A 144,179-nucleotide genomic window follows, 5' to 3' on the forward strand; every position below is an offset into this window, starting at 1 on the left:
GGCCTCCAATACCACGTCTATGCTGATGACACTTAAATCTATATCTCTTCCCCTGATCTCTCTCATTTTATACTATCTCATGTAACCAAATGTCTTTCTGCTATCTCCATATGGATGTCCCAATACTACCTAAAGCTCAATATGTCCAAAACAGAAATTATTATCTTCCCACCTGCCAGAATTACCACCTGCCCTCAAATCTCCCTCACTGTTAATAACACCACAATTTCCTCAGTTCCCCAAGCTCGCTGCCTTGATGCTTTATTCCTCATATCCAGGCTCTCTCTGAGTCCTGTCGACTGCACATTAAAAACAGTGCCAGAATGCGCCCTTTTCTTACTCAACTCGCTACCAAAACTCTTATCCATGCCCTCATCATCTACTGTCTTGAGTATTGCAACCTCCTGCTATCTGTCATTCCTGACACCCATATATCCACACTTCAATCCATCCTAAATGCTGCTGTAAGACTAATCTTTCACTCTCACCGCTCTACATCTGCTGCACCACTTTGCAAATCCCTACACTGGCTCCCTGTGTCCTTCCAAATCAATTCAAATTACTCATCCTTACCTACAAAGCCCTCAGCAACATTTCAAATCTCATATCAAAATACTCTCCCTTCCGCCCTCTTAGATCTACCTCTAACCTGCGCCTTGTCTCATCTCTGATAACCACCTCTCACTCCCGCCTACAAGACTTCTCCCGTGCTGCTCCCTACCATGCTCAATCAGACTTTCCCACAGCCTTCAAATCTTTAGATGGTCTCTGAAAACCCATTCTTTTTTAGTCGTGACCTTATCCTCAATAACACTATTCACACTAATGCACCCTCACAACTATCTCAATCTCCACTCTGAGCCACACTAGCTCCTCTTGTTTCAGCTGAGCACTCTTCCCTTTAGAATGTAAGCTCTCTAATGAGCAGTGTCCTCCATACCTTTTGTATTCATGTCTCCATTGATTTTGTCTGCCATGTCTGCTCTTGTTTACCGTTTGTCCTGTTTTATGTATGTCACTGTCTTTCCTACTGTACGGTGCTGTGGAGCACTGTGGCTCCTTAGAAATCTATGATAATACTAATAATAATAATAACCAGAGAGGGGAGTTGGGGAACATAAGAGATAGTGTTGTAGTGTTGTTGTCAACAGTGATGGAAAGGTCATGAGGGAGGAGACTCTTGATCAAGGGAAGACAATAAGCTCAGTTTTGGCCATGTTAAGTTTGAGAAAGCTTAAGGACATCCAGGAGGAGATGAAGGAGAGGCAACTGGACACTTGAGAGAAGAGGAAAGGGGAGAGATCAGGAGAAGAGTTGAGTGTCGTTATCATAGAGGTGGTACTGGAGCCTGAAGTAACTGATGAGTTCATCCAGGCAAGAGGTGTACAGAGATAAATAGCAGAGGGCCAAGGACATAACAATGTGGGACTCCTATGTTCAGAATGGGTGGCGGAAGGAGGAACCAGAGGTAGAAACAGAGAAGGAATGGTTGGAAGGTAGTATGTAAACCATGAAAGGATGGTATCAGAAAGGCCAATGATGTGAGGGGTGTGGTGTACGAGAGGGTGAGCCACGGTGTCAAAGGCCAGAGAGAGGTCCAGGAGGATAAACAGGCAGAAGTGGACAAGAGAAGTTCATTGGTGTCTGTGGTCAAGGCAGTTTCTTTAGGGTGGAGGGGAAGATTGTAAAGGATCAAGGAGGGAGTTTTCAGAGAGGTAGCTGCTGATACGGTTGTAGACACATAGCTCAATTCAGCCCCAATGTAACAAAGGGGCTCCATGCCGCGTGTCTATCTGTTATTTTGTAACCTGCCCAGCCTGTCATAGCCTGGTGCTGATTGCGGCATTCATTTTTTATCTACATTTTGACAAAATGATATTGAGATATGGATGTATTCCTAGACTTGTGTGAACAACTAAAAAAACACATCCTTTATTTTTAGGGATATGAATGATAATTTTATAATTTGGGAAAGTGATCTTTTAAACATCTCAGAGGCTTCGATGGGAAATAACTTGAATGATTTTGTATTGATACTTAGAACTACTTTGAATCAAAACTTTATAAAAGAGGATATGGGAATTCCTGCTGACTTAAAAAATATATCTATCTTCACAGATACTTGAATTCTGATTACTAGAAAAGGGCACACTTGCTCGCACCTTCATCCCGACTACTCAGTTTAAACTGACATGTATTCAGGAAAGGAGTACAGGGATCCAATCGTCACAGTGGGGCTCTGTTTTATTGTACTGTGTTTGACATCTCAGGATCACTCATTGCTATTTGTTTGTCAGTGGATTTAATATAGTGGATAAGATAAAGAAAAAAAAAACGTGTACTGTGATGTATTTTCACCCACCCACTTAGAAAGCACACACATGTTAGGCAGAAGTCTCAGGAGAAGTTCAGAGAACTGCTGGGATCACTGTTACTGGCTGACCTGCCCACAATTAAAGCAGCTAATGAAAGGTCTGTGCCATATGAAGACCTGTGAAATGTTGCTGTGAGGATCAGTGCGGTGGTTGGGAGTCTATGGAAGAGCATGCATGCAAGAATAGGTAATGTGGAGATTTTTTAATATTCATGTATATGTACAGTATGGAGGTTTCTGTACAGTATGGAGATTTATAAAATATGAGGCTGTGTGTAGTATTTAGGGGTCTTTGTAATAAGGGATGGTCTGTACAGTGTGATCTGTACACAGTGGCTGGCAATGTAGAAATATAAAATAGCATCTTAGCAATATGGCCCTAAATTATGTGCAGGGCAGTAGGACACAGATGTTGCATAAAGTAAGATTATAATACTCCTCTAAATTTTTGATAACCATCATCAAACTCCACTTTGGAAATAAAATTGACTACAATAGCTTTTAATAGGCATACTTAGTCTTTTTGCAGAGCTGAAGCATTGGCTGCTATGTCTGCATATACAGACTAAATAGATTTCTAGCAGACATTTGCTTGTTCTTTCATTTGATAGAATTTCTTGTCTCCACTTCCAGTTTTTACTGGCTTGTCTTAATGTGCTAAATTGATTCCTAACATGTGTCAAGACACATTACTGTGTCAAGGTACCAGGCTGGATGTGCCATAAAATATATGGATAACAGGAGCAAATTTAAACAAAAATAAGTTGAAGCTATGCAATGGAGATTATGGGCCTGATTCATTAAGGAATGTAAATGCCGATATGTGACGTATTTAGCATAAAACCGATATGAACTGGACCATACACCAGAGAATGCAGCAATGTCCAATTCATCTTCGAGTGCAAAGATTTCTTAATATAGCCTTTTGTTTCATGGGCGGAATGGGGAGGGGAATGGACATATAGACGTAGTCAATGCACAGTAAGGGCATGCCAAGTTCGAGCACACTCGGCAATGTCCGATTCAAGCTTTGGGCATATCAAAGTTACATGTTTTTCTGTCATATCACTTGCACCAGATACAGGTTGGGTGTTAGTGACGATTACTAGTGATGACGGTTGCATATGCTTGCTAGAACATGTGTTTGCATTCAAAAGTAAATGTAAAAATGCATTTTATGTACACTAACATTCATAAATGTATTTTTAGGGAAAAAATTGAAAACAAAAACTTTTTATTTTTAAATGTTTTGCTATTAATGACTATGGGCCTGATTCATTAGGGATTTTAACTTAAGAAACTTCTTATTTAAGTCTCCTGGACAAAACCATGTTACAATGCAAGGGGTGCAAATTAGTTTTCTGTTTTGCACATAAGTTAAATACTGACTGTTTTTTCATGTAGCACACAAATATCAACTTTAAATTTCAGTGTACAAATAAGCTATCAAGTATTTCTGTGCTACATAAAAAACAGTCAGTATTTAACTTATGTGCAAAACAGAATACTAATTTGCACCCCTTGCATTGTAACATGGTTTTGTCCAGGAGAATTAAATAAGACATTTCTTAAGTTAAGATCCTTAATGAATCAGGCCCTACATTATTAACTGGTGACAATCATTGAATACTTTTATTTTTTTATATTAAACATATGCATTGGACGTACCCTGCTGTGTATTGTCTCTTAAACCCATATTCAATAACATGCATATCTTTTACATCTTCTTCTTTTTTTCATCTACTTCTTGATAAATACGGACATGCATATGCCTGATTTACATGCATTTAAAAAAAACACACAATACTTTTGTTTTGCATGGCTTAATGAATCAGGCCCTGTGTCGAGCTGTATGTATGTCCAAAATGGAAGCACAAAATATTCTTTTCTATACTGCGCATGTGCAGAAAATGGCATACATCTCATTATCTATACCGACTATGATGCATTTGCCCTTTGTGCTCTCTAGAGAGTGGTAGAACAGGGGATGGTAGGGATGACCCAGAGTACAGTAAGTACAGGAAAATGCACCTTGCTTAGTATGTAGAACTGCTTTGCACCTTATATAAAATATGTACTGATGATAATGAAGCCACCACCACCAAACAAAAGTGAATTAACTTTAGGGCTGCCAGCATAGACGTATCAACAAAATGGTATGGATGAAAAGCACTAGGCTATGTTAGTCAGGGTTTGTGGCAGTATAGTAGGAAAAACTGCAGCTTGTCGTCCCCACTGGGACCTGCAGTGCACCATGAGCAAATTAAAAAAAAAAAACACACACATGCTTTGACTGAAATAAATGTAACTTCCACTACACTATTGTACACCCCTTTATTTCCTCACTGATGTGCTGGCATCAAGGATGGCACTTTTGGAATCTCCCTAAGGTTCAGTTGTAGTAAAACAACAAATCTTCATTGACAACACTGAACTTGCTCACACAGAAGCCCTGAGCTCTTAGTGGCAGTGCAATAATATTTATAACTGTGGATTTTCACATACTTTAAAGTAGCACTTGGGGAATTACCCAGGTATACATATTACTGCACTGCCTCCCATTGTTTCAGCATGGGGCTGGTTTGTCCTAAGGGAAGTCCTGCAATATTTTTTATGGGACTGATTTGGTTTGGGAATTTAACCCTGTGCTGACCAGCCTACATGTAATAGATGTCTTGGCTGGGGATCTGTTTTTTAATGTATAATACAACTTAAGCCTATAATACAGAAATTTACACAATTTTCAAGATACATGTGCCTCTGCATACTAAGTAAATTACGTAATTTTAATGGACGCAATTAACATTTACATTGTTGGTGCAAATTATATCTGACTCAGCATTAGGCCCTATATGTGAATTTTATTTCAATTGTAAATAAATGTAATTAGATGGAATTTGTGTTGTATCACAAAAAAATATATATATATTATTATCTGCTTCGGCTGATGTCACAGTACCAAAAAGGTTTAGAACCCCTGTGCAATATTTAATTTGTATGCTATATTATTTCATGTTATAAAACTAATACACTATGACTATACAATGAAAGAAAACATCAGATAGCTTCTTGTGTGATAGAAAAACAACGTGTCCCATTGTCTTTAATGTATTATTACACTGGCTTTAGAACACATGCTTTTCTGACTAAAACAACACTGCTACACCAGCTGGATTCAATAAATAGTAAAGAGATTTAGAAGGAATGTGGCAAATTGTGATGTTAAATAACAAATTATTCTTCCTGCAATACATTAGTTTGTGGCAAATTCAAAGCTACCATTTTTTTATTTGAATTTTCCAGGTGCCTGGAGTAACATAGATTTACTAATAACAAATGTAAATAACTAAAACAAAAAGCGCTTTAAAGGACAAATGCAGCCAAATCCACCCCTGAGTTACTCCCACAACTCACAAAAAAATTGGAAAGAGTGAGGGCACCAATGTCCTTAAAATATATAGCAACATGAAAAATAAAAATAAAAATAAAAATACAAAGTGACAAAAATCAAAGTCCCAAAATGTCTTCAAAAGTTTCCTTCTTACCTAAAAGTGTTTAAATTCCCTACTGTCCTTTTATAATTAACTTTTGTAGTAGTGATTTAGTGATGTAATCATTTCTAAATAAAAAAGAGAATAATAATTAAAATGAAATGCTAAATATTAAAATAGATTGCATCTTATTCATATAACTCATATGATTTCAGTGTGTATTTCTTAGTGAAAAAGTGATCACACTCCTGTGAATAAAAACAGTGCAGTGAAACAGATTTGACATATATGGCTTATGTTCCTACTTACACTGATGTAGCAATAGCTGGATAAAACCTTTAAAACCTACGCAAAACGATATAACAACATATAATAATGTAATATTGTTAAGCAACAGAGCCACAAACGAAATGCCAACTTTGCACTCACATAAACATATGGAAAATCAGTCTTTTCTTCAAGCTTCTTTATGTTCTTAGCGGCACATGACACTCCCCAACAACATATAAAGAAAGGTAGAACGAGAAAACCTCTTGTGCTATAAGTTCAAAATACAATTAATTTTAATATCTTGTATATAGAATAAATTACAAAATAAACACCAACTGTCTCCTTTGCTAAAGTGTGTTAGGCAGGGCTGTAACTAGAGCTGTGCGATAGGGGTGACTGCCCAGTGTTCAACACTGAAAGGTGGGTAGTTTATGAATATTTTAGGTTTGTTTGGTCAAAATTGAGGGTGCTACTGGCACTAAAATTTAAAGTTACGGCTCTGGTTAGGACTCCCACCAGATAGCTGATAGGGATCTGCATGTAAATCTCCTGTGTTGTGGATGTAAAGGCCCAGGTTGTAAACACATCTGAATGTTCCGAATGGAAAGGAAAAGTCCAGCTGGAAGGAGTTTACAATTAACAACATGTTTCAATACCTAAGAATATTTATGGGCATTTTCGGCATTCAGTGACCACATGTAGAACATTGCTGCTGCTGCAAAAACATTCATCTGCCATGCCACCAACTGAAGCAAGCCCATCAGATAAATTAAACAACCAAAAAAAAATTAGTGTAAGGTGCAAGAGATAAAAATGTTACAGAGCACGCACACACAAAATTTGGAATGTTAGACAGCATACATCATGGAGAGTGAAGAAGCAATAACAATCAGATGTCATTAGATGGACAGAGGCATCAGTAGATATGTAGACAAGCAGATACCCAATTGAAAAGCGATACGTAATTTGCTTTCATTATATAAATACATGATGATGATAGACAAAGGCGGCCTGCACTTATACCAAAAACTTCAAAGACAAGTATTATGCACTTCTCAATGAGAAGAGCGCTTATCCTTAATCAAGAGCGTAACTTTCAAATACCTTGTTTTACTTAAGTGTTTATTTATGCTACAATTACTGTAGATGTGGGCCATAATGCTGTCTTTGTGAATTAAACAATGGGACTGGGTGGGGTGCTGGGTATGGGGTGTATAAGGATGAGAAAATCATTAAATTATCTAAGTTAAACAGAAAATAAAATTTTGTGTATGGAGCATGGAGTTTAAGTTGCAAGAGATAAATATGTTGATTAGCTACACACACATTAAATTTGGAACGTTAGTGTCACGAGTCACCCTATGAATCATGTTACCATGACCTGTTGTTGATGAGAGCTTCACCTTTAGCAAACCCCTTTCACATACCAGAACCAGATATGTTCGCCGGTGCTTGGTTGTCCTCAGGACTTAATCTCGATTAGTGGTAACTAAATTCAGGTAGGTGGGCACCACAGAGGACTAGGCAGTGGGATGTTGAGCTGAGATCTCTATGGCAACCGGGATGCAGGATGCACCTGGACCACATTTAACAGGTATACTGAGTTTGCAATAGGATGCAGTACCAACCTCCACCAGTATAACAGATTGGCAGTGTAGAGTAGAGGATGGTGTAACACCAGCTGTGTAGAGCTGGAGCTAGAGAGCAGGACAGTGCAAGGAAAGTGGCGGAGCAAGATTGAGCTGTAAATCTGTACTTTGAAACCCTGCTGAAACAGATGAGTCAGATGGAGCGGACAGCAGGCGCCATAATCCTGCAGCTAGGGAGTGATCTCGGAGATGAGAAGGCAGAGTCATATAACACGCAAATGGTCGGTCCAGTCAGCGATATTCGAAGTCAGGGTCACAAGCAAAAGGTCTATCCAAGCAGCAATCAGGGATGGTCAGGTAACAGCTGAGTTCAAAACCTAGTATCAGTCAGGATAAGAATAATTTTTAGAAACAGGAGCACGGAGAAGCAAGCATGTGAACACTTTAACCAGCAAAGCTTCAGTGAAACTAACAGGTATAAAAAGCAGTAATTGCCGATCAGGGCAGTTAACAAATTAAGCTGCAGGTGAGAGGAGTTCAAGTAATCACACCCAGGCTGAGAGCAACACTACAAAGCTGACAGAATGAAAAAAGCAGTTACTTGCTGTTCCTAAAAGTTAGACAGCATACATCATGGCGATTGAAGAGACAGTAAGAATCAGATGTCATTAGATGAACAGAGGCATAAGTAGATATTTAGATGCCCAATTTTAAAGCGTTACATATTTTGATGTTGCTATATAAATAAATGTTGATGATGATAGACAAAGGTGGCCTGCATACCAAAATCTAGTACTATACCCTTCTCGATGGGCAGAACATTCATAAATATTGCTGATGATAGTCAAAGGTGGCCTGCACCCATAACAAAAACTTCAAAACTACTACAATGCACTTTGCGATAGGCAGAGCATTCATCGTTAGCCAAGAGCGGAGCTTTAAAACACCATATTTTACTTAAGTGGTTGTTTAATAATTATGCTACCAGTAAGTTAGATCTGGCTAAATACAGTAATGTGTTCCATAATGCTGCCCTTCTAAATCAAACAAGGGACTCAAATATATTTATGGGGAGGGCTGAAGAATCATTGCCCTGGGGGAAGCGTTGTCCAACGCCAGGGTAAAGGGGTTGGACAACGCTGCCGAGACTTGTAGCAAAGGTGGTTCCCAAGACCTATTTATATAAATATGCAATATACTGTATATAAATAATATTTATATGTTTTATTAGTGAAGTATAAGAAATTTGTAAAACAGACATTTCAGTTCAGCCCAATAGTTGTTCTTCCCACATAAGTAAGTAGGTATAATATTCACATTGATGAAGATTTGGTTGCCCAAAACATGTCTTGAGAATGCAATTGAAAGTCCACATTTTGAGAAATTAAGAGGACAGAATTTGGCTCTAGGAAATACATTTAGAAATGGAAATATGATGGCTGATGATATTCTCTATGTGATGGAGTTAGAGATTCATATAGACTGATTATGACAAGAGAAGTCATAAGCCAAACACACTTAAACTGATATGTTTGCGCGAGTGTCGTTCACTTACCCATTAAGGGTTAAGTCTCCTGCATTGCCAGCCAATAAGGTCCACAGAGAGGGTTTTAGGCTTCTCTATATATTTTCCTCACCAGTGGATGCTGGGTATCTTTGTTTGCTGCACCTAACACCACCCTGCCACCCTGCAAATGTACATGTTTTATTGCACCACTGTCTGTGTTAACCAATTTTGCTTTTTCCTATCACAGAGGAGGCACAGTAAGCAGGAGCGCATTGAGTCAGTGATTAATTCACACGGTGCTACAGCTGATTGGTCACACGTCACTACACCTTTGGAAGTAATCTCACTCTTGTGGGTAAATGTATTTAAAGCAGTAATGGCTTGTAAAGGCAAACTTAAATGTAAGAATATCCAAAGAGGCAGTGTTTTATAATTCATGTGCATTTTAAGCAGAATATCTTTTTTAAAAGTCTAAAGAAAAGAAGGGAGATCAACCTCTCCTCCAAGGTTTTGCAGTATATAAAAGTGAACCTGACATGAGGAGAAGATAAAATTGCCCCCTCAAATATTTATGAAGACTGATCTAGGAATTCTGTAATTTCTTATGATATCTTGGGGAAAATAAAGTTTGGCAAATAAGTGACTAAGAAATAGGTAATCAATTCTTGAATACACTGAATGAAGGTGAGAGAAGAAAATACAGTCACGGTCCTCTGGATGAAGCAGTCTACAAGACTATGACAGCTGGAAGTTATGGAAAATGGGCGTTACCTTATGAAATAATTTTATTATACCTGTGCTATCTGCTGACCAGCTTGAGTGTGCAGGCCTCTGGGCCTGAAGACCATATTTTCCTGGCCTCTAGGCCTGAGGACCATATTTTCCTCACCTCCAGGTCTGAGGACTGTCTTTCAAGGGTCTCCGGGCCTGAGGTGCCATCAATGTCTGCTCTTTATAAGGTGCCACCTGTTATTGATGCATGGATTTCAAGGACCAGTCAATTGCTAGGACCAGTCAAATGCAAGGAACAGTCAATTGATGGAGACATTACTCAGTTTAAGAATCAATGTGTGAGTCAATTATCATATTCATCTGACACCACTCACAGGACTTAATTTCCTCTGTAATAATGTCTTTGAAAGGACAGTCTCTAAGGTGGGCATACTCAAATATAGACTCTAAAGATCCCATACTACAATATCTTGGTGATTTCAATGATGCGGTTATAAAAAAATGTACAGTCCAGCACTGGTCCTGGCATTTTTTGAGGAGACTGTTTTCCTGTGCCCATCTCAAGTCATTCAGGGGTTAACAGGGCTAAAAAGAAAAAGAAAAAATGCCTGAATTCAAAGTCTGGGGAGTATCTGCAGTCTGCACCTTAAAGTGTGCGGGGGAAGAGCTATATCCTTATTTTGAATCAGGCCTGCAGTATCACCAAGCTACAAGCGGTGCTGCTGTTAAACTCATACATGTTGTCCTCAACTTCAGGAATTAATATCACTTCCCTGTTTAATCACATGAATCTGCCTCACTGACTATTTATTCCTGCCCCAGACAATGCACCTTGCTGGCCATTGATTATTTTCCTTGAATTGTATTCTACTATGTTCCAGCCATTCTGATCTTATGTTCCTGTGCCTTGGATGGTCTGCTAACTTGTGTTCTGTTTCCATGTGTCATTGGACCTGGTTCATTACCACAGTTTGTCTGTATTTCCCAGAGTTAAGTTTACGTGTGTTTATGTTTTCCTGCTTTGCCTGAGACAGTCTACATTCCAGTATTTGTTTACTCAGTTTACCTGCTATCCACCAACACCGGAATTTTTGTTTGCTTATACCCTGCATTATCTGGACTGTGTTTTTGCTATAATAAAACAGCTTATATTTCATAATTCTCCTGACTCCATAGCTATCTTTACAAGTATCCAGTTATCTGAACAAATGGACTGTGCTTCTGCATTGAGCATCAAGTAATAATCAATTTGTTTCAGTTAATACTTAGCCCACTATAGCCCACAAAACTCCTCAATAAGAAGGACAGCTCTTAAAAAAATAGATCCTGAATCATTCAAATAGAATACATAATAAAAATAACTCCTTATCTTGTTTGCAAGCATCTCTGTAGACAGGGCAAATGAGGCAGGGGGAAATTTGTATCCCTGCCTTATACCCCTGCAGAATTGAAAAAAGGGAGGTTGAGCCATTCATCTTGACACATGCTCTAGTTTCTTTTACACAGAATCAACATGCATATTGTTAAATTGGTCCCTATGCCAAACTAGATTTGCATTCACTTTAAAGAGGGACGTATTATCAGAAATATTTGAGGAGATGTGCACCTGGATGAATTAAGTTACAATCCAAGGTACACAAATGGCAATGGTAGCATCGAAGCCCCCTTCCCCACCCTACAGTACAGCATGGTTTAACCAAAATACAAACTCTCACTTTCTATCTGGACTTACTATTAAATCTAAATTAATCTGTACATGTATTGAATTGTTAAATTAAATTAAAAGTAGTGCTTTTCTGAATTTACATTGTTTGTTTGATGGAGTGAAACTATTTATTTGTGAGCACAAGTGCATATATGTTACTGATGTAATAACTTTCTAAGAAATTATAAAAAAATATCAGTAAAAGGACTATACACATCTCTAAATAGCAGTAGCAACAGTCCTATAAATGTAAGAACTGGTATGTCCGTAACTATCATCACCAATCAGGATTGTCCGCTGCGATCAATGTGGTTCCAAAGCACAAAGAGATTTAATAGCAAAATATAACAAAGTATAACCGATACATAAGCTTGCGCACTTCAATCCTGAAGTCTATGTGTGAGAGAGAGTTACTGTGCCCAGTAGCCTGTTTTAATACAGAATGGGTTGAAAGAAAACAGTGATATCACAATGTATACAAAGATAGCACTAAGGTCATTCTTCATTGGTTCAGGGCTCAGGATAGTTCAGCACAATGCAGGTCATAGGTCGGTTCAAACGATGCTTCTCCGAAGGTGGGGCCAACTCTCTCCAACAGCTGTGTACATGTCTTGCTTCAGAGAACCAACAAAATCCAGTTTAAACCAACCTATTAACATATTCAGTACAGAGCATTTTGAATATTAATCTTAAACTAAACATAACTAGAGATGCTCAGGCTTGGTTCCTCGAGAACTGAAAACACCCGAACTTAGGGGATCCGAGTACCGAGCCGAGCCTGCCTGGTAATTTTGGCACCCTCAGAAACGAAAACGAGGCAAAACATCAACGTTACGTCATCGGATCTCGGATCTCACAAGTTTTGAATTCCTTTTTAAGATCCAACATAAGAGGGGGTGGGAGGGAGGGCGGACCCCCATTTTCCTTTTCTGCAACTGCTGTGTGCCAATGTGTCCTAGATGTGCTAGGAACTGCTATGTGTTTGTGTCATTGCTCTGTCGCTTACCAACCAGTCAGCTCGCTGCAGTATTTGTCCGAAAGTGTATGTAAAAAATATTGTGATCTGTGAGGTGGTCAAAATTGACTGCAAATGACTTGAAATTAGTGTTATTGAGGTTAATAATAATGTAGGAACAAAAAAAGAGCAAAAATATGTGATTTTGGAATATGTTTGGATTTTTCCTAAAAAATCCAAAACCAAAAACACACGAGGACGGTTTTGCCAAAACCAAAACACGAAGCTAATTCAGATCAAAAACCAAAACCAGTTCACGGGGGTCAGTGAGCATCTCTAATCATAACTAGCGATCACTTAGCCAATGATTCCGGATTCCTGCAGTTGAAATGTGAATTAATATCAGACCTAACGCTATACATTTCTTATGACCTGAACCCTAAATATCTTTAATGTAGGTTTACCTTTTTGCAATATATCTCTAAGTCCTTTATATTAATAATAAAAGAATGTGAGTTGGAAACATTATTAAAAGTTATCTATTTACAAATGTAGGTATGAATGTAAATGTATTTACTTTGTTTCCCTATGTGATTGCTTAATTAACCCTTTTACGCTGTTGCATGGTAATTGCAATCGGACAGGGAACTATTACAATCGATATTTATTAATGTAGAATGACTTCACCAATTATTTGATTTCAACAGAACCATAAAAATTTACATGGCTAATTGATTTGGAATGGTTCATCACATACTAATTGTGGCTCTACATTAATTAAATACAGTGAAAAGAATATTTAGTATTTAGTTATAAAACTTTTACTATAAAAAGTCTAGTTTATGTAATAAACTGAATTGAGCATGATATAAACAGGATTTCTCAATTAAATACTTATTTCACATGATCTGTTTTATTATATTAATTCCTTTATTTATGTTCTATCATACATATTTTGCCTTGGGGCAATAATGTTGTGGATATGAATGAGTACAGTGCTTGTTAAATGTAAATCAAAGTGGCATGAGTTAAAACTTAGAATCATGTTAGCCTATACTTAGGTGAGCAGTACATTCTATTAAAGGCAATTAACAAGCAATGGTAATTACCTTGCTTGGTATATGGTAAGAATTCATTGATTCTGCTGTATAATTTGACCATCTGCACTGTTTTGCTAAAAGCCTTTTGAATGTAGGATGTCTGCTTATCCACAGATTCTAATTTACTATTGAAGAGAGACCTGTGTTACTACTGGGAATTAATTATCTAGAGTATTACAATCTAACTTCATTATATGACAATTGTAACAAAATGATAATAACTCTGTATTATGTTGATTTTAATGTATCTAATACAGTTTTTGTACTGTTGATCAATTGATCAAAGCTCAGACTATTTTTTTTTCTAAATTCACATGCGCACCTTTCACATGCAATTTGCACCCAAACACCAGGGGCCTGATTTAGAGTCGGACACAATCTGCGTCTAAAACTTAAATGAAATAGTAGGAGTGGGAGTGTGCCGCAGCTTGGTAGGGTATTATGAGTGGTATGCAACCCCAGTTGCCTCCCACTCGTAATACCCTACCAAGCTGTGACCAGTTCCTACAACTAGCTAACTACTTGCGCTACCTAATTCCTGCCGCAGTTTTTAGTCTTGTTTTGCATGTATTTCGCCTGCGTCTTGACCCAACTAGGGTAGTTTTTGCGGGTAGAAGCCCACAATTATTCACGGTCATGCCTACATAACTCCATGTTCCACCACTTCCGTGGTACTGAGACGCAAGCTGTCGCAGTGTACACTTGTGTCTGAAAAGCAGACGAAACTGCAGGGAACTGTTGCTTACTGCACATGCGCCATCAGTGGAAATGTGCAGGATGCCCCTGAAATGGACTTTGCGTACGACTCTAAATGAGGCCCCAGATTGTGAACAACTCAACATACGAATATGCACTTATAAAAGTCAAAAGTGTTATCAAAATTATTATACACAATGACCTATATAAACTTGATATTACTGTAAATAAAGTCAATTCCAACCAATTGTTGCTTTGAAGTAGTTCTATGCTTGAAAAATGTGTTAGTTTTATTCTTCCTTATTTACCACGTGAAAAGAAAAGATACAAACAAAAATCATCATAGTGTAATCTGCTTAAACACATAGGAGAAGAACTTTGTGTTTTTATAATTTCTTTTAAAATAAAAAGATATATGTAAATATAAACATATTCTTCATTACCGAACATTCACTGAATAAAAACATCTTAGTATAACAAAAATATTTGTGATTCTCCTTGTGATATCCAGTTCCTATGCAGGTGTGCACTTACCCCCATTTTGATGTAATACAGGCATGTAGAATCTATCAACACTCTGCAGCATGTGATATCCTGGATGCCGGTGGGGTGTTTTAAATGCCAGTGGATAGTTTCCACAGCCCACGGGTTGTAAAGTGTACAATAGGTCCTGGATCCCCACAGCTGCCAACATGTTTCTATCAGGATCTTTTTCAATGTCTTGGCAAACCAATGATGGGTTGTGGGGGAAGGGGTTATCACCTCAGTGGATGTGATTCAATCATTTGACTTGCATCCACTCATGTGACACTCTATTGTGCTGTTAAATAATACCACTCGGTTGTGGGGATTCTATCCAATTTAGAAAATACATTTTTTTTTAATTTGAAGCACAATGTGTAAAATATACACTATTACATTTGCCTTTGATCACTGTGCCTCAAATTGACAAACTCCTTATATTTTTTGCATTGCTATGACTCTAGTAGGAGGTGATCAGTGATCATATCCATGTTTATAACATTATCACAGAGTAATAGCAGTTAATAATTATTATTTTGTTCTTTTTGGTTGTTGGATTTTACTGAATACAAGGCCTCACATACCTATTAATGCCCAAAAATCCATAAAGATGAGATACCTTTGAGTTTCAGTTTAGAAAGTCAACCCTGTGAAGCAATCATATTTAATTTTGTTGTCTTTGATATTAAGCATTGCTATATAGCCTTAGGACTGTTAGACCAACCACCTACCACATCAAACATCATACTACTTTACCTTTTCTGCAACCTGAATCCCTATGCAGACAATATTCAAATACTAGCTGGTAAAAGCAGGCTACAGGAAGCTTGGCACTTGGATTGAGATATGCCTGTGAAGGTCAGGAGTAGACAGTACAATCAATACACTCTGCTAAAGTGTGTATGTTGCAAATGCAGATAGAATAGGAGGACTTTTGGTCTCTCTTGCGATTTGATCCCTAAAACAATCCTCAAAAGTGTTTTTTTCTTTAAAAACTAACCACTATCTAGGAAATAACAATCTGATAAATTTACAGAGCTGCAAAATTGACTGGGAATGCAATGTTAGAACTTAGGATTGTATCCAACAGGTATAATAAATAAAGCAACATGTTGAGAAACTGTCTAGCTCTGTCTGCAAATTAAGTTGAATCCAAAAGCCTACCTCCCATGTAATCTTAGCAACATTGTTACTATGGAGAACACTTGGTCTCTGTACATTTTAAAGTAGCAACATATTAAAGCACTAAACGGTTCATTAATGCTTATCAGCAGTTTTTGAATTGCCAGAATATATATAAGGTTACCTCACAAACCATATAATTGATAGTTATCTTTCTTTACATATGGGATATGTAAATAATAAAATGAGTTATGAAAGTCTAATTTTAGAATATTTGTATGTTAAATCAGTCAGTGTTTGTTTCTTTTTGTTTGAATTGAAATAAAAAGACTAATGTGAAAAGATAAGCTCCAGTAAGCATTAAGCAGTACAACTTTTATAAAATGCTCAATATTTTCTTCCATGTAATTATGCAGTACTTTTCTACAGATATGACATTTAAAGTCATTTTTGTGATTGCTTTTAAAGCAGATTCACCCTTTGTTCTTGATATGCAAGTATTTAAATTTATTTCCTATTCATTTTTATTGTTTTTACCTTTTGTCAAGACATATGAAGATATAAATACTGTTGAAGTCTATCTGCATTCAATTAAAACTTGAATTTCTCCCTGCATGAAAAGAAATGGTAATATAAAAAATTACATTGCAAACAGCAGTGAGGAAATGTTAAGTGTGAAGAATCAAATTTCCAACAACAACTAAAGGAGCTCTAAACACAAAAACAGTTACTTTTCTTCTTTTTAAAGGTGTTGTTAACAATTTTTGACCAGAAGCTTACATTTACTGCAATAGTACAGTGCTGTGATGATACCCAGGGCAAGAGGTATATCCCGGGATCTCTCCAGATGAATGTCGAAATTTAGTTGATTTGCACTAAACCCTGGGAAACCAGCTCTGATTAGCCCCATTAGCCATTTACAATCATTGGAGGTAATTTTCTAAGAATATGTGAGGAGCATGGTTTTACGCTTGGATGACGTGCTCGACGGACATCAAGGTGCACGCCTCCTTAAGGCTTAAGATATACACTATGGGCCTGAGTAATAAAGGAAAGTAAAGCAAAAAAGGGAGTAACTTTGCACCTTGGCAAAACTATGTTGCAATGGAGGGGGATGTATATTTAAAATGTGGGGACAGATTTATAGCTGGGTAGGGCATGTTCTAGATCAACTTGAAATTAAGTTCTACCCCATTGGCCATATGACTGAGCCATTGAACATATGCCAGGAGCTAAACTGCCCTAAGGTCTTCTGTCTAATCTGGCTGCCCCAGAACTCAAGGCTGTTGAAAACTATATGTTTGAAAACTTAACCAAAGGCTTTATCAGACCCTCCAAGCCTCCGTAGGCACAGGTTTATTCTTAATGGCAAAAAAATATGGTGACTTGACAGCCTGTGCTGACAAGATGGGTAGGCATCCTATACTTTTAACATGCTCTGTACAGTGAAGAAATACATTTCCATGTGTACTCTGGGCAATTTTATGTACAAAATAATTAAGACTTGTAATAAATACAGTGCCCATGCACAATGCAGTGTTTAAATATAAATAAATAATTTAAAAGGAGGCAGCATGCCCAATTCCTTAAATCAAAAATCAGTCCCACTAGACAGCCTTGGTTAGTTTTTAATGTAACTGGAAGACCATGATTATGAAACGCAAGTGAAATCCAGCACCAGACTGGTCAGCAAAGAGTTAATGAATTCATTTGAGGACACAAAATCAGTGTTATTTTCTACGTTTTGGGGTGCATGTAAAATATGGTTCTCATGTCAAAAATAAAGAAATATGGAAATAAATGATAAATGAATCATTTATTAAACTATGAAGCGACGGTTTGTGAAAGTATTTTATTTGATTAAAGTTTATTTTATTTTAAAACTGTTTAAACTGATGCTCCTGCACAAATATGATCATCTGGCTCCCTGGTGCACTCATATTTACTCTGTGATACAATGATTTTTCATTTAAATTTATCTCAGGAGGCAAAGTATAATTAGTAAATGACTTCTAAAATGTAAAAATGGAGGTGTTGCCCATATAACTAATCAGATTCCAGCTATCATTTATTAGAAAATGATAGCTAGAATCTTTTCCTCTTTAGAAGGTTTGACATGTCTACCCCCAAGTATAGACTTTTTGTTTTGTTTTTTTAAATTAGGGTGTAAGGTGGGTACAGCTTTGTTTAAAAAAAATAATACCAACTAGGAATTTGTTATCTTGTTAAACATGAAAAGCATTGATTTCAACACTATATTGTTGTCCCCATATGGCTAACTAAGAAATATGTAAATGTACCCTGTGGGCACAGAGTACAGAGGCGGAACTAGCAAACTGTGGGCCCCGGTGTAGGTAGGCGAGGAGGAGGGAACTGGGTCCCTCAACCCTCTGCATTTACCATGCAGCGAGCCCCATTATCTCCATGGGTCCCTGGGCACTGCACCTGCTGCACCAATGGTAGTTCCGCCACTGAGAGAGCAGAATAGACAAAGTCCAGGCCACTTATATATTACAGCTCATATCACAAGCTAAAATCAATATCACTAATAACAGTTTATATAATGGTTTTCCTCTAAAGCAATTCAGGAAAAAATAATGCCAAAAGGGCTTCATGTTCCTTTAACAAGGCTATGGGCATATGACATTTAGTGATCCTTACTGATTGGTTTCACTACGTTATATGTGCAGGGCCGGATTAACTGCAGGGCTTTATGGGCTATAGCCCAGGGTCCTCAGGCAGCTGGGGGGCCCCTAAGATCTGCTGGCAGCGTTATATATATATATATATATATATATATATATATCTTTCATACTGCCGGCGACCGCTGTCAGTGAAGGCACCCCTCCTCCACGGACAAAAAACTTTAGCATACTGCAGCCTGCTGTACAGGCAGACAGGGCAGTATCAATATTGAGACTCCATCTCCTCTATCTCTTCTTTGGGGGGAGGGTGTATGGGTCAGCGTGGGCACCAGCTCCGTTGGTGCTTGGGCACTCCAGAAGATTTACAGCTTATTGCAGAGACTTTTTTTTCCTCTGTCTTCCTGATACCCGGAAAAGCAACCAATTAGGGAGTCACTGATGTCACTGTGCAACTGCCTAATTGGTTTCTGCTGCTGCCAATCACCGCCCCCTGGTAGGAACAGTGTGTACTCCTTCCCCCTCTCCCCTCTCCCGGCACTTGAAGCAGCGTCTCTCTGTGAAGCTGCTTGAGGCAGACAGAATGTGACACAGGAAGTAACCAGACCTGTTCCTGTTGAAATGTCTGAAAAGTAAGTTGTATATGTTAAGGAGAATGACATTGGTACAAAGAAGGGTCCCAGAGCACTCTGATATAGAAAAAACACATCATAAAGTACAGTCATGTGTGTGCCCTGCATATATGTTATTCCTAACCAAAATCCCTGAAAATACAATTAATGTAATGAAAATGGTGTTCTTATTCCTTAAAAAGTGCTAATTAATGTTTTATAATATAAAAAATAATAATATAATAAAGATTGTAAGTGCTAACAATATCATGTTTATATTATAAAGACTAAGGGCTAGATTTACTAAGCTGCGGGTTTGAAAAAGTGGAGATGTTGCCTATAGCAACCAATCAGATTCTAGTTGTCATTTTGTAGAAAGTACTAAATAAATGACAGCTAGAATCTGATTGGTTGCTATAGGCAACATCCCCACTTTTTCAAACCCGCAGCTTAGTAAATCTAGCCCCAAATGTTGTCTTTGATTACATTAATATATTAAGTGATATTCCTTAATATGCAATATTAATTTAATCAAAATTGTATTTTATAAAAACACAAAGATACAGGCCAGGTTCCTACTGGCGTTGTGTTAGTGCTTTTTAATGAGTGTGAAAACGAATGACAAATTCTACTAGGAGACTAACAGTGTCTGGATGTAGTGGAAACTAGTTCCAAAAAGGCCACTCTCTAAGGAGTGAGCTGTGCATGGTCCTGGCTGGTCACGTTGTACTTATTGCCCACACGCTGTGCAATAGTGCAATAGTTTAAAAACAAACAGTGGTTTATTAAGGTTAAAACAATGCTAACTGGTTATAATTGTAACAACCATTTATTATTTACCTATGCTAAAACCAGTTGGCATTGTTTTAACCTTAATAAAATCATTTGCTTTCAAACTATTGCACTACTACAAATTGTTGAACATACATAAGGTACATTAATCCATAGATATCCTTTTTGGTTTTTGAAAATACAGAGTAGGTTTATTAAAATAAATATTTGTCAAGCGACGTATGCCCAATCAGGTATTAATGGGGGGCCCCCAGTAATATCGTATTGGGCATATGTCGCTTGACAAATGGGGGCCTCACAGTACCCTTAGCCCAGGGGCCTACAGTGTCTTAATCCGGCCCTGTATATGTGTCATCTTGGGGCATAAAATATTGGGGGCATTTTGGGTGAATTTCAAATCAATATAATGTTTACAATTGTGATATGGAGGAATGGAATTAACATTGTAATTGTAGCTATCATCCTATTTGGAAAAGTTTCACAATAAAAATGGAATGATGAAAAAAATTAAAAAGTATTATTATAACATATTAAAAGTTTTAACTCTATGAAAACCTTGTTCATGCATTTTATCTATGAAGCAATTATCACAAGAAAAAATATATTTGATTTCCAGAAAAATTGGCTATAGTAACCGTGTATATGATCCCTAAGTATGAAAAGATTTGGTTGTCATGGTTACATAATATTGCAAGCATTCATTGTCATTTTAAATAATATTGTAAATAAAAAAATATATTCTGTGCTTATTATTCCACTGATTCCCGTACATCTGATTAAGTGTACTTGTCAAGAAAATAAATATTTCTAATAGCATTTTTTCATTTCTGAGATACAAAATATTATATTATTCAAAACTTTTCTGAGGATCTGACCTGATCCTGTAATTGCAAATGAATATATAAATTACAGTCACTAAATGACACCATTTGTCATTATATGTAGACTGAAGCATAAGCTGTTTCCACTGGGTCCAGGATTCTGGACGATCTAATGAAAAAACACTTGAAAGAAACCATTCAAATTTGTGGTTGAGACTTATGTGTCATGAAAATGTATCAGAACCCCATTAGGTTTTGACCTTCTAATGTTTTTTGACCTGTTGGCATGACCAATTCTCCCCCCCCAATTCTCCTCCCCCCTCCCCTGTCGCTCTTCCCCCTATAACTGTTTCCTCTATTACTGCTGTGTCAAAAAACACATAAGTATTATAGGAGTGATACCTTTATTGGCTAACCAAAATAAATTTTTATATTTGCTAGCTTTCAGAGCACAGAGGCCCTTTCATCAAGCAAGTTTACAAATGAATGACTGAGAAAAGTGCACAACATTTAAGACACGTTACATCAAGCAATTTGTATAGGGGGGGTACATCATAAAGATAAGCTAAAGTAATGAAACTGAGTTTTTTGTTACAGATGGAAGAGTGAAAGTCCTAATCTAGAGTCACACTGCTGTGGGGTGTGAAGTGTGTCCATGTAGTGGGCCATAAATCCAGGTGTTAGGTTGAGTCCTTGAGTCAATGACTCGAGTGTTCTTACCAACTTGAATTCCCAGATTTTTCTCTCCCTGTCATTTTTATAAAAACCTTTCAGTATTAAGACTTTTAAATCTGCCATACTGTGTCCTGGTCCATAGAAGTGTTTACCAATGGGGGTGTCCAGAGTCTTCTTTATTGTGTGTCTGTGTCAATTCATCCTGGATTGCAGTTTCTGCTAGGTCTCCCTAATGTAGATTCCACATTCTTGATTTCAGATCACCATCGTGCGCAATAGTGTGGAAAATTAAATACAGATGGCCACCTTAGCCACAGTCTCAGAATGTATGCTACTGGATGATTTAAACTTTGATTTGTAATGTTTTTAATATTATCCATAGTTGAAGTATCATTTCAACTGTCATATCTGACTGCATGTGTTTAGGATTATGGTGTGTCATGTACACTGTTAGTGCAATGTAATGGCATGTTTGATGGCAAACAATGTCTTATTACCGTTACACCTTCTATTTTACGTACTTTTCATTTCTCCATCTATATTTCAGAAGTTACATGCTTCTGTTGCTGCTGCTGTTCTTTTGTTGGGCTGTGACAGTATCTCTATAGCAATTTAAATACTAATTATCCAGTAAATAAAACAACCTAGCTTTGTATGAACTGATATCTTCCGCTAGATTATTTAGTGCAGGTGGGTACATGGGCATTGATGCTCTCCCAGCAGAGCTCTATATGGGATCTCATTGGCCCACACCTGCTATAGCTGTAAGTGCAGAATTCTCTGTTGCCATGGGAGGGAATGATTATTATCCTGTATAAGTGCAAGGGGGGAGAGATGTGATCTCAGTTCAGCAGCTGGACCCAGTGTGTTTAACTGTCATTGCTGTTGCCATCTCTATTACTCCTTTGAAGGTCTTCATTATCTCCTTGGCATCAGCAGCACCCACCGAATATGAAAAATAACAGAACTAGCTCTATTTCCAGTAGCAAGTATGAACTAAAAAAATCACCGGGCTATGCACAGTAACTCCAGCGTAACATAGCCACAAATGAGCATATGCAGCACAAAAGCAAAAGTCTCCTCTAGAATAAGAGAAAGGATGCTAGGTTATGATAAATAATGAAGGACAATTATGGTTGCCAGCAGCTTACGGTTTTAATATTTCTACAGTAACTGAACTATGTTTTGTGTCACTGCCATCTGCTGTCTCCTCATTCCAAACCATACTACATAACTGGTAGCTCAACACAAATGCCAGTTGCCAATGACTATAATTTCCCAACCAGCAATTTTAATTGTTATTCCCCTTCCTTGTGTAGTATGTGTTCTCTACAACTCTTTTAAGCTCATTTGGGCAGGGTCAACTTTACATTCTGTTTCAGGTAAATGTGTCCATCATGTCCTGATTCACTCAATATACAGTGCTATGTAATAAGACAATACTTTAAAAATAAATAATAATAATAATAAGCCTAAAGACACATGATATATGAAGTATATGTTAGTATGCTACTGGGTTCCATTCATGCCACATGGCTCAAGACATCATTCAGGCATATCCATCTAAAAGTGGCATAACAAAATTGTACTTTATATTGCTTTAATAATGTAATTTTAAATTTTCCTTATAGAAATCAGCAACCATGTAGCTTGAAAACTGTATCAAAAACATTCATATTTTAATATCCCAAATAACAAAGGGATAGAATGGTGACTTGCAATTAACATAGTTAAAGATATTCGACTTAACATTTCATCATGCTACTGCAATTTTAATCTAATTTCTTTACCTATCTACTTTTTTTCTTAGCAATTCATCAATTAAAAAAAAAACCAATATCTATTTTTTTAAGGTTTTGTCTCTTTATGTACTTCCCTACATACTGTCGTTCACTATATATAATTTAATAAAAGTGACAAGTAAACAGGCAGTGTGAAATATATAATTTTTTCCAGTGAAATGTATAGAAATATCTGTTTGGGATATGAGAAAGAGTATACCAGTGCTATATTTATGTCTTTGTATGAAGGTCCACTAAAACCTCAGCATGTGTCACATATTCTTTGTGCTATTTATTGAAGATGAAAATCTACCCTTTGTAAGCTATTTGGAAACTGTTTCTGTCTTGGTCAAAGAAATGTTTTATTGAGTTGAAAGAGACAACATGCCAACCCTATTTTTAATCTTTTTCTCAGTTTATATATATATATATATATATATATATATATTCACAGAAAACAGTGGTGTATTCTTTACACATGTATGCTAATAATAATTATACATTTAAATTACTTCTACATTATCATAACGTTTTATTTGAAATTTAGTGCTATTTATCACGCTTAATTATATATAGTATTGATTATTGTTATTCAATGACAAAAATAAGAAGAATCAAGTGAATTTTCTCTGCTTTGGTTCATGGGACTACTTGCATTATTGGTTACATTTTTTTATATTTTCATTGCATTATTTCACAAATCTTTTATTGATGATTCATAAAATATGTTAATAAAAAAGATGCTTTAAGAGTTTTTAGAATATATATTTTTTCTCCATTTTTTATTTTGCTGTTTTACACTGTAACCCCGCCAATGCTAAGGACAAGTGGAACTCGTCCTGCATATGTAGCTCTAAAGTGCTTAGGACAAATTTTCTCATCCTTAGTATTAAAGGGTTTCAAAGTAGTAAAAATTATACTTAAGTCATCCCACTTTCTTGTAAGTAGGACTCGGAGATGAGCTGAGAATGAGCTCAGGAACGGCACCCCAGAAAAAAATCTGCAGTGCTGAGGATGGGGTGATTTCAATAAAAGTATCCAATTGCCACCATCATAACACCTACAGACTTATGGACATTCTTGGTTTAAACAGGGCAGTCCCTTCTTTCAAAGTATGTGGTCCCTTGTGCTCATGATCAGACAATAACACCCTACATTACAGAAATCATTATGGAATTCAGAGATAGGGAATTTTCTCACCCATTCTGGTTTTAATAAATTCAGGTATCCTCTTTTGATGCGGTAGGTTGTCTTATTTTCAAAATGGTATGCCTTACTGGGCTAACTATATGTTCCTGCAGAATTTATGCATTTCATTGAAGACACTGCAAACGAGCAAAAGAAAAGATGAACTATAATTTTAAAGTGCAGAATTTGGGCCTAGATTTTGTTTACCATGGCATGAATTATAATCAAACTAAAGGAAGCTTGTGAAAGATCAATGTCTTCTGAAAAAATATATAATTTGTGTGGGTACTGCTTAGGCAAATTACTGATATTCATGTTATAAACACACCCTCTTAACTCATATAACACTGCACATTGCATTAAGAGGCAGAGCAAGAGGAAGAAATTAAAAAGACAGAAAGAGGCAGTCATTAGTCTGATGATGCCACTGACTGCTGAGCTAATTGACTGCCTATATATGGCAGATTTTGGCAATTACCTACTGCCAGAGTATTAACACATGCGTAGTGTGGTTCCTGCTCCAGTGTGCTATTTGCTGCTCTTCCTCTATAGGTTCACTCCTGATATTCCAAATCTGACTCCGGCTATTTTTGACTACTCTTCAATATCACAATTCTGGGTTTGATCGCTCCTTCAGGTTCTGACCTCGGCTTCCTGGACTACCATTTGCATCACTGATTCTGGTTCTGTTTGGATCTCCTGGCTCTGATATCGGCTACCTTGACAACTCTTTGATTAGTCTTCAGCTGCCTTACTAATTAGTGACATAGAAGTCTTCCAGGGATTTGTGAATGAGTTTTTACGACACCTCTTGTATCACTCAGTAGTTATCTATCTAGATAACATTTTGGTGTTCTCCATGGTCCTGCATTCCCACAGCCACCAGGAGAGGGATGTAGTCAGTTGCCTCTGAACCCATCATCTGTATTGTAAGATGAAGAAATGTCTCTTTGAGAAAGAGAAAGTTTCTTTCATTGGATATATAGTATATGCTAAGGGCCTGCAGATGGATCTAGTGAAAGTGGTTTATGTCCTTATGTGGCCTCAACCTTCAGGTCTTCAGGCTATTTAACAGTTTGTGGGACTTACTAATTACTACTGTCAGTCCATCAAAGATTTCTCTTTGATTATTGCACCCATTATCTGTAAGGGAGCCCTTCACAATATCTGGCCACCTGAAGCAATCTCAGCATTTTAGCCCCACAAAAAAGGCTTTATTCTTCAGCACCAATCCTCATCCAACTAAACCTATGCCAGCCATTCTTTATTTAAGTTGACGCATCTGCTGTAGGGATTGGGGCAGTTCTCAAAAGAATACCTCTTGGAAATTCCATCCCTGAGGGTTTTTCTCCAAGAGGTTTTCCACTACTGAGAAGAATTATATGATAGGGAATACATTACTGCTAGCTATCAAAGCAGTATTAGAGGAATTGCATTATTTTCTTGAGGGGTCATACATCCTATTACAGCTTTTACTGACCATAAGAATCTAATTTACCTCCAAACTACTCACTGCTCTTCAACCCTTGACAGGCTAGATGGTCTATTTCTTAATCAAATTCTGACTTATAGAGCGGGTTCTAAGAATTTGACAGCTAATGTCCTCATTCATTTCTTGTTGTTTCTGTTACTCACCGGACCGTGAGTGCCTCTGCGCTGGTGCGTGGCTCCCTCGCCTTCCTGCCGGCACCTATCCTGAACCGCGGCCGTCCGCCATCCTAATGGACTGCGCATGCGCAGCTCCCAAGAACTCTTGTGACTGTTGCTTTTAATCCAAATTGGTTGATCAGGCAACTCCCTATTTAAGGCACCTCTGTGCATTACCTCATTGCCTGATCTTAGAGTCTCATTCCCTGTGAGTCTCTGAAGGTGTTCCCTGTGTTCTCCTAGTGTCTTCAGTTTCCTGCTGATTCCTGATCTACTCATCGCTGGTTTCCATACCCACTACTATCTCCTGTGTGCTACTAGTGTCTTCAGTTTCTGTGGATTCCCTGTGCTACTCATCACTGGTTTCCATACCTGCTACAGTCTCCTGTTTCCTGCCTGTGTCCTCAGCTGGACTCTGATTACCGGATCTACTCACCTGTGGTTCCTACTCTCGTCTCTGCCGTCCAGCGTCTCTGCAGTTCCTGCATCTCCCTGTGGACAGACTGTTCTACTGAATAGCGGTATGCCTATCTGTTATTGACTTTCTACGTTTACTCTGCATATCCGCTAGGACAAGTTTCCACGCTCAGCAGCGGTATCCATACCCGCTATAGACTGTTATTGTTACGCTGCATACCTGTTTGGAATTAACCGTACTACTCAGTCATTATATGCATAACTGTGATTGACTATCCATTATTGGCCTGCATATCTGTGCTGAGCAAGTCTCTTCCAAGCAGCGCCACACATACCGTTATATAGACTTTGTTGGATACACTGCATACCTATTGGTATCAAGTTCCTCTGTGCTCTCAGTGTCTGCATCCTATTATCTTTGTATGCTTCCACTCATCAACACTTGTACACATCCTCACCTATTAAGCAGTGGTACAACTTGCTATACGCAGACCACTGACTTCCCCGCTACCTACCTGCACCTGGACAAGTCTTCTCACCATAAGCAGTGGTACAACTTGCTATACGCAGACCACTGACTTCCCTGCTACCTACCTGCACCTGGACAAGTCTTCTCACCATAAGCAGTGGTACAACTTGCTATACGCAGACCACTGACTTCCCTGCTACCTACCTGCACCTGGACAAGTCTCTTCACCATAAGCAGTGGTACAACTTGCTGTATGCAGACCACTGACTTCCCTGCTACCTCCCTGCATCTACTCACGTCCATCCTGATCTCCGTGTTCAAATCTGCCTTTCCACTATATCAGCTAGTCGCTGATTCATTGACCAAAGATTGCTGCAAGTCACTGACTTTCCTATTATTTATTGGCATTCTCTCTCCATCTGCTGTGATATCTGTTCCGCTAATCACCCCGTTACCAGAGGACCGTTGTGTGAACTTCACAACTCTGGTAAGCCCAGTCATCTGGTGAATTCCTGGGCAAAACTCCTAGTGCCCGTGACAGTTTCTGATCTTCAGTCTTCCCCAGATCCTAACCAATTTTGGATTCTACCAGTATGTTAGCACTGACCAGTAATTTTTCCAAAAGTCCTCCATTTGGTAACTCTCTCTTGGATCCTAGATTTTGTCTCAAGGTACTTAGCTGGGCTCATGGCTCCAAACTAACCAACCATGCAGGAGTCAAAAATTGTCCTCTCTAATTTTGATTTATTATTAGTAACCCACCATTTTCAAGCTGTTCAACATTGTATTCAGGCTTGTAACATCTGTGCTTGGCATAAGGTTCTAAGGCAAGGTCCTTTGGGTCCCCGTCAACTGTTATCCACTTCCAACAGATCATGGTCCAGCAATTCCATCAACTATATTACTGACCTACCCAAAAGTAATGATTTTAACACTATTTGTGTAATGGTGGACCTATTTTCCAAAATGGAGCATTTTGTTCCACTCAAAGGACTCCCTTCTGCACCAATCCTAACATTTCTTTTTATTTAGGAGATCATTCACCTTCAGGCCTGTCCCCAGGAGATCATTTCTGACCTGTGTGTTCTGGAATTTTCTTCTGGATACTATCCTCAGACTAATGGCAAAACAGAGAGGGGGATCTGGAACTTTCTTTGAGAGACTATAAATCTAATAATCTGGATAATTGGAGCAATCTACTTTTATGGGATAAATTCTCCCAAAATAATCATTAACATGAATCCACTGGTTCTTCTCCATTTTTTATTGTCTTTGGTACCCAGCCCTTTTTGAATGAGTTTTCCTCTTTCAAGAATTCTACAGTTGTCACTGATGATGATTTTCTCTAATTTGACCTCAAACCAAGTCAAAATTGTTGGAAACAATTCTCCGTTTGCTAAAAAACAAAACCATTTATTGAAGACGATGACGAGCTCCAGTTCTGGTTTGGTTGTCCACGTAAAATATAAAACTTTGGGTTCCTTCCATAAATTTGGCACCTTGTTACATCCTTCCGCATCATGTTGATCAATACAGTGACCTTTAAACTACAGTTACCCTCCTCAATCAAGATCCAAAATGTTTTCCACTTTTCTCTGTTCACACCTTTCATTCTAAATAAACTCTTTAGAGAACCTTCCCATCTTATCCTTTTAAGAGCCATTTTGGAGAGGACATTAAGGTCAAAAAACTGCTGGACTCCTGAACTTTCAGAGAAAACTGCAGTATTTAGTTGAATGGAAGGGTTACATACCTGAAGTAAGATTGTGAGTCAATGCAGAGAAAGTTCATGCACCAACTCTTTTGGCCAAATTCAAGAGAAACTTTCCTTTGAGAGAAAGCGAGGTTGAGCATAGACATATCTAAAGAGAGGGGTACTGTCAGTCACTGTTCCTACTTATCTTCCACACTGGAGGGATCCATGCCTCCCTCTACTGTCAACTCTGCATGTCAGTTGACTAGCAACAAGACACGACTTTCGTCTTCTGCTGCCTGTCTGTGTTTGCATGCCCATTGCTTAGCAAAGGAATGTGATTATTAAGTTTTTTATCAGTGGTCAGTCATCTGTTGAAGCCACTGACTGTCTGAGGTATTAGACTGCCTATATAAGGCAGATTTTTGCAATTACTTACTGCCAGGGTATTTGGTCATAACTAGTTTGCCTCCTGTTCAATTGTGCTTTTTCCTGTCGTTCCTGTATAGAATCATTCCTGATATTCCAGGACTGACTCCTGCTATTTTTGACTACTCTTTGGTATCACGATCCTAGTGTTGTTTGGTTTCCGGTTCTGACCTCCGCTTTCTGGGCAACCCTATGCTGATACTGGTTCTGTTTGGATCTCCCAGATTCTTCACTCAGGCTCCAGCTGCCCCACTAGTGACTGGCACAGTGACTGTATGTATATATGTATGTATCTATATATATATATATATATATATATATATATATATACATACAACTCGGTTTTCTGAAAACCGAGCAGACCGGAACTTAGGGGATCCAAGTAGGCTCGCGAGCCGGCTCGTTACTGTTGCGCATCCTCGGATCTGAATCGAGACAAAACGTCATTGTTGCGTTGTCAGATCTCGTGGGTTTTGGATTCCATAAGTATCTCTCTCTCTCCAGGAGATCCAATTCCATTGCTCCATTGTTCACACAGAAACAGGGATAGCAGTGTTCTTGTCACTCTCCAGTCTGCAGTGCCATTGCTCAGTGCCTTTGCTCATACAGAAACAGGAGGGGTAACAGTGTTCTTGTCACTTGACAAAAATTGACAGTAAATTATTGGAAATGAATGTTATTGAGGTTAATAATAATGTAGGTGGAAAAAAGAGCCAAATTATGTGATTTTAGAAAAAAAAATAGGGATTTTAGAAAAAAATTGGGATCCAAAACCAAAAAACACGAGGGCGGTTTTTCCAAAACCAGAACCAAAACAGTTAATCCAGATCAGTGAACATCTCTAATATATATATGCTTCACCTCCCTAACATGGTGTAGGTCCCTTTTTTCGAGGCTTGGACTCCACAAGACCTCTGATGGTGTCATGTGGTATATGGCACCAAGTTGTTAACAGTAAATTATATTAAGTCCTTTAAATTGCGAGATGCGACCTCCATGACTTGGACTTGTTTTACTAGCAGATCCCACAGATGCTTGATCGGATTGAGATCTGGGGAATTTGGAGGCCAAGTCAACATATTGAACTCTTTGTGATGTTAATCAAACCATTCCTGAACAAGTTATGCAGTGTGGCAGGGCACATTATCCTGCTGAAAGAGGCCATTTCCATCAGGGAATACCGTTGCCATGAAGGCTTGTACTTGGTCTGCAACAGTAATTAGGTAGTTGGTATTTGTCAAAGTAACATCCACTTGAATGCCAAGTGGATGTTTTCTCAGCAGAACATTGCCTAGAACATCACACTTCCTCTATTAACTTGCCTTCTTTCTATAGTGCATCCTGGTGCCATCTCTTCCCCAGGCAAATCATGCACATGTACACGGCCTCCACATGATGTAAAAGAAAACATGATTTATCAGACCAGGCCACATTCTTCCATTGCTCCATGGCCAAGTTCTGGTGCTCCCATGCACAATGTAGGCACTTTCGGCAGCATTGGCACGCTGACTGGTCTTCGGCTAAGCAACCCCATACACAGCAAGCTGCAATGCGCTATGTGTTCTGAAACTTTTCTATTATAGCCAACATTAATGTTTTTAGAAATGTGTGCTACAGTACCTCTTCTGTGGGATTGGACAAGACTGGAAAGTATGCTCTCCCCACAGGCATCAATGAGCCTTTGACGCCCATGATCCTGTCGCCGGTTCTCTGGTTGATCTTCTAGCCATCACAATTTGGTCCTTGTCAAAGTCACTCAGATCCTTACGCTCTCTTTTCGGGAGTTTGCTCATCCTTTGACTCATCACTCTCTAGCTGGACTGGTGACCAATTTAAGAGATAAAAATCAAAACCATATATCAGATATGAGATTTCAAACCTATCGCCTGGATCAAATTTCATTTCTTCCCAATTCTTGTTTTTGGATGCAGCAAGTCTTCCCCTCTCAAGCAAGTTGGAGCATACCTTCTGAGAGGCTGCAATACTGCGGTGTGTAAGGTCAAGAAATTTTGAAAGAGTAACAACATGCATTTCGAAGCTTGTGGAAAACATTTGTTGAGGATTCAGCTCCACATTCTTTAGCAAAAAGATATATTTTCTTTACCATGAAAAAGCATTAGGTACTTTCAGTCAATACCTTATGCTCATGGAATAATTCTAGATCACCACATTATATTTAACAAGAATGTACCCATGACTTAAATTTCAGTTAAGTATAAGTACAAGTAAAACCCTGAAAAGGTCACTACATCTGTCTCCTATTTTCCGTGCCGCTTACATCTATATTGCGCAATTTAGAACAACATGTTATATGCACTATCACCTTGACCTATTTTCAGGGCTGGAACAGCTACATTCATATATGACAGCATTAGGTTTTACATATAAAAATAATAAAAGGAAAAGGGCAGACAGTACACACAAGATAGTATAAGCACAGAATTAAAGCAACAAAATGATAGCACATACTTTTAGTGAGAAACTTATAAAATAGCTTTATAATTAAAGTACAAAATGTATACACAGAGATTATCCCCCCCACAACCCCATCCTCACCACCGGTGCAGGGGTTCCCCCTGTGTTTTCCCTTTTTATGACATTTCCTTTTTTTTCTGTACCCCCATATACTTTTGAAGAGATCAATAAAAATTATTGATGGAAAAAAAAGTCAAAAAGGAGCATTTGAGTAATTGACATTCAGGTGCTGTAATCTAAGGTGGTGTTAGTCATTAAAACAGCACTCTAAATGCCGACACATTTTAGAACTACAAAACTATACTGATTACCATAACAGGGACAAGCTCAAAATATGCACTTATCATATAACAGGCAGGCACTCTTTCCAGCAGCTTGAATCAACTCCACACCCAATCTAAGGCAGGTGGTATGATTTACTGTATTATGCATAGAACATACTACAAATATCTTTAATATTCTAAAAAAAAAAAATAAGACTGCGCAAAATTAAAAAAGGCGACACTAGTTATGTAACTTTTGTATTTAAAACCAAATATAACAAAGCCTAAAAAAAAGTAAACACAGAGATGAAAGAGAAACATTGTGGCATTGGTACTGTGTGAATACTCAAAACCTCAAATTAAAACAGCACAAAAAAGAAAATACATATTAATAATGATACTGCTACCAATAAACATCTTTTTCAAGCAAACAAGTGTATCTGCCCTTTGGCCACTGTTTTTAAAGTTCAATGATCTGCCACCTGGCACTGATACTGGACTTTGGTTTCTAATTTTGAATTCTGTTTGAAAGTCACTTTTGATGCTGTACCCAAACTTAAATGTTGAAACTTCTGAACCTCGGTGTCTGGCTGACTTTGATGCCTCCAGCCTGTACATCTTATTGCCCACCATAGGCAAGTAAATACTTTAAAACAACTTTTGAGATCTACCATTTACTGTGTAATTTTGATTCAGATAGAACTTTTTTTGTATTGCTTCTAGAGATCCTTTTAACCAATAATTAATATACTTTTCTTCATTTGTAGTTATGCTAGAGCTATTTCTGAAATGAGATTCAATGACTGAACTAATGGGAATGAATTGTATTGACTACAGACAGAAATTTGTATTGTAGCATAAAAGAATAGATTCTTTTTAATGTACTGCAATGTTCAAGAAGATTTTATTGTCACTTAATGTACTAATTTTCATTTAATTGCTTAAATGAAAATTGGCACCAAACATGTTGACACATTTTAATGTAAAATATAATTTAACTGTCACTGTTATGCTTTAAAGTCCTCTTTCATAAATATAATACTTTTTAAAACTATTGTTAGAAATAGCAGATATTTTTTATAGCCTAACTTGTTTTATTCTCCAGCGGCCTTCTATAAGGACCCCACTTATTCACATTTATTACCTCTTTTCAGTTCAGGATTCTCTTCCTCCAATATATGCATGAGCTGCCCTTTCTAATGGTTCTTCAGTTCCTGCATAAGATTGTTGGAATATCCCATTGTTGTATGAATTTTTCCAACCATATCATAGGGTTGTCTATGCCAGTGCTTGAACTACAAAACTATACTGATTACCATAACAGCGACAAGCTCAAAATATGCACTTATCATATAACAGACAGGCACTCTTTCTGGCAGCTTGAATCCACTCCACACCCAATCTAAGGCAGGTGGTATGATTTACTGTATTAAGCAAAGAACATACTACAAATATCTTTAATATTCTAAAAAGACTGCACAAAATTAAAAAGGCGACACTTGTTATGTAACTTTTGTAAATAAAACCAAATATGACAAAACCTAAAAAAAAGTAAACACAGAGATGAAAGAGAAAAACATTGTGACATTGGTATTGTGTGAATACTCAAAACCTCAAATTAAAACAGCACAAAAGAGAAAATACATATTAATAATGATACTGCTACCAATAAACATCTTTTTCAAGCGAGCAAGTATATCTGCCCTTTGGCCACTGTTAAAACTCCAGCGCCTCTTCGTCATGTTCGACTCTCTCCTCTCCCCTCCCCTTTCTATTTCATTCTCCCTCTCTACAACCGACTTTGCCTCCTTCTTCTCCACCAAAATTCAGGCTATCAGACTTGATATCTCCTCCTTGGCTGTCTCTCCTGCTACCCCTATTGCTCCACCTTCCTCTAACAACTTACTCTGGTGCTCCTTCCGCCTTACCTCAGGTGAAGAAATGAACTCCCTCATTCTTTCCTCTCCCCCTTCTACCTGTCACCTGAAACCCATTCCCTCTCACCTTTTTGCTCCCTTTAGCCTACTGCCTGCTCCTATCTTGCTCACCTCTTCAATTTCTCAATCTCCACTGGCATCATCCCCTCTTCCTTTAAACACGCCCCTATCGATTCCATTCTCGAAAAACCCAATCTTGAGCCCATCTCACACACTAACCACTCCATTTCACTTCTCGTCTTTTTCGGTTTCCACCCCCTCCACTCTACTGAAACTGGCCAAATTAACTAATGACCTTCTCTCATCTAAATGTAAAGGTAACTTCTCCCTGCTCTGCCTCTTGGACTTTTCCGTGACCTTCAACTCCATTGACCACACCCTTCTGTTGCATACCCGTCTTTCTCCCGGCCCCCCTGTCTCTGTCCTCACTTGGTTCTTCTCATTCCTTGCCAACCACTCCTTCTCTGTTACCATTTCTGGTTCACCCCCCCCTCTGCCCTCCCTGTAAGAGTTCCTCAGGGCTCGATTTTTGGACCTCTACTCTTTTCACTATACACTAACTCCCTGGGTAATTTCATAACCTCCTTTGGTCTCCAGTATCACTTGTACGCTGATGACATTCAACTATAGATCAGTTCTCCTAATCTTTCTGTTATCCACCTAACTTTCTCACCATGCTTGATCTCCTCATTCTTCTCCCCTGTCCCGCTTCTAGCTCCTCTTACGATTGATCCCCTTGTGCCTACTGTCTCTTTGCCCTTCCTTTAGGATCTATGCTCTTACAAACAGGGCCCTCTTCCCTCCTGTATTTCTACCTATTCTTTTCTTCCAACTCTATTGTGCAAGCTAAGTTTGGAGCTATTGAAGTACTGGTATTTTTTGTTTATTTTTCTGTACTGTTTTACCCTGTATGTTAAATGTCTGTTGTGTGTACGGTGCTGTGGAAATTTTGTGGCACCTTATAAATAGAGATTAATAATAATAATAATAATAATAATAATAATAATGATAATATTAATAATAATAATAATAATAATAATAATAATATTTAATCAATGAAAGAGACACCAATCTGTAATAACATATTTGCAGACATTTTAAACAAGTGATACAAGCTATAAAAATAAATCTAACAATAAAGCAAGAATTTCACAAGAATTTCAAAATTTCACCCGGATGCTACCCCTAACTGTCCGAAATGCAATTCGATCAATGCTAACTTTTGGCACCTTCTATGGGAGTGTTCATGTATACAAATCTTCTGGCGAAGGATCAGGAGATGTATTTAGATTACTGGAATTGAAGTGTCTCTTAGTTCACCGGCCACTTGTCTCTTTGGGCTCCGATTGAAGGGGAAAGTTAATAAACTGACAAAAATGTACATTTCACAGTTATTGATGTTGGCTAAGGTCTGTATAGCGAGGCTGTGGTTGGCCCCGACGAGTCCCATGGTTAAAAATTGAAAGGGAACTGGTCAATACCACTGTAAGGCACGAGAGATTTGTTTATACTAGCAGACAGGCTCTGAAGGAATTTGAGAATATATGGTACAGATGGTTAGAGTCTCCATTCTATCCTATGTCATCTAGTACAGATGCTCTATCTACTTAAATGTATGGCTACCGCAGTTCTTATAATAAGTATCTGAGTCCATGTAATAAACCCTGCATGTGTAACATGCTTATGTATAAGCATTTACGATGTATGATCCTGAATGAATATAGCACATTTATTATTATTATGCTTTAATGTAATCTTGTAAATTCCGTCATTTAATTCCGATATGTATGCGATTGTTTTTCATTTCTTTTTGTTGTTTAGTATGTTTATATCTTAAAAAATTTCAATAAAAATACTGGATTTAAAAAAAAAACAATAAAGCAAGAAGGATCTGGGAACCACAATTGAATGCTCTGAGGACTCCATGCGGCCATAGGGCCATCTGTTTCATATCACTGCTCTATGGTATAGCTACAGTGCATTTTTTCTTCCCATATGGAGATATAAGCATTTTGGGGGGTTTTGGTGGCAGGAACTGATGTATAATGTAAACTTACGAGCAGAGTCCTTTTACATCTTTGTCTATATCCAGTTTTGTTTAATTAATATGTTAGTTTCCAATTGTAAAGTGCTGTGTATTATGCTGATGCTATATCAATAATTATTAAAAAAAAAATAGTATGTCTACAAGGCAAATATTCCTAAAATGCTTATTACCTTATTCTGGAAATAGTTACTATTGGGAAATGGCTTAAGAAGTAATTATATATTTTCAAGGCAAATGTGGAGATGTCTTAAAATCATGTGACAAATGTATGAAACACTGTGACACCGAGATCTGAATACTAGCATGCAAAATGGAAAAGCCCAAGGAGAAAAATATTTCTAGAATAAATGACCATAACTGGTGTACTTTAGAATAATGTGTATTATTTGAATTATAAGAATTAGATTTTATTTCACATAGCAGAAAACTTTAAGTTGTGGATTTAACATATCTGGGCAGACATTCAAAAATTATCAAATTATTATATTTCACAATAATTAAATAAAGGAACACATCTGCAGTATTCTTCAAATTCCACCCCAAGCAGCCTTATTCATGTATTAATTAAAAACAGTTTCACTGTACAGTATTCTTTTCAAAGGAACAATTTTCATTCACAATGGTAAAATCAGACTGCCTTTCTAGACCTTGCTTGTGCAGAACAGAAAGCTACATTTGTTTATCATTGCCTCAAGTGTTAGGACCAATCAACCTTTTGTATAGTGTCATTCTCTCAATTTAGGAGTGTATATCCTGTCCTAAAAATGTGCCCTTCCTTGTTGACATTACTATCATGTATGTCTGTTCCGTTTTCAAATTTACTTTTACTTTTTAAGACTACAATTTCATTAGAAAAGTTGAGTCATATTTTTACTGCAGCATTTCAATCACGTCAACATGAGGATATGCAATCAAATTCAAACTATTGATTAGCATCCTAGTTATCCTGTCAAGGATTCAGCATGCTGACTGATAGAAAATAAGGGGCAATTGCTTGATATTGATTGTAATAGGCTTTATTTCAACTTCCGTGCCAAACACTTGTCAAAATTGAAAATGAAAGCCAGTGCCTATCATCCTCTTATGCTTTCTCTTTGCCTATACATAATTAACTTAACATGGTGTTCTATACAGCTCAATGCACCTAATGTAGTGAATACTGCATGTACTCATTAATTGATGAACTATATAGAGTTTTGCATGGTGTGATGAAACAAATGGTTACTTTCAATTTAACCAGCCTGCACCTCGTTTTTCATAAAATATGAAATAAAGAAATCTTACATTTATAGTCCATTTGCACATTATGATGTTGCTATGTGTGTCATTTATTTATTTATTTATTGTTATTTTGTATTGAGTACAATGAATTGCAAGCTACATTATCTTCCTTAAAGCCTTCCAGTCCCCCACCTAACTGACCTCCTTCCTGTCTCCCACCTACCCCCTCCAACTCCAGCCGACCTTCCTGTCCCTCTCCTACCTCCCTCCTCTTCATTCTCCTCTCCCCCCCACTCTCCCTCTCTGCCTCCTTTCTCCCCCTTTCCTCCTCCTACCCTTGCGTCTCTGTCCGTCCTACCCTCCCCTTAGATTGTACACTCCTTCGAGCAGGGCCTCCTCTCCTCCTGTTCTCAACCACCTTAACTCTGCTCTCCAGCTCCTTGTCTCTTCCGTGAGGTCCTCCTGCCATAATACCCCTCTCTCTACCCCGCTGGGGGCTCTCAACTCTCATCTAGCTGTACTTTGAGCTTCCGAGTTACTGTGCTTTTTTGTTAACTGTACGGTGCTGTCTCACCCTGTATCGTGTTTCTGTCTGTCCCTGTACGGCGCTTCGGATACCTAGTGGTTCCCTATAAATAAAAATTAATAATAATAATAATAATAATAATAATAAAGTAATGAAGAAAGGCACAGAGACACCCCAGTCAGCCCCTTGATGAATTGTCCCCATTCCTGAAGCTTCAAGAAATCTGTTATAAACACAGGATGTATCCCAACATTGTGGGGATTTAGGTCCCTTTAAAATAAGGAACTGTATGGATATCAGTGTGCTATACTGGAGACTGGTGAAGAAGTTTCAGCATCTATTAGCTCTATGAAAGGTTTGTGAGAAATACCTTATTTATGCAAGTCGTGCATAGACCTCTGATCCTGTGGCACTATCTCCATAGGTAAACTTGTGGCTATGATATCCTGTTTAGCATACAGGAGTAGGGTGGCTGGGGTTTTTGCAAGTCTGAAAAATACACAAACATGGTTAGAACTCGTACAAGCAGGTTTGAGGTTTTTGGAATGTCTCTAAACTGTTTAAGCATATTAGAAATTCAATAAATGTTTTCAACTACAGGTTGCAATTTGCAATTTAGGTCAAACTGCAAATGAACTGACACCATGGAGTGATCCTTGAATACTTCAAGCACCTCCATACCCTTCTCTACAGAGAGCTCCATGCCTTCTCTACATCCCACCTGTTTAGAATAATTATATGTATCTACCAATATCATATAGTTTTATGCTAGCAAGTATGTTTCAGAAGACACACATCACTCTACCCCCAGCAGCAACACAAGCAACACACATACACATGCACACACATACATACACACACACATATATATATATATATATATATATATATATATATATATATATATATGTGGCAAGTCTATCATCTCTATAATTCTGCTGTCCTAGAGTTGTTTTAGCGTGGAATTCTCATTAATGCAGCTATCATGGTATGACATAACATATTATTACTGTATTATTACTTTTTATTTATAATTGAACCAGTGGCCATGTTATCATGTAGAGCAATATATGTCTTAACTCAAAGCCTTTTGGAAAAATCTAATTAATGATTAATAGTGTGGACCAGTGAGACCCAGACAAGTGTTAACATGACACCCAGGGAGTTACTTTGCCATTGCTGTAACTTGCCATGGCCTTACATGGAGACACATTGCATTGCATTGATGATTTTTCAATTCATAATTAAAGTTTTATATGAAACAACATTTTATAACACTAGATATAATAGCACTTGATTTCCCATTGTTATGCTATGCAATACATCAAGTGATGTATTCATAAAATCTGATTTCTGTTTGAAACTAAATAAATAAATGAAATTGACAATATGCCTTCAAAAATAAATAGCCAGCACCAGTTCTTATAGCCTGTGGTGGTTACCACTATAGAAGACTGTGCAGAGATGATCAAACTATAACAGGGAAACTCACACCATGGGACTCCACAGTCGTTATGTGAGCCAGAATTCCCTAAAGGAGTCAGCTCTGCAAAAAAAATACATATTCCCTCTTAGGGAATATCCTTACTCCAACTGAATAGTATTTGGAGTCTTCCTCACCTACAATTAGCATTGAACATTGTGCTAATGAGTTAATTTAAGAAAAACACATGCCCTGGCAGACATTAACCTACATATGAAATGCCAGTATACCTATGTTTGCCAGTTGCTGTCAGAGCTTTCTGATGCTTGGAGAATTACAACACCAGCATGCCCTGGCAGCCAACGTTGACAGAAAACCGTAGTTCTATACACTCAATCAATGATACATATACACACACCAACCTTCAAAGCACTTTGGTTTAAATGTAAACTCTCCCAATACCTTGTTAACTATGTCACTAAACATGTAAATGCAAAGTTACTTTATTCCTGAAGTAGTCTATTGGAATTTTCATCAACAATGTAATCCAAAGGGAAAATTAACAAATAAAATTAAAAAAACACAAGAGATGAACAAAAGTTATGGTGCCCCACCATAATGGATTTATCTAACTCTAATGTTATGTTTGTCATTTTTGCACCAGTTGCAGTCGTAAGCCAGCATATACAATCCATTATAGTACAGTATGTATTTTTACTCACGTGTACTGTTATGATCTGCATGTAACACATATAAAATGCTCTATCTGATAGCCTAATAATATCGAAGTACATCTACCATACAATAGGTACCATCAGGGCTGCCAAGAAGAATTCAGGGCCCGGGTACAACAAATCCATGGGGCCCCCCTCATAGTGAAGTAAGCCCCAAAATTTTTTTGCGCCGCCTTACGGCGGCGCAAAAAAATTAGGTGTATGGTCATATATTCAGGGACGTGGCTAGCCAAAAATTTTTTGGGGAGGTGTGGTCATGCATTTGGGGGCGTGGCAAACGTGCCATTGGGGCGTGGCTAACATAAAAACCACTAGGCTCTCAATTCGCCAGAGCGTCACATATGTTCAAGCACTCCTGACTTTCAGGACATCTACCACCACAGGGTAGTATACAAACAATGCAGTGTGTACACAAACAGTTCAGTCTTGGCCTACACCTTACATTGGACACAACATTCACCAAAAATTGGTATTGTCCCTACTAGAATCACAACATTTCACACACTGTGCTGCTCTCTCCTACCTGTTCTTCTCACTTTCTCCACCTGTGGCTGCTGCTTTCTTTAGTTGTGGCTTGTCCGGATCCAGAAATGTTGAAGGACCTATTTTGAAAAAAAAATGGCTACATTTAGAAAATTACAGCCAGCCCCAGCGTTAAATCAATAGCACCCACGATTAATAATTAGGCCTTCCTCCAGCCCCAACATTAAAATAATACTATTCACATTTAATAAATAAACCTATATCCCTTCCTGCAAACAGCCCCAGCAATACCTATTTCCCGCAACCATCACTGCCATTAAATAATTCATAGTCACATTTAATAAATAGACCTCATTCTCCCTAAACTCACCCCAAGATTCAATAGCCCCCAAACCACCCCATCTTAAATTAATAGTCCCTACTATTATATTGCCTCACCATCACCCTACAAACAAAATAGCGCCCATTAATTAGCTGCCACCTACCTCACACACACTACATTGCAACAAGCCCCCTGTGCCATTACACACACAATACTGTGCCCCTTCATCACAACTACACTGTACCCCCTTATGCTCACACTGCGACCTCCATGCTGCTTTTCCCCCTTCTTTTTTACTTTGTGCCTCTCTCCCACTTTTTTTCCTCCTCTGTTCCTCTCTCCCACTTTTTTTTTTATTCCCCTGTGGCTCTCTCCTTTTTTTCCCTCCTCTGTTCCTCTCTCCCACTTTTTTCCCCTCCTCTGTTCCTCTTTCCCCAATTTTTTTTTTATTCCTCTGTGGCTCTCTCCTTTTTTTCCTCCTCTGTTTCTCTGTCCCCTTTCTTTATAGTACTGTCCCTCTCTGTTTTCCTCCCCTTGCCTCTCCGTTTCTTTACTTACCTTTTGTCAACTTCTTTCTTTTCTTTTCTGCTCTTCTGTCTCCTCTTCTGTCTTCTTTCTTCCTGCTGGCTGCGGCGCTCCTCACTGACTGACAGGCGTGACTTGATGACGTCACGCCCGGCAGTCAGTGTGAATGGAGGAGAGGAGGGACACGGCGCCGCGCGATCACGTGAGTATTTATTTTATTTTATTTTTTTTAATTTATTCTTCCTCCCAGCTCCCAAGAAACCCAAGACCCACCCCGCGGGAAAAAAAAAAAAAAAAAGTTTAAAAAAAAAGCGCAAGACAGAAAAATTAAACTGTACCCGCTCCCCCCCCCCTCTCGGCGGCCCTGGGTACCATGCGTTATGCATTTTTGTGCCAGATGTAACCAAATCCCAACATCTACATTACAATAAATATCTGTATCTCAAAGTTTCTAGTGTGATGTTACATGTATGTATCTAAAATTATGTTTACTATAACTTTGCATTAAATGTTCAATAAAGAGCAACTCTAAAGGTTTTCCAAATTAACCACAACTATTAAACATAAAATAATTGATGTTGGGAAAAGTCCATTTGTGACGTGCCTACGAATTTTGGTATACCATTCAACTATCGTATGAAAGTTACAGCTAGCAGATACTATAATTATTGTACTGACATCAGGACACTTTGCCATCTCTCCTACATGCTGTGCAGTTGCTATGCACTCCCAAACATTGGGAGTGCATAGCAATTGCCTTCATGCAACAGGTGAATTAAGTGTTGGAAGTATTGCTGTATTATTAACTAGTAATAGGTGACATCAGTGAGGTATAAAGACAACATGATTGCCTCTACTGTGTGTAGGAGAAGTGTCCACTGTAAATACTGAATAAATTTTTTATTATTTTCATTCTTTCTCTGCTACAGAGCTACTGTAGCTGTAAATTAGATTGGGGTAATGAGGAGGTGAATTAGCTTATTCCCTACCTAAAAATAAATTACCACCTAAGTGGCAAAACCTTCAGATGACCACTTTAAAATGGCTGCAAAAGGGTTTGACACACAGAGCTGTGAGAAAAGCAGCTGAGAAAAGCAGGAGCCTCAGGGGCTCAAGGGAGAGGAAGAAAAATATTAGAAATAGTTGTTAATGCAGATTTAAAGCATTTAATTGAATTCTAATGATGAATAAATATGCATTCATTAATAGAATGCCACAGTATTTGCTGGGCTCATTTTGTAAGCCATAAATCATTTTGTGCACTGAGAGATGGTTAATTACAGGTGTGGTTTAAATGTGATTTTATGACACCATTTCCATGTATTCTGAAATACAATGCATTGTACCCTCTCCCATGTCATACCTATCTACTGTTTTGTTAATTCTTTAAATCATTCAACAGAAGAATACAAATAACCATCCTTTATTAAAGACAGGGGTGCATTTTACTGTTTTGGTATGTGCATTATGTAGCTATGTGTTATACTGTAGGTGCTCAATAGATGTATACTTATTTGGAACTAATTTTTTTGTAACATAAAATTATACAAACACATTTGTAAAACAACAACTTTTAATAACCAAAAAGAAATAAACATTAACTTTAAAAACACAAAATAAATTAATTAATATATTAAATTTACAAAAAGGAATGGATAAAGCCAGGTGGTCATATGTCAGTGTGTATCAGCCAGTGTATACTGGCAGCTGCAATATAAGGAAGATAACACAAATCATATGCTGCCCAACTTCATAGTGGGGTATTGTCTCATTCCTGCTCACAAAATACGCAATGTGTTTCATGTAGCATACAATATTTACATACTAGCCTTAAGCTCAACCATGTCTCACCTGCCCATCTTTATGCTCCTAGGCCTCTTCATGGCCTGCCTCCTCTTCTCTGTGGTCAGGTTTTCCTCAATTCTGGCTTGTGCTCACTGCCAGATATCACTGTGCATGTTACATGCAGAAACAACCACAGTTTGATTAGACTCCTCACCCACTTCCAAATGCAAAGACGCAAAACCTGTTTATAGGGCTTCTTCAAAATAATTGCCACTGTGCAAGATACTGTACATACAAGGGCTTGTGTAAGTTCAATTTTTTGCATATTATATGCTTTTTTACTTATGTGCAAGGGCACAAAGAATTTATTATGAAACTAGTGGTTTGTGCACATGCTTTTTTACTTTACAGATGTAGAAAAAAAGTGGATTATGCTCCAAAGACACAATTTGTGTTCAACTAAATATGAGCCCCACAGTGCATAAAGTACATGCCTGTTAGAAAACAAGTGACCAAAAGAAAGACTCTTTTGGAAGACTATATTTAAAACCTTTAATGAGTGTTTGCAATGGAACATGTTAAATTATTGGCAATAGTGTTTAATAAGCATTATAGATGAGTGGTTCGGAGTATGTAAAATCCAATAAAATCCAATAAAATCCGATGTCGGGTAATTCCAATATTGTATCAACATACTACACTATTATGCGCCTCCTCCTCCATTTCTTTTTTAGGTTATTTCCATGCTACACCGCTTGGTAAAGAGGACTGGCAGCCACCTGCACATAGGGAGTGCTTTTTGAGAAGATTATAGACTTTGTACTGGACTATTGGTGATTTGCTACGAGCGCCATTTCTGTGTATCGTGTATTTTGCAAAATAAATATATATATATATATATATATATATATATATATATATATATATATATATATATACACATAATGTCAAGTCTTGATAAAGGTCTGTGTGAAACTCAAGTTGTTGACTTCTTCTTTTATGGTGTAAAGAATTTCTAATTTGGAAAAGTCCTGTGAGGGCCTCCTATTTATACTATTTGCTATATATATATAAACATTGATATATATATATATATATATATATATATATATATATATATATATGTAGATATATATAGATATATGTAAAGGTAGATATAGATAGATATATGTATAGGTAGATATATATATAGATATATGTATATATATATAAAGGAATAAAGGAAACACGGCGCCACATGGTGTATTACCACAATATATTAATGTAATAAGAGAGAGTAAAGTGGAGGAGTCAGATGTGTACTCAAGGATAATAACTTCTCTCCGGTAGGGCTAATGAAACCAAAAGGGTGAATAGATATATACAAAAGTGACAGCACACTGTGTTCAATGCCACCAATGTAATCACCAATAAACATAAAACTGCGTACCAGATAATAGAACCAGAAGATGTATGAATCAGTTCAATGGAAAACTCCAAATCTGAGCAGCTGTTACCAGTAACGTCACTCATCCAAGTGTACAATTCTGTTAGGACTGTAACTTCAGCATCATAGGAGCAATATAAAAAAAACTCATATAGTGTAATATTGTAAAAACTCAGATTTTACTAATAAAATAGTAAGTATCACACTTACATAAAAACACAAGGTAACAAACATATATTGGTATCTTTAGGTACTCATCTGGGATGTAATCAGAGATGTATGCATAGATATCAATCAGCTCATATATAAATCTCTGCAGCGCTCCCACCACACTAGTACCACGATATCCAAACAGATGATGGAAAGGTCCTTAGACACTCCTCAACGCGTTTCGTCTGGTTAGATGTTCAGACTTCATCAGGAGGAAAAAATAGTATAATAAAGAAGCAAGAATCTCCAGCGCTTTTTAAATGATGCCAGCGCCATCTTGGACATGCGCAGTAGCGTCTATGACGCGCGCATTGCTTCAATCACATGATTGATTCATCAGTCACATGGTTAACTCTGGTGAGAAACACCAGACACTAGAGGAAATTTGCTATAGTAAAACCATGTCCTCGTTTGTGGCATCCGAAGATAGTTAGTAATACAGCTTGGAAAGAGTACACACAACAATGGCTAATCTCCTAGATAACAGGATCTCATAAGTAGATATAGGATAAACATAATACATGACAAATGAATGTGGAAAGAGTACACACAACAATGGCTAATCTCCTAGATAGCAGAATCTCATAAGTAGATATAGGATAAACATAATACAGTACAAATGTAGTACCCATCATAAATTATTATATAGTGAAGTGGGTAGTTGGTAAAAAAAGGTAAAATAGACCTGCACATATATGAAATATACCTATTGGCATAACTCAGCAACAGAACTGGCTATTCAGCAGTATTTTATATACAGTTTAAAAAAATATATATTACATATATGCAAGATTAATAGGAAAAAATACAGGAATGTAAATACATCTAAGATGAATGGAAATAAGTATTCTTCATATACAATGTGACAAAGAATGGAAGTGTAGCACCCACCATGCTAATACATGAAAAAACTATTTAGGGAAGACATTACTACTAAACCCTATTAATATAATACAGGAGAAGATGCTATTAAACACACAGTAACTAACAATGACTATACATGTATTCCACGTGCAGATGTGCAATAGTAAATATTTCTGAGAGACAACCTCAAAACCAAACTATGTATGAACCATGCCATCAATGAGACAATGGCATAAGTAATATAGATGTACATAGGAATAAAACAGGGATGTAGCACCACACATCTAATGACCATAATCTAAACTAGTTAAGTAAGATCCTGACAATAATGAAGTAAAAACACCAGAAAGAAGAGTCATAAAAATGGGGCTATCTCGTAGCTGTCATTAAGCCCAAAAGGGGTGAGTGTATTCAATGTAAAAATCCAATACATTTCTCTCTGAGACAGTTTCCTCTGTAGGTCACCACCTCTTGGTCCTAGTTCAACCTTCTCTATAGCCATAAACTTAATGGATAAGGGATCAGCCTGATGTCTCTCTGCAAAATGTTTAGACACAGAGTGACTAAGAACCCTATTTTTTATGTTTCTGACATGCTCTTGTATGCGGATTTTCAAAAATCTCTTGGTCTTACCAACATACTTAAGACCACAATCACATTCAAGGAGATAGATGACCGAAGATGACAGGCAATTAAAAAGTCCTTTGACCTGAAACTTCACACTGTTACTTGAATCATAAAAGAACTTGCTGATGGAGGGCGTATACTGACAAATACTACAATGGTTACAGCGTACACTTCCTTTGGTGCTTAAAAAAGAAGAAAGGGTGGCGGTAGCAGAACGTTCTCTGAGTCTGCTCGGCACCAGAATGTCTTTCAAATTACAACCTTTTTTAAAAACAATGTTAGGTTTAGCAGGAAGTACCTCATGTAATATTGGGTCCTTCATCAGAACCCCCCCCATGTCTGTTGAGGACAGCTCTAATGTGTCTTTCCTTGCTGTTGTAGGTGGTAACAAAAGGAACGCTGAATTCTTTGTTAGCATGTGTAGTATATTGGAGGAGACTAGAGCGTTCTAAGTTCTTTGTTTTCTCTAGTGCCTCCACTAAAAGAGTATCTGGATAACCCCTATGTCTAAACCTCTCTGCATAGAGGTCAAGTTGAGCATTACAGAAAGTTTCTTCACTACAGTTACGTTTAATTCGATGAAATTGAGAATATGGTATATTTTGTTTGCATTTCTTAACATGAGAACTACCAAAATGCAAATAACTGTTAGTGTCGACTGGTTTCATGTAATTACGGGTTATGATGGCATCTCCTTGTCCCAAAAGAATCAAATCTAGAAATTCAATTTGAGTTTTATCATATTTCATAGTGAATTTCAGATTGAAATCATTGTGGCTTATATGAGAAAAAAAGTCCTGAAGACCTATAATGTCACCCTTCCATATCAAAACAATATCGTCAATATACCTCTTGTATAGTACGATATTGTCAAAAAAGTATTTAGATGAGTATACACATTGCTCCTCCCACATACCCATGAAAATATTGGCAAAATTCGGTGCAAAAACTGTGCCCATGGCGGTGCCGCACATTTGCAAATAAAATTTAGTGGAAAATGAAAAATAATTGTGTGTGAGTATAAAACGAATCAGAGTACATATGAAATCTTGATGTATAGTGGATAAGCTGTTATCCATCTCCAACATTAATTTAACAGCCATAATTCCTTTATCATGTTCAATTGAAGTGTAGAGTGCCTGAACATCTATAGTGACCCAATACAGGTCATCAGCCCATTTATGATCTTGAAGAATTTGCAAAATATGAGTGGTGTCCTTAATATAGGATTTCAGAGATTGTACATGCTCACGAAGGAAGACATCAACATACTTAGAGACATTAGAGGTCAATGAGTCAATGCCTGCTATTATTGGCCTACCAGGTGGATTTACCAAATTTTTATGAATTTTTGGCAAATGATAAAAAATGGGCAACACAGGATAATTTGTCATCATAAATTGAAACTCCTCCTTAGTGATGATGTTTCTATAAAGAGCACCCGTGAGTAGATCTCTCAATTCCATAACAAAACCGGCTGTAGGATCAACATCCAAAGGGGCATAGGAAGACATATCTCCAAGGAGCCTTAAGGCTTCATTAGTATAGTCTACCCTGTTTTGTAACACAATGCCTCCTCCTTTGTCAGCCTGTCTAATAATGATCCCAAAATTATCACGTAGCTCTGAAACTGCCTTATTTTCTTGAATATTAAGATTATGGGGAACACGTACTTTATTGGCTCGATCACATAAATCACTTGTGACTAAGTCTTGAAAGATTTCAATATATTTACTCTTGGACTCAAGAGGAAGGAACTTAGAAGGAAGTTTTAATCCTGATTTCGAATTCATTTCAAAGTTATTGACAAGATTAACATCCTTCTTGGCAAAATGCCTTTTCAGGATGATCTTCCTAATAAATTTATTAATGTCTAAATACAATTGAAACTTGTCAGGACCTTTAGCTGGTGCAAAAGACAGCCCTTTTTTAAGGACTGAAACTTCAGATCTACTGAGAACATGGGAGGATAGATTAAAAATCCCTTCTTTTTTTAAATCACTATTTTCAACTAGACATGTCTCCTTTTTTGGTTTCTTACATCCCCCTCGTTTACCTCTTGTTCTGAGTGTCTGCGTTTTAGGGGAGATGCCTGCGTAGTTTGTTCTTTTAGGGTATGTTTCAACCTTTCCCTTGATGTGTGGTGTGGGGAAAAACATTGCTCATTGTCGCTATCAATACTGTCTAATGGTGCAAATCTGTTCCTTGAGGTGATGGGTTTCCAACGTGAGGGTCCGCTAACATCTGACTGTGAGGCTCCAGACCATTTTTTAGGAACTGTTTTCCAGGATAATCCTGGTGCACCAGATTGATCAAAGTTGTTATGATTTTTAAATGTACCTGAAAATGTCTTTTTCCAAGATTTGATATTATTTTTTTCGTAATCATGTTTGTCTCTAAAAAATTTCCTTTCCTTAATCTTGATAACATCAGACTCAACCCTATCTAGTTTTTTGTTAAGCACTTCCTCATTGTCTGAAAAAAGGGGGTTATCTTTGTATGTATTTAAGATAGACTCTTTATCATTAATATCCTTCTCTAGACTGTGAAACATTTTCTTTCTTTCTTGTATAATCAGTTGTATTAAATTACAAGAACATTCATGTAAGATGTTATCCCAAGCTGTAATAAAATCGGGATTATCTAACCCAAAAGTGGGAGATTTGTTAATTCTTAGGCCTCTTAGTATACGATTAACCTTGACATAGTTTTCCATGCTCCTAATGTCCCACCAAATTTTGGTCTCTTTAATAAGAGATTTCTCTAGGTCCCAAAATAAACTATCCAAATCATTATCAAGTTCTACAGGTACATTCTTTTCCTCAAAATTTTTTTGGCAGAGATCAGATCTTTGATTAATTCTCTTACCAGATTTCCACATAATGATAAAAAACAGACAGGGTATGCAGCCAAATATCTGTGAACCTAATACAAGTTTGTGCAGATAACAGATACCACATAAAAGGGGGCGCGTAACCCTATTCAGTATACAGTCACTAGGCGGGATAATTACACCCAAAGTCCAATGTACAGGAGGCAGCCAGTTCCAATACAGGTGGTGAGTCTGGAAAATCTATAAAGGAATAAAGGAAACACGGCACCACATGGTGTATTACCACAATATATTAATGTAATAAGAGAGAGTAAAGTGGAGGAGTCAGATGTGTACTCAAGGATAATAACTTCTCTCCGGTAGGGCTAATGAAACCAAAAGGGTGAATAGATATATACAAAAGTGACAGCACACTGTGTTCAATGCCACCAATGTAATCACCAATAAACATAAAACTGCGTACCAGATAATAGAACCAGAAGATGTATGAATCAGTTCAATGGAAAACTCCAAATCTGAGCAGCTGTTACCAGTAACGTCACTCATCCAAGTGTACAATTCTGTTAGGACTGTAAGTTCAGCATCATAGTAGCAATATAAAAAAAACTCATATAGTGTAATATTGTAAAAACTCAGATTTTACTAATAAAATAGTAAGTATCACACTTACATAAAAACACAAGGTAACAAACATATATTAGTATCTTTAGGTACTCATCTGGGATGTAATCAGAGATGTATGCATAGATATCAATCAGCTCATATATAAATCTCTGCAGCGCTCCCACCACACTAGTACCACGATATCCAAACAGATGATGGAAAGGTCCTTAGACACTCCTCAATGCGTTTCGTCTGGTTAGATGTTCAGACTTCATCAGGAGGAAAAAATAGTATAATAAAGAAGCAAGAATCTCCAGCGCTTTTTAAATGATGCTAGCGCCATCTTGGACATGCGCAGTAGCGTCTATGATGCGCGCATTGCTTCAATCACATGATTGATTCATCAGTCACATGGTTAACTCTGGTGAGAAACACCAGACACTAGAGGAAATTTGCTATAGTAAAACCATGTCCTCGTTTGTGGCATCCGAAGATAGTTAGTAATACAGCTTGGAAAGAGTACACACAACAATGGCTAATCTCCTAGATAACAGGATCTCATAAGTAGATATAGGATAAACATAATACATGACAAATGAATGTGGAAAGAGTACACACAACAATGGCTAATCTCCTAGATAGCAGAATCTCATAAGTAGATATAGGATAAACATAATACAGTACAAATGTAGTACCCATCATGCGCTGGCATCATTTAAAAAGCGCTGGAGATTCTTGCTTCTTTATTATACTATTTTTTCCTCCTGATGAAGTCTGAACATCTAACTAGACGAAACGCATTGAGGAGTGTCTAAGGACCTTTCCATCATCTGTTTGGATATCGTGGTACTAGTGTGGTGGGAGCGCTGCAGAGATTTATATATGAGCTGATTGATATCTATGCATACATCTCTGATTACATCCCAGATGAGTACCTAAAGATACCAATATATGTTTGTTACCTTGTGTTTTTATGTAAGTGTGATACTTACTATTTTATTAGTAAAATCTGAGTTTTTACAATATTACACTATATGAGTTTTTTTATATTGCTCCTTTGATGCTGAACTTACAGTCCTAACAGAATTGTACACTTGGATGAGTGACGTTACTGGTAACAGCTGCTCAGATTTGGAGTTTTCCATTGAACTGATTCATACATCTTCTGGTTCTATTATCTGGTACGCAGTTTTATGTTTATTGGTGATTACATTGGTGGCATTGAACACAGTGTGCTGTCACTTTTGTATATATCTATTCACCCTTTTGGTTTCATTAGCCCTACCGGAGAGAAGTTATTATCCTTGAGTACACATCTGACTCCTCCACTTTACTCTCTCTTATTACATTAATATATTGTGGTAATACACCATGTGGCGCCGTGTTTCCTTTATTCCTTTATAGATTTTCCAGACTCACCACCTGTATTGGAACTGGCTGCCTCCTGTACATTGGACTTTGGGTGTAATTATCCCGCCTAGTGACTGTATACTGAATAGGGTTACGCGCCCCCTTTTATGTGGTATCTGTTATCTGCACAAACTTGTATTAGGTTCACAGATATTTGGCTGCATACCCTGTCTGTTTTTTATCATTATGTAGAAATCTGGTAAGAGAATTAATCAGAGATCTGATCTCTGCCAAAAAAAATTTGAGGAAAAGAATGTACCTGTAGAACATGATAATGATTTGGATAGTTTATTTTGGGACCTAGAGAAATCTCTTATTAAAGAGACCAAAATTTGGTGGGACATTAGGAGCATGGAAAACTATGTCAAGGTTAATCGTATACCAAGAGGCCTAAGAATTAACAAATCTCCCACTTTTGGGTTAGATAATCCCGATTTTATTACAGCTTGGGATAACATCTTACATGAATGTTCTTGTAATTTAATACAACTGATTATACAAGAAAGAAAGAAAATGTTTCACAGTCTAGAGAAGGATATTAATGATAAAGAGTCTATCTTAAATACATACAAAGATAACCCCCTTTTTTCAGACAATGAGGAAGTGCTTAACAAAAAACTAGATAGGGTTGAGTCTGATGTTATCAAGATTAAGGAAAGGAAATTTTTTAGAGACAAACATGATTACGAAAAAAATAATATCAAATCTTGGAAAAAGACATTTTCAGGTACATTTAAAAATCATAACAACTTTGATCAATCTGGTGCACCAGGATTATCCTGGAAAACAGTTCCTAAAAAATGGTCTGGAGCCTCACAGTCAGATGTTAGCGGACCCTCACGTTGGAAACCCATCACCTCAAGGAACAGATTTGCACCATTAGACAGTATTGATAGCGACAATGAGCAATGTTTTTCCCCACACCACACATCAAGGGAAAGGTTGAAACATACCCTAAAAGAACAAACTACGCAGGCATCTCCCCTAAAACGCAGACACTCAGAACAAGAGGTAAACGAGGGGGATGTAAGAAACCAAAAAAGGAGACATGTCTAGTTGAAAATAGTGATTTAAAAAAAGAAGGGATTTTTAATCTATCCTCCCATGTTCTCAGTAGATCTGAAGTTTCAGTCCTTAAAAAAGGGCTGTCTTTTGCACCAGCTAAAGGTCCTGACAAGTTTCAATTGTATTTAGACATTAATAAATTTATTAGGAAGATCATCCTGAAAAGGCATTTTGCCAAGAAGGATGTTAATCTTGTCAATAACTTTGAAATGAATTCGAAATCAGGATTAAAACTTCCTTCTAAGTTCCTTCCTCTTGAGTCCAAGAGTAAATATATTGAAATCTTTCAAGACTTAGTCACAAGTGATTTATGTGATCGAGCCAATAAAGTACGTGTTCCCCATAATCTTAATATTCAAGAAAATAAGGCAGTTTCAGAGCTACGTGATAATTTTGGGATCATTATTAGACAGGCTGACAAAGGAGGAGGCATTGTGTTACAAAACAGGGTAGACTATACTAATGAAGCCTTAAGGCTCCTTGGAGATATGTCTTCCTATGCCCCTTTGGATGTTGATCCTATAGCCGGTTTTGTTATGGAATTGAGAGATCTACTCACGGGTGCTCTTTATAGAAACATCATCACTAAGGAGGAGTTTCAATTTATGATGACAAATTATCCTGTGTTGCCCATTTTTTATCATTTGCCAAAAATTCATAAAAATTTGGTAAATCCACCTGGTAGGCCAATAATAGCAGGCATTGACTCATTGACCTCTAATGTCTCTAAGTATGTTGATGTCTTCCTTCGTGAGCATGTACAATCTCTGAAATCCTATATTAAGGACACCACTCATATTTTGCAAATTCTTCAAGATCATAAATGGGCTGATGACCTGTATTGGGTCACTATAGATGTTCAGGCACTCTACACTTCAATTGAACATGATAAAGGAATTATGGCTGTTAAATTAATGTTGGAGATGGATAACAGCTTATCCACTATACATCAAGATTTCATATGTACTCTGATTCGTTTTATACTCACACACAATTATTTTTCATTTTCCACTAAATTTTATTTGCAAATGTGCGGCACCGCTATGGGCATAGTTTTTGCACCGAATTTTGCCAATATTTTCATGGGTATGTGGGAGGAGCAATGTGTATACTCATCTAAATACTTTTTTGACAATATCGTACTATACAAGAGGTATATTGACGATATTGTTTTGATATGGAAGGGTGACATTATAGGTCTTCAGGACTTTTTTTCTCATATAAGCCACAATGATTTCAATCTGAAATTCACTATGAAATATGATAAAACTCAAATTGAATTTCTAGATTTGATTCTTTTGGGACAAGGAGATGCCATCATAACCCGTAATTACATGAAACCAGTCGACACTAACAGTTATTTGCATTTTGGTAGTTCTCATGTTAAGAAATGCAAACAAAATATACCATATTCTCAATTTCATCGAATTAAACGTAACTGTAGTGAAGAAACTTTCTGTAATTCTCAACTTGACCTCTATGCAGAGAGGTTTAGACATAGGGGTTATCCAGATACTCTTTTAGTGGAGGCACTAAAGAAAACAAAGAACTTAGAACGCTCTAGTCTCCTCCAATATACTACACATGCTAACAAAGAATTCAGCGTTCCTTTTGTTACCACCTACAACAGCAAGGAAAGACACATTAGAGCTCTCCTCAACAGACATTGGGGTGTTCTGATGAAGGACTCAATATTACATGAGGTACTTCCTGCTAAACCTAACATTGTTTTTAAAAAAGGTTGTAATTTGAAAGACATTCTGGCGCCGAGCAGACTCAGAGAACGTTCTGCTACCGCCACCCTTTCTTCTTTTTTAAGCACCAAAGGAAGTGTACGCTGTAACCATTGTAGTATTTGTCAGTATACGCCCTCCATCAGCAAGTTCTTTTATGATTCAAGTAACAGTGTGAAGTTTCAGGTCAAAGGACTTTTTAATTGCCTGTCATCTTCGGTCATCTATCTCCTTGAATGTGATTGTGGTCTTAAGTATGTTGGTAAGACCAAGAGATTTTTGAAAATCCGCATACAAGAGCATGTCAGAAACATAAAAAATAGGGTTCTTAGTCACTCTGTGTCTAAACATTTTGCAGAGAGACATCAGGCTGATCCCTTATCCATTAAGTTTATGGCTATAGAGAAGGTTGAACTAGGACCAAGAGGTGGTGACCTACAGAGGAAACTGTCTCAGAGAGAAATGTATTGGATTTTTACATTGAATACACTCACCCCTTTTGGGCTTAATGACAGCTACGAGATAGCCCCATTTTTATGACTCTTCTTTCTGGTGTTTTTACTTCATTATTGTCAGGATCTTACTTAACTAGTTTAGATTATGGTCATTAGAAATGTGGTGCTACATCCCTGTTTTATTCCTATGTACATCTATATTACTTATGCCATTGTCTCATTGATGGCATGGTTCATACATAGTTTGGTTTTGAGGTTGTCTCTCAGAAATATTTACTATTGCACATCTGCACGTGGAATACATGTATAGTCATTGTTAGTTACTGTGTGTTTAATAGCATCTTCTCCTGTATTATATTAATAGGGTTTAGTAGTAATGTCTTCCCTAAATAGTTTTTTCATGTATTAGCATGGTGGGTGCTACACTTCCATTCTTTGTCACATTGTATATGAAGAATACTTATTTCCATTCATCTTAGATGTATTTACATTCCTGTATTTTTTCCTATTAATCTTGCATATATGTAATATATATTTTTTTAAACTGTATATAAAATACTGCTGAATAGCCAGTTCTGTTGCTGAGTTATGCCAATAGGTATATTTCATATATGTGCAGTTCTATTTCACCTTTTTTTTACCAACTACCCACTTCACTATATAATAATTTATGATGGGTACTACATTTGTACTGTATTATGTTTATCCTATATCTACTTATGAGATTCTGCTATCTAGGAGATTAGCCATTGTTGTGTGTACTCTTTCCACATTAATTTGTCATGTATTATGTTTATCCTATATCTACTTATGAGATCCTGTTATCTAGGAGATTAGCCATTGTTGTGTGTACTCTTTCCAAGCTGTATTACTAACTATCTTCGGATGCCACAAACGAGGACATGGTTTTACTATAGCAAATTTCCTCTAGTGTCTGGTGTTTCTCACCAGAGTTAACCATGTGACTGATGAATCAATCATGTGATTGAAGCAATGCGCGCATCATAGACGCTACTGCGCATGTCCAAGATGGCGCTGGCATCATTTAAAAAGCGCTGGAGATTCTTGCTTCTTTATTATACTATTTTTTCCTCCTGATGAAGTCTGAACATCTAACCAGACGAAACGCGTTGAGGAGTGTCTAAGGACCTTTCCATCATCTGTTTGGATATCGTGGTACTAGTGTGGTGGGAGCGCTGCAGAGATTTATATATGAGCTGATTGATATCTATGCATACATCTCTGATTACATCCCAGATGAGTACCTAAAGATACCAATATATGTTTGTTACCTTGTGTTTTTATGTAAGTGTGATACTTACTATTTTATTAGTAAAATCTGAGTTTTTACAATATTACACTATATGAGTTTTTTTTATATTGCTCCTATGATGCTGAAGTTACAGTCCTAACAGAATTGTACACTTGGATGAGTGACGTTACTGGTAACAGCTGCTCAGATTTGGAGTTTTCCATTGAACTGATTCATACATCTTCTGGTTCTATTATCTGGTACGCAGTTTTATGTTTATTGGTGATTACATTGGTGGCATTGAACACAGTGTGCTGTCACTTTTGTATATATCTATTCACCCTTTTGGTTTCATTAGCCCTACCGGAGAGAAGTTATTATCCTTGAGTACACATCTGACTCCTCCACTTTACTCTCTCTTATTACATTAATATATTGTGGTAATACACCATGTGGCGCCGTGTTTCCTTTATTCCTTTATAGATTTTCCAGACTCACCACCTGTATTGGAACTGGCTGCCTCCTGTACATTGGACTTTGGGTGTAATTATCCCGCCTAGTGACTGTATACTGAATAGGGTTACGCGCCCCCTTTTATGTGGTATCTGTTATCTGCACAAATATATATATATATATATACAAGTTAACCCGTGCATGATACTCATGCATTCTAGTCAAATCAAGCTACTTAAGGTGTTAAAAAGGTTCTTGTCATGCATTTGGGCCATAGCCCAGGCCTCAACCACTCCCCACTGTCACCCCCGGCAACCACCAACCACTCCCAACTGTCACTTCTCCTTCAAGAAATATATATATATTTTTTAAATCTTTATAAACACTTTTAACAATTAACAAATTAAATTAACAAATTAAAAACATCTTAGTATACCAAATTTCAGCCCTTTCTGAATTTTTTTTTCCACACACACTAAGAATTTAGTAGGTCAGTGTATAACTCCGCCCAGCAGGTGGCGCTGCAGCTTGGTTTTATTTTTTCCACACACACACAGACAGACTAACACACGCCACTAGACATTTATATATTATATATATATATATATATATATATATATGTGTGTGTATGTGTATATATATATAATGTGACCTGTGAGGTGGTCAAAATTGACTGCAAATGACTTGAAATTAGTGCTAGTGAGGTTAAAATTAATGTAGGATCAAAAAAAGAACAACATTATGTGATTTTAACATATTTTAGCAATTTTTCTAAAAAAATACAGATCCACAACCAAAATCAAGACCAAAACACATGAGGGTGGTTTTGCCAAGACCAAAACACGAAGGTAATCCAGATCTGAAACCAAAACCAAAACCACTGCATGGGGGTCAGTGAGCATCTCTAATATATATATATATATATATATATATATATATATATATACACACGTTTTCTTCATTGCCATTTTAGAAGAGGCAGCGTGTAGGGAGGAGGTTAGCTTCCATGCTCTGCTTATAAAATATCATTAACGGTGATTCAGACAGGGACATAGTAAAGCAATAGGAGAGCAATAGAATCCTGACATTATTGTAAAGCAGTTCTGTAGAGAATAGTCAGTTGCAATAGTTGGCTGATCAATTGATTTTAATTCAATCTTAATATATTTTACATAGTCTAGTGGCTGCTGGTTGTTGCTAATGCATTGCATTGTATATATCTAATAGTAATAGACAGTATATACAGACTGAGTTAGATAGATATAATTTTCAACTAACTAGTATAGTCTTTGAGAAAGACAGGGGACATTCAGTGAAATCTATATTTAAAGAAGTCTGTTAGTTAGGGTCAGCACACAGCTAGACCCCCGAAAAAAGGCTATATATTGTAATATTTTCAATTATTCAATACATCTCTACCTTGGAAGGTTTATTCAGTGAAATCTATATTTAAAGAAAGCTGTTAGTTAGGGTCAACATGCAGATAGCCCCCTCCCCCCCAAAAAAATGCTATATATTGTAATATTTTCAATTTTTCAATACATTTATATTTTAAAAGGGTCATTCAATGAAATCTATATATAAAGAAGGCAGTTAGTCAGGGTCAGCAAGCAGCTAGACCCCCAAAAAATCCTATACAGTCTAATCTGTCATATTTTTCATTACTTATTCATTTTGAAAGGGTCATTCAGTGAAATCTATATTGGAAAAAGGCTGCTTGGGCCTGATTCAATAAGGATCTTAATTTGAGAACCTTCTTATTTCAGTCTTCTGTTCAAAACCATGTTACAATGCAAGTTGTGCAAATTAGCATTCTGTTTTGCACATAGGTTAAATACTGACTGTTTTTTCATGTAGCACACAAATATTACTTTAAATTTCAGTGTACAAATAAGCTATCAAGTATTTGTGTGCTACAAAAAAACAGGCAGTATTTAACTTATGTGCAAAACAGAATGCTAATTTGCACCCCTTGAACTGTAACATGGTGTTGTCCAGGAGACTGAAATAAGAAGTTTCTCAAGTTAAGATCCTTAATGAATCAGGCCCCTTGTGTGTGAGGATCAGCAGCAGATACACACACCAAAAAAGTAAACAGGGTCAGAGCAGCACAGCCGCCAGATAAAATATAAAACTTGTTTGTTAGAAGTATATTGTGGAGTAGTGTCCTAAGAATTGTAAGATAACATTTCTTCCTTTCTCTATCTTTCTGCATTAACCTGGTGTGGTGGTAGTCATCTGCAAATAGCTCTTTCTGTTCAAGTAGCATTACTCCTCTTGACAACCATGGATCACTGTACAGATCAGGAGCAGTCCAGTGCCAGTAATGGCAGTAGTACTAATGTTACAACCTCTACTAGTAAAGAAAGGTAATGTGGGAAGAAAGCTGATGAAAGTGTCCTCAAAATCCAAACACTATTTGTCAAATTTGATCACAATGAAAATATCAGCTCTTTGTCACGGACTTACCTGATCCCCGCCGCTCCGTCCAGCCGCACTTCCGCATTCAGGACCATGTGACCGCACCCGGAGGCGGTCACACGACCACAACCCTATAGGCGGGGATTTTAAATCCCCTTCAGTATAAAAACCTCACTCTGACACTCGTTGAGTGTCAGAGCAACACTTACCTGTTCCTGGCTCCTGCTCTTCGTGGATTGCAGTGTCTTCCAGTTTCCAGTGTCTTCCTGTGTGCTGATCTCTGCCTGTTTGACTTCCCTGGCTCTCCTATCCCTGTGTACCGACCCGGCTTGCTGACCATTCTCCTATTCTTGTGACCCCTGTACCGAACCTAGCTTGTTGACTCCGAGTTGCCTTCTGATTCTGCCTGACTCCATTCCTGTGTACCGAACCGGCTTGTTTGACTCCGCTACCACCGCTTCACTCCGCTGTACTACATCTTGAGGCGAACCTGGGGACCGCGACCTGCGACTCCTGGCAGCGAAGCCCACCCCGCCTTGTGGCGGTTCTTGGTGAACACCGGGGAGATCGTTAGACTCCGCACCTCAGGTAAGCCAGTGCTAATCAAGATTAGTAATATAGTATCCAGAATCTGTTACACTCTTGATGTAAGGAGGAAGATTAAAAGGGAATTTTCTGATGAATGTGGTGATTTGTCCAAAAAAAAGAAAATAGCTATGATTCAATACATCACCCTCAGTGGCAAGACAAGGCTCGGACTATGTCCACTTTTGCTAGTAAGGGTCCTGTCCTGCTACTGCAGGTACTGGTATACGCACTAGAATGGCCATTCCAAAAAAGAGTTCCCAACGCAGTCGTGCCTCTTCCTCAACTTCATATGCACCACCTTGTCACTCGAAATGTATGTCTGTTACTACCACCTTCAAAACAGGCAAATCAGTGCCTGAGGATAACACTGAGGTTGAAGAACAACTTGGGCACTCACAGAATCCTGAGGAGAGTCTACATGCTGCTACATGTGAGTCTGAGTTTTCAGATTCAGACTCTAATAATAGAGCAGGCTCCTTCACAAGTAATAGTATTAGTGTTGATGATGATGTACCCATATAAATTGAGCAGGCTACTATGGAAGTTAAAATTGTGCAAGAAGTTGATGGGGATGCTTGTGGATCTGAAAATTAATGTGTTGTACATGGACGAAATAATGAGAAGGATGATGATGATTGTGTTGAAGTAAGGCAGCCATCAGTGTTATGAAAAGCAGATGCCCATGATAAACGCAATATCATGCCAGAGCATAAGACTAAAATAAAACACATCTTGTGTTTGGAAATATATTTATCCCAACCCAGACAACATTTGTCAAGGCATCTCTAGCCTTCGTTAGGCCAAAATAAGTAGAGGTAGGGACTTTGAACATCTATTCACCTCCTCTCTGTTATGTCATTTGGAGTGAGTTCATTCAAGTCATGTTTCCAAATGTGGCAAATTGTGTATAGTAGCAAGCAGCCCAACATCATCTACCAGCTGAATGGATAGGCACTTGCAATCCTAGCCAGTATCAACACCTTCATAATCATCCTCTTCCCTATTAGTACGTACTAGTCCAGCATCCAAATATCCAAATCCAAATAACTCTCCTAGTGCAATCCATGTTTCCCAAGAAACATTTTTTCATGCTACAGCTGCTGCTGCTGAGGGGGAGAAATCTATGCAGAGGAGGAGCAAGGTGAATGAGTATATTACACAATTTGTCTGTGAAGCAAGCATTTGCAGAGGAAACAAGTATGACAGTCAGCATCCTGTTGCACAGCAGATCACTAAAGCCATGACAGCTATGTTAGCATTGGATGTGCGCCCAATTTCCGCCTTCAATGCAATAGGTTTTAGACGATTAGTTGTAGTCATGTGTCCACGCTATAAAATTCCATCTCAATTCTATTTCTTCAGAACATTAATTCCTCAGCTGTACTGTGAGGTCAACCAATCTCATTGACTAACATGCACCTAAGGAGATATTCCACGCTCATCAAATACCCTCATGTGATAAACATAATATTTTAATATCTTGCAGTCATCTTATATGATACAGCGACATATCAATGTATACCGGCATCTGAATCTCCTTTATTGACATGTATCCATATTTTATAATGATTATGTTTATTGACCTATGTATTGCAATATAGTACACTGCCTAAAATGTTGTATGTACTCCGCTCCAAATATACTCTCCTGAATATTTAATCATGAATTGTGCTCTAATATATGTCCTCATATCTATGATCGTTCAAAGGACTACTACTGAGATCAGACACAGCACCCAATATTAATAAGTCCACGCAAGTCTGGACATCAGATACAAACTGTCAATCACCAGCCAACACTTACCTCCATACACGCAATTACAGCCTTGAGAAAGTCACCTAGGTGACGAAACGCATTGGACAATTACAGGACACTTCCCGTCTTTCCATTTCCGGTCAGGTGTGCGTTCCACGCTGGAACGCACGCCGCAGAATTACATTGCTGTCACTGGGATCAGCGCTTTTTCCTTCTCCGTCTTCCTCACAGTGCTCTACTTCTTCACCATACAGTCCTGCACTCGTCAAGACCACTACACCAGCGGTTGATACCGGACACAATCCAACTTCTGGACACTACTTCACAGTATAACCATAAGCGCAAGTATAGACAATGAGACATTTATTTGATGAACTAATCAAAAGCCAACATGTCGGGGGTACTGAGGGCCAAATTTTGTGCAGTTTCTCAGGGGTCACGTACAATCTATTCAGAAGCTTCACCAACATTTCAGTATGATTAAGGCATTTAGACATTGTGAAAGAGTTTCGAAAAATATGTTCCCATTCCTCCTCCGTGAATACTACCTGGAGATCTACCTCCCATTGGAGTTGAATTTTTGATTTGGTGATAACGACTTGCGAAGTTAAAATATTATACCAGGTAGTTATGCTAGCTTTGTTGTTACTCTTTGTCAGGTTTACCTGATATATAGCCGGGGGGGAACCTATGACTATACCTCTGAATGAGGGCTCTGACAGCCAGTGTCTAAGCTGAAGAAATTTATAAAAGTCGATCTTCGGCAAATTATATTGTTCACTCAACTGAGAAAAGGAGGAAAGTGTACCTGAATTAAACAATTGGCCTAAAGTCAGAATCCCCCTAGATACCCATCCCGACAGGTTTAAGTCATGAATCTGTTTTGATGCTGCTTGTATTGAGACATTTTCCGTGGGTCGAGCAAAACCCTCAGGGCCTTCACACAATCGGTCCCAGACTATCAGGGCGTCCCTGGTGAGAGCGGGCAGGTTATGGGCTTGCGGTCTCCATTCCCGAGGAACCCAAACTAGATCAACTAAAGGGAAATCAGGATTACGAGCCTTTTTCCAGGCCCACCCATGTCTTCCCACACCCTGGGAGGAACCAATCACTCATCTGAGAGAGTAAACAAGCATCATGGTATTTTCCCAGGTCGGGGAGGGCAAACTCCCCTGTGCATTCCTCCTAATCATACGCTGCAAGGCCATCCGAGGCGGCCTAGCCTTCCACACATATGTCCTCATAACCTTGACTAGTTTATTTAACAGGCGCTGTGGGAGATAGAATGGGAGCATCCGGAAAAAGTACATCATCTTTGGGAGGAGCATTATTTTGAATGCCGATATTCTCCCCAGCCAAGAGACCTCATAGCACATCCATGAAGTAGTTAAGGACTGGAGTTGGTCAAGTAATAAAGAGAGATTCTTATCTTTCAAACTATCAAGATGTGGGGTAACCTGAATACCTAAGAACGAAATTTCTGTGAATTTCCATATATAGGGATATTTGGCTTTCAACTTCTGTAATCTCTCCTGCGGAATGTTAATGGAAAGAGCCTCCATTTTGAAAGTATTTAATTTATACAGAGAGGCTACGCTAAACTGGGCTAGAAGTGTATGAATGGCAGGTAGCGAGGTCTCCGGGCTGGCAACGAATAATAGGACATCATCTGCAAATAAGCATAACTTGTGGGCTACTTCTTCCACAACCACTCCCACACACTCCTGATCAATTCTCACTTTAGCGGCCAGTGGTTCAATAGCCATGAGGTATATGAGAGGAGACAAAGGGCAACCTTGACGGGTGCCATTAGAGATTGGAAAATTATCGGACAAAAACCCATCGCTAAATACTCGCGCCGATGGTTTGACATACAGCGCCAGGATAGAACTCAGGATCTCCCCGGCCAGCCCCATACGCTCCAAAACCTTTGTCATATATATCCAGTGTAGTCTGTTGAACGCTTTTTCAGCGTCCAATGAAAGCAAGAGCAGTGCATCCCCCTTCAAGTGGGTCTGCTCTATAATGTGAAAAATATGCCTTGAGTTGTCTGGGGCTTGTCTGCCGCTGACAAACCCCACCTGGTCTGGATGGATCAACATGGGGATAACCGGGGAGAGTCTGTTAGCGATGAGTTTCGCAAAGATCTTAATGTCCGAATTCAGTAGGGCTATAGGCCTATAATTTTTACAATATGTAGGGTCCTTACCCGCTTGGGAATTACAATTATATGGGATTCCAGCATTTCAGGAGGAAATTTCCCTACTGCTGTACCTGCATTAAATAGTTGCTCCAAAATGGGCACTAAATCTTCATGGAAGGTGGTAAAAAAGTTATTAGTGTAACCATCTGGTCCGGGCGCCTTATCTTTGGGGAGATACTTGATTGCCTGTCTAATTTCCTCTTGGGACCACGGAACATTGAGCTTTTTCCGTATCGATGGGTCTATAGAAGGGAGGGAGAGACCTTCCAAAAAGGAGGATATATCATATTCACATGGGTGGTGTGTAGCGGGGTCTAATCGAGGGCACACCAGTAAGTAAAGATAGAGGTCTCTTTGGGGTTGTTTGTTTGCATGAATGATAAAAGAGCCTCTTTAATTGCTAACTTGGCTTCTAGAGAAGAAAGTAGGTGGGCTGCCAAATGCCAGGGCCGTAGGGGAGGGGGCTGTCCCGAGGGTTTTCAAGACCATACCACTGGCGCATGGTCTGACCAAGAGATAGGGAGAATCTGCACCTTACGTGTATTCTGCAATGACCATTTATCTGATAGAATGAGATCTATTCGTGAGTACGTGTTGTGTACTGAGGAATAGTATGTGTAGTCACGAACATTAGGATTAGCTACCCTCCAAACATCATGCAGACCATGTTCTGCCAAGAGTCTACCAAACACTAATGACGGGTTCCCCGGGGTTGGGGAATTTATTGGTCCAGAAGGGAGTGATCTATCAAGCCCAGGATCTATGACTAGATTGTAATCTCCCAAAATTATCACACTACCCCGTTAAATCTTATCTATTAGTGCAAAAGTCGACTTCAGGAATGGGACTTGTCTCAAATTCGGGGCATATAGGGATACTAGGGTGACCCATTTACCCTCTAGTTGACCAACAACTATCAAAAATCTGCCACTCTTTTCTTCAACCTTTGAGGATAATGTAAAAGTGAATTTGGAGCTGACTAGAAGAGCTACTCCACATCGTTTATGAGGCCCATTAGCGGTGAAACATGTGGAATAATGGTGATTCCTAAAGACTGGGGGGGCCCTAGCTGCGAAATGAGTTTCCTGCAGACCTACTATATCCGCTTTATATTTATAGAAAGAGGACAAAGCTAATCTACGTTTGTTTGGAGAATTTAATCCCCTGACATTTAAAGATAAAAACTTAACCATTATCAATGGTGATGTGTACTAAGGAATATGGGTGACCTACTAGAGTCGAGATACTTCTAGGGATCTCCAATGCCAACCAAAAGGCGAGGAGAGTGAAACAGGGGATGTTGTGTTCCGCTAGGAAAGGAAGGGAAAGGGGACAAAGGGGAAAAGGGAAAGGGGTAAGAACCCCCCAACAGGATGGGGAAATGAAAATAACCCTATACATAGGGTCAAAGCATTTGCCGGAAGGACAGGGCACCGGCAAAATACTTAACTTGGGGTGCATGGCACGGGCCACAATGCGCCACCACCCGCATACAAAGACAGGCATAGCTGAACATATGAAAAACAATACCAATTACCCGAATGAAGTGAGAGATCTTAGGTTTATACCCTCCAAAAGCTCAACTTCTCAAAGTAGGAGTATTAATTTGATGTAAGCTGCCAACTACAAAAAGGAAATATATAACTTTCCATTACTTAACAGATTAAATATTGTGCTTGCCATACTGGTATAACCCTAACTGCAAAGTACAAAAAAAAAAAAAAAAAAAATGTTTTCCCTCCCTCTTATAGACATCAACCCCTAGAATACTAACAGATTTTTAAGGCACAAACAAGCGCAAAGCTAACCATTGTATCCGTAGGGATGGCTGGAACGACTTGGTGCAGGTACTATACCCTGGAGGGAGAACAAAATAAAGAACAAAGACAAAAACAGCAACAGTCCCCCCCAAGCATCCGCATAGTGAGACTTATAACCCACACATTATTGTTTCAGAGAATAGAACACATGAGTAACCATGAGGTAGCCTATACACTGGGCAGGCCCAGCTAGACAAATATCAACACTGGAAAAGGATATCAGGCTTTTTAGAGACTCTCACTATATAGTGTCCCGGCAAGAATGTCCAAAGCCATAAAGAGAAATTCCAGAAGAACCGGACCGGAAACCTAGGATCACAAACTCCCAGGGATGGCTGTCCTCAGCTCTAACAAGAAAGATTGACGATGTGAATAGAAAATGTCCTCAACCCGACTCCAAATTTCACCTATATGGACATATCGACACTGGGAAGGCCCCGGGAATTAGGGTCAGGCCGAGGTGATTGGATATTCCAGGCCTCCAATGTCTTTGATCCTTCTTCCACCGTAGAGAAGACATGCATCTTGTTGTTTCTATGGACCAGGAGTTTAACTGGGAAATCCCATCTATAGTTAATGTCATTGTCTCTCAGTATTTTAGTAACAGACTGAAACGAGCGGCGCTTGGTTATTGTAGCTTGTGAAAAGTCAGGAAACAGCTGTAAACCTTGCAGAATGTCTGAGTCCTCTGTGTCACTCACCGGACTGTGAGTGCTTCTTCCCGGACATTTAGGAACCGTGGCCGTCCTCCATCCTGAGGGTCTGCGCATGCGCAGCCCTTTCCTACCCTTCAGTGTATGTCCCTTTAACTTAATTGGCAGATCAGGCAACACTCCCTATATTAAGCACCTGTGGTCAACACCACGTTGCCTGATCTTGGAGTCTCATTCCCCATGAGTCTCTGAAGGTGTTCCTGTGTTTCCTCGTGTTTTCAGCGCTGCTGATTCCTGTGGTTTCCAAACCACTTCTACCTCTGTGGTTTCCAAACCACTTCTACTACTGTGGTCCCCATACCACTTCTACCATCAAGTTCATCATCAAGACCGTGAGCTGATTCCTATCCGCTGCCTCCGTGCACTACAGTCTTCTATACCACTTCAACTCTATCTCATATCATTGTGACTGTGAGCTGATTCCTATCCGCTGCCTCCGTGCACTTCAGCCACTCTCCACATCTACTCACCTGTTCATCATCAAGACTGTGAGCTGACTCCTATCCGCTGGCTCCGTGCACTACAGTCTCCAGCTTGCAACCCGTCTGTGTTTCAACATCGTGACTGTGAGCTGACTCCTATCCGCTGGCTCCGTGCACTTCAGACTCCAGCTTGCAACTCGTCTGTGTTTCAACATCGTGACTGTGAGCTGATTCCTATCCGCTACCTCTGTGCGCTGCAGTCTTCATCTCATCTCTCCCGTGTTTCCTCGAGACTGCTGCTATTATTGCCATTCGCTACTCCCGTGATCAACAGCTCCTGGTCTACTCTGCTCACCCGTGTTCCATCGCTATTTGCACCTGCTGGTTGCTATTGGTTACCTCCGTGTGTCCGCAGAGTCCTGCTCCTGCTGCCAGTGCTAATCGTCCATCTGTTGCTGATCCGCTCTCCACACCTTCCTGTGTCCCGCTGGTCTCTACCCGCCTGTCAGCATTGGATTCGTGTCTCATCTGCTATCCTGCTGCTAGATCATCACCATTCTCCTGGGTCCGCCAAGAGTCCAGTTCCGTGTTCTACCGATTCCTGTGGATTCGTGTCCCTGTTGGTTTACTTACCTGTGCGCTGCACCTACTAGACCTCTGCTTCATCCATCCAGGGACTTCTCATCCTGCCGGCCTCCTGCCGCTCAGGTATCGCTGCACTCCTGTCTGACTGCCTGCTTCTGAACCACGGTATGCATACTTCTCATTGACTGTGCTGGTGTATTGCATATCTTGCTGGACTGTGTTGGTTCTCCTCTGGAGTCTGCTATCCGCTGAGTCTGTTGCCATCATTGACTATACTATCTTGTTCCGGATTACTTCAAGAGACTTTCCATATTTGCAGTGCTGTTCAGTCATTCATATATATATCTATATTGTGCATTATTTATTTGGATCGTGTTAAGGTGCCGTGTTTACCCTGTGTTGCAGTCTCTCCCCGTGCACCTCCTCACATATATATTCAGTGGTACAACTTGCTAGTAGCAGACCACTGATCCCTGTTTCCAGTATCACCTGTTCCAGTATCCTCTCACATAGCAGTGGTACAACTTGCTATCGCAGACCACTGACTCCCCGGATACCTCCACTTGGATTCCATTCCTTCACTCAGACAGCGGTACAACTTGCTATCCGCAGACCGCTGACTCTCATCACCTCCTCGTTTCTGTTGGACATTCCTCCTCACTATAGCAGTGGTACAACTTGCTATCGCAGACCACTGACTACCTTCACGTGTCCTTGTCCATACAGTTCCTCATGTACTACCACCTCCATATTACCAGTGTTGCTAGTCATAGACTTTCCTGAGCATCTCATCATCTGCTATTTACTGTTCCGTGATCACCCTGCTACCAGAGTACCCTATTACCACCTACGTTGCTCTGGTAAGCCTACCACCTGGTGATCCCTGGGTAAAGACTCCTAGTGCCCGTGACAGTAAGATCAGGCCATGACAGACCCAGATACGGAACCTACCGCCAAAGAGATGCTGCAGCATCTGGTCAGCTGTGTGGAGCAACAGGATGCCCGCCAACAGCTGTTACTTCAGTGTTATCAATCATTAACCTCCCAAGGAACATCTGGACAGACTGTGACAGCTACTACTGAGGCACCTGTGCTTTCCTCCGTTTCCCCAGTGCCATCCCAGGTGTCTACAGCTTCCACGCTTCACCTGCCTACTCCGTCAAAGTACGATGGAGACCCCAAAACTTGTAGGGGTTTCCTTAACCAATGTTCAGTCCATTTTGAGCTCCAACCTCAAAATTTTTCTACCCATCGTTCCAGAGTGGCCTATCTTATCTCTTTGTTTTCTGGACAAGCCCTGGCTTGGGCCTCCCCTCTGTGGGAGAGAAACGAACCAATATTACAAGATAGTGCCAAATTCATTTCTACATTCCGAAGTGTGTTCGATGAACCAGGTCGTGTGACCTCCGCTGCTTCCAGCATCCTCCGTCTACGACAAGGATCTCATACAGTAGGCCAGTACGTCATTCAATTTAGGATCTTAGCCTCTGAACTTCAGTGGAACACTGAAGCCCTAGTTGCCGCCTTCTGGCAGGGGCTCTCCGATAAAATTAAAGATGCACTGACTACCCAGGAGCTTCCTTCGTCACTTGAAGATCTGATCTCTCTTTGCCATCGTGTTGATATGAGATTTCGTGAAAGAGAGGCTGAGAGAACAACTTCTGCTAAAGCACCTCTTCGTTCTAACCCTCAATTTCGTCCAGTTTCACCCTCTGTGATTCCCATTGAGATAGGACGGTCCAAATTATCTTCAGAGGAGAGGAAACGAAGAGTAAAGAATAGACTCTGTATCTATTGTGCTGATTCCACTCATATGCTCAGCTCTTGCCCTAAGAGATCGGGAAATGCCAGGCCCTAACTAGTTCTGGAGAGGTGAAGTTAGGGTCCCTGGAGTCCTCTCCATCTACTATGAAATCTAAAGTCTGCGCTTTTGATGTTACGATTTCCTTTGCTACCAAAACCTTCGTGTCACAGGCATTGATTGATTCCGGAGCAGCAGGAAATTTTATTTCCAAATCATTAGTGCATCAATGGTCTCTACCAGTAGTTACGTTAAGAACACCCATTACTGTGACGGCTATAGATGGATCACGTCTCATCAACGGTCTCATCACCCAGAGTACGTCTCCAGTAACACTTCAGATAGGTGCCCTGCACCATGAAGAAATATCGTTTTTAATCCTTCCAGTTACGACAAGTCCGATTGTCTTAGGCCTTCCATGGCTTCAGTGTCACTCTCCCCAGATTGACTGGCGCACCCCTCAAGTTACGTCTTGGGGGTCTGAATGTTACCATCGGTGCCTTTCCCAAGTTATTCCTCTCAAAGTACAGCAATCTTCCATCTCATCTTCTTCACCGGGACTCCCTCCTCAGTATGCTTCATTTACTGATGTGTTTGATAAAGCTCAGTCTGAACGTCTTCCTCCTCATCGTTCTTGGGATTGTCCGATCGACCTTCTACCTGGCAAGACTCCTCCCAGGGGCCGGGTCTATCCACTCTCGTTACCTGAAACTCAAGCCACATCTGAGTACATACAGGAGAACCTCCAGCGTGGGTTTATTCGACCTTCCACCTCTCCCGCAGGAGCTGGGTTCTTCTTCGTCAAAAAGAAGGATGGATCATTACGCCCTTGCATAGATTTCCGTGGACTCAATGCCATTACTATCAAGAATCGGTATCCCATTCCACTGATCACTGAGTTATTCGATCGCATCAAGGGAGCCCATATCTTTACTAAGTTGGATCTTCGTGGTGCCTACAATTTAATTAGAATTCGTTCCGGTGACGAATGGAAGACAGCGTTCAACACCAGAGACGGGCATTACGAATATCTGGTAATGCCTTTCGGGCTGTGTAATGCCCCTGCTGTTTTCCAAGGTTTCATCAATGAGATCTTTCGGGACTTATTATATGTATGTGTCGTCGTCTACCTGGACGACATATTGATCTTTTCACAGGACCTGCCTTCTCACCACCAACATGTGGCAGAAGTCCTCTCCAGGCTACGGAAAAACTCATTGTTCTGTAAATTAGAAAAATGTTCATTCGAATTGCCCCAGATTCCATTCTTGGGGTATATAGTTTCCGGAGTTGGCCTGAAAATGGATCCAGACAAGGTGAATGCTGTACTACATTGGCCCCAGCCAACTACTCTTCGTGCTATCCAGCGTTTTTTAGGTTTTGCCAATTACTATAGACGCTTCATTCAAGATTTTTCTTCCATTGCATCCCCTATTGTGGCCCTGACTCGGAAAGGGGCTAATCCTAAGCAATGGCCATCTGAGGCTCTCCAAGCCTTTCAAATTCTCAAAGAGTCCTTCTCCTCAGCTCCAATTCTTCGACAGCCTGATGTGACACTTCCCTTCTTCCTAGAAGTAGATGCCTCTAATGTGGGCTTGGGAGCCATTCTCTCCCAACGCTCGGAACAGAAAAAATTCCATCCTTGTGCCTTCTATTCTCGGGGTCTTCTGCCCGCAGAGAAGAATTATACTATCGGGGACAAGGAGTTACTGGCTATCAAAGCTGCATTAGAGGAATGGAGATACTTATTGGAAGGAGCTCGCCATCCGGTGACGATCTTCACGGATCATAAGAACTTGTCATATCTCCAGTCTGCTCAATGCTTGAACCCTCGTCAAGCAAGATGGTCTCTTTTCTTTTCCCGTTTTGAATTAATTATAACCTTCAAACCAGCTGCCAAGAACAAAAAAGCTGACGCTCTATCTAGAGCTTTTGTGACGTCCTCTGATGTAGAAGAGGCTTCCAACCATACTATTCTAGACCCCAAATGTATCTCACTGGCTGCCTCCTCCACCAAAATGCTACCATTTGGGAAGACCCTTGTGCCTCCTACTCTAAGGAGGAAAATCCTTTCGTGGTTCCATGCCTCCCGTTTTTCTGGACACGCCGGTGAACACAAGACCTTTGAGATTCTCTCTCGAAATTACTGGTGGCCTTCAATGAGGAGAGACGTCAAAGAGTTCATTGCTTCCTGTGAGTTATGCTCCCAGTTCAAATCCTCCCGCAGAACTCCAGCAGGGTTGCTGCGACCACTACCCATTCCGTCCAAACCATGGACCCATATCAGTATGGATTTCGTTACTGATTTACCACCTAGTAAGAATCATAATACTATTTGGGTGGTGGTGGACAGATTTTCGAAGATGGCTCATTTCGTCCCTCTGTCTGGTTTGCCTTCCTCGTCCATTCTGGCTGAACATTTCATTAAAGAGATCTTTCGTATCCATGGATGTCCGTCGGAGATTGTGTCTGATAGAGGAGTACAATTCGTTTCCAGATTCTGGCGAGCCCTTTGTAAAACCTTGGGCATACGATTAGCACTCTCATCTTCTTACCATCCGCAATCTAACGGACAAACTGAACGAGTCAATCAAGATCTTGAGACTTTTATAAGGATGTTCTCTTCAGCCAATCAAGACAACTGGGTAGAATTGCTTCCCTGGGCTGAATTCGCCCATAACAACATGTACCATGAGTCATCATCCAAAACTCCATTTTTTGTGGTCTACGGTCACCATCCGTCTTTTCCGGAATTTCCTGCCCTGCCGCCCACCCAAGTTCCTGCTGTGGTGACTGTTTGTCAGACCTTCAAAAATATCTGGTCTCAGGTCAAAACCTGTTTAAAGAAGACATCTAACAAATATAAGTCTTTCGCAGATAAGAAGAGGCGGGCTATTCCACCACTAAAAATTGGAGATCGTGTCTGGTTATCTACCAAAAATATTCGTTTGAAGGTTCCATCTATGAAATTCGCCCCTCGTTTTATTGGTCCATATAGGATCATTCAAGTTATCAATCCAGTATGTGTTAAACTTCTTCTTCCTAAGAATCTTCGGATTTCCAATGCCTTCCATGTGTCCTTGCTCAAACCTCTCATCAACCGTTTCTCGACTCCTCCCTCAGCACCGCAGCCAGTTCAAGTTCATCAGGAGGAGGATTTCGAGATTACTGAGGTATTGGATGCAAAAATTTCACGAGGAGTCCTCCGTTTCCTCGTTCATTGGAAGGGCTTTGGTCCTGAAGAGCGTTCGTGGATCAAAGCTGAAGATCTTAATGCTCCTGCCCTTTTGAAGAAGTTTTATTCCAAAAATCCGGACAAGCCCGGTTCCAGGCGTTCTGTGCCCACCTTTAAAAGGGGGGGTACTGTCACTCACCTGTCACGGTCGTCTGAATTTCTTGATCCGATTCGGGACCCTTGGGACTAGCTGGAGCAGGAGTGAAACAGAACTTAGCAGCCTGGATGAACTTCTTGCTCATGTTCGTGCTGATTGTAGATTATAGCAGGGGAATAGCAGTCTGGAAATGTAGACAGGAACACTGCACTTGTAATGCAGTCAGGCACACTGCACTTGTAATGCAGTCAGGAACACTGCACTTGTAATGCAGTCAGGAACACTGCACTTGTAATGCAGTCAGGAACACTGCACTTGTAATGCAGTCAGGAACACTGGAGCCAAGAACTATCCTCTGGAGAGAAGTGTGTTGTTCTGGCAATGAACAGATCACAGCAGCAGGTTTAAATAGGATGTCCCAAACAACTATTGGCTGATCAGTTCATGTGATCACAGCTTCTGAATCTGGTTGGTTAGGACTGATCACCTGACTGCATCCAAGATGGCCGCGCCCATGCAGCAGGACAGACAGTATGTGTTTGTTTACAAATGAAGGTGTGGAGAACGGGAATGCTGCAGATGACCAGAAGGGACCCAGGTAGCCGTGATATGACAGCGGCGAATGAGGTAAGTGCGACTAAGATCCCGATTTGTGACAGTACCCCCTCCCTTACGAGTGGCCACTGGACACTTAGATTGGGGCTTAGTTGGAAACTTGCGGTGAAATTTTTTGATGAGAGATGGAGCGTGAACATCAGAAGCTTTGATCCAGGCCCTCTCTTCTGGACCATAGCCTTTCCAGTCGACTAGATATTGTAAGGTTTTACGTCGAAACCGAGAGTCCAAGATCTCTTTAATTTCATATTCGTCTCCATGTTCAGTCTGCACTTCAGGAGAAACCAGTTTGGGTGTATAAAACCGATTTAGCACCAGTGGTTTCAAGAGAGAGATATGGAAGGTGTTGGGTACCCTGAGGTAAGATGGTAGATGTAATTTGTAGGACACTGGATTGATGACTCGGGAGATGTTAAACGGTCCAATAAAGCGAGGAGCGAATTTCATAGATGGAACTCTGAGGCGTAGATTGCGAGTAGACAGCCAAACTCTGTCTCCGGGTTTCAAGCTTGGAATGGCTTGTCGCTTTTTGTCGGCCTGAATCTTGTAGCGTTGGGACGCCTTAAGTAGAGATTCCCGTACCTGGCGCCAGTGGCCTGAAAAATTCTTTAGGAAAACTTCAGAGGCAGGTACTGAGGCTGTAGGAAGTGGAGTAAACAAGGGTACCCTGGGGTGTAGGCCATAGACCGTATGAAATGGAGTGGAAGCAGAGGATTCGTGATAATGATTATTATGAGCAAATTCTGCCCAAGGAAGCAGATCTACCCAGTCGTCTTGAGAAGAGGATATGTACAAACGGAGAAATGTTTCTAGGTCTTGATTAACTCTTTCCGTTTGCCCGTTGGATTGGGGATGATAGGCCGAAGAGAAGTTTAGTTTGATCTGTAGTGCTTGGCACAAGGATCTCCAGAATTTCGCCACAAACTGAACTCCTCTATCTGAGACGATTTCTTCAGGACACCCATGCAAACGGAAGATCTCCTTTATAAATTGCTGAGCCAGGATAGGTGCTGATGGGAGTCCACGGAGAGGAACAAAATGCGCCATTTTAGAGAATCGGTCAACGATGACCCAGATGGTATTGAAATTATTAGAATTGGGCAAATCGGAAACAAAGTCCATAGAAATATGGGTCCAGGGTTTGGTGGGAATAGGCAGAGGCAAAAGTTGACCAGCTGAAGATTGTCTTGAACTTTTATGTTGGGCACAGCTGCCACATGCGGAAACAAATTGCTGAACATCCTGATGAAGCGTAGGCCACCAGTAGCTTCTCAATATGAAAGACTGAGTTTTGCGGATGCCAGCATGACCGGCAAATCTGGAACAATGTGCCCATTGGAGCAATTTTTTACGCAGATTCTCAGGAACAAAAGTTTTCCCCTGGGGAGGTGTATTGTCGGGTCTACTGACTGCGATGCTGAGTGGGCTGATAATAGGCCGTGGATCCACAATGATGGAATCTTCTTCTTTTACCATAGAACGTGACAGAGCATCGGCCTTGCGATTTTTGGAACCGGGACGGAAGGTGACCTGGATATCAAATCGAGAAAAGAATAGTGCCCATCGGGCCTGACGTGGATTCATGCACTGTGCAGTTTTAAGGTAGAGCAGATTCTTGTGATCCGTGTATATTGTGACAGGATAACGAGCTCCCTCAAGTAAATGTCTCCACTCTTCAAGCGCCAATTTGATGGCAAGCAGCTCTTTGTCCCCTATGGCATAATTTCGTTCAGCTGGTAAAATATTTCGGGAGAAGAACCCGCAGGGATGCCATTGCTCATCAGCTGGTTTTTGGGAGAGAACTGCCCCTACTCCGACAGATGAGGCATCAACTTCCAAGTAGAATGGACAGGTTAAATCTGGTTGCCTCAGTATGGGAGCAGAAATAAATGCTTGTTTCAGAAGTTGAAAAGCAGATTGGGCTTCTTCAGACCACTTGGCAGGATTAGCTCCTTTTTTGGTGAGGGCGGTGAGTGGTGCTACTACAGTAGAGTAGCCACGAATAAATTTTCGATAGTAGTTAGCAAATCCCAGAAATCGCTGTACTGCCTTTAGTGTAGATGGTTGAGGCCAGTTAAGAATAGCTTGCACCTTCTCTGGGTCCATACGGAGACCGGTGCCCGAGATGATATACCCCAAGAATGGAATGGATTCAACTTCGAAGGTGCATTTTTCAAGCTTGCAATAAAGTTTATTCCTTCTGAGACGGCTGAGGACCTCTTTAACATGTCTGCGATGGGACTGGATATCAGAGGAGAAAACGAGGATATCGTCCAAATATACCACAATAGTATGGTACAGTAAGTCCCGAAAGATTTCGTTTATGAAATTCTGAAAAACCGCTGGGGCATTGCTCAGACCGAATGGCATGACAAGATATTCGTAGTGCCCATCCCTGGTGTTAAAGGCGGTTTTCCATTCATCGCCACGCCTGATACGGATCAAATTGTAGGCTCCGCGGAGATCCAACTTCGTAAATATTTGCGCACCTTTGACTCTGTCAAATAACTCTGTGATGAGGGGCAGAGGATACCGGTTCTTGATGGTAATGTCGTTGAGACCTCGGTAATCGATGCAGGGACGTAATCCACCATCTTTTTTTTTTACAAAAAAGAACCCGGCTCCTGCCGGTGAAGAGGATGGGCGAATAAAGCCCCTTTCCAAGTTCTCTTTTACATATTCAGACATAGATTTTGTCTCAGGGATAGAAAGAGGGTAGACTCTGCCACGCGGTGGGGTTTTACCCGGAACAAGATCAATGGGACAGTCCCAATCCCGATGAGGTGGTAGAGTTTCAGCGGCCTGCTTACTGAAAACGTCTGTGAACTCTTGGTAGGCAGAAGGAACAGGCAAAACTTCCTTATCAGAGGTGGAGCAATGTGGAAGAACACGTTGTAAACAGGACCCGAAACAAGTTGGAGCCCACGCCAGGATTTGTGGAGTCGACCAGTCAATATGGGGGTTATGCGTTTGAAGCCATGGAAACCCGAGAACCACAGGGCTAGTGGCTTCTGGGATGACCAAAAAGGTAAGAGACTCGGAATGCAGAACTCCTATTTGGAGCGTCACTGGAGAAGTCTGATGCGTAATGGTACCCCCTGGAATACGGCTACCGTCAACCGCAGAGAGAAAGATGGTCACTGGAATTTTCTCTAGTGGAATGGCTAGTTCAGCAGCTAATCTGGCAGACATGAAATTCCCAGCTGCTCCAGAATCCAGCAGGGCTGAAATGTATTGGGAGCCTTGAGCGTGTTTCAGAGTGACTGGGATAATACAGTCCTTGCCTTGTGGGGAGCGAAGAGCCACTCCTAGGCTCACTTCCTCATCGTCAGCTAGGAGGTTGTGTTTACCCGGCTTACGAGGACAATGATGTAACAGATGTCCGGAACTGGCACAGTATAAGCAAAGTTTCTCTCTAACTCGCCGTTCTCGCTCGGTGGGTAAAAGACGTGCTTTGCCTAATTGCATGGGTCCTTCAGGGAAAGGAGACGGTACACGGACCCGTTGAATAGGGTGGAACTTGGGGTGTTTCAGCTTCCTCTTTTCTAGAGCTCTTTCTCTGAACCGAAGATCAACCCGATTGCAGGTGGTAATCAATTGGTCTAGCGTTGTAGGTAAGTCCCGAGACGCTAATACATCCTTAATGTGGTCAGACAGGCCCTGCCAGAAAACCGCAACAAGAGCATCGTTATTCCAAGATAGTTCAGAGGAAAGTGTTTGAAATTGAACGGCATATTGACCCACAGACTGCTGCCCTTGCCGAAGGCGCAGAATATCTAAAGCGGCTGACGTTGTTCTTCCAGGCTCGTCGAATATTCTGCGGAAAGTAGACAGGAAGCTATCAATGTCAAATAAAATTGGGTCAGATTTTTCCCAGAGCGGTGATGCCCATGCCAGAGCTTGCCCTGATAGTAGCGAAACAATATAAGCAGTTTTGGTACGTGCAGTGGGGAAATTTCCGGGTTGTAATTCAAAGTGTATACTACACTGGTTGAAAAACCCGCGGCAATTCTTCGGATCGCCATTGTATTTAGCTGGCGTGGGAAGATGGAGTCTGGATGAAGTAAGTAGTGAAGCAGGTATTACTGGCTCAGGCGGAGTCTGGGATGGTTGACTGCGGAATAACTGCAAGGTATCCATACGTGTAGAAACATCATGCAGCAATCTCAAAATTTGCCCCTGGTTAGTTTCTTGTCTCTCAATGCGTTCAGCTAATATTTGGACAGAGTCCTCCCTCGGGGTATGTTCCCCTAGCGGATCCATTAGGCCAGAACAAACTGTCACGGTCGTCTGAATTTCTTGATCCGATTCGGGACCCTTGGGACTAGCTGGAGCAGGAGTGAAACAGAACTTAGCAGCCTGGATGAACTTCTTGCTCATGTTCGTGCTGATTGTAGAATATAGCAGGGGAATAGCAGTCTGGAAATGTAGACAGGAACACTGCACTTGTAATGCAGTCAGGCACACTGCACTTGTAATGCAGTCAGGAACACTGCACTTGTAATGCAGTCAGGAACACTGCACTTGTAATGCAGTCAGGAACACTGCACTTGTAATGCAGTCAGGAACACTGGAGCCAAGAACTATCCTCTGGAGAGAAGTGTGTTGTTCTGGCAATGAACAGATCACAGCAGCAGGTTTAAATAGGATGTCCCAAACAACTATTGGCTGATCAGTTCATGTGATCACAGCTTCTGAATCTGGTTGGTTAGGACTGATCACCTGACTGCATCCAAGATGGCCGCGCCCATGCAGCAGGACAGACAGTATGTGTTTGTTTACAAATGAAGGTGTGGAGAACGGGAATGCTGCAGATGACCAGAAGGGACCCAGGTAGCCGTGATATGACAGCGGCGGATGAGGTAAGTGCGACTAAGATCCCGATTTGTGACATCACCGGACTGTGAGTGCTTCTTCCCGGACATTTAGGAACCGTGGCCGTCCTCCATCCTGAGGGTCTGCGCATGCGCAGCCCTTTCCTACCCTTCAGTGTATGTCCCTTTAACTTAATTGGCAGATCAGGCAACACTCCCTATATTAAGCACCTGTGGTCAACACCACGTTGCCTGATCTTGGAGTCTCATTCCCCATGAGTCTCTGAAGGTGTTCCTGTGTTTCCTCGTGTTTTCAGCGCTGCTGATTCCTGTGGTTTCCAAACCACTTCTACCTCTGTGGTTTCCAAACCACTTCTACTACTGTGGTCCCCATACCACTTCTACCATCAAGTTCATCATCAAGACTGTGAGCTGATTCCTATCCGCTGCCTCCGTGCACTACAGTCTTCTATACCACTTCAACTCTATCTCATATCATTGTGACTGTGAGCTGATTCCTATCCGCTGCCTCCGTGCACTTCAGCCACTCTCCACATCTACTCACCTGTTCATCATCAAGACTGTGAGCTGACTCCTATCCGCTGGCTCCGTGCACTACAGTCTCCAGCTTGCAACCCGTCTGTGTTTCAACATCGTGACTGTGAGCTGACTCCTATCCGCTGGCTCCGTGCACTTCAGACTCCAGCTTGCAACTCGTCTGTGTTTCAACATCGTGACTGTGAGCTGATTCCTATCCGCTACCTCTGTGCGCTGCAGTCTTCATCTCATCTCTCCCGTGTTTCCTCGAGACTGCTGCTATTATTGCCATTCGCTACTCCCGTGATCAACAGCTCCTGGTCTACTCTGCTCACCCGTGTTCCATCGCTATTTGCACCTGCTGGTTGCTATTGGTTACCTCCGTGTGTCCGCAGAGTCCTGCTCCTGCTGCCAGTGCTAATCGTCCATCTGTTGCTGATCCGCTCTCCACACCTTCCTGTGTCCCGCTGGTCTCTACCCGCCTGTCAGCATTGGATTCGTGTCTCATCTGCTATCCTGCTGCTAGATCATCACCATTCTCCTGGGTCCGCCAAGAGTCCAGTTCCGTGTTCTACCGATTCCTGTGGATTCGTGTCCCTGTTGGTTTACTTACCTGTGCGCTGCACCTACTAGACCTCTGCTTCATCCATCCAGGGACTTCTCATCCTGCCGGCCTCCTGCCGCTCAGGTATCGCTGCACTCCTGTCTAACTGCCTGCTTCTGAACCTCGGTATGCATACTTCTCATTGACTGTGCTGGTGTATTGCATATCTTGCTGGACTGTGTTGGTTCTCCTCTGGAGTCTGCTATCCGCTGAGTCTGTTGCCATCATTGACTATACTATCTTGTTCCAGGATTACTTCAAGAGACTTTCCATATTTGCAGTGCTGTTCAGTCATTCATATATATATCTATATTGTGCATATTTCTGTGGATCGTGTTAAGGTGCCGTGTTTACCCTGTGTTGCAGTCTCTCCCCGTGCACCTCCTCACATATATATTCAGTGGTACAACTTGCTAGTAGCAGACCACTGATCCCTGTTTCCAGTATCACCTGTTCCAGTATCCTCTCACATAGCAGTGGTACAACTTGCTATCGCAGACCACTGACTCCCCGGATACCTCCACTTGGATTCCATTCCTTCACTCAGACAGCGGTACAACTTGCTATCCGCAGACCGCTGACTCTCATCACCTCCTCGTTTCTGTTGGACATTCCTCCTCACTATAGCAGTGGTACAACTTGCTATCGCAGACCACTGACTACCTTCACGTGTCCTTGTCCATACAGTTCCTCGTGTACTACCACCTCCATATTACCAGTGTTGCTAGTCATAGACTTTCCTGAGCATCTCATCATCTGCTATTTACTGTTCCGTGATCACCCTGCTACCAGAGTACCCTATTACCACCTACGTTGCTCTGGTAAGCCTACCACCTGGTGATCCCTGGGTAAAGACTCCTAGTGCCCGTGACACTCTGCTTCTCTCGCTGCTCTCATAATCTGCTCCTTTACATGGAAGAAGTGAATGCGCATAAGGGTATCTCTAGGCAGAGTATCTGATACAATTCTGGCTTTAGGTAACCTATGTATTCGATCAATAAGTAAATCCTGAGTGGAAGCTGTTGGCAGGAGCTTCCGAAACAGCTCTGTGGTGTAAGACAGGAGATCCGCATTGGAAACTTGCTCCGGAATGCCCCGTATTTTAACGTTGTTCCGACGGGATCTATCCTCCGAATCAGCCAGTTTATCTCTCAAACTAGACACCTCAGCTTTGAGTTGCTCATGCGAAGTTATCAGATCATTATGAGAGGCCACCATCCCGTCCATATTGGTCTCCAGATGGCCGGTCCTTTTCCCAATCTCTACTACTTCCTTCCGAAGTGCGTTGATAGAGGAATGCATTTCAGCAAGTATGTCTGTTTTAAAGGTAGAGAATAGGTGTTGCATCATTTGGAAGGTGATCGGAGCGTCTGGGTCAATTGAAGCTGAGGCATCACCAGGTGGTTGTGATACCAGTGACGCCGTTCTGACTGGGGGTAGTGAATTGCCACGCCTGTCAGCTTCTTTAGGGAAAGAGAGGAGGCAGTCGGCTTCTGAGGTTTAAAGAAAGGTAATGGTTTGGCTGGATTAGCTGGTTTGTTCTTTTTAGGAGGCATGTTTACGTCAATGTTCCAGCAAAATGATAACAGCTCTCAGACAGTTATGCTCGGATAGCCCACTCTAGGAGAAGACAATGAGATATAATCAACACATTGGTAGCGTGTAGCATAGAGCGACTTCACCTAGCGGAGGGGAGAGAGATGCATGCGGGTGGCAGCTGTAGTTACATTTTAGGTCAGATGCATTATTGCATGATTGATGAACTTCTAGGCCAAGTATAAGCCTTGCCTTAAGTAGCCTCTTGGTGCAGCACAGACCAGCTACAGGGTGTTAAAATAGATAATTCAGGCTACAATGGGTGCAAAATTTATTAGAATATCGGAGGCCAGCAGGTGGCAGTGCACGTCAGGCCAGTGTATAATATTGCAGGGTTAAACTCAAGATTAAAGACTGCAGTAGCAGCTCAAGACCACCAGATGACAGCGTTCCGTAACTTGTGAAGGGAAAGAGCTGATCTGCACAATCAGATTGTCCCGACCCGACTTTTATTCAGTTACTCACTGCTGTGAACCAGGCCACGCTGCGGGGAGACAGTCAGCAGGGTCAGCAGACAGGCTGGTACCAGGACTACTGCAGGACTCAGCAAGACTCCCAGACTACAGTGCAGAGCAGCAGCTGCAGGGGCACAGATTTCCAGGCCACTTCTTCCAGCACCAGACCCGTCCAGAAGGCACATCACAGATGGAAGGAGCCCCTCCCAGTACTCATGAAGACGTCTTCGGAGCGCAGGTAAGTGTATGGGGTACTTGAGGGACCGCTGGGCTGTGCAGGAAATGCCACTGTGATGGAGGTCTAGGTGGCAGCATAGGCCACAAGCTGCAGCCCACAAAGCTGTGTCTCCGGATGAGCTGCGGATGTCACATTCGACCCCAGACAGATGGGGGGCCACCAATCCGTCACTCAGTGCTGTCTTGGGGAGGTAATGAGCCCCGAATTTGCTAAAATATAAGGCAATCACAGGAGCCTTAAAAAACTGCGTCCTCGCACTATGGCATCCAAGCCACGCCCCCCGGCTATACCTTTTGACCATTCTCTTAATACCTCTAGCACCTCCGATTGGAAGTCTCGCTGAGATGCGCCAGGATTTCATATTCTGTGCAGTTATCCTCTGCTAATTAGTCCTGCTTGGCTTACCACCTCTGAGCCAGTTCACCGGATCATCCATCTCTTAGGTTCCTGCTATTACATCAATGGGCTAACCTAGGGGCCTCGACCTGCGGTCTACTGGCATCTAAAACCATCCCGGCTTGCGGTGGTTCTTGGAGAAGCCCGGAGGTCCGTTAGACTCTGTGCCCTGGCAAGGCCGGTGCTAATACTGACTAATATGCATCTCCAGTGAGCTGTAACACCTAGAAAATTGCATTGTACCGACAGTCCACTTAACTACAGATTTGTGGGAAAGCAGTCCTGGTCAAAACAAAGACTATATGACCATGACAATCCACTAGGTAGGTGTATCGCCATCAGCAGCAGCAGCGCCGGTAGCTTCACAATTATCCTCCTCATCCTTTCAGCATAGTAGACCTAACACTTACTGTCAGGTCATTCAAATGCAATCTACTCTGTGTATTGCTGGTTTCACAAAGAAACATAATGGTGTATTTTTAAAAAACTCAGGAATGGGATAGCAAAATGGCTTACCTCGCTAGCACTCTCTTCAGGATTCCTCAAGACAACATTGTGTGTGCACTACGACATGGTGAATTTCAACACGTACTATGCTTTGTACACACAATAAATTTGGTGGTGCAGAATTTCTTAAAAATGAGATGTTAGTGCAGAAGATGCTGTTTGTGGCCCATACAATTTCTGGCCATTTTATTACGTGACCGCATATGGAACATTGTAATGGTTTGCAAACAAAAATGTAATTTACCATGCCACCAACTGAAGCACGAGGTAGTAACAAGGTTGAATTCCACACTTTAGGAACAGAAACAATACATCAAGACCTGAACAGCAAACCATGAGATATGGAGAGGGGGGACATGTTATCTTACACTAGCACATTGGAGAATCCTTAGTGTTTTATGCAAGCTTCTGGAACTGTTGAAATTTGAAATTGTAACAAATGAAGTTAGCTCAGACACTGCCACCCTGAGTCAAGTCAAACCCTTATTCTAAATACTGGAAAAGCAGCTGGAGAAGCTGAATGAGGAGATTAAAGTTAGCAATTTGGCAAAGTATGTTGATCTTGTAGATTAAGTTCTTTATTCACTTTCGCCAGGACCAAGGGACTGCAGCATCTTGAAATTGAATCACTACATTTTGGCAACCCTGCTTGATCCTTGGTCTAAGAAGTCATATTATAATATCTTTCCTTCCAACTGACACAAATGTTTAAACTAGCAAACAGCTCCATCTGAAAAAGATGTTGGCAACCATGTTTGAACCTTTGTTAAGTCATTTGTCTGTCTTTCAGAATGACCCAAATCTTCACAGATGTAAACAGCTCCTTGTGAGCAATCTGCCTGCTCAAGTCACACGTGACATGTTCCCTGCTTCAGCTTGCATTTGATAGTCACACTGATTATGAGTCAACAACACAACAGCACACCAATGAGAAAGTTTATGACATCTGATCAGGCTTAAAATAATTGCCCAAATATACTACTGACACCTCTAGCATTTCTCAATCGGATACAACTTGTTTTAGTAGAATGGTGGAGGATTACATTAATGATAAAGTAGAACTTAGCATCTTAGACAGTCCCTTTGAATACTGGAAGGGAAAAGGGAATTTTTGAGCCCCTTGTACAAACTAGCTATGGTGTACTTAAGCTGCCCACTCTCCATTGTGTACTTGGAAAGTGTTTAGCGCAGCTGGGAACATTGTGAGTGATCATTGGTGGAGTCTACTTTCCAAAAATGTAGAAAAACTGGTGTTCAACAAAATTAACTACAAATATTTGAAGAATACCTTTCTTGCCAGCAATTACCAACAGAATGTGTAGATTCCAGTGATGATGAATTAATACTGTGTGATGATGATGGTCATGACATCAGTGGTGAAGATGAAGATGAGGGTGATGACATGGTCATTAACATAAAGGAAGATGAACAATGTTATTTAAATGACCATTAGTAATTTGTAAGAAAAAAAACGAAAAAAAACTGCTGTCTATTGTCAGGCGCCGTCCCCGTGCCCGTGCTGTGTCCGTCGCACAGGGATGGACGCCTGCTTCTGCGGTGGCAGCGCGTCCCGTTGCCTAGCATTCTCATTGATTCCGGTGGTGGTGTTCAGCGTCACCACTGCCAGTAGGTAGGCCAGCCCCCCCACAGTATAAATTGTCAGCTCTGGCACCTAGTGGGTGCCAGAGTATTAGGTCTCTAATCTCCAGCATTTCAGTGTTCCTAGATTATTGTGTCTCCTGTGTATGACCCGGCTTGATCCTGACTACCCCTGTTTCCAGTGCTCCTCGTGAATTGACCCAGGCTACGTTTGACCATTCTTCTATCTCCAGTGCTCTTGATATCTGACCTGGCTAAGTTCCTGACCACGATTACGAATTTCCCTACTGGCAACTCCTGATTTCACGGCTTGACCCGGACCGCCTGACACCTCTTCCATTCTATCGCTTCCCTGGTCGCTGCCTCTGAGGACCGCACCCTGCGTGTCTCCCACAGCAAAGTCGATACTCCCTTGCGGGGGTTCCTGGCGAAGACCTGGGACACGTTAGACTCCGCACCTCTTTGGTGAGTAGTGTCGAAACCAGTAAGCTACGTTCCCCCTAGTTCCATGACATCTATTTTGTCCAGTTCATCAGACAACAGCCAAAATGTTCTCTTTTGTGGGGGCCCAAACAAATCAAGCACATCAGCCACAAAAGTGGCAGCCCCTGTCGCTTAAATTCTTGGTTTATTAAACTATGTGAATTTCCTTTTTAACATATGGGTGGATGAGTGTTCCCAAGGACAATTCCACCTTGCACTGTTTTACATTTTGGTCTTCGGTCAATCAGCTTGTGTAACAGTCAAAAATTCAGGTTGCAACAGTATTATTTGGTCGTCAATTCACATGGTGGACAGTAAGATTAGGTAGAATATTCAAATGTGGACAGTATTATTATAGGGTTAGGGATATGGTTAAGGACAGGTCTAGGGATAGGGAGAAGGACAGGGCTAGGGACAGATCTAGGGATAGGCACATGTTTAGAGTTAGTGCAAATACTATCTACATTTGAAATGTCAACCTTATAAATACTGTCTACATTTCAATTGTTGTCTTAATAATACTGTCAATATCATTTTATTGTAGACTTTATATCCTTGTCTTGGTCTGTTGGCCATAAATCATATTATTTCAATCCTGTAGCTGTTGAACACATGTATGTATCACACCAGAGTGGGTGACACCAAATACAATGCCAACTTGCACTATTAAACATTGTGCCCTTATTGTCTCGTCATCTGTAAAATAAAGTCTACTGATACAGATGCTGTCCGTCTAATGATCTCTGATACTTTCACTGCTGTCCTCCGATGTATTTGCTGCTGACTATCTCCAATGTATTTGCTGCAGTGCCTACCCTATCCAATGTATTTGCTGCAGTGCTGACTGTCAGGATTCCCAATATGAATACCACTGAGAGAGTGTAAGTGGAACGAAGTGGTTTATTATTACACAGGTTAGGGATGCAATAAATGGTAAGGTATCAAATACAGGCTCCAATATGCAGCTTGTGGTAATAAACACATGTTCCAATATGCAGGGTGCAGTAATAAACACAAGTTACAATATGCAGGCTCTGGTAATAATATAATAAGCACAAGATCCAATATGCTGGATGTGGTAATAAGAAAAAATTCCAATATGAAGGCTGTGGTAATAAGCACAAGTTCCAATATGCAGGCTGTGGTAATAATAAGCACAAGTTTCAATATGCAGGCTGTGGTAATAAACACAAGTTCAAATATGCAGGCTGTGTTAATATGGTTATAAGAACACGTTCCAACATGCAGGCTGTGGAAATAAACATAAGTTCCAATTAGAGATGAGCGCACTCGGATTTATGAAATCCGAGCCCACCCGAACGTTGCCGATCCGAGTCGGATCCGAGACAGATCCGGGTATTGGCGCCAAATTCAAATCTGAAACTGAGGCTCTGACTCATAATCCCGTTGTCGGATCTCGCGATACTCGGATCCTATAAATTCCCCGCTAGTCGCCGCCATCTTCACTCGGGCATTGATCAGGGTAGAGGGAGGGTGTGTTAGGTGCTCCTCTGTCCTGGTAGATCTCGTGCTGTGCTGTTTAGTTCTGTGCTGTGCTGTTTAGTTCTGTGCTGTGCTGTGCTGTGTTCTGCAGTATCAGTCCAGTGGTGCTGTGTGCTGTGCTCTGTCCTTCTGAGGTCAGTGGTGCTGCTGGGTCCTGTGCTGTGTCCTGTTCAGTCCAGTGGTGCTGTGTCCTGTGCTCTGTGCTTCTAAGGGCATAGTTATTTCCCCAATATTCCCCTGTGTTTAAAAAAATAAAAAAAAGTTATTTAAAAAAATACCAAAAACTAATTTAATTTTTTTTAATTACCACAAAATTTGCACAACCAATCCTGCAGTATAAGCCCATTGGTACTGCAATATTACCAAGTTCACACATTCAGCAGTAAAAGTCCAGTGGTACTGCAATATTACAAAGTTTACACATTCTGCAGTATCAGTCCAGTGGTGCTGTGTCCTGTGCTCTGTCCTGCTGAGTTCCGTAGTGCTGCTGGGTCCTGTGCCGTGTCCTGTTCAGTCCAGTGGTGCTCTGTCCTGTGCTCTGTGCTTCTAAGGGCATAGTTATTTCCCCATTATTCCCAAGTTTTTAAAAAATAAAAAAAAAGTAAAAAAAAAATTAAAATTAAAAATTAAAAAAAAAATATATAATTATAACCAAATTTGCAAAATCAATCCAGCAGTATAAGTCCATTGGTACTGCAATATTACAAAGTTCACACATTCTGCAGTATCAGTCCAGTGGTGCTGTGTCCTGTGCTCTGTCCTGCTGAGTTCCGTAGTGCTGCTGGGTCCTGTGCCGTGTCCTGTTCAGTCCAGTGGTGCTGTGTCCTGTGCTCTGTGCTTCTAAGGGCATAGTTATTTCCCCATTATTCCCAAGTTTTTAAAAAATAAAAAAAAAGTAAAAAAAAATAAAAAATTTAAAAAAAATAAAAATATATATAATAATTATAACCAAATTTGCAAAACCAATCCAGCAGTATAAGTCCATTGGTACTGCATTATTACCAAGTTCACACATTCTGCAGTATCTTGTGCTACATATAATGGAGACCAAAAATTTGGAGGATAAAGTAGGGAAAGATCAAGACCCACTTCCTCCTAATGCTGAAGCTGCTGCCACTAGTCATGACATAGACGATGAAATGCCATCAACGTCGTCTTCCAAGCCCGATGCCCAATCTCGTAGTACCGGGCATGTAAAATCCAAAAAGCCCAAGTTAAGAAAAAGTAGCAAAAAGAGAAACGTAAAGTTGCCAATATGCCATTTACGACACGGAGTGGCAAGGAACGGCTTAGGCCCTGGCCCGTGTTCATGACTAGTGGTTCAGCTTCACCCACGGATCTTAGCCCTCCTCCTCCTCCCCCCCCCTACAAAAAATTGAAGAGAGTTATGCTGTCAGCAACAAAACAGCAAACAACTCTGCCTTCTAAAGAGAAATTATCACAAATCCACAAGGCGAGTCCAAGGATGTTGGTGGTTGTCAAGCCTGACCTTCCCATCACTGTACGGGAAGAGGTGGCTCGGGAGGAGGCTATTGATGATGTAGCTGGCGCTGTGGAGGAACTTGATGATGAGGATGGTGATGTGGTTATTGTAAATGAGGCACCAGGGGGGGAAACAGCTGATGTCCATGGGATGAAAAAGCCCATCGTCATGCCTGGTCAGAAGACTAAAAAATGCACCTCTTCGGTCTGGAGTAATTTTTATCCAAATCCAGACAACCAATGTATGGCCATATGTAGCTTATGTAAAGCTCAAATAAGCAGGGGTAAGGATCTTGCCCACCTAGGAACATCCTCCCTTATACGTCACCTGAATAACCTTCATAGTTCAGTGGTTAGTTCAGGAACTGGGGCTAGGACCCTCATCGGTACAGGGACACCTAAATCCCGTGGTCCAGTTGGATACACACCAGCAACACCCTCCTCGTCAACTTCCTCCACAATCTCCATCAGATTCAGTCCTGCAGCCCAAGTCAGCAGCCAGACTGAGTCCTCCTCAATACGGGATTCATCCGAGGAATCCTGCAGCGGTACGCCTACTACTGCCACTGCTGCTGTTGCTGCTGTTAGTTGGTCATCTTCCCAGAGGGGAAGTCGTAAGACCGCTAAGTCTTTCACAAAACAATTGACCGTCCAACAGTCGTTTGCCATGACCACAAAATACGATAGTAGTCACCCTATTGCAAAGCGTATAACTGCGGCTGTAACTGCAATGTTGGTGTTAGACGTGCGCCCGGTGTCCGCCATCAGTGGAGTGGGATTTAGAGGGTTGATGGAGGTATTGTGTCCCCGGTACCAAATCCCGTCGAGATTCCACTTCACTAGGCAGGCGATACCAAAAATGTACAGAGAAGTACGATCAAGTGTCCTCAGTGCTCTAAAAAATGCGGTTGTACCCACTGTCCACTTTACCACGGACATGTGGACAAGTGGTTCTGGGCAAACGAAGGACTATATGACTGTGACAGCCCACTGGGTAGATGCATCCCCTTCCGCAGCAACAGCAACAGCTGCATCAGTAGCAGCAACTACAAAATGGCGGCTCGTGCAAAGGCAGGCAACATTGTGTATTACAGGCTTTAATAAGAGGCACAACGCTGACAACATATTAGAGAAAATGAGGGAAATTATCTCCCAGTGGCTTACCCCACTTAGACTCTCATGGGGATTTGTGGTGTCAGACAATGCCAGTAACATTGTGCGGGCATTAAATATGGGCAATTTCCAGCACGTCCCATGTTTTGCCCACACCATTAATTTGGTGGTGCAGCATTACCTCAAGAGTGACAGGGGTGTGCAGGAGATGCTTGCGGTGGCGCGCAAAATTGCTGGACACTTTCGGCATTCAGCCAGTGCCTACCGCAGACTAGAGGCACATCAAAAAAGTATGAACCTGCCCTGCCATCACCTCAAACAAGAGGTTGTGACGCGCTGGAACTCCACCCTCTATATGCTGCAGAGGATGAGGAGCAGCAAAAGGCCATTCAGGCCTACACAGCCACCTACGACATAGGCAAAGGAGTGGGGATGCGCCTCAGTCAAGCGCAGTGGAGACTGATTTCCGTGTTGTGCAAGGTTCTGCAGCCATTTGAACTTGCCACACGAGAAGTCAGTTCCGACACTGCCAGCTTGAGTCAGGTCATTCCCCTGATCAGGCTGTTGCAGAAGCAGCTGGAGAAAGTGAGGGAGGAGCTGGTAAGCCATTGCGATTACACCAAGCATGTAGCTCTTGTGGATGTAGCCCTTCGTACGCTTTGCCAGGATCCGAGGGTGGTCACTCTTTTAAAGTCAGAGGAATACATTCTGGCCACTGTGCTCGATCCTCGGTTTAAAGCGTATGTTGTGTCTCTGTTTCCGGCGGACACAAGTCTACAGCGGTGCAAAGACCTGCTGGTCAGGAGATTGTCCTCTGAAGAGGACCGTGACATGCCAACAGCTCCACCCTCATTTTCTTCCACATCTATGGCTGCGAGGAAAAAGCTCAGTTTTCCCAAAAGAGGCACTGGCGGGGATGCTGATAACATCTGGTCCGGACTGAAGGACCTGCCAACCATTGCAGACATGTCTACTCTCGCTGCATTGGATGCTGTCACAATAGAAAAAATTGTGGATGATTACTTTGCTGACACCATCCAAGTAGACATGTCAGACAGTCCATGTTGTTACTGGCAGGAAAAAAAGGCAGTTTGGAAGCCCCTGTACAAACTAGCTCTATTTTACCTGAGTTGTCCCCCCTCCAGTGTGTACTCGGAAAGAGTTTTTAGTGCAGCGGGGAACCTGGTCAGTGAGCGGCGAAGGAGGTTGCTTCCTCACAACGTTGAAAAAATGATGTTTATAAAAATGAATAATCAATTCCTCAATGAAGTACAGCACTGCCCTCCAGATACTACAGAGGGACCTGTGGTTGTGGAGTCCAGCGGGGACGAATTGATAATGTGTGATGAGGAGGAAGTACACACTGTAGGGGGAGAGGAATCAGAGGTTGAGGATGAGGACGACATCTTGCCTCAGTAGAGCCTGTTTAGTCTGTACAGGGAGAGATGAATAGCTTTTTTGGTGTGGGGGCCCAAACAAACCAATCATTTCAGCCAAAGTTGTTTGGTAGGCCCTGTCGCTGAAATGATTGGTTTGTTAAAGTGTGCATGTCCTATTTCAACAACATAAGGGTGGGTGTGAGGGCCCAAGGACAATTCCATCTTGGACCTTTTTTTTTTGCATTATATGACCAATCAACAGTCGTTTGCCATGTTCAAAAAGTAAAACCAAATTTAAAAAAATTCAAGAAATTAAACCAAAAGTAAAATGCCCTGTCATAATTTAAAACAAGAGGTATTGACGTGCTCTAAAACTACTGTATTGTTGTTTATATTTTATAAACACTACACTTGAAAGCTTGAGTCTTTCAATAAAAAAGTAACTGTCCATTGCACGAATATTTGCAACAGGGACAATTTTAGGGTTAAGAAAGTCAACTAATAACACTTCGACACTGTCTGTCTTTATAAACACTACACTTGGAAGTTGGAGGAGGTATTGTGGCCCCGGCACCAAATTTACTACCGGGGCCACTCCACTGTGCAGTCCATATTTAGGTGTATCAGATATTAAACAACGGTGACAGTTGATGCCCAATTTTTTAATTATATTGTGGCCTCGGTACCAAATTGTGTACCGGGGCCACCACACTACGCAGTCCATACCCTTTTTTGGTGGAATTCTGACACGTGGAGGGTTTTTTAATTATATTGTGGCCTCGGTACCAAATTGTGTACCGGGGCCACCACACTACGCAGTCCATACCCTTTTTTGGTGGAATTCTGACACGTGGAGGGTTTTTTAATTATATTGTGGCCTCGGTACCAAATTGTGTACCGGGGCCACCACACTACGCAGTCAAGATAGATAGATGCGTATCATAGATAAAGTACATTCAGTGGTGTGGGGCAAATTGAAAAATATTCAAAATGCACTGACATTATCAAAAACAAGAGGTTGTCACACGCTAAAACTCCAACATGTATATGATGGAGAGGATGGAGGAGCAGCCGTATGTGTAGTGTAATGCAGACCTGTTGAAGGTTTTTTATATATTTTATTGTGGTGCCCAGTGCCCACTCCTCTACGCAGTCCAGATACATTTATTGGTGCGAATCATAAAAGTTCAGGGTTTTTAATATATATTGTGGTGACCCACTCCTCTACGCAGTCCAGGTACATTTATTGGTGCGAATCATAAAAGTTCAGGGTTTTTAATATATATTGTGGTGACCCACTCCTCTACGCAGTCCAGATACATTTATTGGTGCGAATCATAAAAGTTCAGGGTTTTTAATATATATTGTGGTGACCCACTCCTCTACGCAGTCCAGATACATTTATTGGTGCGAATCATAAAAGTTCAGGGTTTTTAATATATATTGTGGTGACCCACTCCTCTACGCAGTCCAGGTACATTTATTGGTGCGAATCATAAAAGTTCAGGGTTTTTAATATTTATTGTGGTGACCCACTCCTCTACGCAGTCCAGGTACATTTATTGGTGCGAATCATAAAAGTTCAGGGTTTTTAATATATATTGTGGTGACCCACTCCTCTACGCAGTCCAGGTACATTTATTGGTGCGAATCATAAAAGTTCAGGGTTTTTAATATATATTGTGGTGACCCACTCCTCTACGCAGTCCAGGTACATTTATTGGTGCGAATCATAAAAGTTCAGGGTTTTTAATATATATTGTGGTGACCCACTCCTCTACGCAGTCCAGGTACATTTATTGGTGCGAATCATAAAAGTTCAGGGTTTTTAATATATATTGTGGTGACCCACTCCTCTACGCAGTCCAGGTACATTTATTGGTGCGAATCATAAAAGTTCAGGGTTTTTAATATATATTGTGGTGACCCACTCCTCTACGCAGTCCAGGTACATTTATTGGTGCGAATCATACAAGTTCAGGGTTTTTAATATATATTGTGGTGACCCACTCCTCTACGCAGTCCAGAAAGATACCTCGTTGCAACGTTTTGGACTAATAACTATATTGTGAGGTGTTCAGAATACACTGTAAATTAGTGGAAATGCTTGTTATTGAATGTTATTGAGGTTACTAATAGCATAGGAGTGAAAATAAGCCCAAAAACTTGATTTTTAAACTTTTTCTGTTTTTTCCAAAAAAAATCTGAATCCAAAACCTTAAATCCGAACCGAGACCTTTCGTCAAGTGTTTTGCGAGACAAATCCGAACCCCAAAAATAATGAAAATCCGGATCCAAAACACAAAACACGAGACCTCAAAGGTCGCCGGTGCACATCCCTAGTTCCAATATGCATGTTGTGGTAATATAATAATAAGCACGAGTTTCAATATGCACGCTGTGGTAATAAACACAAGTTCAAATATGCAGGCTGTGGTAATAATAAGCACAAGTTTCAATATGCAGGCTGTGGTAATAAACATAAGTTCCAATATGCATGTTGTGGTAATATAATAATAAGCACAAGTTCCAATATGCAGGCTGTAGTAATATGGCAATAAGCACAAGTTCCTCTGCTTGGCTCCGACGAGGAATGAAATAGAGGTCAAAACCATGAAATCAATCAGGATACATTCACAGGAAAACCAGCAGTGTTAAGCATCCTGGAGTAACAAGCTTAGCTCTGGCAGGTAGGAGAGCAGTCCAAGTACCACAGTGGCCCCTTTGGTGGAACAGTGGTACTGTAATCTGGATACATATAAAGGCACAAGATACTGGATAAACCATGATAAGCAAAGCTGAAGGACTTGCTAGTAGGTACGAGGCCCTGGAACAATTTTATGGGAGACAGAATGGAGGAGAGTCAAGCAAGCCAATGGGGTCAAAGCCAGGAGAGCAATAAAGGTACCAGGGAATGAGCTGGAGTGTAGTCAAGAACGCACCCAGGATCTGGGTCAGGAGATGAGCAGCGAAGCTGAGGAACAAGCTGGGATCAATACCAGGAAGTAAGCCACAGGATACTCAGAAGAGTCAGCAACAACAGCAAGACAACAATGAACTGCCACCGATTAATGGGAGACACAGACTTATAAAAGCAGTGAACAGATGTGGGTGCTGATTGGGGAATGAAGTAATTCCCACTAGTGAAGTGGTGTGTGTAATGGTGAGACAGGAGCACCTCTGGTGGTAGAGGGGTGCTGCACACCAGATACACACAAAGGCTAAGTTCAAGCATAGTTCTATATACTGCACTATGCTTAGCACCTGTATTTTTTGCTTTACCGCATAGTAAGGGTGTGTTTCTGTAATTGCAAACTGAGGCAGACACACAACGAGAAGTAGATACACCTGCCAGTAGCTGTATCACATGCGGGTTGGACCTGAGGGCTGGTGAAAATACTTGCTGTTGATGACGATCACTAGCACTAGCTAGCTGCTTTTTATGGGCTCATTGGAGATTCCCCTCTGAAGCTGATAGGAGTTTTTTTGTGGACATATTTTAGAATCAATTTTTGCTACTTTAATTTGTACACGAGAAGGAAGATTTAACTTGCCATATTATATATTTTGTTCTACTTAAAACAGACCTAATAGCGAATGTGTTTTTGGTATCAAAACAAATGTTAAAAAACTTTTCTTTCCTGTATTACCTAATTGGGTGGAAATATATTTAAGTGCATATATGCCTGATGAAAACCTAGTACATATGCAACTGGTGCAGAAGTAGATCTATCTTGAGATGCCTCTTACTAACCATATGGGTGTAAATACGTTTACATGTGGCTTTTTAGAGCCTACTATTTTAAGCTTATGCGTACAACTCTGCATGAGCCCTGTGTGTGCCATAGACCTTTTTTAGAACAGTATATCTTTATTGTTTACCATCATATATCTTAGATGACCTGCATATACATCATACCATATAGTTTGTATATTTAAATGTGTAAGGCTATTTAAAAAATTGTAACCACACATTTGTTAATGTGAACAGTTTTAATTATTCAAATTGAAAAACTTTAGATGATTTGTTTCTTTAAACTTTTTGCCCCCAGGCCCTTGACTTGGTTCCTGGGAAGGCAATGGGTGAGCCAAGAAGAAGTGAGTGCAGGAATAGAAGGAGCGGTTGTTACCCGCAAAAAGTTGCACCTCTATAGCCGGGTTGGGTACATAATACAGACACTGGAAATGTTGGCAGTTATCCTGTTGACATGAAAATGTCATCAGGCTAAATGCCATCACTTCTATATTGGTGACAGCTGCAAAATATCCACAGTGTGATTGTCGACATTCACAATGCTGGCATTATAAGAGCAAATGCCGATGGGTCCGGCGGCTATACAGCCAGACCCACTGGCTTTTGCTCTTGTTTGTTTGATTTGTTTCACAAACAATATTCATTGAAAGTAACATCTGCTTACATTTAGGTAATTATATGTTTTGCTGCAGGGGGATAATGGCACATGTGTTATGTATTGTATTTAAATACTGTTGGGTGGCAATGTAAATGTCAAACATAAATCTTACTATGTAGCAACATGCAAGGAGCACAATACTAGGATGCACATGTGGATGAGGTGGAATTAGACCATAAGACAATAAGAGAGGGGGTCCGTTAATAAGAACTTAAGTCTTAAAAATTACCTGCTTCAATCCTGTGTTGTTATGCCTGTGGTGGCCTAATAGTGTCTGTGTTATCCACCAGGGCCATAACTAGGGCTGTGCAAAAAGGGCAACTGTCCATGGCGCAAAGCTGAAGGAGAGCGCAGGGACCTTTTTGCGCCAATTACTAAAATTTCTAGTTACGGCTCTGCCACCAACTATTTGAATTTGTTGCGGATCAAGGTTTGCTACTCCAGGAATGTCTAGTCCAGCTGGCTATTTGGCTCCTCTTTCGGCTGAGACATAAAAAGCAAATAATCACAATGAGAGACATGTGTAATTATTGTTGTAATATCAGTAAGTCGTATCTGCAATAAACATAAGATTGTTATTGTTTCAGAAAATAAAAATAGCCATCTATAAAATTTTAATGCACATACCTATCTTGTATCTGACTACGCTCTCAAAATACTGTCCTAAAATGCTGCAATAATGTCATCAGAATATAAATGCTATTGCAAGCTTCTCCATTGCTATACTTTCATACTGAAAAATAAGTCTGCTGTATGGTGGTCACTTGGAGTACTTTGGGCCAAATTCAAGGAAACATGCAACATTTTTCACACAAAACTAAAATGAGTTAATAAATGGACATGTTTTGCCAATCTCTAGCTACTGTTAATAACTTAATATACATCCCATTCACCCTTTCAACTAATCTTGCATGAGCTTTTTAGAAGGCTATATTACATTTTATTTCTTGCTATGTGGTTCTATAACATGTTTGTTATTGCAATATTTAATACTTAACAAGTGTACATAATTTAGTTTGTAAATCAAATTATAATATTTGTGTCCTGATTCAATTAATTAATTTAATCAACAGCAGAGGTACCACAATTGCATTAACCAGACTGTGATACACTAAGTATCTTCCAGTTATATTGGAATCCAGTTGAGGCTGTCTAGCACTACTTATTACCTATTTTTTAGAAAAGATAAATAGCTATCTACCACTACAAGTTGACTACATTCAGATGGATATCTAATATAATGTTATACAATGTAATTATAAGCATCATTATCGATTTGAATGTGGTCATCTTGTTGTGGTAGATGACCATTAGTACATTTTTAATATATACAATGTGATGCTGTATTCTTGGCCCACATACTGGCACAAACAGGACTGAGTATACCATTTGGACAATCTGACTTTTAATCAAATTTTTACTTCTTTTTTTTGAGTATGAAAAATGGACACTAAATATTTGTCAGTATAAATGTAAAGCAATGGATTAGTTTGCAATAGCATTTATATTCTGATGATATTATTATAGCATTTTAGGACAGTATTTTGAGAGCTAGTCAGACAGATGATAGTTATTTGCATTAAAATTGTTTGCTTGCACTGTATCTGTTATTGTTAGTAATGTCTTTTTTATGTTTGACAGATGACACCTTTTTAATACCTTGGTGTTATTTGCCAATGAAAGTAAAACTGAACCTTTTGACTCCACTGCATGCAAGAAACACATTACAGTTTCTGGAAAACAAATTTATTAGTGCTGTGGAATTCAATGAATTAGCTTCATGTTTCTAGTTTGTTGAATATTGTGTTGTCACTGTTCATTTTGCTCATTCACTCCCTTGTGCATCTCTGAAGTACCAGCAATACCTTGCAGGCACATCTAGAACAGATGGAAGTAAACCTGGAACATATAGTTTACAATTATCATTCTTTTATTGTGTTCCTTCTCTTTAACTCAGGTGTTCAATTCAGTATAAGAACCGTTTAGGGATTTGAGCTGACCTTGCTTCTGAAATAGGTTTGCTCAGTTATGCTTGCAAGCTGTAGGTTCTAGTGGCAAGTATTTGAGTTACAGAGTACTGTGTAACTCCTATTTGTCAGATGCCATCCTTGCTACAAAGCTTGTATTATATTAATATACAGTTAAATATCAGAATTTTACTGGTTTTCATCACTTTTGGCTGCAGCGAGCAAGTTGGCTAAAATTAGTGTCAGAGCAGAGGCACAAAAACAAGGCACAAATACATGGCAGTTTAAAAAAAGGTACAATCTCTAGACTTAGTCTATCTGTGCCAATTCCAGCTGTACCATTTGAATCTCCCTGATGGCGGCCATGAGCACAAGACTTGCAATGTACATAGGGAGAACCTGGCGCGGCTCCTCGTGTGTCTTAGCATGAACTGAAGTAAAAAAAAAATTGGTTTGAATTGACAGACATAATTACATAATAGTTGTGGGTTAAAGAAACGGCAGCTTCTGCCTGACATGTTCAAATAGCTGTCTGTCAATATCCAGCCTGTAAACTCAGTACAGTAAAGACTGTGAGGCAAAGTTAAGAAAATTAACACAAGTTCTGCAATTAAAGTAGCCTTAAATTCAACCACAAAATTTGACAGCCATGTATCAAAAAAGGCACCATTAGAGAATGACCCATTTGATGAGCAGGTTGCAAATTTCTTGATATATGAGTATGAATATGATAGTAACTTTAAGCCTGTGCAAACACCAATACGTCTTCTGATTGCTTCAGTATATGCAAATTTAGTAGCTCAAAAAACTGTTAAATCATCAGGAATAGTACTGCTCCCTTCCATGTCCATTGTTGCAAGAAATTATACATTTGCAAGCTGTACAGTGGCACAAAGAATCGGGAATGGCAAAGATGCTGCAATTATCTTTAAAAGTGTTCTTACAACACTTGAGAAAGAGACTTCCCAAAATAATGGCTAGGAAAAAGAAGTACAGGCTATTCCTTTAACAGATACAGAGCAACATTCTAAAATCCTAGTGGCATTAACTATGTTTAAAAACTAAGTCACTGTTCCTCAAATGAGAACATTCTACCAAACCAACACTGTCGCTCTACAGAATCTAATGTCTTCATGTATGGTGATTACATCAAAGTCTATGAAAGACTCTTAAAAAGAAGTTAACAGGAAGTTTTCCGGTTTCCACACACTCCAAAAACATATTAGTAGATTAATTGGCTACTATTAAATAACCTTAGTCTCTCTCAGTTGGTTTGTGTGTATGTTAGAGAATTTAGACTGTAAGCTCCAATGGGGCAGGGACTGATGTGAGCGAGTTCTCTGTACAGGGCTGCGGAATTAGTGCCGCTTTATAAATAGCTGATGATGATCATCAGAAACAAAACAGTCTTGTGTGTGAAAATTTGGTGCCTAGTAAGACAGAAAAGGACTCTTATAAGCTGTGGAAATAGTATCAATAAAACACCCTTGTACCTAAGTATTGAGGGATTGAGGGAGTTTCTGATAACATTTTCATGTCTAAAGTACCGTTAATGAAGACATTTTTATCAATATTGTCATTAAATAAAAATGACAAAGATGCAAAGATCTAATCTTTGAAAAAGTTATGCAATGAGAAAAAAGCAGGACTTTCATGAAAGTTGTGCACATATTACAACTACCACAGGATGTTTGCAAATTTCTTAGACATTACTCAAGAAGGAAAGCAAGCCAAAATTGTTCTATCTACTGACAGAAGTCCACCGACTTTCCTCAAGTAGCTGTTTCTTTGTTAGTAGGTCAAACTACTGAAGGAAAATAAAATGGTCAATTTAAAACAAAAGCCAGTTGATTTCTTCTTGGACTGTTAAGCGGACAAGATGAAGATAGTCAGAAGATTTGCTTTTTTGTTACTACTCCAAGGCAAAAATGACTGGGGGCGGGGCTGTGGCAGTGTTCTAGACTGCTCTTACTGTTTCATCATGGGCTGCATCCACTCCACTCCACAATTTACAGCAGCTGGGTTCCTTCTCACAAAGATTTGTTGGTCCCCATGGCCCCACAGCTCAGCCAGCTTCTGTTCCACAGTCGCAAGTCCACCATCTTCTTGGCTTGGGCCAGTGGATAGGAGGTTGTCACCATTCAACCAGTTAGCCAGTGAATAGAAAAGAATCATCATTTTCTTAAACACTTATTTATATAGCAGCACCAATTCCACAGGTCTTTAAAGAGAACATTTTTTGGCCATTCACATCAGTCCATGCCCCATTGGATCTTACAATTTAAAGTCCCAAACACACACTGTCAGGCTGAAGTTAATTTTTTCATAGCCAATCAACCTACTAGTATTTATTTGGAGTGTGGCAGGAAACCAAAGCACACGGAGGAAACCCACACAAACACGGGGACAACATAGAAACGCCACAGACATAAGGCCTTGGTCAGGAATTGAACAATGCTAAGGTACTCCCACCAGGAGCTTGATTTCTTAAATAGGCTCACTCAATTTCATTTAGTGACAGAGGAGCTGAACACACTGAAAACAAGTCAGAGAAAACTTAAGCTGCATGGTGTCACTGTTCCACATTTAAGGCTGTGGAAGTATTGCAGCCATTCTACTTCACACTTAAGGGCCAGTCATACAGCACCTGTGTTCCTAACAGAAATAATTTTTTGGCCACGGTGGCTGTTCTGTGCAAGCTGTGCTTGATAATGGCTACATTGTCAGATCTGATGTAGTGCTGGCATACTAGATTAATTACACACTCCACTTCAACACTTTTTTGGCCCACTTAAAAAACAAGATATCACTAATCACCCCTCAAAACAATTGCTTTGACTTTTAGAAATACACTTGGAATTTTAAAAGAAAGAAATGAACAAATATATTTATTTGTTTTTTGGGGGGGCTACTGGTCACTCTCAAACATCACCCTGTTTTTTTCCCCAATTAAAAAACAAGATGTTACTGAGTGCCCTCCACAAAAATTGCCTTGACCAGAAGGAAAATACTTGGGGGAGATTCTTTTCGGCTCAAAATCTGCAGACACACCTAATGCCTCTGTTCCTTATGGAATCTTCACTCATTTTTCCTCACACCCCATAGAGGTCTGAGAACAAATTAGTAGAGATTCCTACCATAATTGTCGACAATGTGTATAGCATGATGTCCGTGTGCCACATCGTCGTCATTTTAATAACTCCCTTGGAATTTTAAAAGAAATGAACATAATAAAATATTAGTTTTTTTGGGTTGTTGCTGGTCACTCTCAAACACCACCCTGGTTTTTAGCTGCTTAAAATACACTGACTTCCCCTCACAATATTTGCTTTGACTGGTAGAAATACATTACACTTTAAATTTTTAAAGAAAGACATTAACAAACATATCTTTATTAGCGGAGCAGGGTGCTGTTCAGTCATACAGCACACAATTTTATCTACACTATGTACCTCTAATGTCACACTGCCCCCCACAAAATAGGTTTTAGCTTCAAACACTTTGTATTTTAAAAGCAAGAAATCTATCTAGTTTTATATATATCTTACACCAATCACACAGGTTCTAGACCTACGGAATCGCCCCCAAACACAGCGCTCTCACACCCCCAGACACTTCAAGGTTCAGCCACCACCTATTGGGTACGGGCAATAGGACCCCAATATATTTTCCCACATCGGCACACAGGCTTCTAGTTATCCACAAACTAACAAGACCCACACCAGCACACACAGGGTTACTTCTTCACACCTCCAGACTATTACACAAATGTAAATTCGAGCACACACAGCTTGTTAATCAAATGTATCCACAAATCACACAGTGGCATTTCAAGGGTTATCCTGGTCGAGCAATCTCTCTTCTAAGCAGGCAATGGATTCTTTAGAGTATCAAGGACGCAACTTATTAAATTATAGATTTAATATACAAAAAGTACAGGGCATACAGGTAAAAATAATGAATAACAATTAATAAATTTGACATAACAAGCAAAAAATGTTTAAAATAAAAAGGATTACATTCAGATTTGCAAATACATGAATTGCATTCTGGCCAAGGGGATTTGGCTAAGAAGATGGACAGCTTATCAATGTAACTTGATTTCCCCAAAAGTCTGACACTTTGTCCCTGCAGACACAGGTTTTGAAGCAAACTCAAATGGGACGGCATTCCCAAGGGCAGTGTGAATGCTAACGTGGGGGGCGGAAATTTCCCCTGGGTGTCACCTCAGGTTTGTTAAAACTATTCCTAAGTTTTGACCTGTTGGTAATTCTCCACAGATATATCTCAGAGAAATAACACCCCCCTCAATAAACTGGTCATAATCTCCCGCACATTTAAATACCAAATATGATGAGATTACAACAATATCCAATCTCATCCTGAAATACATGTGACTATGGTTGTTCCCTGTGTAGTTGGTATCTATGTTTTAAGACCCTTGTGTGGTTTTTGCCCCTCAGTACGGAGTGGCATCCAGATTTCCCAAAATATGAACGATGTAGACATTTTCCTTTGAAACCCATATTTCCATATATCTTTATAGGCAGTCTTCAAACGCTATCTCTGTCTACAAGGATCTCACCTAGGCATATGGTTCTCCAATTTACACCCAGGAGTTAGTTTGTGTTTACACTACCTATTGAAAGGAAGTCAATTAGCTAGGGAAATACATGATCAAATACAATGGATGGCTGGTCTCTGCACAAAGGGTTTGCCTAACTCAATTACCTCCTCCTGGGCTCATTTGGTCACACATTTATCTGAGTTGACAGATCAGGTTAATTTAGGTATTCATGCAAAGATTTATTTGGATCCTGGCATTCAATATTCTATTTCAGCATATCAGATTTATGCTCTCATCCTGACAATCTTTATATCTTGAAACCTCTCCCCTTGTCCCTCACTAAAATCACCAAGATTATCTGGAAATCTGTGTAAGTGACTATTGAGAAAATGTACCTTTATGCTCTTTTTTTAACCACTTTTTAAAGATTATTAGCATGTTTTGCACCAGTTCCTTATAATTATCTGCTTTGTGGTTACCCAAGAAGTTTTTGACAGCTAAGCCATAACTGCACCAAACAGACGTTATATCACCATTCATAAATTTTGTGAATTGAAAAGTTTAAGAATTTGAGTGTCATCAAAAATTTCAACTTTAATTTTTCCACGTCCAGGGAACAATCAACATATGTATTTGAAGCAATCACCATCTTTGTTCAATGCCTTAAAACATTGTTTCATTAGTCCCAGCTTAATATGGAGTGATGGGAGAATTTTTTTAATGAGGTTTTCTATTGAAGGCCATGTCACTTTTTCCAATGACCTTGCTTTGCCATACTATGCCAGAAGCAGATGAAACAAAGATACGTCGTATATCCACTTTGCTGACCAAGCAAGAAATTAACCATCTTTAGATCAACACAGACATCGGGAGGTAAATGTATCAGGCTCCAATTTTGAAAATCCAGCGATTTTCTCGTGGGTATTTCATCTCGCACATGTGTTAAAGTGAGATTTGATGTAAAATGGCCAGAGATGTATTTCTGTCAAAATCGCTATTTACAAAATCGATAGAGATCAAAGTTCTGACTGTTTGCTACTCTAGCTATACAAGTCTCAAATGTATGAAGCTGCAGTTTAAGCAAACTCTCCTGAGTTTGCGTTAAAAGTCGCTAAATACAACACGCTGCATCCTAGATGCATGATTAGTAAACACACCACAGTTTGACATGATACATTTACCGCCTGCCGCTCAAGGTAGCAGAGCTTCTGCAAGACCATTTTTATATTTTCATATTCTTTTTAAGCTTTGAGTGAGCAATTGTAACAGATGCACATCAGTTATCTTTGTGCAATAAAACCTATTTCTACTGGAGCTGTCTATAAAAACCTGCCGATTACATGGGCATTGTAAATAAAACACATTTTATTGTTAATTTGACTTGATTCTTACTTGAAACACTCTGTATATACAAACTGCCACTGCAACTTCTCCGTATACAACTTGACTTATTTACACTAATTACATGTATGCAAATACATTATACAGGTGAGAAATAATATAAACACAACAGACACTGCAAACTGCTCAATTGGTGACTGTTCACTGACTGGTGGCTGGGTGACTGGTCACTTACATACAGAGGTAACATTTTCTAGAATGATTGCGGAGTGAGCACCAAGAATGTTTGTGTGTCTCACATTTTAGAATGTTCTGGTATATATCCATATGCATGGCTCCCTATTAATTTGGGGTATCCATTATCTCAAGAACTAGAACCAATTCAGAAAACTACTTTAATTTTGAATTCAGCAACCTCAATATACCCTAAATCCGTTCAAATATCCTTAGCAACTTAAAAAATTCAGTTGGTCTATGTTATTATTAAAAATTAGTAGTCACTACTCAGTCTAAACTGTCTCACACCCTGATCAGCAGCACACATTTCTAGCAGACTGATCTTTACATCAATAAAATAACAGTTTACTTGCTACCTAAATTGCATATTTCACTGTCTAACCCTTTCTAACCCTCTCTACATGCTATTTTCAAAGCACTGCAGCTAACATCCTCCATTTATGCTATCTGCTCTAAAATGGCAGATTAGAACAGGGTGGCTATATATTAGCTTTAAGTGGTTCGGATTCTGTCTAATCTGACAGATCCGAGTTTTGAGTATCTGAAGTTGGTTTCATGTGCCAATTTCGGATCTCAAAAGGAGGCAAAATGTCATTACTGGGAAAATGAGAGATCTCGCAGATCTCTACAAAATATATTGATCCACAACTCGCCAGATCCGACATTTTCCCGAAAAATTACGATGAACCAATCAGATTCTAGCTGTCATTTTGTAGAATGTGCTAAATAAATAACTAGATTCTGTTTGGTTGCTATAGGCAACATCTCCACTTTTTCAAATTCACAGCTTGATAAATTTACCCCCAAGAATCAACCATTCAAATAATGCCACATATATCCTTTCCTCAGCATGGCAAAGCTTACAGTTAAAAAACCTTTTCTATGTTGGTGATGAAAATATTTCTCTTCTGTTAATAATGAATGTTCCTCAGCTTGGTTCTGGGCATAAAAACCTTATTAGACAAATCTTTTTATCGACCTTTCATATATGTGTATACATTAGCTATATCACCTCCAAGGCATCTCTGTCTCTAAAGTAAATAAACATATTTCATTACGTCTTTCATTAAAATGTACTCTCTTCATTGATTTTATTCATATGGCTACCCCCTATGAAGCCTCTCCTGTTTTGTTGTGACTTTATTATAGACAGATGCCAAAAATTTAAAATGTGGTCTAATCAATGATTTTTCCAATAATGCAATTATATTTACATCCTTATTTATGCATCCCATATTTTTTATTAATTTAAGCAGCAGCTGTCTCTCACTGTCTGCTGCAATTCAGCTTATTATCTTCTTGTATCCCTACATATTACTTAATGTGTGTATGTGCCTTATTAATACCAGAATGAGATGCATCCTATTGTTTTTTATGTGAAATGTTATCTGTATTTTCCCTTACAAACTTTATATCCTATCAAAATATGTCTATCTTTCTGAAGCAGTAAATAACATTACATAATTGTTGTCATCTGCAAAATAGACATCTTATTTTCTAGGCTGCCTTCAAGGTCATTAATAAAAAATATTGGACAGGATGGTGTTCAATATTGATCCCTGTGTTACCCAACTTATGGCTTTAACATTTACTCAATAGGTTTATAATTACCCTTTGGTTTCTATTTTTCAGCTACAGATTTACTATTATATATACTTTGTGCCCTAGTGCTAATGCTGTCATCTTATAAACTTTACCAATCTGTTGTATCAAATGGTATCAAATGCATTTGCAAAATTGAAATATAGTATATCATCCACATTATCAAGATCATTTTGCAACATATCTTCTTATAAAATCTATTCAAATTGGTTTGGTATAAACTAATGACTTTTTCATATCACACAGAATTGAATACTGTGAGTAAGGAAAATTACCTCAAATGTATTGGTTATGGGAAGTTATGTAATAGAATTAAAATTTATAATATTGATATTCAAAGTGCAAAAGTTAACTTCATTCAACATCAATTAAATTATATACATTTTCTGGGATTTGTTTTATAAATTTAATTAATTTTAATTAATTTTAATTATTTAATTAAAACCTTGATGACACCATTTTTGATATTACACAGGTCATGGGTAGTCAAGAGACTAATGCTATAGCATAGGTGCCAGCTGGATGAAACATCACCTTTTGATGTAAAGAACTGTGGTGAAAATAAAGTATTTTATAATGCATATATTAGAATCTCTTTGTTTTTGCCTTTTCTGGCTTTCATTACAGAAGCTATGTTTCTGGGAGGGCTATGATGTGTTGCTGTTGTTTGTTATTGTTGTTAAAATATATTTTTATGGAGCACTATGCATAGCGTTACTTAAACTGCATAATGTTGATGCTTCTTTCTACTGCACAATAAGCCCCTTATATTATGTCAAACTTGTCACTCTAATACTGATCCAAACTAATGCAAATCATTGAACAGCGGCATGGACACCAATATGAATTTGGCAAAAGGGTCAAAGTTTTAACTATAAAATGGGTGGTGGAGGAAGCAAAATTCGAGTTCAGCTAAACAGACTAAACCAAAGAAATCGGATGGACAGCTGGCCCGGAATCCACTAAAACCAAGCAAAACATCAAATAGATGAATGCCCAGTGCTTGGCCTGTACAACATCCCCTCTGGACTAACGATTAAGTGTCCATATGAACAGGTCAAAAGGTCCCCCACACAAAGGACCATGAGACAAATTATATTAGAGGGAGAAGTAACCTGCGGCCAATTAATCAAATCACCTTGTGTTAGCGGCTGACCGCAATGCTTGCCTGCCAATGTTGTGTTCCTTTGGCGAACACACAGCCTGCCACCAAGTGACCCAATACGCTATGCCTTATTGGTCTGTTATGGACTTCTGAATCTTATATGAACTATGTGTGCTCTTGATTAACATGTGTTTTGTGATAAGAAAACTTGTAGTCACATCGTCCTCCCCCTTTAATTTGGCCATAAAAGAAATTCCCACTAACATGGCAGACAAAGTCGTTTTGGACATTCATTTCTGACACCTGGGGGTAAATGTATCAAAGTGCGAGTTTGCCAGCGTGTTTAAATCGCGGCAAATCGCTGGTGTTTACCAGCGAGTTTTGAAAAAAAAACCTGAAATGTATCAAGCTGCGATTTTGACACTGATGTTCAAAATCGCTGGTCATCTCTGGCGATTTGCTGCGATGTAAACACTCCAGAGATTAGCTAACTCTCCTGTGTTTGGCAAACTCTCCTGTGTTGAAGCAGTGAGTTGTAAACACATCACTGTTACACTGACCTGTCATACAGCTGCCGGAGCTCCGGCAGCTGTCAAAAAGGTAAAGAATAGATCAAAGTGAAAAAAAAAGCGTGAGGTCCCCCCACTATTCATGCTTAACCCTAGTGCTGCCTGACTAGTGCTGGTCCTGTAAGCTGTATTTACAGTATTACAGCTTACGCAAGTAGCATAGCGCATGCGCAATGAGCTACGTTACTTGCGTGAGCTCTATTTACTGTAATAGGTGATTTCCCCACTAGCGTGGGAAAATCACATAATACAGTAGTTAGAGCTTGCGCAATGAACGTAAGTTCATTGCGTACCGGACCTCCTACTAGGTAGAAGGTGTTAGCGTTGGGTCCACAGTTTTTTTATTTTTCTACAATCAAGATTAAAGACTCGTGGAAATTACAAATATGGGGCTCTCCTGACCGAAGCAATGAAGACTTCAATCAACAAGGGGCCCATTCTGGGCAAAGTACAGAAGAGATTGGCCAAAGCAAAACTTTTGGAAGTATAAATATTCTGGGACTGGGGCAAGCAGGACTATTGGATGGTATAATTAATATGAGACTGGGGCAAGCACGGACCTTTTGGAGAAGAAAGAAGACATCTTTGGTGAGTATTTGGGGTGTTTTTCTTTTTATTAAATAGATGTGGTATAAATGAGGGTGGTTAGTGTTTTTATTGTGGGTTTTTTATTTTTAATAAATGTGTGTGGTGTTTACTAGGGTGTTGTTATTTATTAAAAAATTTTTTTGTGGAACTACAGGTCCCAGCAAGCCAGGGATGTCAGGGCATGTTGGTACTTGTGGTTCTCCAAGTGCCAACATGCCCTGGCTGCCATGGATATGCTGGTGCTTATAGTTATACAAGCAGCAGCATGCCCACACTGTTTTTGGCAACCTGGCTGGTTGGGACTTGTAGTTCCACAAAACAAAATGGCGTCCATTTATTATTTTAACACTTTTGCGCCGTTATTACCTTACTACCCACAGCCCAGGGGTAGTAGGAAGAGCCCTAGTGCTATCAGCACTGGGCTGGTTCTTTCTAGGGGGGGCCCGCTCGTTTTTTTCGGCGGACCCCACTCCCTAGGGAATCAAGCCCAGCGCTGAACAGTCTAGGGTTGGTTAGTCATTATGGCAGGGGGACCCCTGCTGTGTGTCCCACTGCTATAGTGCCGCCAACCCTGGCTGGTTTGCCTAGTGCTGGTAAAGTGAACATCGGGGGGACCCCACGCAAAATTTTTCCCCGATTTTCACGGGACCAGCACTAGTCAGGCAGCACTAGGGTTAAGCATGAATAGCGGGGGACCTCACAGTATGTTTTTTTTTCAACTTTTATCTATTCTTTAATATTTTAACACTGCCAGGGCAGTGTAACAGTGATGTGTTTGGACAACACGCTGCTATCAAGCAGCATGTTGTATCTGGCATGTTTTGAAGCAAACTCTCCTGAGTTTGCTTACTCACAGCTTCATACATTGGAGACTTGTATAGCTGCAGTGGCAAACAGTCGGGAGATTGATGTCTGGCGATTTTGCAAATAGCGATTTTGACAAAAGCAGAACTCTGGCGATTTTGCATGAAATCTCAGCTTCATACATCTGCGAGTTTCAACTCTCCCGAGAAAATCGCTGGATTTGCAAACTCGCACTTTGATACATTTACCCCCTGGACTAAATAAATTCAAACATATCTTGTTGTTGACCTAAATTCTGATGACCTTAGACCCTAAGAACCAGATCCACTGCTTCCAAGCTTTATAGGGATACAGAGAAAACTCCCCAGCACACTGCTATAGCCAGCAAAGCATCTGTCATTTCTACTTGTACATAAAAATGCAAAAGTCTCAGTTGCACACATTTGCAAATGTATGTTTAAGCCACCCGCCGCCACTTCACGGCGCTTTTTGTAATAGGGTGGTCCTAATTCTAAACAGTGAGAGTCCCATATATTTGGGCCATACATAGACATGTTTTTAAATTGAAATTAACTTATAAAGAGGTAACCCAGAAGCCTCCAAATGACAATGCAGCACCAGCACTCCCACTCAGCTACTGACAACAAACCTCTCTGACAAACAATACAAAAGTGGAAGTTGCTCAATCAATTTACAGGCTCATAGCAGGTGCTTGAAAGGCTCTGGCACTGTTCCAGTGTCAGAGCCTGCCCTATATAGGCTGTTCAGAGGTATTTCTGGCACACAGTGACATCACATTGACCTCTGACATGTTTTTTAAAAGTTAAATCCCGTCTCTATTCTATCTGGCCAGCTGAAGTCCAGAAAGCCTCATCCCATTGCTAAGCAACAGGCGCGCACCTCAGGGATCCAAAGGTGTCTTTCCCTGCTGCAAAAGAAGAGAGTGGGAATGGTACCTGAGTATATTGAAAATCGCATTTTTGAGCAAATCAGATTTATATTCAGTTTATTATAAACCTGCCCTGTCTGCTCAGTAAACATTTGTATGTCCCTTTACTTCCCTTTGCATCCAAATGCAGCCATTAATGCAGCTTTATTTTTATACTAGACAAAGTTAAGCTTGGACACTCCACCTTCCCAACATTTTAAATTTGCCCTCCTCACCCCTCTTAGCACATAATGGTTTGGCAAAATTGAACCTTGTAGCTGAATATGCTCCTAACTCCTAATGATATTGCATTATATAAAGCTTTAATACAATAGTGTAATATATACACACCTGTCATTTGCATGAAATACATCATTTTTTGTTTCCTAGTGACACAGGTTGGAAATATCAGTGAAACAGACATTAATGTAATTGTTGCCACATGTTAATGCACATTTGCACTGCTATAAATACTAATAGATTGCCATACTTTATGTATTTACATTGCAAAATAAAACAATAACTTGGTGTAACAGTTGAATTTATATTTACTGTTGACAAGTTGCAAATCATATTTGTTATGTTTGAAATTCACAATACAGGAATAATTTAACAAGGTCACATGTAATAATACACATTTTGATGAATGTAATAAAAGATGCAAGAAGAAATCAACCAGGCAACCATTTGCCATTTCTATTTAGCAGAGTTTGTAGCTTACAAAGGCATAATAAAGCATATGGAAACTATGGTTGAATACTGTAATATTCATTACAATCGTTTATAAAAACACATTTAATCAAATTACACTTTAAACTAAATATTGAATGAAACAGTGTGATTTAATTTAGTGGGTTTTTAATGGTATCTCAAATAAATATGATGTTACCTAGCTTTGCAACCAAGCCCTTTGTTAAAATGGAATAAGTATAACATTGTAATTTTAGGACTATATTTGGAAAAGAAGAGGATGTGTTTAGCAGATTTTGATTGAGTTTCCAATTATAGGAATGCTTATAAGGATTAATATATGATGTATGAGATAGGAGCAGTAATGTCACTAAGCATTAATAAGCTATCTAGATTGACTGACACTCAAAACATAAGTGAATCAGTGCAAAATCATACCTTACATTGTTTTACATATTAATGGACTAATGGATGTGATTGGACTAGACAGTGCACACCTAAGTAGTCTGAAAAGAAGAATACCATCAGTTATTGCTATACTATGAAATATTTTTAAAATATTTAACAGTTATCACACACAATAGGATACTGAAAGAAGGACGATTTTCTAATTGTGAACAAGAGAAATATAATTATTAGCATTTGTTTGTTTTAAAATATGGGAAAAAAAACTATTTATGATCCTATTAGCACAATTGTCTGTACTCCTTCCCCTCATCTGTTGTACAAAGCAGACAATAATTATTTTGAGTTGGACCCCACAGAAATGTGAGTCAAAATCTAAATTACATGACTGCAAACAGATGAGTGAACTTGCTGCACAATTCAGAGAATTTATTTAAAGTCAGTCCCAATTGGGAAATGTAAATTGTGAGTATGAAAGAGAAAAAGGTCTGCTTCCTAGTTGGCAGACCTTGGATAGCATCCATGAAACTAAAAATGAAATTATTTTGTTTTCAGACAAAGAGTAGGTAATTTCAGACAATATGGACTGAAATGGTGTGAAATATGGCCAGCAAACCTTTTTCCATCACTGGTATCCTTTGCACTGCAATGTAAACTGTAAAAGTGAAACTGTTACGGCCTAATGTAACTCAAGGTAACCTCAAGATTTAGGTCATGCAGATACTGCTGAGCTGGATACAGTGGGCATTATTTAACCCTTTGGCAGAAAGTCACTTTAAGTTACACAAGAAAAGACTGTCTTATTATAATGATACACTTAAAAAAGCAGACATAGTAAAACGCGTGTTGGCACGAGGTGTGGTTGTGTGATTATTTACGTTTTATAATTTGGTTATCAAGCCAGATAGCAATACAATGTATCAATATTAGACATTAATGAAAGGGACAGAAATATTACTCTATGTTGTTAATAGGGATATAAATATTAAAACAGAAAAAAGTTTCCTTTTGCTTAAGCAAGTAATCCAGGCTTGATATACCCATGTGTGATTTGGTTATGGATGAATGAGACCACTATATATTTCTTATTATAGATTGCAAAACTAGCCAGACCTTTTCATGTGCTGATATTAGCACAATACGTGGATGTATGTTAAGAATCTTGTATTTCTTGGGCAGCACGGTGGCTAAGTGGTTAGCACTTCTGTCTCACAGCGCTGGGGTCATGAGTTCAATTTCTGACCATGGACTTATCTGTGTAGAGTTTGTATGTTCTCCCCGTGTTTGCATGGGTTTCCTCCGGGTGCTCCGGTTTCCTCCCACATTCCAAAAACATACTAGTAGCTTAATTGGCTGCTATCAAAATTGACCCTAGTCTCTGTCTGTCTGTGTGTGTATGTTTGGGAATTTAGACTGTAAGTTCCAATGGGGCAGGGACTGATGTGAATGAGTTCTCTGTACAGCGCTGCAAAATCAGTGGCGCTATATAAATGGCGATGATGATGATAATCTAAGATAGATTGCATTTGAGTAAACTGGTTTGTCAGTCAGCTTATGTTTGCTGTCCCAATATCTAATATACACAGTGGAAAGTCTTCCAAATCACTGGAGATTTTAATACTGGTGAAGCAACTGGGGTACTAGTCAATTGACACATCTCTGGATTCAGTTAAAAGCCAGATATGCTACCCAGGTGTAACTTTATAACTGAGATCTCATGGGTTATATTTAAAAATCACTTTTACAATTGTTAATATACTTGAGCATATGAGTAGTAATTAAGTAAGAAAGGAGATAATATAATGTAATAACCTATAACAATAAAATCCATATGATAGATAAAGGAAGATAATATGTTTTCTCTGAATTATATCTGTGGTATAAAAGTGCATAATTAGATATTTAGGTCAGTGAGTATAGAATGAAGAACTGAATAAATAAATACATGAACAGATGACTCTTATATACTGTGATTGACATTAGTTGCTGCTGACCACACACAGAGGAATATATCAATATAGCAGGAAGGATAATAGCTGTGAATTAAATAAATTTAAATACTGCTTTCTGATTAGTTACAACTTGAATCTCCTAGCTATTAAAATCACTAAAGTATAAATGAGGCAAACTAAAAGGATTTGGTTAATGGTGATATGTTTTATAATTGGAAATGCATAAAAAAATAAAGATATAATCTGTGCAGCTTTGTATGTAAGTGGGATAAGAAATTAGATAATAATCAGCACAATATATGAGGCATCTTGACAATTAATTACAAAGTTAATGTTTATTTGAACTTGAATACTAACTTAATATAGCAATCTATATAAGTATTACCACAATCTATAATTAAAGAAATACTATACAACTATACAAACTGAAATGACTGCCTGTAAAGAATTATACATAAATAATGTAACAACACTAAAATAACTTTAAAAAGAATACAAATTTCTGGGTCAAAAAATGTATCAAGGTGTAATTTTCCAAAATCATCATTGTTTTGCAATTTTTAGGGCAATTTTTCAAAAGCAGATGTATGAAAGTACGACCTGATAAGAGATCGTCAGTAAACTGATGTAACCAAAATCGTCACATTACAAATTGCCTTCCTGACTTTTTGTCAAACTTTCAAAGTTGCCTTCCCAACTTTCTAAGAATACAAGTCACCATATATATGAAGCTGCTATTTTGCAAATTACCTCTATCTCGCTTAGAAAAATGGCAGAATAAAAATGCAGCTTTTGATAGGCAAGATTAACAACATTATCATCCATTGGAGTATGCAGGCTAATGAAAGGGTCCCAAAATTTTATTATTCTGAGGGTATATGAGAATAGAGTTGATTGGTAATTCTTAGGATATTTAGTTGGCTGAAAATGACATGTTTAATATTGAAGAGCACGTGGCTAAGTGGTTAGAACTTCTGCCTCACAGCAATGGGATAAGGTGTTCAATTCGCAATTCGCATGGCCTTATCTGTGTGGAGTTTGTATATTCTCCCCGTGTTTGTGTGGGTTTTCTCTGGGTGCTCCGGTTTCCAACCACACTCCAAAAACATACTGGTAGGTTAATTGGCTGCTATCAAATTGACCCTAGTCTCTCACTCTATGTCTGTCTGTGTGTGTGTTAGGAAATTTAGACAGTGAGCTCCAATGTGGCAGGGGCTGATGTGAATGAGTTCTCTGTACTGCACTGCGGAATTAGTGGCGCTATATAAATAAATGATGATGATGATGAAGAGAGGAGGAGAGAGGTACATTAACAGTGCCAATACCAGGGTCCTCTTCAGCTGTGCAGGCCATGTGATTTTAGAGCATGTTTATCCCTGTACTCCCTCTCAGAGCATGAGGTTGCCCAAATCTTTAGTCTTAACAGAGCAAACCTCTTGCAGCTCTATGAGAAAATGAGAGATGATTTGGAGGCAATAACATTTCACTCCAATGCATTAACTGGGATGCAAAAATGAATGTGTGTTCTACATTTTTTTTGCCACAGGCTCATTCTAGTATGTGTGCTCACAGGTTGTAGGGCTGAGACAAGCAAACCTTCTCCAGGCACATATCTGTAGTGTTAAGTAGGGATGAGCGCACTCGGATTTATGAAATCCGAGCCCACCCGAACGTTGCGGATCCGAGTCGGATCCGAGACAGATCCGGGTATTGGCGCCAAATTCAAAAGTGAAACTGAGGCTCTGACTCATAATCCCGTTGTCGGATCTCGCGATACTCGGATCCTATAAATTCCCCGCTAGTCGCCGCCATCTTCACTCGGGCATTGATCAGGGTAGAGGGAGGGTGTGTTAGGTGGTCCTCTGTGCTGTTTAGTTCTGTGCTGTTTAGTTCTGTGCTGTTTAGTTCTGTGCTGTGCTGTGCTGTGCTGTGCTGTGCTGTGCTGTGTTCTGCAGTATCAGTCCAGTGGTGCTGTGTGCTGTGCTCTGTCCTTCTGAGGTCAGTGGTGCTGCTGGCATTGATCAGGGTAGAGGGAGGGTGTGTTAGGTGGTCCTCTGTGCTGTTTAGTTCTGTGCTGTTTAGTTCTGTGCTGTTTAGTTCTGTGCTGTGCTGTGCTGTGCTGTGCTGTGCTGTGCTGTGTTCTGCAGTATCAGTCCAGTGGTGCTGTGTGCTGTGCTCTGTCCTTCTGAGGTCAGTGGTGCTGCTGGGTCCTGTGCTGTGTCCTGTTCAGTCCAGTGGTGCTGTGTCCTGTGCTCTGTGCTTCTAAGGGCATAGTTATTTCCCCAATATTCCCCTGTGTTTAAAAAAATAAAAAAAAGTTTTTTTTATAAAATACCAAAAACTACTTTAATATTTTTTAATTACCACAAAATTTTCACAACCAATCCTGCAGTATAAGCCCATTGGTACTGCAATATTACCAAGTTCACACATTCAGCAGTAAAAGTCCAGTGGTACTGCAATATTACAAAGTTTACACATTCTGCAGTATCAGTCCAGTGGTGCTGTGTCCTGTGCTCTGTCCTGCTGAGTTCCGTAGTGCTGCTGGGTCCTGTGCCGTGTCCTGTTCAGTCCAGTGGTGCTGTGTCCTGTGCTCTGTGCTTCTAAGGGCATAGTTATTTCCCCATTATTCCCAAGTTTTTAAAAAATAAAAAAAAAGTAAAAAAAAATAAAAAATTTAAAAAAAAAAAAAATATATAATAATTATAACCAAATTTGCAAAACCAATCCAGCATTATAAGTCCATTGGTACTGCAATATTACCAAGTTCACACATTCTGCAGTATCAGTCCAGTGGTGCTGTGTCCTGTGCTCTGTCCTGCTGAGTTCCGTAGTGCTGCTGGGTCCTGTGCCGTGTCCTGTTCAGTCCAGTGGTGCTGTGTCCTGTGCTCTGTGCTTCTAAGGGCATAGTTATTTCCCCACTATTCCCAAGTTTTTTAAAAATAAAAAAAAAGTAAAAAAAAATAAAAAATGTAAAAAAAAAAAAATATATAATAATTATAACCAAATTTGCAAAACCAATCCAGCATTATAAGTCCATTGGTACTGCAATATTACCAAGTTCACACATTCTGCAGTATCTTGTGCTACATATAATGGAGACCAAAAATTTGGAGGATAAAGTAGGGAAAGATCAAGACCCACTTCCTCCTAATGCTGAAGCTGCTGCCACTAGTCATGACATAGACGATGAAATGCCATCAACGTCGTCTTCCAAGCCCGATGCCCAATCTCGTAGTACCGGGCATGTAAAATCCAAAAAGCCCAAGTTAAGAAAAAGTAGCAAAAAGAGAAACTTAAAATCATCTGAGGAGAAACGTAAAGTTGCCAATATGCCATTTACGACACGGAGTGGCAAGGAACGGCTTAGGCCCTGGCCCGTGTTCATGACTAGTGGTTCAGCTTCACCCACGGATCTTAGCCCTCCTCCTCCTCCCCCCCCCTACAAAAAATTGAAGAGAGTTATGCTGTCAGCAACAAAACAGCAAACAACTCTGCCTTCTAAAGAGAAATTATCACAAATCCCCAAGGCGAGTCCAAGGGTGTTGGTGGTTGTCAAGGCTGACCTTCCCATCACTGTACGGGAAGAGGTGGCTCGGGAGGAGGCTATTGATGATGTAGCTGGCGCTGTGGAGGAACTTGATGATGAGGATGGTGATGTGGTTATTGTAAATGAGGCACCAGGGGGGGAAACAGCTGATGTCCATGGGATGAAAAAGCCCATCGTCATGCCTGGTCAGAAGACCAAAAAATGCACCTCTTCGGTCTGGAGTTATTTTTATCCAAATCCAGACAACCAATGTATGGCAATATGTAGCTTATGTAAAGCTCAAATAAGCAGGGGTAAGGATCTTGCCCACCTAGGAACATCCTCCCTTATACGTCACCTGAATAACCTTCATAGTTCAGTGGTTAGTTCAGGAACTGGGGCTAGGACCCTCATCGGTACAGGGACACCTAAATCCCGTGGTCCAGTTGGATACACACCAGCAACACCCTCCTCGTCAACTTCCTCCACAATCTCCATCAGATTCAGTCCTGCAGCCCAAGTCAGCAGCCAGACTGAGTCCTCCTCAATACGGGATTCATCCGAGGAATCCTGCAGCGGTACGCCTACTACTGCCACTGCTGCTGTTGCTGCTGTTAGTCGGTCATCTTCCCAGAGGGGAAGTCGTAAGACCGCTAAGTCTTTCACAAAACAATTGACCGTCCAACAGTCGTTTGCCATGACCACCAAATACGATAGTAGTCACCCTATTGCAAAGCGTATAACTGCGGCTGTAACTGCAATGTTGGTGTTAGACGTGCGCCCGGTGTCCGCCATCAGTGGAGTGGGATTTAGAGGGTTGATGGAGGTATTGTGTCCCCGGTACCAAATCCCCTCGAGATTCCACTTCACTAGGCAGGCGATACCAAAAATGTACAGAGAAGTACGATCAAGTGTCCTCAGTGCTCTTAAAAATGCGGTTGTACCCACTGTCCACTTAACCACGGACATGTGGACAAGTGGTTCTGGGCAAACGAAGGACTATATGACTGTGACAGCCCACTGGGTAGATGCATCCCCTTCCGCAGCAACAGCAACAGCTGCATCAGTAGCAGCATCTACAAAATGGCTGCTCATGCAAAGGCAGGCAACATTGTGCATTACAGGCTTTAATAAGAGGCACAACGCTGACAACATATTAGAGAAAATGAGGGAAATTATCTCCCAGTGGCTTACCCCACTTAGACTCTCATGGGGATTTGTGGTGTCAGACAATGCCAGTAACATTGTGCGGGCATTAAATATGGGCAATTTCCAGCACGTCCCATGTTTTGCCCACACCATTAATTTGGTGGTGCAGCATTACCTCAAGAGTGACAGGGGTGTGCAGGAGATGCTTGCGGTGGCCCGCAAAATTGCTGGACACTTTCGGCATTCAGCCAGTGCCTACCGCAGACTAGAGGCACATCAAAAAAGCATGAACCTGCCCTGCCATCACCTCAAACAAGAGGTTGTGACGCGCTGGAACTCCACCCTCTATATGCTGCAGAGGATGGAGGAGCAGCAAAAGGCCATTCAGGCCTACACAGCCACCTACGACATAGGCAAAGGAGTGGGGATGCGCCTCAGTCAAGCGCAGTGGAGACTGATTTCCGTGTTGTGCAAGGTTCTGCAGCCATTTGAACTTGCCACACGAGAAGTCAGTTCCGACACTGCCAGCTTGAGTCAGGTCATTCCCCTGATCAGGCTGTTGCAGAAGCAGCTGGAGAAAGTGAGGGAGGAGCTGGTAAGCCATTGCGATTACACCAAGCATGTAGCTCTTGTGGATGTAGCCCTTCGTACGCTTTGCCAGGATCCGAGGATGGTCACTCTTTTAAAGTCAGAGGAATACATTCTGGCCACCGTGCTCGATCCTCGGTTTAAAGCGTATGTTGTGTCTCTGTTTCCGGCGGACACAAGTCTACAGCGGTGCAAAGACCTGCTGGTCAGGAGATTGTCCTCTGAAGAGGACCGTGACATGCCAACAGCTCCACCCTCATTTTCTTCCACATCTATGGCTGCGAGGAAAAAGCTCAGTTTTCCCAAAAGAGGCACTGGCGGGGATGCTGATAACATCTGGTCCGGACTGAAGGACCTGCCAACCATTGCAGACATGTCTACTCTCGCTGCATTGGATGCTGTCACAATAGAAAAAATTGTGGATGATTACTTTGCTGACACCATCCAAGTAGACATGTCAGACAGTCCATATTGTTACTGGCAGGAAAAAAAGGCAGTTTGGAAGCCCCTGTACAAACTGGCTCTATTTTACCTGAGTTGTCCCCCCTCCAGTGTGTACTCGGAAAGAGTTTTTAGTGCACCGGGGAACCTGGTCAGTGAGCGGCGAAGGAGGTTGCTTCCTCACAACGTTGAAAAAATGATGTTTATAAAAATGAATAATCAATTCCTCAATGAAGTACAGCACTGCCCTCCAGATACTACAGAGGGACCTGTGGTTGTGGAGTCCAGCGGGGACGAATTGATAATGTGTGATGAGGAGGAAGTACACACTGTAGGGGGAGAGGAATCAGAGGTTGAGGATGAGGACGACATCTTGCCTCAGTAGAGCCTGTTTAGTCTGTACAGGGAGAGATGAATAGCTTTTTTGGTGTGGGGGCCCAAACAAACCAATCATTTCAGCCAAAGTTGTTTGGTAGGCCCTGTCGCTGAAATGATTGGTTTGTTAAAGTGTGCATGTCCTATTTCAACAACATAAGGGTGGGTGTGAGGGCCCAAAGACAATTCCATCTTGGAACTTTTTTTTTGGCATTATATGACCAATCAACAGTCGTTTGCCATGTTCAAAAAGTAAAACCAAATTTTAAAAAATTCAAGAAATTAAACCAAAAGTAAAATGCCGTGTCATAATTTAAAACAAGAGGTATTGACGTGCTCTAAAACTACTGTATTGTTGTTTATATTTTATAAACACTACACTTGAAAGCTTGAGTCTTTCAATAGAAAAGTAACTGTCCATTGCACGAATATTTGCAACAGGGACAATTTTAGGGTTAAGAAAGTCAACTAATAATAACACTTCGACGCTGTGTGTCTTTATAAACACTACACTTGGAAGTTGGAGGAGGTATTGTGGCCCCGGCACCAAATTTACTACCGGAGCCACTCCACTGTGCAGTCCATATTTAGGTGTATCAGATATTAAACAACGGTGACAGTTGATGCCCAATTTTTTAATTATATTGTGGCCTCGGTACCAAATTGTGTACCGGGGCCACCCCACTACGCAGTCCAGATACTTGTTTGGTGGAATTCAGACCAGTTGAGGGTTTTATTATTATATTGTGTGGACCACTCTATCTATACCACACTTCAACTCTATACCACTCTATTTCCTACTTTAATTCTATTTCATACTTTAATTCTATTTCCTACTTTAATTCTATTTCATACTTTAATTCTATTTCCTACTTTAATTCTATTACTAATTAATTACCATAAAGAGGAACAAAATAAACCAATTTTACCAAAAGTATAATATGACTTAGACTTACAAACACTACACTTTAAAGATCGTGCCTTTAAATGAAAAAGTCAGTCTTCATTGCACGACTATGTGCAACAGGGACATTTTTTTGGGTTTACAAAGTCAAACAATAACACTTCGACCCTGTCTGTCTGGGGTCTCTCAATGACGAATTGTCTGTACCATGTTTGGAGGAGGTATTGTGGCCCCGGTATCAAATTGGGTACCGGGGCCACCCCACTATGCAGTCCAGATACTTGTTTGGTGGAATTCAGACACGTGGAGGGTTTTTTAATTATATTGTGGCCTCGGTACCAAATTGTGTACCGGGGCCACCACACTACGCAGTCAAGATAGATAGATGCGTATTGCGTATCATAGATAAAGTACATTCAGTGGTGTGGGGCAAATTGAAAAATATTCAAAATGCACTGACATTATCAAAAACAAGAGGTTGTCACACGCTAAAACTCCAACATGTATATGATGGAGAGGATGGAGGAGCAGCCGTATGTGTAGTGTAATGCAGATCTGTTGAAGGTTTTTTATATATTTTATTGTGGTGCCCAGTGCCCACTCCTCTACGCAGTCCAGGTACTATTATTGGTGCGAATCATAAAAGTTCAGGGTTTTTAAGATATTGTGGTGACCCACTCCTCTACGCAGTCCAGGTACAATTATTGGTGCGAATCATAAAAGTTCAGGGTTTTTAAGATATTGTGGTGACCCACTCCTCTACGCAGTCCAGGTACAATTATTGGTGCGAATCATAAAAGTTCAGGGTTTTTAAGATATTGTGGTGACCCACTCCTCTACGCAGTCCAGGTACAATTATTGGTGCGAATCATAAAAGTTCAGGGTTTTTAAGATATTGTGGTGACCCACTCCTCTACGCAGTCCAGGTACAATTATTGGTGCGAATCATAAAAGTTCAGGGTTTTTAAGATATTGTGGTGACCCACTCCTCTACGCAGTCCAGGTACAATTATTGGTGCGAATCATAAAAGTTCAGGGTTTTTAAGATATTGTGGTGACCCACTCCTCTACGCAGTCCAGGTACAATTATTGGTGCGAATCATAAAAGTTCAGGGTTTTTAATATATATTGTGGTGACCCACTCCTCTACGCAGTCCAGGTACAATTATTGGTGCGAATCATAAAAGTTCAGGGTTTTTAAGATATTGTGGTGACCCACTCCTCTACGCAGTCCAGGTACAATTATTGGTGCGAATCATAAAAGTTCAGGGTTTTTAAGATATTGTGGTGACCCACTCCTCTACGCAGTCCAGGTACAATTATTGGTGCGAATCATAAAAGTTCAGGGTTTTTAAGATATTGTGGTGACCCACTCCTCTACGCAGTCCAGGTACAATTATTGGTGCGAATCATAAAAGTTCAGGGTTTTTAAGATATTGTGGTGACCCACTCCTCTACGCAGTCCAGGTACAATTATTGGTGCGAATCATACAAGTTCAGGGTTTTTAATATATTGTGGTGACCCACTCCTCTACGCAGTCCAGGTACATTTATTGGTGTGATTCATAAAAGTTCAGTGTTTTTAATATATATTGTGGTGACCCACTCCTCTACGCAGTCCAGGTACATTTATTGGTGCGAATCATACAAGTTGATGGTTTTCTTATTATATATATTGTGGTGACCCACTCCTCTACGCAGTCCAGGTACATTTATTGGTGCGAATCATAAAAGTTCAGGGTTTTTAAGATATTGTGGTGACCCACTCCTCTACGCAGTCCAGGTACAATTATTGGTGCGAATCATAAAAGTTCAGGGTTTTTAATATATTGTGGTGACCCACTCCTCTACGCAGTCCAGGTACAATTATTGGTGCGAATCATAAAAGTTCAGGGTTTTTAAGATATTGTGGTGACCCACTCCTCTACGCAGTCCAGGTACAATTATTGGTGCTAATCATAAAAGTTCAGGGTTTTTAATATATATTGTGGTGACCCACTCCTCTACGCAGTCCAGGTACAATTATTGGTGCGAATCATAAAAGTTCAGGGTTTATAATATATTGTGGTGACCCACTCCTCTACGCAGTCCAGAAAGATACCTTGTTGCAACGTTTTGGACTAATAACTATATTGTGAGGTGTTCAGAATACACTGTAAATTAGTGGAAATGCTTGTTATTGAATGTTATTGAGGTTAATAATAGCCTAGGAGTGAAAATAAGCCCAAAAACTTGATTTTTAAACTTTTTATGTTTTTTTCAAAAAAAATCCGAATCCAATACCTTAAATCCGAACCGAGACCTTTCCTCAAGTGTTTTGCAAGACAAATCCGAACCTCAAAAATAACGAAAATCCGGATCCAAAACACAAAACACGAGACCTCAAAAGTCGCCGGTGCACATCCCTAGTGTTAAGTGCTTTAACCAAACTGTTGCAAACATATATCTGCTTCCCCTGCCAGGATGCTTCATACTCTATGAATGTGCTGGTGGTCTGTGATGGAAACATGAAAATCCTGAGTGTTGTTGCAGGCTATCCTGGCTCATGCCTGGATGATTATATCCTGCATCAGTCAGCCTTCCTGGGGTGGAGGCAGGTCAGAGAAAGGCTAATACAGAATTAGTTTTCTGGTTAGTATGGTTTATCGCTAACTAAAAATGTTTATTACATTATACTGTATTTACTGTTTTATATATTATTCTTATAGAATCTTCATCATAAGCACAGGACAATGTGAATTCAACTATCAATACCAATTAAAGAATATGTGTATGTTTCTTAAATAAAACCTAATTGGCTAAAGAGAATACAAAGATGTTTATTATATTTATTACAGATGAGCAGTTCAGTTGCGGAGTACTCCCAACAGATCTGAGATTTGTGGATCTGTGTATAAACAAAACACAACTCGATTATTTGTGCCAAAATAGGATCTGAAAGCAAGGCAAAATGTAATTTCTGGAAAAAAAAAAATGGGACATCCGAAAATATATTTTGAATCATTGTCTTCTAGTTCTTCCCACTATCCTCTTCTCCCATTTTAGAACAGTGTGTAGGGACATAGGTGGCTTGCAGTCTGTGCTCCTAAAATAGCTTGTAGAGCAGGGGTGCCCGCAAAATCAATTGGTGTAGCCCTCTGGCATCCCCGCTTCTCTGACCCAAAAGAATTGTTTTAAAAAATGAAATAAAAAAATCTATCTCACCGTACTGGTGCACTCCTTCCATTCCCTCCTCCCTGCGCACAGATTGTTGCTGTGACATCATCACGCCCAACATTTGCATTGAGGAGCAACGAAGAACACCAAGGAGAAGTAGAAAACTTGAAGAAAAGAAAACAGAAGAAAATTAAGAAGGCAATCAAAAGGTAAGTGAAGGGGAGAAAAAACAGCATGAAAGAGCAGAGACAAAGGGGACAAAAAATAGCATGGAAGAGGGCCTAAACCAGTTTCTCAGCTCTGTGCTTTCAAATATAAAATCATTTTAAGCTAAATTAAGGCTGTGTAAAGCACAAATCGAAAGGAATAACAGTGCATTTCCCCACTCTAGAAGGACAAAAGCCTTCTAGGACACTTGAATATGCTGGTGAATGTGCAAAACTAATTGAGGCAATTAATGAAAGATTCAAGGATGTGAAAAGTAAACAAATGGAACTGATGATGAGCTGAAAACTAGGTACAACAACCTCCCACTGCTTGAGTGCCTTAAACATTACATACAGGCCCAGCGCTCCCATTAGGCAACCTTAGGCAATTGCCTAGGGCGCCGGGTCCTGCAGGGCGCCGCTGCCGCTGACTAGATTGAAAATCTAGTCAGCAGAGAGATGTGGGATAGAGGTGCAACGGCGGCGCGGGGCCGCCGCTGTTTTTTAAATGTCCGCCGCCGCCGCTGTCAGATGCGCCCGGGCTGCACACCTGTGATCAGGTGACATATGTTTACCCGGCGCCACCTGCTGTGCCCCTGTCTGTCAGGAGTAAAGTTTACATAGCGCCCCCCTCTCTTCCCAGCATGCACAGGCTGCTCCACCCCTCTCCTTTTTCTGGAAAGAAGCTGAGGAGCGGTGGGCAGCCATTAAGGAAGAGCCTCCCTGCATCTGATCATCAAAAACGGTAAGTATATTTAATTTATTTATTTTTTGGGTATTATAAATTGTATTTTTTTTTTTAGGTGAGAACCCAGGGGGCAGAGGGAAGGGGGGGGGCTAGGCTGAAAGTTTGCCTAGGGCGCCTACAGACCTTGCACCGGCCCTGATTACATAAGCAATGATGAATTTCTCAGTTTGAAGAGACATGCATTGAAATAAGCATCTGTGTTTGGAACAACTTACTGCTGCGAGCAGTTCTTTTCAAAACTTACCATTGCAAAGAGTCGACTGTGTTTCAGACTGACCGACGCAAACCTGGAAAAGCAGTTGCCAGTAGCAACATCATCAATACCAGCTAACATCACATGCCTCACCAAAGAGAAGCAGTTCCAACCATCACATTAGGGGTGAGTTAAATAAATGTTTGAACAAATATGGCAGGCTAATTGTTAAGTTGATCATTTTGTATGGCCCCTGAATGATGTTATAAATATTCAATACTAATAATAGACTACAGTCTGTATTAAGATTTACATAGACTATGCTATCTGTTTAGGATTAAAATAAGTCCCTTGGCTAGGACCCAATAAAGTGGCTTTATTCTTACACAGTTATTCTACTTAGTAATCAGATAACTAATAGCACACAAATATAAGTGTATAAAATCTATTATTACAGACGTAACAAAGTGTCTGCAGATCACTGTGACTTTTAAACTCCCCGTTAGGACTTTATTTTCACATAATCACACTTTTGTATTTAATAGATATTTTTATGCTTTCTTGGAATCAGACTACCCTTTTGGTTTTAATGTATACCCAATAAAATACTATGTTTTAAAGTTCAATTATAGATTATCCCAGAGTGCCTAAATTTACACTTATGTCTGTCTTTTCCTTCTGTACAAATATCCAAATGGTCATTGGCAGAGAAACGGTACCCCACCCCTGATGTTGAGAGTGACTAGAGATATAGACAGGGTGAAATAGGGATCTTACATAGAAAGCTATAGCTGTGATTATTTTTAATGCAGTTTATTTCTGTAGCGATCAGTCAGCTAGAATAGTTTGCATGATCGATCATTTAAAATCCAAGGTTTTTCTTGTGAAAGAAGCAATCTTGTGAGGATTAGTTTTAAGGCCATCTTTATGAAGCAGGCAAAAAACAGGGTTTAACTGTGAGCAGCATCTGCCAAAAAAGAAATATATTTTTATTTCTTTTAAAATATTTTTATTTTCTAGTCAAAGTATTTTATATTTGGCGAGGGGCAGTCTCAGTGACCTTTTTATTAAGCATGCAAAAACAAGAGTGTTGTATTTGAGCATGAGCAGCATAATCTAAAGTTTTTTCACTTTTGTACTCAAAGTAATTTTATATGGTGCAGGTAGTGACATCTTTATGAAGTGGGCAAAAAATAAGGTGTTGTGGTTGAATTTAAGCAACAGTGCAGCAGCACCCGAAAAAATCCAATATATTTCTTTCTTTTAAAATCTAGGGGTAAATGTATCAAAGTGCGATTTTGCCAGCGTGTTAAAATCGCGGCAAGTCGCGGGTGTTAACCCGCGATTTTAGTGAAAAAAAACAGAAATGTATCAAGGTGCGATTTTGACCCAGATCTTCAAAATCGCTGGTCATCTCTGGCGATTTGCTGCAATGTAAACACTCCCGTGTTTAGCTAACTTTCCTGTGTTGTAACAGCGTGTTGTCAAACACATCACTGTTACACTGCCTGTCATACAGCTGCCGGAGCTCCGGCAGCTGTCAAAATGTTAAAGAACAGATAAAAGTGAAAAAAAAAAAAAGCGTGGAGTCGCCCCTCTATTCATGCTTAACCCTAGTGCTGCCTGACTAGTGCTGGTCCCGTGAAAATCGGGGAAAAATTTTGCGTGGGGTCTCCCCGATTTTCACTTTAAAAGCACTAGGCAAACCAGCCAGGGTTGGCGACACTATAGCAGTGGGACTGGATTCCCTAGGGAGTGGGGTCCGCCGAATAAAACACTTAATACTGTAAATAGAGCTTATGCGCAATGAACTACACTACTTGCGTAAGCTCTATTTACAGTATTATTTGATTCCCCAATAGCATGGGAAAATTCCCATAATACAGTATATAGAGCTTGCGCAATAAGCTCCTTATATTATGTCAAACTTGTCACTCTAATACTGATCCAAACTAATGCAAATCAATGAACAGCGGCATGGACACCAATATGAATTTGGCAAAAGGGTCACAGTTTTAACTATAATTAAAATGGGTGGTGGAGGAAGCAAAATTTGCGTTCAGCTAAACAGACTAAACCAAAGCAATCGGATGGACAGCTGGCCCGGAATCCATTAAAACCAAGCAAAACATCAAATAGATGAATGCCCAGTGCTTTGCCTATACAACATCCCCTCTGGACTAACGATTAAGTGTCCACATAAACAGGTCAAAAAGTCCCCCACACAAAGGACCATGAGACAAATTATATTAGAGGGAGAAGTAACCTGCGGCCAATTAATCAAATCACCTTGTGTTAGCGGCTGACCGCAATGCTTGCCTGCCAATGTTGTGTTCTTTTGGTGAACACACAGCCTGCCACCAAGTGACCCAATACCCTATGCCTTATTGGTCTGTTATGGACTTCTAAATCTTATATGAACTATGTGTGCTCTTGATTAACATGTGTTTTGTGATAAGAAAACTTGTAGTCACATCGTCCTCCCCCTTTAATTTGGCCATAAAAGAAATTCCCACTAACATGGCAGACAAAGCCGTTTTGGACATTCATTTCTGACACCTGGGGGTAAATGTATCAAAGTGCGAGTTTGCCAGTGTGTTTAAATCGCGGCAAATCGCGGGTGTTTACCAGCGAGTTTTAAAAAAAAACAAAAACTGAAATGTATCAAGCTGCGATTTTGACACTGATGTTCAAAATCGCTCGTCATCTCTGGCGATTTGCTGCGATGTAAACACTCTCGAGATTAGCTAACTCTCCTGTGTTGTAGCAGTGAGTTGTAAACACATCACTGTTACACTGACCTGTCATACAGCTGCTGGAGCTCTGGCAGCTGTCAAAATGGTAAAGAATAGATCAAAGTGAAAAAAAAGCGTGAGGTCCCCCCGCTATTCATGCTTAACCCTAGTGCTGTCTGACTAGTGCTGGTACCGTAAGCTGTATTTACAGTATTACAGCTTACGCAAGTAGCGTAGCGCATGCGCAATGAGCTACGTTACTTGCGTGAGCTCTATTTACTGTATTAGGCGATCACATAATACAGTAGTTAGAGCTTGCACAATGAACGTAAGTTCATTGCGTACCGGACCTCCTACTAGGATTTTGCTATTAAGCAGCGTGTTGTATCTGGCGTGTTTTGAAGCAAACTCTCCTGAGTTTGCTAACTCGCAGCTTCATACATTTGAGAGCTGTATAGCTGCAGTGGCAAACAGTCGGGAGTTTGATTTCTGGCGATTTTGCAAATAGCGATTTTGACAGAAGCACAACTCTGGCGATTTTGCATGAAATCTCAGCTTCATACATCTGCGAGTTTCAACTCTCCCGAGAAAATCGCTGGATATTCAAAATCGCACTTTGATACATTTACCCCCTAATGTGTTTTCACTTTTGTGCTAAAAGTAAATTTTGTCAAGGGAAGTCAGTTATACCTTTATTAAGCAGGCAAAAGACAGGGTATTGTGCTTGAATATGAGCAGCAGTATCCCCCCCCCTAAAAAAACAATAAAAAACAATACCGGGGTGTTCTTTTCTTTGACACAGATCAGCACAACCCCCAAAAATATGAAATTTGTCTGTTAAGAAATAAGGACAAATTTTCTAAAATAGATGTATATTGTGAAGCAGTCATAAGAAACCAGTAACTCCCTATCTTATTGGGCATTCCTGGCTTTGTGGCAGGCTACAAGTAGCTTCAGCTTGTTCAAGTAGCATTGCTCCACTTGGCAACCATAGATCACTCTACCAGTCTTGGCAGTAGTAGTGCTTTTACTGTTACAACCTCTACTAATCAAAAAACAAACTGGAAGAAAGCATTCTTAAAATCCAAACACTGTTCATCAAATTCAATCTCGAAGAAAACATCAGTTCTAGACGTAAGGAGGAGGATTCAGGGAGAAGTTTCTAATGAATGTTGTGATTTGGCCAAAAACTGATAATACAAAAAGACAATTTTGCCAATGCTTATCCTTAACGCTGCATATCTGTGTATATATCTAGCAAAATGAAAACATAAGGTATTAGTTCATATTTTGATCAAAACATTTAAGCCTGCATCCCAGCATCAACAAAGGATCATCAAGGATAATAGCTAACATTCCAAACACTACCCACAGTGGCAAGACAAGGCTCAGCTTACTGCCCAACACGGTCATGCAACTTACTTGACTTCCCACCTTCTCGAGTATAGGTCTATCATTATCACCTCCCAAACAGCCAAATCAGTACATGAAAATAACACTGAGGCTGAAGAAAAACTAGGGCATTTACAGAATCCTGAGGAGAGTCTAAGGAGTGCTGTATGTGAATCTGATGTTTCAGATTCTGACACTGTCATTATAGAGTAGCCTCCTTTGAAAATTCCTCAACAATTTGGAAATGTGAGGATGAATGAATGATAGTACAATTAATATTAATGATAATGATTTACACATAGAAATTGAGAAGGAAGCTTTGCAAGTTGCAAAGGTGAAAGAGGATGAAAGGGATAATTGTGGATCTAAAATTGAATGTATTATAGTTGAACAAGCTAATGAGCAGGACGATGATGCATGTGTTGTTGTAAGGCAGCCACAAGTGTTACTACCACCTCATGCTCATGATAAGCACACTATCATGCCAGGGCATATGACTAAAAAAAGAAAATTTTCTGTTTGGAAATATGGGCAAATTGTGTATAGTAGCAAGCAGCCCAGTATTAGTTAACAGTCAAATGGGTAGACAGTTGCATTTCTCACCGGCTTCAACATCATCATCAACATCCTCATTATTAATACACAGTTCAACATCCAATTCTCCAATTACAATTGACTTCCCTAATACAATCCATGATTCCCAAGTTACGTTCTTGCATGCTACAGCTGCTGCTGCTATACAGAAGGGGAGCAAGAAGAATAAGCATAGTTTAAAACAAGTGTCTGTGAAGCAAGCGTTTGCCAGAAGAAACAATTATAACAGTCATCATCCTGTTGAACAGCAGATCAATAAAGTCATGACAGCTATGTTAGTGTGTGTCCAATTTCCGCCATCAATGTATCAGGAATTAGCTGATTAGTTGAGGTTATGTGTCCATGCTACTAAATTCCATCTTGATTCCATTTCTCCCGAACATCAATCACACTGATGGTTAGTCAACAACATAGCAACACACCAATGTGAAAGGTTATGATATCTGGTCAGGCTTAAAAGAAATGCCCAAATATATTTACCCCTCTACCATGTCACAATCACATACATCTTGTTTTAGTAGAATGGTGGAGGATTACTTTAATGATAAAGTAGAATTTAACATCTCAGACAGTCCCTTTAAAGTCTGGTGGGAAATTACGCAAATTGGAGCCCCTTGTAAAAACTAGCTATGGTGTACTTAAGCTGCCCACCCTCCAGTGTGTACACGGAAACAGGATTTTTTATTCAGTCAGGAACATTGTGAGTAATCATCAGAGGAGACTTCTTTCCAAAATGTGGAAAAACTAGTCATCAAAATGACCTCTTCTTATTACGGTGCCAATCTTTTAAAATAACTCAGGAATGTCATTTGCAACATTCAGCAATTGCATGTATTTAATTTATGCACAGTGGTGTGCCACTAGGGATTGTATCTTTTATTAAACTGTGATGTATTTTTGCAGCTACACTGTTACTAGTATTAGCTAGCCAGCTCACTGCACTTTAGCCAAAATTGGTGAAAATTGTGACAGTTGTGAAGAGATTTTTAGAAAATAGACTGTAAATGACTGTAAATGAATGTCAATGCTATAAATAGTAATATAGGATCAAAAACAGCTCAGCATCACATAATTGTACTTATCTTTTACTATTTGTAATTAAATCTAGATCCAAAACCAAATCCTTTCAGGATTTTTGTTCAAAACCAGTAACAAAGCCAAAATACAATGACGTTTTAGAACCAAAACCACATCCAAAACCAAAACACGGAGTTCAGTGCACATCTTAAATATTACATAATTACCCAAATGATCACCTTAATATTAGGCACAACTACTAATACCAGTTTTCATAAAGATTTCTGTATTAAATAAAAAGGAACAAGAAGAGTAAGAATAAAATGTTTCAATGTGCAATTTAGCACTTTTATTTTATAATGAACTGTAATGAACTGATAGCCATTCTTTCCATCTTTTAGTTGTGGCCCCTGTGTCTTTAAAATGGCTGGTGGCCATCTTCCGACGAACATTGTGGAGCAGGTGGCATTGATGTTGTTGGCATTGTATACTGGCTGCTATCGCCTGAGGATATTAATGCAAGTTAGTGGGCCACGAGTAGATTTTGCATTTGGACACAGGCTGAAACAAGATTGCCAGAGAGTTCTCCTACTGCCCCAGTATGACTATCACTTGCAGTATTCCTGTTGGCCATGCATTGGTGGTCCATATTGTTCTAAGATTCATTTTTTCACAATGTTTCACTTCAATGACAAAAAGAGCAGACCTTCATATCATATTGATTTGTGCATTATCAAAGGAGCAAGAGTGTATTTACTATATATAGCAACTAAAAACCTACCTGGGGCAGAACTTTATAAACATCATCTTATATATGTAGCAAAATTACCCTAGAAGCAAAATGTGGTGTGTGCTGGACAAATGCAAATGCGAACAGAATGTAAATTTAATAACAAATACAATATAATTGATACATTATACCTTAATGATTTTCCTTTTCTTTTGAAATTTGTTGCTGCAGCTTGTTTCTTTTTATTTCTTACTGTGAATACTTTATTGCACTTTCACCATTAAACTGTGCAAATGCCACAAACTGCACAGAACACCACAACTAAACCCTTTCACTTACATGGTAAAAGTGTAATAGCAAGTTACCTAACTAATGCTAATTATTGTCTACATATATTTGCGTTTTGCTTTTACCACCATAAAACATAGAAAATTATTCAATAACCAAATACTACCATGTAAACATGCAGTCTGATTAAGATTTGGGTTTCTTCCAAAGGTCCTATCACAATAATACTAATATTTGCACTGGCATATAAACAAATACTTGCAATTTTTACACTTCCTCCTTATTTCAAGTGTTCTTGCTTTGCTTTCACTGAATGCTTTTTTCCCTCACATGTAGTGAAGAGAATGGACTTTTGCTGTTACACTGGCGACGTCCGGCAATATATTTCAATATGCCTATTGTGGGATGGTTCTATTGCTAAGACTGATCTGTTGTATGTTTAAATTAAGGGTTACGATTGATAAGATGGCTAAAGGCGAGAACACTTATATGATATGTCAGGTAAAAAGTGACTAAAAGCTTGGAAGAGGTTAATGTGATGTGGATTACACATATTACCATGCTAATGTAATTATCCAGACCTTTGTTCTTTGCCATGTGGTCTTTTGCGTTACCTCCAGACTTAGCCACCCCAGTAGGGGGAAATACTTAACCCATGTGACCTGGGGAAAGAAAAGGGGTTTGGTCAGTAAGGACTATCAACCAATCTGAAGATGTCCACAGATAGGGGTCTGTCATTTCACACGTGGTCCTGTGATGGGGTTTTAAAGAGCCTATTTTGAGAGACAAGATGTGAACTCTGTTTGGAGTAATCTAACCCTTTTATACCTTGCTGGACTGTTCTGACTTTATGTCATATTGGACATTTGCACCTCTACTGGATTTGTTACCTCGCTATTGTTGCTGTTTTACTGCCTTGTTCCAAAATAAAATATTGTTATCATATTACTGTATTGGTACTGAGTGATCAGAAGGACCCCTAACTTCACATTTGCCAAAGTCTTTTCTATTGGGATTGGAATGAGCGATGGCCTCTGCAGCGGTGTTGCATCTCCCCCTTATGCAATACATATCCCGTCATCATAGGCTTTTTTCACGGAAATACTGGGTACAGCTTTTCAGTTTTTCAGGTCACAAACTGTCAGTTTTACCAGTACAATGTGTACAAATGACAGGAAAGTATTTACAGAGAAAGGCTTAAGTATCCTTTAAATTGCACAGCAAGTCCATGTGTTTCTCATTGCTTTTACTGATTTTTTGTCTCAACTCCCTGGGAACCATGTTCCACCTGCCAACTCAAGGATCAAATTCTATTGATGGTACAGGAGATAGTATTGGTGGTATGACATGGAGATGTATGGAATCTATGTTTTATTGACCAATATTTGCTTTTAGCCCAGTGTTTTAATATCAAGAAGGGATAACAAGTACATAGGAGGAAATAGGAGATAAGGTGGTATAGGAATATAAATTCAATTAGAGTGTTACTTGTTGCAATAGATACAAATAGATTTGAGATCTATTTGAATCTACATAAGACAGTGATTTTAATAATAAAATATAAATTTATTCATTTGGCTGATTTCTGATGGCCATAAATAGAATACAAATCATAACTGTTGTTTTTATTATCCAATAACTTTGGAAACTTGAAAAAATGTAGTAATGGCTTGAAAAAGTTTAATATGAAAAATTATATTGCACTAGTTGACAAAACTTCAACAATGGTCAAAATTAATGTTGCACTGTATTTGCTCTGTTGTTTTGTTATCGTTATTAATATTATATTCGTTGAGGTGGAAATTTAGACTGGGTGCTATGGAAAATAAGTTTGCCCAACCAGTCAGTAACTATGTGTGATTACTAAAAGCATATTTATCTAATGGAAGTACTGGGGAAGTAGCTAAGTTGCTGTAAAAGGATTTCCTCCTTTGAGGTGTTTTAATCTCCTTAATATTCTGGAAAATGTTTGGGTGACCATTTAATAACGTTGTATATGACTATTACCGTCAACCAACTCTTAGCAAAGGTACTTCTAAATTAACCTAAGAAATATAATTCTCATATTCCCTTAAATCCACAGGACTAATATTCGTATAATAACTTATGCTCATATCTTCAAGAATAACCACAGCAGGATATAACTTCATTTAAAGTGTGTTGTATTATATTATAAAACTGTAAACAGTGTTACAATATTTTACACAAATTATAGATTTTGGTGCCATATATTACACTAATTGCCTGTAATATAAATATATAAGTAATTGTGTGCGTGTTTTGACTATTGTCTAAAGCTGTGTGTGTGTGTGTGTGTGTGTGTGTGTGTGTAAATGTTTTAAGCTATACCTATGTGAATGCATTGTGTATGGGGGGAAAGGCCAAACAGACACACTCCATTCATCTCACTTTTTTACACATGGCCTCAGAGATTCAGAGCCACAAACTTCCCTATAAACCAACAGTCTAACAAAACCATCCAATCACTTACTATGCATCTAAATCCTCAGCAGCATAGCAGACTTTCCAATACCATCTACACGGTTTCTTCACTTTCCCACGAAACAAAAACTATGCACAACCATTTTCATACAATTACAATAACTATTTCCAAACAAAACTCCATTACAGCATTAAACCAACACAGAACCACAAAACTATGTATAACACCAATGCTTCCATGACCAAAACCTAACCAACACAAGCTACAAAAACACTTCCAATCACATTTACCATCTATATAAATGATCATTCATTCTCATATACTATACACATATGAGCATCTGTATAAATGATCATTCATTCTCATGTACTCTACACATATGCGTCTTCCATTCAACAACACATTACAATTCCAGTCTCACACTCACCTCTCATTCATTCCATTCAAACTCCATCATTCCTACTAGTCAGGGCCTTTGTAGGCCGTGAGGTTACTCACTTCCCTGTATGTTCACCTAGGAGCAAATGGCCGCATGTCTGGTCAGGCTAGCAGCAGCTCACCAAAAGGAAGTTTCATCCTTTGTGTTAAATGTAAAAGCCTTTCTTGTGGGCGGAGACTACCTTTTAGAGGAATCAGGCTACAGTTTTTCATATGTTAATTTGACCAACTACTCCAAAACGTGTTTCTCTGGTATTTAAAAGCCATAGTCCCAGGTGGGGGGAGGATTTTTATGTGCACAGTCACTTCCTAAGTCAATTATAAAATGAAACATAAATAATAGATTATGTATGTACTCTTCAACAGTTGCATGTCTTTTTAGTAGACTTATGTCAAATTTAGATGTCACTCTATTAATATTTAAGTGTTACTTTAATATTACATAAGTAATAAAACCAATATACTCAGAAAACATAAGTGCATATCTTATTACTAAGTGCAAATGTATGTTAAAGAGATTTTAATGGAGATGGACAAACTAAATTTGAACTTTACACATCTGTATCACTGACTGTACCCCACCAGTGACATTGTTTTTACTGTTAGCACCAGCAGTTGAAGTGAAAATTTAGAAGTGTCAGTATGGAAATTTAGAAGTGGTGGTATGAAAAATGTAATAGGAAATTAAGTGAATGGAATTTAATAGTTTTATAATGAAGGCAGTTAGAGAAGTGGCGATATGGACCCTTTGCACTCTACTTCGACCACTGATTAGCACTACAAATGCGATTTACTTCTTGAAATATTATTGCATACTGTTCTTTGTTGGCCAAACAAAGATTAGCTACAGTTCCAGTCAATTAATATAATTTGCGTATTCATACGTTGAAAAATAAATAAATAAAGTAAAACATGCAATGCCAAAAACCACAACATGTTAAACCAAACAGTACAGAGAAACTACTCTCCTTAGCCATCTAAAAACCAAGCCAGGTGCCACGAATATAAAGATTACTATTAGCAGAAATTGACAGTTATTTGATTAAGTCCAAAATTTTACTACAAACTACACTATAAACCTGACCAGCTGTGCTCGGTATAGCCAACATCCTTAAATCCAACCCCATCAAGAATCTCATTCCTTCCCTCCACCTAGCAGAACTGTGGGTTTGGGGGACTGCACAAACCTAGTGTGCCGGGAAATGTAGTTTATCACTATTCATGGTGCATGCACTGTTTCACAATGGCACTTACGCCAAATGTATTAATCGTTTATATATATTTTATTACCAATACATTAAATGATACAAACTGTGATAACTGTGCTGTGTGTATTCACCTTTTTTTAACCAAAAAACTTATATTGTTTAAATTGCAAACATAACATCAGACCCTGTTGTTTGTGTTTTATTTTCATATTCATATTTATGGCAGGAGTTTATGTGGCCAAAGGAGAGTGGTGGCTTCAAAACCAGTAGCAACAAAGGCCCAGGTGCAGAGAGCACATTTACACATCACGTGTAGCCTGTTTGGGATGCCTAACAGAGAGATGAAAAGCCACATAAAGTTCACACCTGCAGTGACCATGGAAACTCTGAAGTTTTGAATGAGTGACATTGAATCTTAGCACACCAATACCACTGTAGACTAAATTATTGGCTGTGTTACATTTCTGTGTTTCTGGTTCATTCCAGACCACAGTAGCTGTGGTGTCAAGGATACCCCAGCCTGCTTTTAGTCTAGTGTTAAAGAAGGTCCAGTGAGCGTTCCAGATGGTCATTAGCCAACTTATTTATTTTCTATTAGATGAGCACTTTTGCAGATAAAAGAGCAATTTTCAACATTCCTTATTTTCAGCATGTCATAGGGGTAGCGTATGTAGCCATTGTACCCCCTGTACAAACGTAATCAATGTATTGTAATTGCAAACACATCCATTCAATAAATGTACAGGCTGTATATGATGCATTTTTCCTCATTTATAGCCAGGGTAATACATATCTGGTGGGCAGCTATGAACATCATATTGAGGCAATCAGGCACTTGGCAAAGATTCTCAGAGAGGCAAGGTGCTCAAACATGAATATTAGGTAATTTTATTTTCATTTCTTTTTACAATTAATCTGACACATAATACTTCATATTTTTGTCACTTGAAAAGCAATACATGGTGTGATGCTTAGAAAAGACAGACATTACATAGATGCAAAATTGATCTGAACGTCCCCACACTTTGTTAATTTGCATGTAGAGGTAACGCAAAACATTTCTGGGCATTGAGTCCTCCATCTGCCAGATCCAATGGTGATAGAGCGATTTGGGTTGACGGGAAGCAGATACACTGTGACTTCCGCAGGAGGATATGTTTATGAATACAATTTTAAATGTTTAATTATTGATCCATGAGTCTCTTGAGTTTGTACATCCTTAAAAAGCACAGGTATGTTTTAGCCAAAAAGGACTAAAATGTCACATTAAGATAACTGATCAGGTCACTTTGTAAAGGGAACTTTCATTTTTAAAATCGACATAGCTTAAGCTCTGAAATTATTCTGATAAAAAAAATATGTTTTTAAAACTGTTTCTCACCAATATGTTTTGGGTGAAATGCATTTAGGGTTTTCTCACACAACAATGTAATATTTCAACAAATATTTCCACTTTCTTTGCATGCATAGTGACAAAACATATATTTGCTACAAATCAAATGTGCCTATCTACTATACACAAGTGAGCTGTTGTTTTCTTTTTATATAAAAATGATCCCTCACTGTTGTGACTGAATGAACACAAATTACACAAATCTGTAGAAAAAAGGCATTCAGAAGACTTGATACAAATTAAAAACATTTATAAACAAGATTTGCGTAGCTAGCAATGTGAATGCAGACATCTTCTTGCGGAAGATGCTTTAAACACAAAGGACCACTTAGACATGCAGCTTTATGTCCTAGTTATTCCAGAGTTGAATATTCAATTAAATCCCATTTTAAATGTTTTTGTGTTAATGTGTATAGTGTTCATTACTTACTTGTCAGACATACAGGGGAGGGCTGGCAAATTTTAGTCGGGGAGGCAACACTCGACACAGCAGTCTATTAGGAACATTAAAGGAAAAAAATGCAAGTGACCCAGTGACCCAGCCCAAGGTATCACACTATGTGCCGGCCTGGGGGGAAGCTTCTCCCTGTTCCCCAGACCAGCCAGCCCCTGCACATGTGCAGGATGTTATCTCATTTACTACATTCTAATACATATGACAGAAATAAATGACATTTTCTGATTATGTTTTACAAAATATTTTGCATTGGAGATGCTGCATAAGAGTAGGTGCTGACTCAAGAAGAGAAGTTGCCTGTAGAGGAGGAGCCATCTCAACAGGTAGAGCAACCTCAAGAGGTGGAGCCAACTCATTAGGGGGGCCAACTCATTAGGGGAGCCACCTCAAGAAGGGTAGTTTCCACCCTATGAATTGGTGGAGTCTCTGGAAGATATGGAGCTGGAGGCCCTCCCAGTGGTAGCAGAGGAGGAGCCACAGGAAAGACAATATTTCCATTAATAGATAATGACAATAACACCTGTTGTATGGATGACAGAGTAGGTATTTCAGGTCACAATATTGCACAGTCTACATGATTGTATATGTGCAACTTCAGATGTTAACAAACATTTTATATGTTGTACTCTATAATTGCAGAATGAATGGTAAATGTCAAAATAATGATCCTAGATGCTGAATTTGTTACAAATTGCAAGTCCCCATAAACTGTTTAGTGAATCACGTGTAAAACTATGACATTTTCATGAAACATTACCCATGGAAAAGTAGTGTAGTAGTAGTTAAAATTAAATACTAACTCACAGGGATTGACTTGCTGCATTTTGCAGAAGAATGTAACATTTCTGCATTAAATAAAGCACAGCTTAATTAGCAATTCTGAAAGACAGAACATAATTGCATATGATGCAAAAATTAAGTGGAATGTTGGTGTGAGGATACCTCCCTTAGCTGGAATGGCAGTAACCCTCTGTGGGATTCAACTCACTCGGGTGTCACACACCAGACTCTCAGGTTCTGTCACTTAGCTCTTTGCTGCCTTTCCAAGTTGTCCCTGTGGTTCTCAGGCTCTGCTGTTTTCAGACCTCTCTGTAAGATGCTGACCTGTCTGTCTCCACTCCAGAGATCCCTTCAGAATCAGAGGATGAGTGCGTGGATCTTGGATTCAGTCACATGATTCCTCTAAGCCAATCAGGTGATTCCCTCCAAAACCAGTTCATGGGAGCTGCCATCTTGGATCTAGTCACCTGATCCTTCTCAGCAACTCAGAGTGCGTCTTCTGCCCGGCTGACTGCAGTGTCCAATCAGGAATCAAGAACAACTATAAAAGGACTTCCTGGAACCTTTACCTGTTGCCAATGCAACGTTGTATTCCAGACGCTACCCTGGTTCCCAGCAGTTTGCAGTCTCACTATCTTGCTACAGTCTTGATACTATCCCAGCTCTGACAGTGCAGTCAGCACTCTGTCTCCATCCACTCTTGTTTCTTCCAGCATTCCTCTTCCAGCATTCCGGTTACAGCAATCCTCTTCCAGAATTCCGGTTACAGCAAACTTCTTTTAGCATTCCGGTTTCAGTCCAGTCCAACAATTCAGTTCCTGTTTGCTTCCCCCTGCTAGTGTAACCACCATCTTCTCCAGTCCATTCACTACATACACAGGGACATTATCAGCTTTGTCTATGTAGTCACCAGTCCAGCTCCAGAGACACAACCCTGTCTGAGTACAGACAGTTCTTTAGGCATGACATTGGGTGGACCAGAGTATATCCAAAATCAGGCTTTATTAAGAGAGTACAACATCACAAGACGTTCACAGGATACAGGATGAATGGTAATATATACCCTGCAGCAGCCCCTTGCAGTCAGCACTCCACATAATAATCTCAGTCTCTTTCAGGGTCTTATCCTCCCTCAATATAACCACTACCATTTAGCTAGACAGTTACCATGTCTCCCAGCCTGGGATACTGGCTCACACGAACCCTGTCCTGGTAGGTTTTCCTCCAGTGGCACTACAAATCCTGTCCAGAGTCCTTATTGCTGATGTCTTGTACACCAGGATCCTCCAAGCTAGAATAGCTCTCTTGGCATTCTGCTCTCCTTATACTCTTGGCTGTATACACAGGGAGTAGGGTCAAATGTCTCAATCTTCCCCCTTTCAGCAGGGGTCTATCAGTGGATACTTTAACTGTTAGACATACTGTCTCTGTTACCTTGATTATACAATGAAATGGCTTGACTCAATTAGCTATTTGGCTTTATACACTAAACAAAGGGTTATAATATAACATCAAGGAATGACACTTCATGCTTTCGTGAAACAAGACATTTGACACATTGTATCTGCAACATTACACAATCTGAGTCTGTGATACATTTTAATACAATAACATTTATATTGATACATGGTAATACACTCCGCAATGCTATTTCAGACAGTATATTACCATGGTGACACATTGCATATCATCTAGAAGTTCTAACCTAATTACCTCTCAGATTACCTGTTGACCAAATGATAATTACATTAGCTAACACAAGCAAAATTACTTTTGCTGTCCTGTTATTTTCACACAATATGGCAAAATTCTTTCTATTTCTAATACATACAATATTGCAGGTACTAGCAAGGGTAAAATGTACCTAATAACATGAGCTAATAATACACATAATACAAAGATGCTCTGGTATATATACTTAGACTGGGCCAAGGATTAAAAAGTACATTAGACTGTGAAAAACAGTCCAGTAGCACCCCGTTTCCTCACAGTTGGCAAAGACATAAATATATCTTGTAATAGAATACACAGGTACTTACAAATAAACAGTTCTGCAAGAATTGTAGAGTTACAATATGCCATGTTATATGAAAGCAATGACATTGTAAAATCAATTTCTTATATTGTGTTTTAAATAATATTTACTTCTACTCCTACACATGCACAATACATTCTGACATAATGCAATACATTCCAAGCTTTCTTCCAAAGGAAGTTTTAGGATCCAAAATCTGGGCCAGACAAAATTCAGGTACATTGCTTTGTTTTTAATTTGATGTACATGTATTACTTATTTTATTAAAGTGTATATTTGGAATGTACTGCACCATGTCAGTTTTTTACATTACAGGAAAATCGGAAAGTTTCATTCAGGACTAAGAAGGTGATATTGAAGAGCTGTACAATTTTAGATCAGAAACAAATTCTTGATTCTTTTATATTGGTACGGGGCCAATTTGCATTTTATTCACCATATATTTTTAACATTTTTTTTATTATTTTATCAAATTGAACTTTATTACATCCTTTTACATTTCATTGTATGCTTACAGACAAGCCTCACACAAAGATCATTAGTCCACCGTTGCACGAATCTTTTATAAACACCTGTACACCATATCGACTTGACATAGGAAATGTTAGTAAAATAAAATATCTTCCAATTATTCTTCCCTCTTTCCCTCATTCCCACCTCCCCCTTGTCTGTCCATCACCACCCTCCCCCCCCCACCACTCCCAGTGTTGGTATACGTTTCTTCTATACAGAAAAAAAATTTTGTATGTTTCTGTATTGCTTTGCTGGTTCTCTGGAACCGTTACTGTTGACTACTGTTAATTATTATGCAACTCACAAATAAAGAATGCGCCAAAAAAAATATATCTTCAATTGTATGCGTCCTCACATGTAACCATAATACTCTTAATAATAATATAATAATATGCATAAATATTACATAGTATGTGCTGTACCTTGTGTAAAGAGTATTACAAGCAACATTACTATATATATATATATATATATATATATATATATATATATATATAAAACACTTTAACACTTTATCTTCTTCTGGGTTAACTACATGGTCCAGATAAAACTCCTACTTCATACTTTGTTTTTTGTAATATCACATCTACATTTCCGCAGGAGCTGTGGCTGTCTCCTGCAGAGGTCACTCCAGCACGGCTCAAGCTATGGAACTGTGCACCCGCTGTTCACTCTGCACTAAAAATTATTCCTGGTAGTCCCAAATGAGATATTTTTGTCCGCATTGTGGAAATATTGGGGCTGGAATCCAAAAGGTGGTCAATTACACTTGTCAGGGCACAGAAGCTTCTCGATTACATGTTTGCAAGGGAATAAGGATTTCAACGTTCTCCTCACTGATTGTCTCACAGGACATGTGTGAGCATAGGTACGCAAGCCATGGTTCCTTTCAACACCATATCTAAAATAGCGATTATACTTTAATTTCTAACCATTTATTTAAACTGGAGTACCTTCAAATTCCTTTAAGGATGATAGTGGGCCATACTGATGCCATAATGCTTACCCACACAACAACTGGGGGAAGATTAACACAAATATATGCCTATTCAGACACTATGTAAAGCAGAAGCCCAATGCTAGCCATCGCCGATGCTCATGAGGAAAGTAACAGATTGTTGCAGGTGGAGCTCAGTCAGCTCAGACAAAGTGAGCATGAACCCGCTGTATTGCAAAAGATGACCTCCTCTGATGATGTTGAGGCATTTTTATTACTGTTTGAAAGGATGGCGATGCATCTTAAGTGGCCAACAGGTGAATGGGTAGAGAAACTGGCTCCTTATTTGATGGGTGAAGCCCAGCGGTCCTATATGGATGTGCCCGAGAATTAGGCAGCAGACTTAAACATCTAAAGGCCGCCATTTTGGCACGGACAAGGGTGACAGGGCCCTGAGTCACTGGATGGACCTCCGACCTTACTTGATCCTGTCTTTCGTACCCCGGAGCTAGATATAGAGGCCAAAAAGCCGCAATACCTGGAGCCTGAAATACCAGGCTTTGGCAGCAACTAGGTCGCCGTCACGTTTCAGAACATGGGAGAGCAAAGTCCTAGCTGGAGAAAGTGAGAAGGGAACAGAAGCCCTGCCAGAGGGTGAAGATTGGTCCCCAATATCCAGGACTATGTCACTCTAGGACTTTGCAAGAGACCAACTTAATGATAGTGTTTTGGAAAATGCTGAGAGATCAGCCAGGGGAGAACCTTATTTTATAATAAAAGGAGATCTGTTATATAGGGTAGCAGTAGTACAGGAGAAAATAGGTCATCAACTCTAGGTGCCACAGGTACACGTTCCTTTGGTACTAACTAGAGTCCATACACACCTTTAGGGGGCATCTGGGAGAGGAGAAGACTCTAAATCGAGTGCTTCTGAGGTTTTGCTGGCTGGGAATCTGTATTGCAGTCAAGAGATATTGTCAAGCCTGCCCAGTGTGCTAGCGGACAGCCCCTAAACCAGACTATCAAGCTCCCCTGGTACTTCTTCCTATTATTCCAGTTCCATTTGAGCAAATTGCTATGGACTTAGTGGGTCCCCGAGGGCATATATATTAGTCGTCCTTGATTATGCTACACAATACCCTGAGGCAATTCCGCTAAGGAATATTAAATCAAGCACTATTGCCAAAGAATTACTGTTAATGTACACTTGACTGGGAATCCCAAAAGAGATCCTAATGGATCAGGGAACCCCCTTCATGCCAGGTTTAATGAAAGAGTTATGCAATTTGCTAGGGGTGCAAAGACTGCAGACCTGGGTTTATCATCCGCAAACTGACGGGTTGGTTGAGCGGTTTATTAGGACCCTAAAACAAATGATCAGACTAGCTATGGCTCAGGTTAAAAGAGATTGGGGCACCCTGTTACCCATGTTTGCAGTAAGGGAGGAGTCACAGGTATCAACAGGGTTTAGTCCCTTTGAGCTCCTTTTTGGGAGACAACCCTCGTGAAGTTCTAGACATCCTTAAAGAAGGGTGGGAACAGCAGGGTCCCAAAGAACCAAGTATAGTACAATTTGTGGCCCAATTATATGATCGACTACAACAGATCAGCCCGTTGGTAAAACAACATCTGACGGAAGCACAGGGATGTCAAAAGAAGGGCTATGATACCCAAGCCACCCTACGCACCTTTAACCCAGGTGACAAGGTGCTCGTCCTAGTACCAACTCAGGAAAGCAAGTTGTATGCACATTGGCAAGGCCCTTATGAGGTAATAGAGCCTATAGGGAAAGTAAATTACCGAGTGCAGCAGCTCGGTAGACGGCGAAAAGAGCAAGTCTATCATGTCAACTTGTTAAAGCGTGGGTAGAGGAAACCCCAACATTAACTTTGTCAGTAATAAAAACCGAGAACTGCATAGTCCCTGTGGAGTCTTCTCTGACACCGACTCAGAGACGACAAGCCTTAGAAATGGTAGCTCAGAATACAGACATCGTTTCCGTTATTCCCAGGCGTACCAGAATAATTGAACATGACATTGTCACCCCACCAGGACTTATAGTTAACCAGCGGCCATATAGGATACCTGAGGCGAGAATGGCTACAGTAAAGCGAGAGGTGGAGGACATGTTGCAACTTGGCGTAGTGGAGGAATCCACCAGTGAGTGGAATAGACCCATAGTTCTTGTGCTGAAGCCTTCAGGAGCCATTTGCTTCTGTCATGATTTTAGGAAGCTGAATAAAGTGTCTAGGTTTGACACCTATCCAATGCCGTGGGTAAATGAGCTAGTGGATAATCTGGCCAGTAGTCAATATCTGACTACCCTAGGTTTGACAAAAGGGTACTGGCAGATACCACTCACTGCCTCAGCCAAATCCAAGACAGCCTTTTCTACACCTGAAGGGCTGTTTCAATATAAGGTTCGGCCTGCATGGGGCGCCAGCCACGTTTTAGCTGGCAATGGACAAATTGTTGAAGCCTCACTGGGAATATGCCACCACTTACCTGGATGACATAGTCATCTACTGTCAGGACTGGGAGTCCCATCTTCCCAAAGTGGAGGCAGCTTTGCAGTCATACGGCAAATCCCTTGAAGTGTGCGCTAGCCATGGCAGAGGCTAAGTATCTGGGTTATGTGGTCGGTCGGGGGAAAGTAAAACCACAGGTGGATAAGGTAGAGGCTGTGAGGAATTGTCCTAAACCAGAGGGTACTACAGATGCTTTATCCAAAACTTTGCTACCCGAGCAGCCCCACTGTCCGAGTTTCTTAAAAAGCATTTCTCAGACAAGTTAATTTGGTATGAGTCTTCGGATGCTGCCTGGGTAGACTTGAAGGAATCCTTTTGCACTGCACGAGTCCTACAACTACCCAACTTTATGGAGAGGTTCTTTCTCCAGACAGATGGTTCTGGGACAGGTTTGGAGGCAGTTTTGTCCCAGAGGGTGAAAGATGAGGAGAGACCAGTTCTTTTCCTCAGCCGTAAACTCCTCCCGAGGAAAAAGAGGTATGCCACAGTAGAACAGGAGTGTTTGGCCACTAAGTAGGCAATAGAGGCACTCCGGTACTACCTACTTGGTAGGGATTTCACCCCGGTTACCAACCACACCCCACTACAGTGGATGCACACAAATAAGAACATTTTTGCCAAGTTCCACTTCGCCAAATATGGCAAAGCTAATGGGAAGGGTATGTGGAAAAGTTAACCAGAGTAGGACCTGTCTGGCAAGGAGAAGTACAGACAGGGTTAATGATCCTGCTGTTACCTGGAGAAAGGGGTTCACACAATATTGGTGTGATTGCTGTGTGTATGTATAAGGATTGAGGGATCTGGTGGGCGGGGCAGGCCAGACAATAGTGAGGGCTGTGGTCATAGTTAGCTTGTCTGGAAGCCCTGGCCATTACTGTTTATGTTATGCTGTTTATGCTGTTTTATGCTGAAATAAAACAGCTACTGCTTAAGAAGCCTGGACTGAGGAGTCTCTTATTTGGTGATTTCTACAATACATTAACTGTTAAAAAATACTTTAATGCTGTGAAGAAATACATGTATATGAACTAGTAAACACTTTTTAAAATATGCAATAGTCTTTACTTTTATATTAAAAATAAAATACTTTCTAAACACACCATGCAGTAATGTAGCTATTGGCATAAATATATAATATAATAGTATTATTAAATTATTTTAGGTAATAAATAATTATTGGCAGTACAGTGACTTGTTCTTTTTTATTTGAATTATATTTTTGTTTGTTGCTGTTTATTTTACTATTATGGGAATATACTAACACACCTTCCACAAAACCGATTTTGCGCTGTTTACTAATTTTATTGGCATAAATAATACAAAAATAAAAATCTGTCCTGTTTACTATGCCTTTTCTGCAATTATTCCTTGGAGAATTCAAAATTAAAATGGCTGGCTATGTCAAGTTAGCACAAATGTACAAAATGGTCATTTGCACTTTAGGAATATCAGCAGCAGCAAAGACAATAGATGAATTGGCCCAGATTGCTAGGAAAGGTGTCTCTTGAAGGCCAGATACAGTTGATAAGCATCCAGGAGCAGTGCCGTAACTAGCCATTTTAGTGCCCTGGGCGAGATAGGGAAGCGGCGCCCCCCATCTAAGTGGGAGTGTCAATTGTCGAGTGGGCGTGGTCAACCTACTGTGGGGGGCGTAGCTAGCTCTTTACAAGTTCTAGACCGCACTGAAACCACCTCCCTCCCCATTCTCCACGGTCTGGCTTTGTAAGGATCTTTATGTAATGAGCCTCCATAGATCAAAGTACTTTAAATGCAGCTATCACATGCTAGCTGTATAACAAATGAATTGGTTATTGAAATAAAACTCACTGAAACAAATTAAAACAAATGTAACAGTACCATCTGTATCACACTGCCCCTTCATCACAGTTTCTCCTTTATCACACCGTGCCATGGAGCCAACTTTATCCCATCGTGCCCCCTTATCACCATCGCACGAAATGAATATATATATATATATATATATATATATATATATATATATACATACATACACACACACATACACACATACAATATAAAGAGCCTCCTAGTGTCCGCCATACCTTACAGAGAGTATTCCTGTGACCACCATACAATACAGAGAGCATTCCTATGACCGCCATACTATACAGAGAGCATTCCTGTGACCACCATACAATACAGAGAGCATTCCTGTGACCGCCATACTATACAGAGAGCATTCCTGTGACCGCCATACAATACAGAGAGCATTCCTATGACCGCCATACTATACAGAAAGCATTCCTATGACCGCCATACTATACAGAGAGCATTCCTATGACCGCCATACTATACAGAGAGCATTCCTATGACTGCCATACTATACAGAGAGCATTCCTATGACCGCCATACTATACAGAGAGCATTCTTGTGACTGCAAAACAGATAAATACCTAACCTGAAATTAATAGACCCTACCATTAAAATAAAAAGCCCCAACAATAAATTTAATTGACCCACCAGCACCCCACAAATAAAATAGTACCCATTAAATAATTAGCCCCCACCTAAACGTCACCATTAAATTAATAGCCTACCTCCCACCCATGTACTAAGACACCTAACCTCCCTACCCTCATATCACACATTAATACATCCCCCCCTTCCCTCACACATTATGGCAGCATACTCCCCCTTCCCTCATAAAGCATAGCAGCATCTCCCCTCCATAATAGCAAGATGCAGCACACATTCCTCCCCTTCATAATAGCAGCACACCCCCCCTCCCTAATAGCAGCTCACATCCCCTCCCTCCATAATAGCAGCTTACATGCCCCCCTCCCTCCATAATAGCAACTCACATGCCCACCTCCCTCCATAATAGCAGCTCACATCCCCCCCTCCCCTCCATAATAGCAGCTCACATCCCCCCCTCCCCTCCCTCCATAATAGCAGCTCACATCCCCCCCTCCCCTCCCTCCATAATAGCAGCTCACATCCCCCCCCTCCCCTCCCTCCATAATAGCAGCTCACATCCCCCCCCTCCCCTCCCTCCATAATAGCAGCTCACATCCCCCCCCTCCCCTCCCTCCATAATAGCAACACACATCCCCTTTCCCCTGCTTTTAAACTTACTTTTTTCCTCTTTCTTCCTGTCTAGCCGTCGCTGCCTGGCTCCTCTCTGGTTCTCTGCTCCTCTGTTGCCTAGCAACGTCATGAGGCAGAGGGCAGAGTTCAGAAGGGGGTGGAGCCGGGTGCCGGCCGCCATTTTGGATGCGCCGGGCGGCCGGCAGTCTGAATCTGAGGTCTGTTTAATTTTTATTTTTTTTCACTCCTCACACAGAGGCAGGTGCGGGCGGCCATTGCGCCCCCTTGGGACTGCGCCCGGGGCGGCGGCACCGCCCGCACCGGCC

Source organism: Mixophyes fleayi, chromosome 1, assembly GCF_038048845.1.
Source record: "Mixophyes fleayi isolate aMixFle1 chromosome 1, aMixFle1.hap1, whole genome shotgun sequence".
In the NCBI taxonomy this organism is placed as follows: domain Eukaryota; kingdom Metazoa; phylum Chordata; class Amphibia; order Anura; family Limnodynastidae; genus Mixophyes; species Mixophyes fleayi.